The sequence below is a fragment of the Sus scrofa genome, chromosome 13 (genome assembly GCF_000003025.6).
Source record: "Sus scrofa isolate TJ Tabasco breed Duroc chromosome 13, Sscrofa11.1, whole genome shotgun sequence".
NCBI classification, from domain to species: Eukaryota; Metazoa; Chordata; class Mammalia; order Artiodactyla; family Suidae; genus Sus; species Sus scrofa.
The window spans coordinates 90734008-90867498 of record NC_010455.5 but is presented as its reverse complement, the minus strand read 5'-3'; the positions used below and the strand labels follow the sequence as shown (position 1 = coordinate 90867498).

Genomic DNA, 133491 nt, shown 5'->3' with positions numbered 1-133491 from the left:
TGAGCAGTTCAAACATTTGTTGTCCAAGGGTCAACTGTATGAAGCTGTTTTTTTTTTAAATTTTAAGTATAATTGACCTGCAACACTGTTAGTTCCAGGAACACAACATAATCACTCGATGTTTCTATATCTTACAAAGTGATCACCATAAAGTGTAGAGCTTTTAGGAGTTCCTGTTGTGGCTCAGCAGGTTGAGAACCTGACTAGTATCCATGAGGATGGCGTTTTGAATCCTGACCCCGCTCAGTGGGTTTAGGATCCAGTGTTGCTATGAGCTGCGTGTAGGCTGCAGTCCTGCCTCAGATCTGGGGTTGCTGTGGCTGTGGCATAGGCCAGCAGCTGTAGCTCCAATACAACCCCTAGCTCAGGAACAGCCACATACCACACCTGTGGCCTTAAAAAAAAAAAAAAAAAAAAAAAGAAAGAAAGAAAGAAAAAGCTTTTAAAAGCACTCTTAATCTCACCACGTGGAAAGTCATCTCTAATATGATACTCTCTTTTCAGTCCTTTTTATGTATTTATGTATCGATGTGTTTTAGGGGAAAAAAAACTTTTTAACCAGAGGAATTAGTCATTGCCAACAATAATTTTGAAAGATAAGGAGAAAACTGAATTTCTACTCTTTAAAGAGAGCTATAGAAAATTAAACTCTGTTAGGTACAAAATAAGCCAAATAAATTAAATGCACAGTATTTGTTAGTACACTAGAAACAAATTTCTTGTGAATAAAGCAAAAGCTTTTAGAGTCTATGTTGCTTTACTAGATGTGTCCAAATAAAATTGGAAATATTCGGGATGCCAATCACATATTCAGAAGCAAATATCATACTTTAATGATTTTTTTTTAATGTAGAAATGCACTGTATTTTTTCCAGCTGTGTTAGAAAATACACAGAGGGTAATTTTAAATTAGATTTTACTTTAAACCAAGTAATTTGTCATGCTCATCCTATTGTTTCATTTTCCTGCAACACAACAGATACTGTGTATATATATTTATGTTCTACTTTATTCCAGAAACAATGTAAGGAATCCTTTAGGACTATTGCCAATATAGAAAAATAAAATAATTTTAAAATAGGTGAATGTAACTGAAGTAATAAGAAAATAGTATGAAATGAGGAGTAAAATTGTTTCCAAAAGGCATCCATTTGACAAAGCCTAATCCCTTTGCTAAAGTTTACCCAAGACAACATATAATGGGGAGTCCCCATCGTGGCTGAGTGGTTAAAGAACTCGAATAGTATCCGTAAGTATGGGGGTTGAATTCCTGGCTTTGCTTAGTGGGTTAAGGATCCAGCACTGATGTGAGCTGTGATGTAGGTTGAAGACTCACCTCAGATCCCGACTTGCTATGGCTATGGCTGTGGCGTACAACAGCAGCTACAGCTCTGACTGGACCCCTAGCCTGGGAACCTCCATATGCCATGAGGGCAGCCCTAAAAAGACAAAAGACATATATATATATATATATATATATATATATAATGGAAAGAAAGCCAATGAGCTAGTGGAAACAACTCAAGTGACATGTTTCTTCAAGAGAGTCTCTGTGTCAATTTTTTCATGACACAGAGTGAAATCCAGGAATTAGGAATATCTTGGTTTGAGGCAAACTGGCAAATCAAAACCAGGTGATAAAAAGATGTGACAAAAATGTGTCCATAGTTAGGAAGAGAACCATAGAGGCTTCTCTGTCACATCTTGTGGTGACCCAGCACTAAACAGTGCACAGAGAAATCTGAGGGGGGAACAACTCTACCATGTGAGTTCACTTTTTCATACATGCTCTGCTGTCCTGGGCTTGGGAGATGAAAGTGACTGTAACATTCATCCAGACTCTTCAGAGATGATGCCCAATCGAGTCATTTTCCAAAATGACACAGAGGCGTGTTCCATGTTAAACTATTAAGCAAAATGACAATACACTGGGGGGAAAAAATCAGCCTCTTGCTCTCGTTTATGGAAAACACCTGACAAATGTTGAATGAATGAATGAACGAACGAATGGAGTGATATCTACCAGGGATATACATGACCAGGGAACAAAATTCTGGGTGTCTCTTCACAGCTCCATTTGTGCTTAATGGTGGGGGTTGAGAATAGACTAAAACTGACTCAGTTCAAACTGCAGTTCCCACCTCAGTCAGCTTGTGGAAAACCTGGCTTTCTCAAGAGTTGAGCTGCCACTGATTATAAATTTCTATCAGAAGCACAGCTGCCACTCTTTCATTCCAGCTCTAGAGTTCACTCCATGCATTAATTTGTTCGTCTGTTTAATAAACATTTATTCAGTGCCTACTTAGTGCCAAGTACTAGTGATGCAAAGCTAAAAATCACAGTTCTCTATCCTTAGGGCAGAAGAGACACAAAAAGAGACTATGACAAAACGAGGAGGTAAATGCAGAGGCAGAAATACAGGGAGCAAGCACCAAAAACAGCACTATCCCAGCCTGAGAACTACATGTCATGTGGGATGGAAGATGGAGGCACAAAGGTGAGCAAGACAATGACCTAGCTCATAATAATCTTAGAATTGTCCCCCTGAAGCAACTAGTAATCCTGGAATTGTGCTGCTGGCTGCAGAAATCACAGGTGATGCAAGTGATGCTCACAAAGTCACAAGTGCCCAATAAATGAATATACACTCAGCCCTTTTGAGTTTTCCACACTACCAAGTTAGCGAGAAAATGACCTGGGAAAACCCTACCCTTGACCAAGCACTTAAGAGAAGCCACAGTGACCTCCAGAGAGATGCAAAGAAAGGCATGGGGCATCACAGGCTTCAGTCCAGGCATTGAGGGTAGAGGGGCCTCAATCCACAGAGAAGGTTCAATGCGGATGGAGTCTGTGCATGAGGTCCTGGGACATCCCAGAGAGAAATAGCCATGCACAGAGAGTCTATTCAGGATACTGTCAGGTCCTCTACATTCACCTGATTCTATAGCACAACAGTAGACAGCACAAGGCTGGGACAGTGAGCCCTGGAGGAGTGACAAGAAAGGGTAACAAGTTTGCTGAGTAGAGAAGGCATTGATGCATACATTCACTCATTCGATAAAAATTTAGCACATGGCAGCCACTGTACATGGATGGCCCCCATGGATGTTTATATTTCAAGCAAAAGAGACAACAAATTAAGAAATTTCAGACTGTGATAAATGCAATAAAAAAAAAAGAGTAACATGAAAGAGACATGGGGTAAGATGGAAAATATGTAGAGGAACCACATAGTGAAGCCTGTGATCTCCCCACATGTTACATTATGGGGTCAGAGAAAGCCTCCCTGGTAGGTAAAGGTTGAGAAGAAACTAGTCATACAATGACCTGGGTAAAGAGTATTCCAGTCAGAGAGAACAAGTTCTGAGGTAGGAAAGAATCTGCCTGCATGTTCCAGTAGCAGAAGGGACATTGTGAATTGAGGGGCTATATGGTAGGAGGCAGTGCTGGCCAGGTAGGAGGAAGCCAGATAAGGTGGGGCTGTGTGTGCTATGGTGATGAAATGAAGTTATTTTTACAGTAGGACAAGAAAGGTTTTTGGTTTTGTTTTTCTGTTTTTTTGCTTTTTAGGGCCACACCTGCAGCATATGGAAGTTCTCAGGCTAGGAGTGGAATCAAGCTACAGCTGCCAGCCTACACCACAGCCACAGCCACGCCAGACCTGAGCTGAGTCTGTGACCTATACCACAGCTCATGGCAAAACGAGATCCTTAACCCACTGTGCAGGGCCAGGGTTTGAACCCATATCCTCATGGATACTACTAGTCAGGTTCATTTCCACTGAGCCACAACAGGAACTCCAGGACAAGAAAAATTTTAAACATAAAATTCTCCTCCTCTTGGAGTTCCCGTCGTGGCTCAGTGGTTAACGAATCTGACTAGGAACCATGGGTTGCAGGTTCGGTCCCTGGTCTTGCTCAGTGGGTTAAGGATCCAGCGTTGCCATGAGTTGTGGTGTAGGTTGCAGACGTGGCTCGGATCCTGTGTTGCTGTGGCTCTGGCATAGGCCAGTGGCTACAGCTCCAATTCGACCCCTAGTCTGGGAACCTCCATATGCCATGGGAACAGCTCAAGAAAAGGCAAAAAGACAAAAAAAAAAAAAAAAAAATCTCCTCCTCTTTAAGCTTTTCTTCCCTCGCATTTAGCATGCCTTGTGAATCTGCATTATGCATTAACTGGATCCCCTTAGCAGACATAGGAATGTCTACTCACAAAAAAAGAAAAAAAAAAAAAGGCAGTTTCCTCCTGGCACCAGCAAGGGGTAACTCCTTAGGAGATAACATTCCTCTCTCTGTCCTTTAAAGGAACACAATAATACACTTGAACTTGTTGAACTATGTAAACTGTCAATATGTTACTTTGATGTATAACCCTTTGTCTCAAAAACTTATGCTTTGACCTCTAACGGCCAAACGGTCCTCAGCACTTTCTGAAAGATTCTCCCAGGTTATAATCCTCAGATTAGCTGGAATAAAATTTTTCACCTCTTTCTTAGATTGCCTATTAATTAATTTCTTTCACTGGCAGTAGTAAGGAGTTTGGTTTTAGTCCACAGACACTTATTCTTTTCTTTAACAGGTGTCCTTTTCCAAAGCCTGCAGAGTTGACGTAACTATTTATCGCCACCCACCTTTTCTCTGTCCTGCCTAATAATGATAGCTGGGAGCAGGGATGGAAAGCTATGGAAACATTCAAATACCTTTAGAGAAAATACACACTGGTACCATCACTTTGGAGAGCAATTCACACTGTCTAGTAAACCTGAGGATGTGCACACCCAACACAAGAAAGTTCCATTCTTCACAGATTTATCCTAGACAAATCCACATTTTCACAAGGAGATGAAAACAAACTTGTTCATTATAGCACTATTTTTAAAAGCAAAATTACAAATTGTCCATTAACAGAGAAATAGGTAAATTGTGTCATATTATGGACTGAATGTTGTGTCTCTCCAAAACTCATATTGAAATCAAATACCAGAGTGGTATCTGGAGGTGGGGCCTTTTGGAGATAATTAGGAAATAAAAATGGAGCCCAGGGAGTTCCTGTCATGGCACAGTGGTTAATGAATCCGACTAGGAACCATGAGGTTGAGGGTTCGATCCCTGGCCTTGCTCAGTGGGTTAAGGATCCGGCATTGTGGTGAGCTGTGGTGTAGGTTGCAGACGCGGCTCAGATCCCACGCTGCTATGGCTCTGGTGTAGGCCAACAGCTACAGCTCTGATTCGACCCCTAGCCTGGGAACCTCCATATGTCACAGGAGCGGCCCAAGAAATGGCAAAAAGACAAATAAATAAATAAATAAATAAATAAAATTAAAAAAAAAATGGAGCCCACAAAATGGGATTAGTCAAAACTATAATGAGGTACCACCTCACGAGGATGAGAATGGCTATCATTACTGAGTCTACAATTAACAAATGCTGGAGAGGGTGTGAATAAAAGGGAACCCTCTTACACTGTTGTTGGGAATGTAAACTGGTACAACCACTATGGAAAACAGTATGAAGGGTCCTCAGAAAACTGAATATAGAACTACCATATGATCCAACAATCCCACTCCTGGGCATATATCCAGACAAAACTGTAATTCAAAAAGATACATACACCCATATTTCACAGAAGTACGATTCACAACAGCCAAGACATGGAAACAACCTAAACGTCCATTGACAGACGAATGGATTAAGAAGATGTGGTATGTAAACACAATGGAATACTACTCAGCCATAAAAAAGACTCACTTTTTAACTTTAAGTGAAAAAAATCAAGAGGGCAGAGGAATATGTTTTAGTATTACTCTGTTCATATAAAGTTTTAAAACATGCAAAACAATCATGAATACCATACATTTAACTAGACATCCCTATGCAGAAAAGTATAAATGTTTGGGAATGAGAAATGTCAACTTTTAGGCAGCTGCTTACCACTGGAGGTGTATGTGATGGGCAGAGGCATACAGGAGCTTCGACTATTGTTTAAGCAAGGTGGTAAGTTTATGGACCCTCATGAATTTTTTTTTTATATTTTTAATATCTGAAATTTTTTTGGTCTTTTTTAGGCCCACACCCGCTGCATATGGATGTTCTTAGGCTAGGGGTCCAATTGGAGCTGTAGCCTCCTGCCTACACCACAGCCATAACACCAGATCCGAGACGTGTCTGCAACTCACACCACAGCTCAAGGCAACGCCGGATCCTTAACTCACTGAGCAAGGCCAGGGATCAAACCTGCGTCATGGATGCTAGTCAGATTCATTTCCACTGAGCCATGATGGGAACTCCTATTTTTTTTTTTAACAGACTAGCCAGAAGCCAGCAAACATAAAAAAGACATTTGAAGCAGTTACTGGGGAGAAGCAACAATTCTGTGAGTCAGCAGAAGCTCTGACTGAATTCTTGAAAGTAGAGTAGAAAACCAGGCTGGGACCTAGAAGTCTCTTTTCTCCGTATCCAAAGAATGAGAGACGTTCCTTTAATACACACTGTATTCTTCTTTTTTTATCTCTACCCTTACATAATTCCTGAGACCCGATTCAGAGCTCAATGTGAACAACCTATTCGTTCTCTTGCATGAGTTCATTCAATTCATAGATTATCTGTGTAAAAAGTTAGTTAACAGAAACCTCAGTTAAATACGGTTGAGAAACCAAAAGGAGGAGCCCTCACACACCCTATAACATAGAGCCCAACAAAACTTCTTTCCTGTCAAGGACTCAGCCAATGAAAAGCCATGAACTTTCTATTTACTATACCCTCCCAACTTCCTTTCCCCATGGCAGGAACTTATACATGGCTCGCCATGGTTGCAGACCCCAATTTGCAATTCTTTGTTTATCCCGAATAAACCCATTTTTGCTAGAGAAGTATCTGGCCGTCTATTTATTTCAGGTCAATATCTGGAATGCACACAGGTAATAGTTCTTTATCTAAAAAGATGTGCTAGGAGCTCCCCTCATGGCTCAGCAGAAAGGAATCTGACTATCATCCATGAGGACGCATGTTTGATCCCTGGCCTCGCTCAATGGGTTAAGGATCTGGCCTTGCTGTGAGCTGTGGTGTAGTTTGCAGACGCTGCTCGGATCCCGTGTTGCTGTGCTGTAGGCCAGCAGCTACAGCTCCGATTCAACTCCAAGGAAGGGAACCTCCATATGCCACAGATACAGCTCTAAAAAGACCACCCCCCCAAAAAAAATGTGCTATATTTTCCTGTGTTCACATCACCTGGCTTCTCCTCCCAATGCCAAAATCAGGTAGGAACATTCCATACTTTCACACACCTAGGAGCTTTGACAATCCATTCACTGTAGCGAAAAACATAACCCAGTCCTGAATTCCGCAAAATCAAATGATGTTTTATGAACGCCTGTGTGACCAAAAGGTGATATGATGTTTTTTCATTAATTCTATAACAAAATAAGGGCTAGGAAACAGGATAAAATAATCCTTCTACATAGTCCCATCTTGCTTGCAGGTTGTCTCACATAATCCTGCAACTTTTCAACAACATTAAGACTAAAAAATGGGAAGTGATTTCTTAGATGTCACAGCTAACCAGGGAGTGGAATTGGAACATGAGCTCGGGTCTTCAGACCCCATCCAATGTTCTGCCCTCTGTTCCTCACCTGTGTGTTCTTTGCCTGAGGCGAGAGCTGAGGTGGAAATCAGTTAAACAATCCAGGCTACTTACTTTCAAGAGCTTTAGTTTCTTCAGCTGTAAACTGGAAAAGATAAAGTCAACTTTCCATTGCTGTAGTGGCCATTGGAAAACATGTACAGCTCACAGGCTGCAGAAAGCAATGCTCAGTAATGGGAATTCCTGTGATTATGACAAGGACTATGCAAAGCTTGTGCAGAAATCTCAGCCTCTCAGTCTTCATCCTTCTGACCAAACCAGAGAATAGAACCCACCTTTCTTCTGAGGACTAACAGAATTAGAAATAGATAATTGAGTTAGGTTAGATAATCAGATTAAATTAACAGGAACTGGAAACTGACATCAGAATAGGATGATTTAATTATTGCTATGAAATAAACTATATTGATAAATATTAACAACAGCGAAAGTAACTTTATATGACACAAACATTTGCTTCTCCTTCACAGAGTAGTAGAAAGTGCTCATACAACACATTTCCAGTTTCCATAAACACACTTTTTGCAGTGTTTGTTATTTACCAGTCTTAAAACAGATGAAGTTGTAAATTATGAATCAATTTCTGCTTCATTAAACTACAAAGACAAGGTCAAAAATAAATTACCTTCTAGAGAATTGTCCTTGGCCCTCCAGAAGGACATGAAACAATCTGCCAGGACCAGTGATGTTCACTTTTCCCTTCTGATGGCCTTACATTTTTTAAATGAATGTTCTTTCTTTTACATTTTTCAGTTGACATTAATAGATTCATCATAAGATTAAGCAGTTACAAAGAATCTAATTGCAAATGCACTGTAAATTGACACTTTGAAATAAAATGTTACTTTGTGAAAAGAATCCAGTGGAACATAAATACCATAGTAATATGACACCCATCATTATCCATTAAAAAATATATCAACTCTTTTTTTTAAAAAAACTGTCTTTAACAACATTCCTTTTTTCCTTTTTGAACTTACACTTTCACCCTACTGCCTTCAAAGAAGTTTTTTGGAGTGTGATATATTTCTATGCTTGAAGATCTATTACTGATCATCTGCTCATACTTCTTAACTACAAAAGCATATATATTTTTAAAATTTTAAACTTTACTTCCTATGACCTTAAGGTTCTAAGTGTTCAAAAAATTATTTTGATTACGATTACAATTACTAGTAGCACACAACTGATCAAAACAATATGACAAATTTTGATACATTGAAAGTAAAATTTTAGTGGAAACTTATGACTCACTCTTTTCTTTCTTTTCTTTCTTTTTTTTGTGGCTTTTAGGTCTGCGCCCACGGCATATGGAAGTTCCCAGGCTAGGGGGTAAATCGGAGCTGCAGCTGCCAACCACAGCTACAGCCACAGCAACACGGGATCTGAGACTGATCTGTGACCTATACCACAGCTCATGGCAACGCCAGGTCCTTAACCCAGGATTAAATCCACATCCTCATGGATACTAGTCAGGTTCATTACTGCTGAGCCACAACGGGAACTCTGACTCAGCATTTTAAAATTTGATTGAAAGCATAGAATTGCAAACCCCTTGACAGTGATCTTCAAACTGGTGGTTGTCAGTAAAAACACAAGCCCCAACCACAAGGACCTAAGATGGTAGAGGAAAAATCTTCCTCTCAACAGAGTGTGTGTGTGTGTGTGTGTGTGTGTGTACGCGCGCAATGGTATCTGTTTCATGACTAAAAACCACCTCCATTTTGCACCTCATTTGTTGGGGAAATTGGACAAAGTATATTTGGGGTGTCAACTCTACCCTGGATATTCAGCTAAAGTGGATCTCCTGGAGAAGCCTTCACCCCTGGGTATCCTCTTACTCTCTGTTTAAACATCACTATTCTCTCCACTTTGGTATTTACTTTAAATCTTCACATAACGAGTGAGAAAATCACACCATACATATGTACATACATATAAAATACACATTTATAATTTATGTTTATATATACATACATATATTTTATATTTATACACACAGACACACTCGGCTAGTTCCATCACCTGATTCTAAATTTAAGTTGGTCTAGGATGGAGACAGGCTTCAATAGTTTTTTTTTTTTTTTTTTTAAAGCTCCTCAGCTGATTTTAAAGTGCAGCTGATGTTGATAATGACTGGATTAGAGCTAAAAAAAAAAAAAAAAGTGGGGGGGGGGAAGAATTCCCTAAAAGCATCATAATCAGCACAGACTCCTGCCTACACTGGAACCACAGTGCACTGAGGGCATTGTCAGCAGGGCCTGCTTTTATTGCTTTTTCCTTTTGTGCTGAAAATAAAAACCATTATCTCCACTATGAAGAACTCTGGGACCTGGTATTGTCTGGGATTCAGGGGCAGTGAAAGGGTGCTTCCTGGTAAAGCATACTGTCTCATGCAGAGATCAAACTGACAGTATTTAGACTCAAAGGAAGCATTTGTTTTTTTTTAACAAAATTTTTAAGAGAAATTCAATGCATCCATTTCAAGTATAGTGTTGTTACCTTCTATACTGGCAGTACTTCCTCTTCCTCAATAAGCAACATGTCGTTATCTTCTGGCTGCTTTATAAGATTTTTCTCCTTATTACTGGTTTTCAGCAGGTTGAAAAACAATAGGGAAAAAAATCAGTGACACCAAAAGTTGTTTATTTGAAAAGATTAACAAAATTTACAAGCCATTTTAAGTTAGATTGGTCAAGGGAAAAAAGAGAAAGACTCAAACTACCTAAAACAGGAACAAAAGAAATTAACAAATGAAAAGGATTAAGAGGGAATACTATGAATAACTATCTGCTAACAAAATAGATAAATGAAATGGACAAATTCCCAGAAATACACAAAAAAACTACTGAAACCCATATAAGAAGAAATGAAAAGTATGACTTGGCCTATAAGTAAAGAGATCAAATTAGTAATTTAAAACTTTCCACAAAGAAGAAAAGGGAACCCTTCTACACTGTTGATAAGAGGGAAAATTGGTGTAGTCACTAAGGAAAACAGTATGGAAATTCCTTAAAAAACTAAAAATAGAGTTGCCATATGATTCTGCAATCCCACTCCTGGGCATAAATCCAGCCAAAACTATAATTCAAAAAGATACATTCACGCCTATGTTCATTGCAGCACTATTCACAACAGTCAAGTCATGGAGACAACCCAAATGTCCATCGACAGATGAATGGATAAAGAAGTTGTGGTAGATAGATAGATAGATAGACAGACAGACAGACAGATGAATATAGATACAGATATGGATACAGCCATTAAAAAAGAATGAAATAATGCCTAGAAATTACCACACTAAGAGAAATAAGTCAGAAAGAGAAAGACAAATACCAATATGATATCATGTTTAAGTGGAACCTAAAATATGACACAAATGAACTTATCTGTGAGTCTTAAACAGAAACAGACTCACAGATATAGAGAACAGACTTGTGATTGCCAAGCAGGAGGGGAGTAGGAAGGGAAGGACTGGGAGTTTGGGATTAGCAAGTACATACTACTACTTGTAGAATGGATAAACAGAAGTTCCCACGTGGCTCAATGCAGTGGCGTGGGTTGCTTCTGTGGCCCAAGTTCAATCCCTGGGCTGGAAACTTCTTATGCCACAAGAGCAACCAAAGGAAAAAAAAGAAAAGAAAGTATAGCACAGAGAATTATATTCAATATCCTGTGATAAACCATAATGGAAAATAATATACATATGTATAACTGAAGCACTTTGCTGTACTGCAGAAATTAACACATTGTAAAGCAACTATTAAAGCAACTATACATCAATAATTTATTTTTTATTTCCACAGAGAAAAGCCTTAGGTCCTGATGGTTTCACTAGTGAATTTTACCAAACATTCAGAAAAGAACTAATATAAACTCTTTGAAATTGTTCAGAAAACAGAAGAGGAGTAGACACTTCTCAATCCATCCTGAGGCTAGTATTACCCTGATACCAAATTAGACAAAGATAGTACAAGAAAAGAAACCAAAGATCTATATTGCTTATGAATACAGAAGTAAAAATTCTCAACAAAACTAGCAAACCATGGAGTTCCCGTCGTGGTGCAGTGGTTAACGAATCCGACTAGGAACTATGAGGTTGCGGGTTCGGTCCCTGCCCTTGCTCAGTGGGTTAACGATCCAGCGTTGCCGTGGGCTGTGGTGTAGGTTGCAGATGCGGCTCAGATCCCACATTGCTGTGGCTCTGGTGTAGGCCGGCAGCTACAGCTCCAATTCGACCCCTAGCCTGGGAACCTCCATATGCCGCGGGAGCAGCCCAAGAAATAGCAAAAAGACAAAAAAAAAAAGCAAAAAAAAAACAAAGACTAGCAAACCAAACCCAGCAACATATAAAAAAGGTTACATACCACAACCAAATGAAATCTTTCCTAGGAATATGAGGTTGGTTTAACTTCTGGAAATAAATTTATATGATAGACAATAGTGTAGAATAAAGGGGGAGTAATGATGATTTAAATAAATGCACAAAAAGCAGGGACCTCCCTCACTTTTATAAAGGATATCCATAAAAAGTCACAGCTTTAAGTAACAGTATACCTAATGGTAGAAAAAATGGAATGCTTTCCACCAAGATCAGGAACATGCAAGAATGTATGCTCCAGTCACTTCTACTTAGCACTGTCCTAGAGCTCACATCAGGACAAGAAAAAGACATAAAAGGTATACAGATCAGAAAGAAAAGTAAAACTATCTCCATTTGTAGATGGAATGATCTTATAAGTAGAAAACCCTAAGTAATCCACACATACACATAAATATTAGAACAAATGAATGAGTTCAAGAAAGTCATAGAATACAAGATTAACACAAAAAAAACTGTATTTCTATATACTAGCAATGAACATTCTAAGAATGAAATTAAGAGAACAATTCTATTTACGATAGCAACTAAAAATAAAATAACTAGGTGCAATTTTAAAAAAAGAAGTCAAGACTTGTACACTGAAAACTACAAAACTTGTTGAAAGAATTTAAAGACCTAGATAAATGGAATGATATCCATGTTCTTGGATAAAAAGACTTAATATTGCTGAGATGGCAATATGTTCCAAATTGATCTATACATTTAACATGATCTCTGTCAAAATCTGAGCAGGCTTTTTTGCAGAAGGTGACAAACTGGTCCTAAAGCTCATACAGAAATGCAAGTGACCCAGAATAGCCCAGACAATCTTGAAAAGGAAGAACAAAGTTGGAGAACTCACATGTCCCTATTTCAACATTTACTTTACACTAATAAAGACAGTGTCTTACTGGCATAAGGCTGGACATAAAGATCAATGGAACAGAACTGAGAAGTCAGATATAAATCCTTATACTTACAGTCAGTTGATTTTTGACAAACTGACATCACAACTCAATGAGGAAACAACAGTCTTTTCAACAAATGGTGCTGGGACAACTGAATTCCACATGCAGAAAAAATGAAGTTGGAACCCTCCTTAAACCTTATACAAAAGTCAATGCAAAGGAGTTCCCGTCATGCCTCAGTGGTAATGAACCCAACTAGTACCCATGAGGACACAGGTTTGATTGCTGGCTTAAGGATCTGGCATTGCTGAGAGCTGTGATATAGGTCACAGACATGGCTTGGATCTCACAGCATTGCTGTGGCTGTGGCACAGGCCTCAGCTGCAGTTCTGCTTTGTCCCCTAGCCTGGGAACTTCCATATGCCATAAATGCAGCCCTAAAAAGAAAAAAAAAAATAGATCAAAGACTCAACTGTAAGAGCTAAAACTATAAAACTCATAAGAAAATAGGCATAAATCTTGATGACCTTGAATTGGTAATGGTTTTTCAACATGATGCTGAAAGCAAAAGTAACAAAAAAGATAAACTGGACTTCACCAATATTAAATTTTTTTGTGCTTTGAAGAATACCATTAAGAAAGTTAGAAAAAAAAAAGGGAGCTTCCAAGTGGTTCAGTAGGTTAAGAACCCAAAATATTGTCTGTGAGGATGTGGGTTCGATCCCTGGCCTCGTTCAGTGGGTTAAGGATCGAGCATTGCTGCAAGATGTAGTGTAACTCACAGATGCAGTTCAGATCCAGTGTTGCTGTGGCTGTGGTGTAGGCCGGTAGCTGCAGCTCAGATTCAAACCCTGGCCTGGGAACTTTCATTTGCCACAGGTGCAGCCCTAAAAAGAAAAAAAAAGGAAGTAAACAACCCACAAAATAACTGGAAATACTTGCAAATCATATATTTGATAAAAGTCTAGTATGTGGAATACATAAATAACTTTTATTAACTTAATAAATTAACAAATAACCCAATTAAAAATAGGCAAATATCTGAGGAGACATTCTCTCAAGGAAGATATACAAATGGCCAATAAGCTCATGAAAATGTGCTCAACATTATTAGCTATCAAAAGATTTCAGATGAAAACCACAATGATATACCACTTTACAACTACTAGGATGAATATAATCAAAAAGTCCTATAAAATAGGTGTCATGAAGATGTAGACAAATTGGAATCTTGCCAGAGAGAATGTAAAATGGTGCACAGCCACTTTGGATTTTTCTCTTTCTTCACTTTAGTTTCTTTTGCTATGTCTTCAGGTTAATTAATCTTTTGATCAGTGTTTAATCTTTTAAGCTCCTCTAGTGAATTATTCATCTAAGAGATTGTATTGTTTCATTGCTAGAAGTTGCATTTGTTTTTTTTTATATCTCCAATTTTTCTCATCATTATATTCTTATTTTTCTTTAAATATTTGAGCATATGCATAAAAACTATTTTAAACTCTTTGCTAATCCCATCATTAGTAATTTCTTGGTGCTTTCTCTTTATTGGTCTTTTCTGATGACTATGGCTCACAATTTCCTTCTTCTTTCTATGTAAAGGAAATTTTTTAATGGATTGATACTGCAAACTCTACATTCAGGAGTGTTACATTTTGTTGATTCTTTCAAAGGGTGTAAGACTGTTCAGTGAGGTAGTTAGGTTACTTTTCCATCATGTTGAACCTTTCAAGGCTTGTTATTAAATAGCTTAGGGGTGTGAGTTTAAGGTAATCTTTACTGTGGGCTAGTTTAGCCAAGATATGACCTTTCTGAGGTCTCTACTGAATGCCCTAAGTGTATGTATAACTCTCCATTCTGGCAGCTCACAACACAAATGTTTCCCAGCCCTTTTGAGCTCTGGTAATTGTTCAGCTTGAAACTCCCCATTCTTTGCACAGTTCTATGAGGTTTCAGCCATACACTCAAGGAAATGCCTATGGGAAGTTTTGTGGCTGTTTCTTTGCACAGCTCCTTCCTCTGATTGTCTGCCCTACAAATTCTAGCCACCTCCTTGAACTCCAATCTCCCTCCTCAACTTAGTAAACTGACTGTGCTTCGATTGGAATCCCCCTTCTCTGAAATTTAGCCTGGAAAGTGCCTTTGTTATGGGCTGAACTGTTTCCCCCAAAACTCATACATAAGCCCTAACCCTCAATGTGATTGTATTTGGAGATAGAGCCTTAGGGAGGTGATTAAAGTTAAATAAAGTCATAAAGGAAGAGCCCTAATCCTGTAGGATTGATGTCCTTAGAAGAGGCATCAGAGAGCTCTCTCATTCTCTTCCTCCACATGGGCACAGAAGGAAGGAAGGTCACGTACAGACATAGTGAGAGGACAGCCACCTACAAGCTAGGAAAAGAGGCCTCACCAGAAACCAACTCTGTTTCTTTCTAGTCTCCAGAATTGTGAGAACATAAATTCCTGTTGTTCAAGCTGCCCAGTCTGTGAGGTTTTGTCAAGGCAGCCCAAGTTGACTAAGCCTCCTAGGAAAAAGCCTGAATGTAGTGTTTGTATGTGGTTCCTTGCAAATTTCCTTCTTCTTGGGGAAGGAAAGAGCACTTCCTGTTGCCTAGTTTTTGAAAATAGTTGCTTCACCTATTTCATCTATTTCTGGGTATATCTCTTCATGAAGGTTAGTTAGGGCCCAGTTATTCCATCAGGGCCAGAAGCATGAATCCCCTTGTTTCATTTCTTTTCTTTTTTTCTTTTTCTTTTTGTCTTTTTAGGGCTGCACTTGTGGCATATGGAAGTTCCTGGGCTAGGGGTCGAATTGGAGCTGCAGCTGCTGGCCTATACCACAGCTGCAGGAACAAGGAATCTGAGCAATGGTCTACAACCTACACCATAGCTCATGGCAACGCCAGATCCTTAACCCACTGAAAGAGGCCAGGGATCAAACCTGCATCCTCATGGTTACTAGTCAGGTTCATTACCACTGAGCCACTACGGGAACTCCCATTTCTTTTAACTAAATGATTTTCAGAAATTTCTGGGACAAGATAAAAGATGGAGAGTTACAGCCCCATCATGAAGGACCCTTGATCATTTAGTCCAAGAGAGTAATAAGTTTAATTTCCATCATATAATTTTCTTTACAGTAGAAAAATTAACCCCTACATGAGTATCTAGCTCAGGGCCCTTTCTGAAATCAATACTCACAGGACATACAAAGTATTATCTCTGGAGATTAAAGCTAAGATTATGTCCTTGACTGGGTCACAAAGGGCAAGGATGGATTCTCAAAAACAAAACAACAAACAAGAAACAATAATCACCCTAAACCACTAGACACCTTAATTACAGTGAAATTCATGTTCTCCGGGCTGGAAGGGAGGTTCCTTAGCCAATGAGCAGAAAATAGATACAAAGAGAAATTTAAATAATACCTAAGGGTTAAAAGTTAAATTGTAAACATGAGACTTTAGATTTAAGGAGGATAATTCTAAGGGAGTATAAGTTTTAGCATGAACCTGCATCCTAAAGAGATGCTATGAAATGCCAGGATAACGTTTTTGTCAGAGCCTCTGGCCTTCTCCTTCCTCCGCTTCCCCTCCACTCCAGCCCGCCACATCTTCACTACAGTCAAATCACATCAAAATGCAAATGTGATCCTACCACTCATCTACACAAAAACCTCCCTTGGCTATTACCCATAGAATTCAGCCCAATCCCTCAGCCCGCAATGCCCTCAACCATCTTCCCCAACCTACCTTTCCCACCTATTCCCACCACATCACCCATTCCCCTTTCCAGACATACCCTCTATGGTCCTTCCCCTATAGAAATTGCCACAAAGACCCTGTGGCACTGTGTTTTCTCAACTCTAAAATGCTGTTCCTCTGTGCTTCCTCAACCCCCTCCCCCATTTATCCCAAATCCCATAGTCAAGAGTTTAGAGCCAATGCCCCATCCCTCTGCTCCTGTTGCCCTCCCTTCTTAGGCTTCTTTTACAAGGACTTAATCATGTTTTACTCTGTTTAACATTTAGTTAAATTATAAGCTCCTTGATTTCAGGAACTGTATCGTACGTCTTCACAACCGTTATCTTGGCACAAAGAAACCCCTCAAAACATGCTTTTAAGAAGCTAAATGGAAACATTACTCTGGAGTTGGAATATTCCAAGAAAAGGATTGACTTTCAAGTTGTGGATTTGCTTGTCCCTCAGTGCAGACTCCAAAGCTGTTTTCCTCCCTCAGTCTGCCTAAGGAAAGGTGGAAGCCTGGACAATTTAAACACAGGTAAAAAATACTGTTTGAAGATCTATCTGGACTCTACTAGTCTGGAATGTTAATCACCTTTTGCCATTCAACTCATTAACACAAATGTGTCAAGAGGAAAAAAAATTCTCCTACACCCATGCCAGTTTCTTTTTCAAGTTACTTATTTCAAAGCTGCGTCTGATCATAACTTCACTTTCCCACACAAGTTCCAAGGAAACAGGAACTTCCCTAGGAAACTCACCGTGAAGCCTCTTCTTTCGTACCTGTCTCTGTGCTCTGCCAGGAGCCATTACCAACTTAAAGCCTTCAGAGATCTACTCTTTTTTTCCAAATTAAAAACCAAAGGGATTTAATAAGAGCCATTTCTCTTCCATGGCTTGTTACATTTGACACTCTTTCCCAGTAAAATGTCATCTTCAATTTAGCTCTTTATTTCATTAATGGAATGAAAGGCTTCCTCTGTTGAAGAAGGAATTGAATAGTTGAAATTTAAATATAGAAAAACTACACAGAGAGGCAAAGGAGACCCTTTCAAACTATACTCAGCCTTTTTTTTACCAAGCTGCAGCTGCAACCTACACCACAGCTGCAGCAATGTCAGATCCTTAACCCACTGTGTCACATCAGTAACTCCCACTTGGCCTTTTTATTTATTTATTTATTTTATTTTTCACTGTCTTTAAAGTCTTCATTATGGAATTTTTCATACATTCACAGAAGCAGAGAAAACAGTAAAATGAAACCTTAAGTACTAACAACCAGTTTCAACTAATGTCAGCATTTTGCCACTATTATTATTTCCTCAATGTCTACCCCCATACACAACACACACACACAATTTTTTTGTGTGTTGGGGGCTGGACTGTATTAAAGCAAATCCAGATCTTGCATTATTTTACTATCAATTCCTCACTATATATGACTTTAATGTAGCCACAATACCATTATCACGCCAAATAAATTTTTTTCAATTCTTCAATGCCATGTAATTCCCAATCTCTTTGATTTTTCCTGATAATATAAATTTTTTGTAATGATTAAAGGTCCACTTATTGCATTATATTAGTACATTTCTTAGATATTTTTTAATATATAGAAGTTCTTCCTCCTTTGTTTTCATATCAACTTTTTTTTTAACACAGCCATACTCATTTATGTATTGTCTACAACAGCTACATCAGTAGAGTCGAATTGTTATGACAGAGACCATATTGCCTGCAAAGCTAAAAATATTTACTGTTTGCCCCTTCAAGAAAACATTTGCCAATTCCTGATTTAGAGGCTTGAATACATTCAATGAATTCTCTGATTTTCAAACACACTCTTTCCAATCCCCCTATTGTGAAGCAGCAATACTAGCCCCTCACTGTAATCAGGATCCACTAGGAAAACCAATAGAGTTAATTCCTTTATTTACTGCACGGATTATGTGCACAAGGAGCTCAATGTGGCCAGGTGGCCCTCGCAGCTTCCAATTCAGAAGACTGCAGAGTCGTGCCCTGGAAGGGGCACCTCCCATTGCCATGGGAATCAGGGCCTCTCACACAGCAGAACTCAAGTCTGTGAGGACCAAAACCATCACACCCTGCCTGAGGCACCACAAGTAACAAAGTCAAACCATTCATTCCACTGCCTCCTGCATGTATCTATTCAAGCTATTGAGGAACCATGAAAGTGTATTGTAGAAGCCAAAGTGATATAATGTTTAAAGGAAGGAAAATTTATCCACACCACAGAGTCAAATGTTGCCAGAAGATTATATAAAATAAGGTGTGTGACAAGGAGTTGGTTTTCTGCCTAAATACCTCCAAAGACTCACCTTTCCCTACAGAGAAATAGTCATGAACATGAAGTAACTGTCCAGGTCTGTTCAGGTCATGTTACGTTTTTTTTTTTTTTGTCTTTTTGCCATTTCTTGGGCCACTCCCGCAGCATACAGAGGTTCCCAGGCTAGGGATCGAATCGGAGCTGTAGCCGCCGGCCTACGCCAGAGCCACTGCAACGTGGGATCCGAGCCGCGTCTGCAACCTACGCCACAGCTCAAGGCAACACCGGATCGTTAACCCACTGAGCAAGGCAAGGGATCGAATGCGCAACCTCACGGTTCCTAGTCGGATTCGTTAACCACTGCACCAAGACAGGAGCTCCACGTTACGTTTTTTAAACAGAGAATACTTCGTACCAGGAACTGGTCACACAAGTGCTGGAAGGCTGAAAGTGCAAAAAGGGAAAAAGGACAATAACCCAGAGAGTAAGAACTGCAGGAAGCAAACCACAGCTCCTCAGAATGAAGAACCTCAAGGAAAAGATGATGTTTCCAGGACCAGAGAGCTTGGGGAGAAGTTCTGAGCATCTGGAATTCAGACTTCTTGGAGGAAGCTGGAAAGCTGGTCCTCAGACCACCGAGGAAGATGAATGCAGCAGAGGCTTGGATTACTTGTCAAAGAATTTTAAGGCCCATCTGGTGAAGGACCAGCTGGGCTGGTTCCCTAATTGTCAAAGGTGTTACCTCCCAGCTGCTGGCACCCAAGGGTCATGGAAAGGCTGGAGCCAGCTGCCCATAATTTTTGAGAAATTATAACAGGAGACGTCAACCTTCTCCTTCTTTCTCCAGCTATTTCTACTGCCTCCTATTGGAAAAGCAGCTGGTGTTCTGAATTGCCTGAAGCTACTCTAAACCTGCCATGCAGTCTTGTAATTCCACCTTTCTATGTGGCTATTTCCTCTGTCTGAAATGTCTACTGGGTCCCCAGCCCTTCTACCCATTCCAAGTTAGTTAATTCCCACTCCTTACCTGTCCCTAGCTTGATGCTTTCCAGCCTGGACTCCAGGAGAGCTGTGGATATCCCTCTAGAGCACTTCTTACACTGCCAGCTGCTTCTCTAATAAGATGTGGGGCTGCTGGTGGGTACATAGTATCTCACTCATGTCCAGAGCCCCAGTGTCAATCAGAGTGCCTAGCACATAATGGTTACAGTTGGCTGCTGGCTAGGTTTCAAGGAGGAGGGTAGGAGATGATAAGCCTAGGACTGGATTGTGGAGGGCACTCAGCCTTTTTTAACAGCAAATCCTTTCAGGCCTGGCTAGAAAAGAAGAGCTTCCCTCTTTCGCCCCAGGAGGATGATCAGGCTCTTACCATCTGAGGCCCAGCAAGGCTAGGGTTCCAAGCTTGCACTCCAGGACCCAGAATAAGCCTCTCTGCATGAGCATGTGTCCATTCATTGGTCTCTCTTTTTCTTCTCCTTTCCCAGGACACTCTTCCAACTCTCCTAACCCAGAGTTCTCAACAGCAGCCCTACTGACATTTTGAACTAGATTATTCTTTGTTGTGAGCATCATCTTAGACATTGTAGGCTGTTCACAACATCTCTGGCTCTACCAGCTATATGCAGCAGCAACACAGCTCACCCTCCCAGTCACAACATCCAAAATGTCTCAACAGCAATGTCCCCTGGAGAGTAAAACCCCTAGTTGAGAACTACTGCCTTAACCAAACCCATCCATCCATCCATCCACCCATTCATTCATAGGCAACATTTATAAAGCTACCATCTTAGCCTTCCTCAAGACTTTCAGAGACTTATGTTATCAACGTGTTTCTCATTACTTTACTAGACAGTATTTCATTAGTTTTTTGGTATTGTAACCCCCTTTATATACAATACTTAAAAACTCACAGTTAAGCTTTTCATAGCATCTTTCCACATCCATCTTCTGGATAAAAATTTCCTGGAACACATCATCTTCATTTACTGCAATAATTCTTAAATAGAGTGGTTTACTGCAGATTATATAGAAAGTGGTTTACTGCAGATTATACAGAAAGTTAACGTACATTTAAAGAAAATGACTATAACATGGAACACTTTGTTTCCTAAGATGGTATGTGCAAATAGACACACACAACCCTCACCCCAAGAAAAATAAGCAATGGAGGAGGGGTTACACACAGACTCAGGAGAGAGTTTCCTAGGATATGAATTCTGCTTGAAGGTTTAGGGAGTTATTAAGAATAAACCAGGAGTTCCTGCTGTGGTTTAGTGGGTTAAGGATCTGGCATTGCTGAGGCTGTGGCGTAGGTCACAGATGCAGCTTGGATTCAATCCCCAGCCCAGGAACTTCCATATGCTGTGGGTGCAGCCAGATAAAAATAAATAAAACAAAAGTTTTTATGTCAAAAGCAACATGAACAGGAGTTCCTGTCGTGGCTCAGTGGTTAACAAATCCAACTAGGAACCATGAGGTTGTGGGTTCAATCCCTGGCCTTGCTCAGTGGGTTAAGGATCCGGTGTTGCCGTGAGCTGTGGTGTAGGTCGCAGACGTGGCTTAGATCTGGCATTGGTGCGGCTCTGGCATAGGCCGGAAGCTGTAGCTCCAATTAGACCCCTAGCCTGGGAACCTCCATATGCCGTGGATGCAGCCCTAGAAAAAGACCAAAAAAAAAAAAAAAAAGCAGCATGAATAATTTGGCGTGAATTCTTTGCATGAACTGTAATATAAGTCTTTGGCAAAATTGTTTTGCAATGAATCACATATCAAGCCACAGTCCCAGGCAGACCTGTGCTTCAGCAGAAACATCGAGAAACCCTAGATTAGTGGAGTACAGCATCTTCATTGAATTAAACCTGCCAAGAACTTCAAGAAAACATATGCTCCAAACTCCAGCTTGGAGGCAGATGTGGTTATTTTTAAACCCATCTTTTGGAAGAGGTAACTGCCTTGCCTAGAACTGGTAATCTGTTCGGCAGTTCTCATCATGGAAACAGTAAGGAGAACAAGTGGTCAGGAAAACTGTAATTTCTAAATTCCCTTTGGAGGGTCTTTCCAGGTCTGAGTCAGTCTGTAACCTGAATTTAGTTATGTTAGGACAAGAATGTCATGTATACTTGCTTTCTCTTCTTGTGGTGTTTCCTGCCCTCCCTCGCTTACATCAGTTTAGTTGTGTGAAATTCCACATCATAGCTAAAGCAAGAGCGAATTAACAGTTGTGAGGTGAAACAGATTGAATTCTTAGGTTTGCTTTGTTACTGTCTCTTCTCTTCCCACCAGCAGTATTTTCTGACAAAACTCTCCTTGCTTTTCTCCTTCCCCAAGCCCCACTATCGGCATAGGGTTTTGTTTTTTGTTTTGTTTTAGCACTGCCACAAGTTACAGATTCAGGGCAAAATACTGAACTCTCTTGGTCTTTTCTTTAGAGTACTGAAGTAAATCTCAAAACCATTCACACACCAAATTTCCATACATCTGTATAGTGTAGAATTTTACTGACAGAATCACTATAACTAATCACTGATAACTATCCTATTATTTAAATATATGTTTTAATACTTTAAAAATCGTGTCTCACCTCTAGATCCAATGGGTTATTAAAAGATGAAATGCAGCAGCAATTTCTAATATTAAAAAAAAAATATTTAGGGAAAAATGTCATCAGCCCACTTCCTTGTAAACAGACCCGCTCTTAGCAACAAGAGTAGCAATAAACAAAGGAGCAATAATTGTTTTTTTCTCTAGTTAGTGTTGCTAGTACACAAAGTAAATCAGCATAGCCTGTGGCCCCAGGGAGTACAGGTAGCAACCTACCAGCCAGGTTCTCTAATGCTTTACTAAGCCAAGTGATCCAATGCTGTCTTCACCCATTCCAGATAATTCCCAGATAGCTAAGTACTTGGTCTGAGAAGCTTATAATCACAAAGCCATAAACTTGAACTAAACAGTTATGACCCTAAATAGGAAGGAGGTTGGGTAGAGGGAGTAAAGTCCAAAATTAGAGGAAAGGAAGATGTACCATAACAAAATGATTAGAGTGGCTATCAAGTGAGAAATAGGATCTAAAGATAGCAGTGTAACCCAACTTACACCAAAGTGCTTCCTGAGACTTTATCAATGTTCTCATTCCTCCCTCATCCTCCCTGGCCTCACACAACCTTCTCCCCAATCACAGTGGAGGCTCATTAAGAAATGAGGCCAATTTTACATTGGACTTTTTCAGTTATGTGAAAGTAAATGCTTTACTTTTGGGAGGCTTAAGTTCAAACACGGGTTACCCTAGTGATTTAAAAATTAATTATATTATGGTTACTATAATAAAACTAGAAGTATGTGTTTCCCCTACTCAGAACGGTTAAGAATTTTTAAAAAGTGTTCTATGTGAAAATCGACATTAGGTGTCACTGTACAACATAAGATTAACGCAGGCATGTCATCTGCTTTGTGCTGAGAAAAATCTAACAATCCAAATCAATCATTTTATATTCAAAGATTTAAGTTGTTTTTAGAATATCCATGCAAAAAGTTTTAAAATTACCCAACAAAAGATATGTTGTACTGATAAAACCAATTAATTAGGACAATTAAGTCCTCAATTTGTTTTCTTAGAAACACAATCTCCTCTCATTGGTTTCTTCTTTTGGGTTCTCATTTTACTGACTTTCCTGTTCTTATTAAGTCATTCCATAAATGTGAAGTAAATGTTCAAGATTTTCTTGTGTTCCATGAGCTACATTTCCTTCCAGGTTGTCTTGAGTCTTTTACACTCTGACCTGTGTGTGACACAGGGCTCTTCGTAGTGTACCACAAAATGGCAGCATCTGCATTATCTGAAAGCTTGACTAAAGTGCAATTACTGAGGCCCCTCTTAGACCAACTGAATCAAAACCTCTAGGGAATCCAGGAATTTGTCCCAATGATTCTTAGGCATATTTACATTTTAAAATCACTGCTCTTACACATTTTGCCTAGTTATCACATTGTTTCTTTTTATTTAACTCATGTTTACCTTACATAGGCAACAGAAGACATTCTACAAGTCTTGATAGAGGATGGGTGATGTAACCCTCTTCCCACCATATCTTCAACCAATTTCCATTTTTCTTCAAGACAGAGTCCAGATCTGGGTGTTACTTCTTGCTAGTCTAAAGCCTAGGGAAAAGGCACTAAGGACTGTAAAGAAAATGGCTTAGCTAGACTTAAAAAAACAAAACAAAACTGAACTATGCTTTCCCTTCTGATTGTTAAACTGTCTATATTGGTTAAGAGAGAGGCTCTTTATTTCTCTTCAGATTTTGGGATGTTAGTATGACTTTTTCAGGGATTCTGGAGGTTGTGCGTAAAGAAGGTCAATAATATAAACTGGCTCCTCTTTGCTCTGCCCCAGCACAGAACACATCACAGAGCTATTAATAGTTCAGCAACACTGAGGCACAACAACTGGACCACAAGGCTCAAGAAGCAGTTTAAGGTCCACGAGTAGTGTAGTAAGACTTGAGTGCTAGCTGGGAGGAAGCAGGGGTGGAGTGAGATGGGTGAATATTAGCACTGGTTGAATTAAGAAGCCATTAAAAATCATTACTTGACAATTTTTACAACATAAAATTTTCTAAATACAAACTATCATATAAAGTGCTCTGGCACAGATTCAATTCCAGAAAGGAAGGGTTCCTTTCACATCAGTGTAATAAAAGTTTATTTTCATAATGCTGCAGAAGTAAACCCCCAAACTTTACAACTCCTCGTTTCTCTCAAGATTTTTGTCTTATTATTAAATATCAAATCATGTTTTTAAATTTTGTAGGGTTTTTTTTTTTTTTTTTCCATTTTGGTCATACCCAAGGCATATGGAAGTTCCCGGGCCAGTGATCGAATGTGAGTCGCAGATATGACCTAAGCCATAGCTGTAGCTAGGCTTGATCATTAACCCACTGCACCACAGCGGGCACTTCTGTAGGCTATTTTTTAAAATCTAAATGAGTTAAGATTATGACAATGATAAAATGCCAACCAAAGTCCCAAACTAATAACACTCAAAATAGCTATCACCAACTGGGATCCTGCTATGTTTTCATGGTGGTAAAGGCTGATAAACAGCTGTTATTATCTTAGCGTCATATATAAATAATGCGCTAAATATTCTGAAAGCATATTTGTCTTGCATATTTTGATGCTGAGGTATAAAGCCAAGTTTCACCAACTTTTTTTTTTATTAATGTAACAAATAATTTCTTCCACAATAGCAACTATGGTAAAAACTCCAATAACATTAGCCAAGCTGCTGCCATGTTCTATGATTTTCTAATTATTATAGTGCATAGACATTTAAAAACTATACAACAAAACCAATTTGTAAGCAAATATGTAATACATTTTGAAATGTTAGGAATATAATAAAACCACATTCCAAATAGTTTAACTTTCCCTTTTCATATATTTTTCTTTTTTACATTCAAGCTTTCCACTAATTTTTTCACTAGACCATTAAATCTTAGATTTAAATATGGCCAAAAACAAATAATATTGAAACAGGTGTCAACAAAATAGTTGAGTTTTATCAGTGACCAAGTCACTTAAAGCTATTCTCCAAAAGACAAGTTATTCACCCAAAGCAAACACAGTAAAGGTTAGAATTAAATCAGATTCTTCATGGGACTATCCAAGGCTCAAGTTTAGAAGGTCTAAACATCAAAAGGTTCATGGTATCATTAGTGGAATGTCTGTTGCTGAAGAAAGACCCTACATAGGCTCAAGCGGGGTGTTCAACTTGCAAAAGATAGGAAATATGGACTGGTACAAATCAAGTTAATGTTTTTAAGTCTTAGAGATAACAAAATGTTATTACACTTAAATAATAACCTCTAAGTAACCTCTAGCTTAAACTGTATTGACTCTTGCCACCATATGATCTTAGGTTAATGGCTCTATAGCCTTAACTAAAAGGATAAGGCATTTAATCAATTTTCTGCAGTGACTTATTAGACTAACTTCATCTCAGCAAGAGACTACAGTATGTTCCACCTTGAGGCTGTCACAATCATGATCATTACTAGACATGTATTTCAACAAATATTCTCGGACAACTATAGGTTGTGCTAAGTGTTTGGTGGACCCAATGTTGAATTATCTCATAACTTTTTTATAAGTCTTCCTTAAATCCCTTTACTCCCACCAGGTCTATCATTTCTATTCCTATATGGAAGCTGAAGTATGTTATGATTGTTGTTATGTGACGACTTTTCTACATCATGGTCCTATTTCTGCTAAATTACTCTTACAGTCTTTATCAATTTAAGTTTAAAAAAAAAACTATCTTCTTAGAACTCTGGAAAGATATTAAATTCACTGAATAAAAAACTTTTCAATTTTGTTCATCAAATATAGTAAAATTCTGGTATATGATGTTAGACAAGTTAAATTATTAGACAAGTGTCACTATTCACTTAATATTAACGTTGTAAAGACATTCAACTATCTTCGGTGAGGGGAGTATCAATTATCCTAAAAATGGTAAATGACCTATTATTCGTGTGACTCTAAACTGCATCCCCTAGGAAATTTGAGAGTCAAAAACAAAAAATTAGATTGACAACTGTTAAATGTAATGTTAATAGGTATGTTGGGCAATAAATTCAAACTTTTTAACTTACATCTGCTTAGTTTTTTATTAAGTATAAAGGCCCAGTTAATCAACTCATTAAATTGGTCAAGGCAGGACACTTGAACTACATAACAGGATTTAAAAAGCAGTTGGTCTTTTAGTAGTTCTCAGGTAATCACACACACGCACACACACATACACACAAACTGGTAGAGTACTCTGGATATAGGATCTCTCCCCATAATCTTATATAATGCACTGTTCACAATCTGCAATATTTTGAAAACTATATAAACTGGACATGACCAAATTAGAGATGTCTGATAAACTCTTATAAAGTATTTGGGAACTTCAGCTACAATCTGAAAAGATCAACTTTTAAACTATAAAAAAGGAAAATTCATATAAAATCACAACAGATTTAACAGACATCTTTGGGAAAAAAAACCAAATTTTAACTCATTTTCTACTTTTTCAAATATGACAAAGAAAAAAAAGGTACAAATAGTAATGTCTGCATTTTTTTTTTTTAAATTAACTGAATGGATTTGGGGAAGAAAAAAAGCTATACAGTATTATTGCACTCCACGAATGTGCAGAATTCCAAAATGTGCCAGCACTGAAAAACTGTCTTGCACTGAGGTTTTCCAAGAGGTACAACGAGCCTGCCAAGAAAGCATCTGGTCTGTACTAACAGCTTGCTGTCTTCAGTACAGGCCTTCATAACGTCAGTCCCGCTGCTCTTGCAAAAATCCCTTAATGTCTGAAAGATAGACAGAAAAATAGAATATAAAGAATATTTTATTTCAAAATTCACTCTTGTAAAATCAACTCATTGATCAGAAAAGAACTGAGAACATCTCTGCTAAACAAAATTAACTTACACCCCTCTGTGTTCACGTACATTTGCTTATAAATCTTCTATCTTGAGCAGGTAAAAAGAATTTGTGTAGTTTTAGGGACTAGTTATTTTTGGGTTTTTTTGTTTGTTTTGGCCATACCTGCAGCATCTGAAGTTCCCAAGCCAGGGATCAAACCCGAGCCGTAGCAGCAACCTGAGCCACAGCAGGTTAACCCACCTTAACCTGCTGAGCCACCAGGGAACCCCAGGAACTAGTTATTTGAAGGTAAGAAGAGAATACGTATGTACAAAGCATTATATATGAACTTTCACCGTTAGGAGTTCCCGTTGTGGCTCAGCAGATTAAGAACCCAACTAGTATCCATGAGCATGCAGGTTTAATCCCTGGCCTTGCTCACTGGGTTAAGGATCCAGCATTGCTGCAAGTTGCAGCACAGGCCACAGATGCAGCTGGATCTGGCGTTGCTGTGGCTGTGGCATAAGCTGGTAGCTGCAGCTCTGATTCGACCCTTAGCCCGAGAATTTCCATATGCCAAGGGTGAGGCCCTAAAAAAGAAAAAAAAAAAAAAATGATGTTATAGACCCAATTATTACACCCTAAACATAAAATTACTTTAAAGCACAACCTTACTTTACTTTGGCAGGTCCAAACTCTCTTGGGCACTTAGATATTTTAATGAAGAAAATATCCATCGGTTAAATCTTAAGTTGTAAACTCAATTGACAATATATGTAATATCTATTATATAAACATATATATACACACATACATACTAATATAGGTAATATCTTTCTGATTCATGAGAATTAACTGATACCCATCCATAATTATTGTATTTTTTAACTACTTACGAAAGAGTTTTCGGTGCTGATAGGTGGGGCTATGATCGATGATGTGGAATTGAATCCATATGCACATTGAGCTTCATTTCATTGTCAAGAATCTGAACAAGCTGTTGCATGGATGGAAGGTGACCGGATTCCAGCTTAGACCACACAGGTACATCTACAAAAATAAAGCGTACCACCCCCTCCAAATTAAAGATGATTCTATAATAAACATTCTACAAATATGTATTGTCTAGGCACACAGCTAGAAATACAAAAGAATTAAGTTCCTTGCTTTAGGCAGTTTACATTCGAGGAGGGGCAATACCAAAGGACTTATACAAACAGCTACAAAAATCACATTTTTATAATAAGAATTAAAACTAGAAGATGCTATGAGAGGGACACAGAGAACCTGGGAAGGAATCTTTGTACTTACTACTATTAAAAGTGAGAAATACTAAAATTGAGATATTATTATTAAACATGAAAGCTGAAATATAGAAGAATGGTACAAGGGAAGCTAGAGAGGTTGGCAGGGACTAGATCAGGGATCAACCAACTATAAAGGGTCAGAGAGTAAAAGCCTTTTCAGCTCAGGAAGTTAAATGTTAAGTAGTCTGTTCCAGCTACTTAACATTCATTGTAGCCTGAAAAGAGTAAGAGACAATACAGAAATGAATGGGCATGGCTGTGTTCCAATAAAACTTTATTTACAAAGAAGGCAACAGGGGATATGATCCATAATGCCATGGTTTGCTCATGGCTAGGCTACATCACGCAAGGCCTTTTGACCATGTTAAATGTTCTCCTCTTTACCTTGGGAACGAAATAAAGCCATTTAATAAATCTGAAGCAGTGAAGGAACAAGACGAAATGTGTCTTTAAAAAAATTCTTTTAGGAGTTCCCATCATGGCTCAGCGGAAAACGAATCTGACTAGTATCCACAAGGACGCAGGTTTGATCCCTGGCCTTACTCGATGAGTTAAGGATCCAGCATTGCTCTGAGCTGTGGTGCAGGCCGGCAGCTGCAGCTACAGCTCCAATTCGACCCTTAGACTGGGAACCTCCATATGCCGCAGGTAAGGCCCTAAAAAAAATTTTTTTAAATAAATAAATAAATAAAAAGCCTTTTAAGCAGTTTGGAGAAGATTCAGCAAATTTTCTAGTACAGTTTTCCACTGTGGTACAACGGGATAGGCAGCATCTCTGTAGCCCTGAGACACAGGTTTGATTCCTGGCCCCAGCACAAGTGGTTTAAAGATCTGCATTGCCACAGCTACAGTGTAGGTCACAACTGCAGCTTGGATCTGAGCCCTGGCCTGGGAACTCCATAGGCCTTGAGGTGGCCAAAAAAGAAAAATAAAAGCCAGCAGCAGCAGCTAGATAGTAAATATTTTAGGCTTTACAGACCAAGAGGCAAAATCAAGGATATGATATAGGTACTTATATAACCAGAGAGATAAATATCCACAAATTTTTCATTGATGAAACTCAAAACTCTAGAATGAATACTGAAATCTGAATTTCATATAATTTCCATGTCAAGAACAGTCTTTGAGTTTTTCACCATTACAAAAGGTAAAGCCATTATTAGCTAATAGGTCATATATGCCAACCTCTGATTTAGAGGGTATGTTAGCGGATAACAAGATAATTGTGGCTTGGATTAGGGTGGTTAGCAATGAAGATAAACAGAAACAGGTTTTTGAAAACTGTAAAAGGTAGAACTGACAAAATTTGCTACTTCATTAGATACGGAGAGCAAGGAAGAAAGTCATGTTATCCTAGGTTTCTTACATGGGCAACTGGGTAGGGTGATAATGGTGCCATTGAGTAAGTGAGAAATGCCAGAAAGGTGCAAACTGGAGTATAAAAGAATTGCAGGGAACTGGGGTAATCAACAGTTTGGGAGTAAGTTGGTAATGTTTAAGATCCCCAGATACGTGGGAGTTCCCGTTCTGGCACAGTGGTTAACGAATCCGACTAGGAACCATGAGGTTGCGGGTTTGATCCCTGGCCTTGCTCCGTGGGTTAAGGATCCGGCGTTGCTGTGAGCTGTGGTGTAGGTTGCAGATGCGGCTCGGATCCCGCGTTGCTATGGCTCTGGTGTAGGCCGGTGGCTACAGCTCCAATTCAACCCCTAGCCTGGGAACCTCCATATGCCGCAGGAGCGGCCCAAGAAATAGCAAAAAAAAGACAAAAAAAAAAATTAAAAAAAAAAAAGATCCCCAGATATGAATACCTAGAAGAGAGATCTAGAGCTCTCCAGAACTATACATTTAAGGATGCTCACAGAGATACTACTCTAAAGCCATGGGAGTAGCAGAGGACCATATAAAGAGATAATTTAGCATACTATGAAAAACAGCAAAGCCTGATGCTTGTAATAAATCATTTAAAATTTATCACAGAATGAAAATTATTCAGAACCCACCATTCAAAGTTATCTCAAATGCACCTGTTGACATACACTGGTTCTCAATCATGTTGCTCAAGAAGAAGACCATCATACATGCATAGACCTAAAAGAAAATACAATTAAAAATAAAACAGGTAAAGCCAATTTGAAATCAAAACAGCATGACATGTTCAGACACAGTGATCTTCTTAATATACAGTCAAACTTTTACCTAATAATTGCCCTTGGAATGGATAAGCAATTAGATCCTGCTATATAGCACTGGGAACTATATCTAGTCACTCATGATCGAGCATGATAATGTGCAAAAAAAGAATGCATATATACATGTATGTGTAACTGGGTCACCTTGCTATACAGTAGAAAATTGCAGAACACTGTAAACCAGCTATAATGGAAAAAAAATAATTATAAAAAAATAAACTACATTAAGTTTCTAAACAAACTATTACTGCTATTCCATATGTACAGAACAAGAAAACTGCAACTTTATAGGTCTATACATTCTAAAGAATTTGTTATTCCTAATGTAAAGATAAAATTTCTAGAAATCATATAATAGCCTTAATAAGTTAAAAGAATATCAGCATAAGAAGGGTTTGTTTCAGCATTTTTATAATATAATGTATGAATTCACAAGAGAGTAGTGATGCAATGATCAGCAAGTACATGTATTCAATATAACCTGTCCATGTTCCAAACAAATCATTTTAGGAACTCCCTGGTGGTTCAGCAGGTTAACGACCCCATGTTATCACTGCTGTAGCTTGGGTTCAATTCCTGGTCCTGGAACTTCCACATGCCACAGGTGCAACCACACACACACACACACACAAAAACAACCCAGATCATTTTAATTCAAACTTAAAAAAAAGTAGGTTAGAAAGCACTAGCATGTTAAATTACTTTATTCACCTTTGAAGGCAAATCTGTACCCTCCCAAGAGATTAGAAGCTCCTGTTGGACAGAAAGGTTTTAACCTAACAAAATCACCTGACTAAAAGCTGGATAGTGAGGATGTCAATTCATATCAAGCTGTTTCAGAAAAACCCATCAAAATGCCTATAGTAGATAAGAAGGAGCTTGCCACCAGCTCCACTCGAGCTAGGTGGGCTTTGACTTCATAGTTTTCCTAGCATTTACGTACAAAGTCTAATTTCATGAGAACAATACACAAGGAAGTATCATGAAAGCTACAATTTTCAAGTAACTTCTTCCACAGTAGATCAACAATGTTACATGTCTACTGAAGTAAAATGTGCCATAGATAATTTAGAATCAACAGAATTAACAAACATGGCACAAAATATTATCAATAAGTAGTTAATTCCCAATTCTTATTCCTATCCAAATCAATGTTTCATTAATAACAGGGTAGACACACACTTCAATTAGAGGTAGCACCTGAGGATGTTTATGTTAAGAAGTCTTTCCTATTATTGAAAATAAGTGGTTCTCTAAGAAAAAGAAGTACAGCTATACCAGGAATTGGCTAAAAGTAGTCTCAGCCTAGAGCTAAAGGGCAAGATCAGATAGAGGATTCCAAAAAAGAATACTTCTTAGAAGGAAACCTAAGCAAGCTCACTCAAAAGAGAAATAAAAATTAGTTCCATTTCTCACAGCTGCAACGTAGAACCTCCAGAAAAAGATGATTTTAAGTAAAATAGCCAAATGATCTAAAAAGAATGTATGCTGCAGCAAGACCCTAAAAAGAAAAAAAAAGAAATAGCACCAGATTCTTATGTATATTTATGACTGTTTCAGGCAATATGCTTCAGATTCCTCATGAACAGAAAAACCAAAGAACAAATAATAAAAACACAGTTGTTGTTTAATTTATTTTTTGGCCATGCCTGTAGCACATGGAAAATCCTGGGCCAGGGATCAACCCAAGCCACAGCAGTGACTTGAGCTGCTGCAGTGACAAAGCCAGATGCTAATCCACTTTTTTTTAAGGGAACTCCAAGAAAAACAGAGTTTTGACAAGAATAAATAGGTGAAAATCCTATTTTTAATATGAATAAACCCATTAATACCTACATTAGTTGTTACAAAGGGCCTACATCACGTACATATTATGTTTTGCTGGATGATTTGGCCCAAGTTATATAATCAAAATCAGGTATGAAATTCTATTGTGCCTAGGTTCTACTAAAGTAACACCTCCCTATTCTTCAAACAATAAAAAGGCAAGACCCAATCATTTTTAATATATAGATATAAAGACTAAGGCCAAAGGAGGTTAAACACTTTGCCCAGAGATTAAAAAAAAAAAAAAAAAGGTGGTTTAGGAGTTCCCATTGTGGCACAGCAGAAACAAATCTGACTAATATCCATGAGGATCCATGAGGATGCGGGTTGGATCCCTGGCCTCACGCGGTGGGTCAGGGATCTGGCATTGCCATGAGTTGTGGTATAGGTCGCAGATCAGCTCAGATCTGGCACTACTGCGGCTGTGGCACAGGCCAGCAGCTATAGTTCCAATTCAACTCCTAGCCTGGGAACTCCCATATGCCATGGGTATGGCTCTAAAAAACAAAACAAAAATAGTGGTTTAAATTGAAATAATAGAGCTAAAAGCATCTAAAAAAAAAAAAAAGAAAAATCCATTAAAATACTTCATTGACAGCCTAAAAACCTAGAGCTATCAAAGCTATTAAGTTACATACCTTATTTTCTTGGCCCCATTGCCAGATACTAGGAGCTTGCATGCCGAAAAAAGCAAAAGGATCTTTGCCAACGATTATTAAGCCTATTAATACTAGCTTGAAGACTGACAGGAAAGATGCTATATGTCTATCAAAAGAAAAGAAAGACACAACATTGTAAATCAACTATAATAAAAAAATAAAAATTCAAGTAAAAAAGACAGAATTTCATCAGAAGCTTCAATTTCTCAAGTTTATGTGTACGAATGTTTTCTAAACACCAAATCTAAAAGTTGCTAATTATACTGTGAAAGAGATAGTAAAGTTTACCATGTAGCTTTAAAACAAAAATGTTCAAGATCTTTTAAAGCAATCAAAAGTTTATAAAATTATATAGCCTTGGCCTTTAAAAATACCGTTATTTTAACAGTACAGAATTTTATAACATTGACCTTCTATAAAAATGTAAGAGTTCTTGGAACTCCCGTTGTGGTGCAGCAAAAACACATCCAACTAGTATCCATGAGGATGTGGGTTTGATCTCCGGCCTCGCTCAGTGGGTTGGGGATCCAGCTTTGCTGTGAGCTGTGGTGTAGGTCGCAGACATGGCTCAGATTCCGAGTTGCTGTGGTTGTGGCTGTGGTGTAGGCCAGCAGCTATAGTTCTAATTCAACCCCTAGCCTGGAAACTTCCATATGCCATGGGTACCACCAAAAAAAAAAAAAAAAGAGTTCTTGATCTATGTTCCTATTAATAAAAATTACATAAGAAAACACATCTTTAGAAGAGCTACCATTTATGAAATGATCTTCTTTTCCTTCTTACAGAAAAATTCTATATTTGGATCAAATAAACTTATTATAAAACTGTTCCCTAAAAATTAAGAAATTATAATAACTAAGGAAAGTTAATTGAACCAATTCACAAAAGTAAAAAAATAAAAATTCACCTAAAGTCCTTTATAAGGTACTGATATTTACTTACCTATATATCGGTTGAGGGAGGTAATTCTCTCCTTCAATGCGGATGTCTGGGTACCGCTGGCTAATAACCCGCATGTACTCCTCAAACACCCGCCTATAACCTCAGGAAACACTGCAGAAAAATAAAAGTACTTCCATTAGGTGGCTTAGAATTATGCCTAGATTTTTTAGTTATACAAGGCCTAAAAATCATTAACAAGATAAAAATGTTTCTCAAGAAGTGTCACAAATTAATAATGATTGATGCTGGATACATGAAGGTTTCTTCACAAATTTCACGTATTTAAGTTCCTTCCCTTTAGGTAAATCCTTTTATTAGGACATTAAACTTCATAGTTTTGGGTTATTGTTGGACAGAAGCAAATACCTATTCATGTAAGTCACTATATTATAAGCTCTCAAATCAATGTAACATTTTGGGGGAGGGGTTCAATAACTGTGTAAGTACTGAAATGAAAACAACTCATTTATCTGGAATAGGGACTTTCAAAACTGGGGCCTCAGAAGCTTAAAAAAATACCAAGGCAGGAGACATGACATCCTGTTTCTTATTTCCACTCTGCCCTTATTGGGCAAATATGCCTACTCAATAATAAAAGAAACCTCAAAAATTCTTGGGAGTTCCCATCGTGACTCAGTATTACCAAACCCAACTAGCATCCATGAGGGCTCAGGTTCGATCCCTGGCCTTGCTCAGTGGGTTAAGGATTCAGTGTTGCCATGAGCTGTGGTATAGTTCACAGACATGGCTTGGATCCCAGGTTGCTATGGCTGTGGCGTAGGCTGGCAGATATAGCTCCAACTGGACCCCTAGCCTGGGAACTTCCATACGCCACTGGTACAGCCCTAAAAAGACCAAAAAAAAAAAAAAAAAAATCTTAGATCCTTTCTGACTCTAAAATTTGATTGTACTTTGCAAAGGAAAACAAAGATTGAGAAGATAATTTTCAGCAATATGACAGTAATCCACGTCACTACTGCAGAAATTAAGTCAATAGAATCAAATCATCTTCATTAAAATCTCTGAACTAAACTGTGGTTTATATGATAAAATGTTGCCCCACTAAGAAAAGGGAGATATGCTACCAGAGGACAAACACAAGAGGGGAAAAGGGCACTGAAAACTTTAAGATACTGATGAAAGAAACTGAAGACACAAATAAATGAAAACATACCTCATGTTCATAGTATGTGGAAGAATTTATATTGTTAAAATGTCCATACCATCCAAAGCAAATTGTAGATTCAATGCAATCCCTATCAAAATTCCAAAACATTTTTCATAGAAATGGAACAATCCTAAAATTTGTACAGAACCAGAAAGGACCCTCAAATAGCCAAAGCAATCTTGAGAAAGAAGAACAAAGTTGGAGGCACCATGCTTATTTCAAACTATTTCAAAGCTACAGCATCAAATCAGATCAATGGGACAGAATCCAGAAATAAACCCACATATATATATATGGTCAAGTAATTTATAACAAAGGAGCCAAGAATTACAATGGGGAATGGAGAGTCTCTTTAATAAATAGTGTTGGGGAGTTCCCGTCGTGGCACAGTGGTTAATGAATCCGACTAGGAACCATGAGGTTGCGGGTTCGGTCCCTGCCCTTGCTCAGTGGGTTAACGATCCGGCGTTGCCGTGAGCTGTGGTGTAGATTGCAGACGCGGCTCGGATCCCGCGTTGCTGTGGCTCTGGCGTAGGCCGGTGGCTACAGCTCCGATTCAACCCCTAGCCTGGGAACCTCCATATGCCGCGGGAGCGGCCCAAGAAATAGCAACAACAACAACAACAACAACAAAAAGACAAAAAAAAGACAAAAGACAAAAAAAATAAATAAATAAAAAAAAAATAAATAGTGTTAGGAAAACTGGACATGTGAAGAACGAAAATGGACCACTATCTTACACCATACAGAAAAATCCACTCAAAATCTTTAAAGGGGAGTTCCTGTCATGGCACAGCAGAAACGAATCTGATTAGGAACGATAAGGCTGAGGGCTCGAACCCTGGCCTCGCTCAGTGGGTTAAGGATCCTCGTTGCGGTGAGATGTGGTACAGGTTGCAGACATGGCTTGGATCGGGCATTGCTGTGGCTCTGGTGTAGGCCACAGTCGTAGCTCTGATTAGACCTAGCCTGGGAACCTTCATATGCTGTTCATGGGCGTGGCCCTAAAAAGGACAAAAAGACAAAAAAAAAAAACTTTTAAAGAGTCGAACAGAAGACCTGAAACCATAAAACTCCTAGAAGAAAACAGAGGGAGTTAAGCTCCTTGACACCGGTCCTGACAATGATTTTTTGGAATAGATACCAAAAGCAAAGGCATCAAAAGCAAAAATAAACATCAAACTAAAAAGCTTCTGCACAGTAAAGGAAACCAGTAATAAAATGAAAAGGCTGCCTAAAGAATAGGATAAAGAAAATATTTGCAAATGGATAGAATATGATGGAAGATAATATAAGAAAACGAATGTGTGTATAAATAAAACTGGGTCACTTTTCTGTACAGCAGAAATTTATACAACACTGTAAATCAGCATACTTTAAAAAAAATCTAAAAAAATATATTTGCAAATGTAACCTCTGATTAGGGCATTAATATTAAAACTATGTAAGAAACTCATACAACTCAACAGCCAAAAAATTAATAATCTAATTTTAAAACGGGCAAAGGAAACTGAACATTTTCCCAAAGATGACATACAAATGGCCAGCAGGTAAATGAAAAGGTGCTCAACATCACTAATCTACAGGGAAATGCAAATCAAAACCACAATGAGTTATCACCACATACCAGTTAGGATGTCTATCATTAAAAAGAAAATATAAAACAATGAAGGTACCACTTGGCAGGAGGGAGCAGGATCAGTAATTAAGTTATAGTAAAGTGAAACCTGCTTTGTCAATCACACTGTCATTAAGGAAAAAAAATACCAAGGACCACCACCAACCCAAGGGAATAGCATCAAGTTTATAACTGATAGAACCAGTCCAAATATTAGTAGATCTCAAAACTCACTTTTCAAAAAAAAAAAAGAGCAAAAGAGAAATTCACCACCACTTTTTTTTTTTCTTTATAGGGTCACACCTGTGGCATATGCATGTTCCCAGGCTAGGGGTCGATTCAAAGCAGCTGTTGGCCTATGCCACAGCCACAGCCTGAGCTGCATCTTAAACCTACACCACAGTTTGCAGCAATGCAGGATCCTTAACCCACTGAGCCAGGCCAGGGATCGAACCTGCGTCCTCATGGATACTAATCAGGTTCTTAACCCACTGAACCACAACAGAAACTCCTCATCACTCATTCTTTATAAGTAATACCACCTCTACACATAGAATGAAAATTTCACAGAAGATACAGTCTTTTTTGTTTTGTTTTTTGTTTTTTTGCCTTTTCTAGGGCCACTCCCTCGGCATATGGAGGTTCCCAGGCTAGGGGTCTAATTGGAGCTGTAGCCGCCGGCCTACACCAGAGCCACAGCAACTCGGGATCTGATCTGCATCTGCAACCCACACCACAGCTCATGGCAACGCCGGATCCTTAACCCACTGAGCGAGGTCAGGGATCGAACCCGCAACCTAATGGTTCCTAGTTGAATTTGTTATCCACTGAGCCATAATGGGAACTCCAAGATACAGTCTTTTTAAGAAAAGTATGAAGTTTTGGCAAAGGGAAACAAATTTCTATTAACTACTTAAAAGAACTTAAGAATCTCCAGGCTTATCTTTACTAAACACTCACTTTGTCAAATATTTTATTATTACTGTTGTTAGATTCATCAAGTATTAGATTTTGTCACAACTTTCCATACAAGAAATTCTTAGGAATTTCCTTGTGGTATAGTGGGTTAAGGATCTGTGGCTTGAGTTTTATCCCTGGCCAGGGAACTTTCCATATAAGAAATTCTTAGGAATTTCCTTGTGGTACAGTGGGTTAAGGATCTGTGGCATGAGTTTTATCCCTGGCCAGGGAACTTCCACATGCTGCAGGTGTGGCAAAAAAAAAAAAAAAAAAAAAGACAAAATCTCAGATATTTAATGACATGAAATAAATATTTGTGATTTCTCCTTTTAGCACCTCTTGAACTCACCTTCCCCTTTTACTTACAATAACCTACCCCCCAACTGTCCTCTCACCCACACCTAGGATTGGATCCTGTTTATACAGTAAGACCCAAGTCCTTGCCAATACCTGATGATCCAGAATTGCAAACCTGTCACAAGAAGGCTTGAGTTTGCTCTCTAAAACTGAAAAACTGCTATTTTAAAAAGTAATTATCTCCAGAGAGGTGAACTTTTAATCAAAGCTGCTGTGGGTAGAGAAGAGTGGTAATCTTTGAAAAGGACTGAGGAAAGGAGATAAATTACTCTTCAAAGAAAAGGTGAAGACACATTTTACTGAGAAAAGTACAGATGTGAGCCAAAGGAAGAGTAAATGATGTCTTCTCAGATCTTCCAGTTTTCTATTTCAGCCCATCTTGAGGCACTGTTGCATTCCTGCCTTTGGACCTTCGGATTCTATACTATTTACTGTTACTATTAGTAATTTTACTTCTATTACTTTTAGTAATTTTAAACGGATTTCCAAATGTGATGTTCAAACCAGTTCAAACTATTTTCTCTACTACTTGCATTCTAAGAATTTCAACTAATATTTCCCCCATGCTATACCCAGAAAAATCAGGAAGATATTTTGTAAATACCGTACTTTCTGTCAACAGTACTGACCAATCCAATAGTTCAATGATCACTGAAAGCTGCATTTTTAGACGTAATCTTCATTTCTCCTTGCTGTTTAGTAGATGAAGTAGTAATAGACATTCGTCTAGTCTATCACATGTTCTAAAGGTTTTGAGCAATGAAATCTGAACAAGGTGCTTTATAAACACCAGCACAGCAAGTTAAAGACCCTGCCCCCACCCCTATAACTTCATATGGTGCAGGTGCAGCCAAAAAAAAAAAAAAATTAAGTTGCAAAACAGCACTAAACAGGTATGCGCTTATCACGTTCAGAAACTGTATTATATGAAATCAAGTGATTTCCATTCCAGCTGACTGATTACTCTTGGAGCACTGCAGTTGCCACCATGGTAAAAACACATACACAGGAGTTCCCTCGTAGCTTAGCAGTTAAGGATCTGGCATTTCACTGCTGTGGCGTGGGTTCAATCCCTGGCCTGAGAACTTTTGCATGCAGCAGGTGCAGCCAAAAAAAAAAAAAAAAAACCCAAACAAACAAAAACAAAAATTAGAAAAGACCTGAATAGTATCACTAATAGATAGCATTCATGGATACAACAATTTTTTCCCTCTAGAAACACCTTGGAGAGACCAGAGGACATTTACAACTGACCATATACATTAGCTCAAAAAGAAAGCTCACTAAGAATGTCACCAGCCACCTCAGCAAACAAAGGATGTTGCAGCCATCAAGCCATGAGCCACTGAAGATATCCCCTAACTGTGCACCCCTGAGATTTAGGATGGAGAAAAACAGAATACTGGGCCTACAGTCAAGGTACATATGAAAGCAATGATTTCAATAAGCCCAAACCCTGGCATCTTGCCATATATAGAAAAGCAGTAAATTCATTAACTTAAGATGTCTGATTTTAATTAACAATAACCATTTGATGTTCTGTTTTTTTAGGTTTTTTTTTTTTTGCAAAAAATCCTATTTGTCCTGGCTCCTCCCTGTCAGAGTTGAGGGGCTATCCCCTGGATTACTCCTCAGTATGTCCACCAAATAAAACCTAACAGCAAATGTCACATTCTCTATTTACAGTGTAATAAACCAGAAAATTTTAAAAACCCAACCCACATAAGATCTTCTTAGAAGGAGCATTAACTAGTTCAACTATGTCAAATTTTTATTTATTTTTTTGCCTTTTAGGGCTGCACCTGCAGCATATGGAAGTTACTAGGCTAGGGGTCAAATTGGAGCTGTAGCTGCTGGCCTATGCCACAGCCACAGCAACTCGGGATCCAAGCCACATCTGTGACCTACACCACAGCTCATGGCAATGCCGGATCCTTAACCCACTGAGCAAGGGCAGGGATCAAACCCTCATCCTCATGGATACTAGTCGGGTTTGTTACTGCTGAGCCACAACAGGAACGCCATAATTTTAAATGTGATAACCACTGACATAATCATAATAGTTTCTGTCTATGATTTTATGAAAATAACTGGACAAATACACAAGATATTTGAGAAGAGTCATAACAAAGTAATTTTACGAAAAATTAGGACCAACAAAAATGTTAAAAGTTTCAGTGGTTTAAATAAAGAATACTCATCTTATGGAATACTATGCCTACTAATACAGAATAGTAGTTACTGATATGAAAAGGTACTGATATGAAAAATGATGCAGGGGAAGCAAATTTCAAAAAAAACATACAACTATGTACTCATTAATATAAAATTATGTAACACAGTATGTGTCTGTGTAAAGAGTTTGAAGGAGGTGCTTCAAAATGTTATGAGTTAGAAGTATTTTTTACTTTCTTCCACGTACATCTTTATTATTTTTACAACATACTATTTTCAAAGCCAGAAAGCTATTTAAGCTGAAAGTCAGTAGTAAATAAAGTTTTCAAAGGTTTATTTACTGAAGTTCTATAACAGCATTAAAGACAATACAAATAAGAGTTCCCTTTGTGGTTAGCAGTTAATGAACCTGACTAGGATCCATGAGCATGCAGGTTTGATCCCTGGCCTCACTAAGTGAGTTAAGGATCTGGTGTTGCCATGAGCTGTGGTGTAGGTCACAGATGTGGCTTGGATCCTGAGTTGCTGTGGCGTAGGCTGGCAGTGTAGCTCCGATTCGACCCCTAGCCTGGGAACCTCCACATGCCTTGGGTGCGGCCCTAAAACAGCAAAAAAAAAAAAAAAAAAAAAAAGACCATACAAATAAAATTACAACAATGAGCACTTGAAAAATGGAAGTATTATGTACACTATCCTAGGTGGGGTTTTTTGTTTTTTCTTTTTATAGCCGCACCTGCAGCATTGGTAAGTTCCAAGGCTAGGGGTGGAACTGTAGCTGCAGCTGCTGGTCTATGCCACAGCTTGCACATGGCAACTTGGGACCCTTAACCCACTGAGCAAGGATCCCACCGCATCCTAACAAAGACAGCATTGGATCCTTAACCTGCTGAGCCACAATGGGAACTCTTGGGCTAGATGTTTTTAACTGATTATCTGACTCCAGTTCTCCTCACCATGTGACCCCCTTCCTCTCCCCACCCCCCATGCTGAGTCAGGCTTCATTTTCATATGTCCTTTCTTTGGCTAGTAAAGTTCATTCTCTGTATCTCCTCATGGAGTTCCCGATACCCTTCAAAATTTCATTTCCTCCTTTGCAAAGTCTTCCAACTCTCCCTGAATGGGTCATATTTCTTCACTCTGGGTTTTTAAGACCTCTTTCAGAACACTCAGAACAGAATGTTTTACTGTAAGATTGTTTACATGTCTGTCTCTCACACCAGAAGACTGGTTTTCAAAAGTTGCTGTTAAAAAAAATTCCTATCTTCCTAAAATTGGACAAAAAGGGAAAACAAGCAGTATGAAAAAAGGGGCATAAAACACAAGGACTTGATTATCAGCAGTGACAAGATTTCTTCCTCACCAACCCCAGGCTGCATCCTAGTTAAGGTAAAGGTAAAATCATGTGAAAACACGATTTCCCCTTCTGGAATTCAGGGAAGGTGACAATCAAATGAACCAGAGGAGGAGTTCCAGCTACGGCACAGTGGGTTAAAAATCCAACAGTAGTAGGTCAGGTCCCTTAGGAGTCAGGTTTCAATCCCAGGCCCGGTGCAGTGGGTTAAAGGATACAGCACTGCCGCAAGTGGCGTAGGTCACAGCTGTGGCTCAGATTCCCCTGGCCTGGGAATTTCCATACATCCTGGGTGAGGCCATTAAACATAAAATAAAAGAGCCAGAGGGCTCCAATTACACTTTTTTTTTTTTTTTTTTTTTGTATTTCTGTCCGTTTTGGGGCTGCACCCACGGCATGTGGAGATTCCCAAACTAGGGGTCTAATCAGAGCTGTAGCCTCTGGCCTAAGCCACAGCAATGCCAGATCCAAGCAGAATCTACAACCTACACCACAGCTCATGGCAACTCAGAATCCTTAACCCATTGAGCAAGGACAGGGATTGAACCCGCAACCTCATGGTTCCTAGTCGGATTCGTTTCCACTACGCCACAATGGGAATCCCAATTACATTTTTACGTGGCAAAGATGGTAATGTAACATATATGTATGCTTTCAATTTTTCCTGTAAGCTTCCTAATAGTACCTCAGAATATTAGAGGTAATTGGCCAACCCCTCATTTTACAGATGAACAAGATGATTACTGAAGAGATTAAATAATTTCCAGAAAGTCATTCAGAAGATAGAAAGCAAACGGAATTAAGAATGGAGGCCTCCAAACTGCTGGTTCAGTAAATGCTGTTTCCCAGTAACTATACTATTTAAAATTTATGAGGTTATTTACGAGGTTTCTAAGTAATATATTAAATTTGATTTCTACCACTTACCTTAATGACAAACTGTAAGGAAACAATGTTTCAAGTTTCTGTGAAATGAGATAAAACCTTTAAAACCATTCCTATTTTACTTACACCTAAAAGCTCTGAACTAAACTACTTCATTCATTATTAGAAGAAACAACTAAGAATCCCCACTGCAATCGGGTTAAGAATCTGACTTCAGTGGCTTGGTTTGGGTTCAATCCCCAGCCTGGTACAGTGGGTTAAAGAATCTGGCATTGCCGCAGTTGTGTAGGTCACACTGTGGCTCAGATTCAATCCCTGGCCCAGGAACTTCCACACACCACAGATTCAGCCAAAAACAAACAAACAAAAACCAAACTATTATGTGCAAAGCATTTAGATACTACAGTTATTCATTGTTTAAATGGTTTTTTTTTTTTAAAAAAAAAAAGGTGACAAAATTCTATTTAAACATCACAGAACTTTAAAAAATCTAACATAGTGGCAAGTACAGCAGCCATTTTATTTGTCCTACATAGCATTCTACTACTACTCTACTATCTGGATCAATTTATTACTCCTTTATTTCACTGATTCCAAGAAGTACATTCTTCCTACTTAGCTTTTTTTTTTTTTTTTTTTTGGCTGTGCCAGCGGCAATATTAAAGTCCCTGGGCCAGAGATTGAACTGGTGCCAGAACAATGACCAGAGCCAATGCAGGAGCCTTAACTCACTAAGCCACCAAGGAACTCCTAGCATCTTTTAAAAATCAAGGTTTATTTCATCATTAGTGTATCACAGTTTATATGGCTGTATTTTTTCCCCTTCTGAGTGGTATATAAAATAATGGTACCTTACAATCAATCACATCTTAGTGTTGGAGAAATATAACTGCAATTTAACGTTTTAGTTTGTTAACTGTGGGTAGTTTGAGGAGACGAAAATTTTTTTAAGATGTCCCCCAGCTACTGCGTTTTTCATTTTAAAAATTGAGGATTCTTCCCCTTCCTTCCAACCAAAAAAAAAACCAAAAAAAAAAAAAAAAAAACCAAAAATGATCTCCTTTGTTTATCATTACAGTGAATGGCACATCATGAACTCAGGGGTCACTTTTGACACTTCTCACTCTGTGCAGCCTTTCTGGCCCCTCAAATAGGTAATCATCAAGAATGTTACATTTATCACAACAACGTCTTAACTGGGATTTCCTGGTGGCTCAGTGGGTTAAGGATCCAGTGTTGCCAGTGCAGCGGCTCAGGTTGCTACTGTGGCACAGGTTCAATCCCTGGCCCAGGAACTTCCATGTGCTGGGAGCATGCACTCCCCCCAACACCCTACAAGAGACCTCTTAAACCTGTCCCTATACTTCTACCACTACCTTTCTATTCCAGGTTCCACTATCTCTTGCCTGGGCATCCAAAAGTCTCCCTAAATGGTCCCCCACATCTATTTTTTGTCCCTTGTAATGTCTTTTCCACAATACTGATTTTTCCTTAACATGGCTGGCCAGACCTGCCAGGGTCTGTGCCACACTCTTTGGTCTTTAAGTTCAACAGCCTTGGCCTCAAGAAATTATGTTCTCTCCTACTACTCAGCCACTGAATGTATTATTCCCGTTGCTCAAACATGCTCTCTAAATACATTTTATCCTTCAAATCTCAGTTCTCTCAGTTCAAAGTTCATTTCCTCGTGGAAAACTTCCCTGATCCCCTTAGGTCTCTCTCATACCATATTACTTTCCTATAGCACTTAACAGTAATTCCATGTAATTGTCCATGGATTGATGACTGATGATGTTAAAGGCAACATCTATGAGAGCACTGAACTGAACTCCCAGCACCAAGCAAAATATCTGCAAAGAGTTGATGTTCAAATATTTATTGAACATATAAATATTGTCTAAGTAACTAACGTGATCTCTATAACCCAGAATTTCTCAGATTTCTTCAATTCTTTAACACTGGATTGTTAACCCACTGAGCAAGGGCAGGGACCGAACCCGCAACCTCATGGTTCCCAGTCGGATTCGTTAACCACCAACACCACCACGCCACAACGGGAACTCCAAAACTCCATTTAGAACCTGGTTGTCCTCAAATTTATGGTTACTAAAGGGGAAACATGGCGGGGGCGGGAGGAGCAGGGGTTACTAAATTAGGGGGTTGGGACTGACATATGCACACTACCATACAAAATGGATAGGGAGTTCCCACTATGGTGCAGTAGGTTAAGAATCCAGAGCTGCAGTGGGTTGAGGATCCGGCGTTGCCCTGAGCTGTGGTGTAGGTCGCAGACGCGGCTCGGATCCCACGTTGCTGTGGCTCTGGCATAGGCCATCGGCTACAGCTCCGAATGGACCCCTAGCATGGAAACCTCCATATGCCGTGGGAGCGGCCCAAGAAATGGAAAAAAAAAAAAAAAGAATCCAGAGCTGTCTCTACAGCAGCCCGTAACAGTGGTATAAGGATCCAGCATTGTCACAGCTGTGGCTCGGATTTGATCCCTGCCCAGAAACTCCCATATGCCATGGCTGAGACAAAAATAAATAAATAAAAATAAAATAAAATGGATAGGCAACACGAACCTACTGTATAGCACAGGGTAACCTACTCAATACTGTGTAGTAACCTACATGGGAAAAGAAGCTGAAAAGGAACGGATATATGTATAACTGATTTACTTTACTGTACCCCTAAAACTAACACAACTTTGTACTCCACTAAAATTTATTCTTTAAAAAATAGGTTGTCCTAAAACTACAGCAGTGGATTCTTAAATAGCAAAAATTGGATTCTGCTGTTCTGCTTACATTTTTAAATTTTAACTCTATTGTCAATTGTTTTAACTCTACAATTGTCAATTGTTTAAGTAAGTGTCAACCATTAAGAGCTGTAGCCAGTAATCTCTTAAAATTCCAACAACTGATAAAATGCTGTAAGTCTGATTACAGGTTAAATCACGTATATATACGGGGAAAATAAAGCAGGCATACAAACATACCAAATAATATCTGTAGAATACATTTACACATAAAAACTGCAATAAAGGAAAAGGACAAAGGAATTTTAAGCTCTGTGTAGAGAAAAGTTTTTTTTATGTTCAATGCTTAAATGTCCAAATAAGCAGTAAGTATAATTTTTCCCCAAATATGCAATCGGTGTCATCAAACTTATCTAATTCAACTGCTCAATCAACTGACAGAAGAACCAAACACTCAGGTACATAAAGTAATACTGTGCATCACTGTAGGCTTCACAAGGAGCCACATCTGTCTTGTTCACCATTTTATCTTTAGCTCTTGCTACAAGCAGGTCTTGAATGAGAACTTACTGAAAAAAATACTGAAGGCAGAATGTGAAAATTTGTCTTAAGCTATTCTGTATGCTTGATCTCTAACCCTTCAATTCCATTTATATGTATTGTGCTGTTATTCTGTTCTATTAACAATTACAAAAGGGGCACAACAGATGATACAATGAGATAAAGTTAAATAAAGAGTACTCATGATAAATATAATAAGGGACAAAAATAACTGAAAGGAGTCGTTCCTGCTGTGGCACAATGGGTTAATGTAGTTTGTCTCTGTGGTGGCACCAGTTTGATGACCAGCCTGGTGCAAAGAGTTAAGGATCTGGTGTTGCCATAGCTGCAGTGTAGGTCTCAGCTGCAGCTAGGATTTAATCCCTGCCCTGGAAACTTCCGTATGTTGTGGGTGTGGCCATAAAAAAAACAGTAATTGAAAAGAAGGTAAAAACAGTTCTCTCCTTTGTTAAGGATGGTAATTAGTGAAAAGTTGCACTTTACAGCACTCAGATTTCAAATGGAATTTAAAGAATTTTCACATATTTATCCTCAATTGTCTTAGCTTCCTCCTCTTTGCCAAACAAACTTGCAAATGAACACCCAAGAGATTCTACCAAAACCAGAAATCAAATATTCACTTTACTACACAGATTAATATCTGGGGGGAAGAAGTAACAAACAATAAACTAAATTAACCTGTATTTGGTAGGGCATAGGGAAGATTAATAAAGTTATTTCCCATCTATAGATTTTTTTAAGTGATGCACTTTGTATGTAACATGCTCTCAGGATGATTGCAAAAGAAAACACTTTTATTAGTACAAGTTTGTACTTTTCTTTCTTTCTTGCCTTTTGTCCTTTTTAGGGCTGCACCTGTGGCATATGCAGGTTCCCAGGCTAGGGATCTAATCGGAGCTGTAGCCACCGGCCTACACCAGAGCCACAGCAATGCCAGATCCAAGCCGTGTCTGCAACCTACACCACAGCTCATGGAAACGCCGGATCCTTAACCCACTGAGCGAGGCCAGGGATTGAACCTGCAACTTCATGGTTCCTAGTCAGATTCGTTTCCGCTTCGCCACAATGGGAACTCCCATGCCTTTCTAATTAAAGGAAAAAATAAAAAGGGAAACAAAAACTAAGTATCAAAAGTTCAACTGATTTAAGACCATTTTAAAAGTTTAATTTGAAGGACTGAATGCCCTTCCCTACATCTGCTTATACATTTCCAAAACTGTTATATACCTTACTGTGAGGTACATTCATTAAATTTTTGTGACAAGTGTTCTAATTCAAGCACTTGTAAAAGTGTATTTTGGAAATGCACAAGTGAAACCAAAAAATACAGAATAGAAAAATTACATAACTTGGAAAATGTGGTCTTTTTAAAATTACTTAAATACAAAAATATCACACTTAATCCTTAACAGTATTTTTAGGTTGGTAAGATGACTGCCACTTTCTAATGGAAAAAAAAAATATGCAGAGGAAAAAAATCAAAACGGTCAAGCCATAATTCCCATTTAGTATCATACATGATGATATATGCCAGGCACAGAGTAAACAGTACAGGGAATGAATTTTTTTCATTCAGAAAGAAATTGCAGGGTTTTTAGTTTTCACTCCAAAAATAAACACCATCCTATTTTCTGATTCTCTTCAAACGTTACTTAAATTGATTTAATTTTAAAGATTTGCTTAGACTCCAAAGATTAAGCAAAAAACTAGTTGGGTAAGTAGAAAATCTAAACTTTAGTACCGTTACATTAAAATATGAAGTTTGAAAAAAGATGATTTTAAATGCTTTATGGCCTCTAATCTGACCATCCTATACTGAAATAAAGTCATCTTTTGAGATACAGGTTCTAATTTCCACAATTTTACAATTTTGGTTTTTATTTTTAATCTGAGCCTTTCAAACCTTCTCCAACACCACTTACCTTAGCATGTGCATTACTGCTCTGCTTCCAATACTTAACTAGGTAACAACAAAACCACTTACAGAACACCGTCGAAAACCGCCGGGTTGGGGGTGAAAAGGGTTGTTTCCTCTAATTTTCTGAATGTCCAAGAGATTTGAAAGGTAGAAAGAGATGCCAGAGCAGGGAACTCCCTGGAGGTGCGAGTAAGAGGAATGGGGGAGAAGACCCAGTTGTCTGGGAGCGAGCGGTAGTCAGAAGAGCGAGGTGCTCCTTTGCAAAGACATTTTGGAAACTGCAAACTGAGAACGAGCCTCCCGGACCCATCCATGCCTATTAGCTGTCAGAATCCCTATTCCCTCACCCGACAGTCACCCCGGCAGATCCTGGAGAAAAAGGCGTTTGTCGCTAGCAGGTCCCCCCCAACGACCTGAGTTAACCTTCACCAAACGGGGCAGCGACGCCACCTGGCAAAACCCGCGAAAGGCTAGGAGAAAAGTGAACCAAGTGACAAACGCTGGAAGCTCCTGCGCCGACACTGCGCCGACTCATGCCCACCACCGCAGAAAGCCGGGTAGCCATGGCGTGACGCCGCCGCCCGGTGCTCCAAGCGTCCCCGCGTCTGCGCCTTTCAGCATTTAACCTTCTTGTGTCCTCTTTCCCCACTCCTCCCACTGTATAAAGCAAAAGAGAAGTGAGCGGTTGTGCTTGGAGGCAAGGAGGGCGGCCTGGCCATTTCCGAGAAGAGCTCGGGAGAGGGCAAGCAGCGGAAGGCTGCTGGCGCCGTTCTTCCGGACCAGGGACGGTTAAGTCCTCTGGGCCGTGAAGCAGGGGCCTCGAGTAGTGAAAGGCGCCGGGCAGAGGAACACCGGCGCGGCTGGGGCCCGGCACATATACTCACCATATCTGGAATTTGAGCAGCGGCCCCGTGGCGTACTGCATCTTTAATCTCTTGCCAGGCACGCCTCCCATGTTGGCCGAGGCATCGCTCCGGACCACCGCCGACGCCGCCACCAGGAAAAGTAGCAGAAGCCTCATCATAAACGTGCCAGCCACTCCAGCCGCCCTCACACTAAGACTGCAGCCAGCCCAAGGCCGAGCCGGAGCCGCGAGCTGCTCCCCACCGCGCAGGCGCGATCCGCCAAGGTCGGGTAGGGAAGCAGGAATGCGCCTGCGTGTTCCGGCGCCCGCGCACGCTCTGGGAGGGAGAGCTGACCTGTTTCACGGTCCTGACCCACCATCTTGGATGTTTGCAGAGGCTCTGGGATAGAGTGAGATGATTAGGGAGGGACCTAAACAGCTGGTGGGACGTCAACGTAGCCTATTAATTATACCTCCTGACTACACCTGAGTTCCACATACACTTTCATGTAATTCGGACATTTATCTCCCTTGAGGCACTTAGGGACAGCTGTTTAACAGCTTTGATTCACGTGTGGGAGATACAAGAGAAAGCCTACGCCTTAAGATACATAATGTTTCACTCTTTGGTTGCGTGCTGCAGCCTTTTGTTTAAACTTGCAATATTGCTCTCGCCTAGAAGAATTTTTTTTGAAGACCTTTGGAAATCTTCAAATACAAGAAAATAATTACCTTAACTTGTCAACGACCTTTAACAATTACTGGCATTTGGGTATCTTACTTCTGTATAGCTCTAACCACTTCTCCACCAGAGAAGAAAATATCAGACATATTACCTCATCTATAGATTTTTAAAAGCATGTATCTCTAAAAGATATTCTTTTGGTGGTATTCTTGACCACAATACAATACCACCTTAAAAAAATTATTACTTAGTACCAAAATATTCACTGTTTAAATTTCCTGTCTTAATGTTTATTTTTTTATTGTTCATTTGTTCAAATCGGGACCAAAATTAAGTCTCAAAATTAATAAATGTCAGTCATTCTGGATCATTTAGCCCAGGTATTACAGTTATAAAATACATCAGTTATGAGTTCAAGAAACAGTAAGTTCTCAATAAATGCATATTCCTATAGTTCCTAATAGCCAATAACTTGAATGTAAGCACATGAACAAAAATTGTTTCCTAGGAGTTCCTATTGCAGCTCAGCAGGTTAAGAACCAACTAGTATCCATGAGGAGGCTGATTCAATCCCTGGCCTTGCTTAGTGGGTTAAGGATCTGGCATTGTGGGGAGCTGTGGTGTAGGTCTCAGATCCAGCTTGGATCTGGCTTGCTGTGGCTGCAGCGTAGACTTGCAGCTGCAGCTCTGATTCAACCCCTAGCCTGGGAACCTCCATATGCTGTGAGTGCGGCCCTAAAAAGAAAAAAAAAAAAAGTTTTCTAGTTCCTAGGAGTTCTCTTGTGGCACAGTGAGTTAAGGATTGGTTTTATCCCTGCAGGGGCTTGGGCTACTGGGTTTTATCCTTGGCCTGGGAACTTACATATGCTACAGGCACAGCCAAAAAAAAAGAAAAAAATTGTTTCCTAATTTAAGGATATAAAGTCAAAACACTTCATAATAGGGAGTTCGCATTGTGGCTCAGTGGTTAACGAATCCGACTAGGAACCATGAGGTTGTGGGTTCGATCCCTTGCCTTGCTCAGTGGGTTAAAGATCCAGCATTACCGTGAGCTGTGGTGTAGGTCACAGACGCCGCTCGGATCCTGAGTTGCTGTGGCTCTGGCTCCAATTGGACCCCTAGCCTGGGAACCTTCATATGCCACCGGAGCAGCCCAAGAAATGGAAAAAAAGACAAACAAACAAAAAAAAACCCCACTTCATAATAGTTGATTTCAGCTCAAACTTTAAGTGACTAAAAAGAAATCATATTTTAGGAGAAAAAGAACTGCAAAACCAAAGCCTACAAATGTTTTTAGTAATCACACTGATAGTGAGACTATTTTGTTTGTATTATTATTTGAAACTGAGTCCCCCTAAAAAACTGAGTTCTCCTAATGAGTATGATTAAACTTTCTAACTAAAGCTTTATTGTTTCTTGTCCTGCCTCTCTGTTCCCCTAAGGGTTGAGGAGTATCAAAGTGCAGATTGAAACTGAGCAAAACCATTTAGTGCCCCTCCCATGTACAAAAGCCCATCTGTGTCCTCTATTTCTTGTTTGTGGAAAAAAGACTTTAGTCTCCTAGGCTGAAGTTCCAAAGAGCAGACTCAAGCAATTACTAACTAAAGAAGTGAGGTAATGCAGAAACAAAGAAATCAGTCAAGTGAAAAAAGTAATAGCAACAGAGTTAGAGGACTCCTGAAGGAATATTTAATAATCCTATGCCTCACTCTCTGTTGTTCTGCAGAAACTAAGTCCCCTCCCATCCAGGCAGAAGATGGTGACAACATTCTGGCCATAAGGATATAGACCCCAGACTGGCTGGAACCAGAAGGTTGATGATTAAGTTTCCCCAAACATCATCCTGACCACCAATCAACCAGAAGAAAGTCCACAAGCTGGTCACATACCCTGCAACTGTCATCCCAATTCTGGCTTCAAAAGCCCTTCCCTGGAGTTTCCACTGTGGCACAGCAGGTTATCCTTCATTGTCTTTGCAGCAACTCGGGTTCTACTGAGGCAAGTGTTCCATCCCTGGCCCCAGGAACTTCCATATGCTGCGGGTATGGACAAAAAAATAAAAGTAAATGCCCTTTCCTGAAAGCCATAAGGGAGTTCAAGTCTTTTGAGTATTACCTACCTATTCTTCTTGCTTGGTGCCCTGCAATAAACACTGAACTTTTCTTACCACAACCTAGAGTAAGTAGACTGGCTTCGCTGCTCATGGGGCTCATGGGCCCAAGTTCCACTCAGTAACACATTCTAAGACTATTGCATGTAATGTGGTAAAACAAAGCAGGACCCTGAGGGGCCCTCTTGGTCACAAAAACCTTTTTGTGTCCCCCATTTCTAATTTGTAGGAAATACGTTTCATTCAGCTTCCTTGGCTTTCCTTGAGTTCCAAAGGGCAGATTCAAATAGGGGAGAAAGGGAATGCAGAAACAAGGGAGAAGCAGTCAGGAAACAATAGTGTAGACCTGCAGCAGGGTCAGGTCCACAACAAGTTCTCAGTGATAGTAGGATAAAGCAAATGAGTGATTATATTGCTATCAATGAGAATTGAACTTTTAGAGCAGGAGGAAGGAAACAGATTTAGGTTAATGTATTAAAATCATGAGAAAAGGAGTTCCCTGATGGCCTAGTGATTAAGTCTTGTCACTGCTGTGGCTCAAGTTATTGCTGTGGCTCAGTTTCGATCCCTGACCTGGGAAATTCTGCATTCCAAGGATGTGGCCAAAAAAAAAAAAAAAAAAAACTTCATGAGAAAGTGTTACCTAATACAAGTTCCTGTGCCCAAACCTCCAACGTGATAGTATTTGAAGATGGGGCATCTGGGAGATAATTAGGTTTAGATTAGGACATGAGGCTAAAACCCACATATGCACACAAATAAGGGGTCATGTGAACACAGAGCAAGATGGCAGCCATCTGCTAGCCAGGAAGAGGGCCTCATCAAGAACCAAATTGGTCAGCACCTTGATCTTATACTCTCCAGCCCCATAATTACATGAAATAAAGCTCTCACACAGTCTATGGCATTCGATTATAGCAGGTTGAGCTAAAACAGTGAAGAATTATTATGTCTCTAGCTCAGGTGTTCTTCTGATTGAATTGGTCTAGGATAGGGCTGGGCACCTGCACATTTAAGTTTCCTCAGACCACGTAGGAGAGTCTAGTGCTTTAGACTTGAAGTCTCTTAGGGCATAAACTGAGGTGTTATTTGCCTTCAGATCTACAGAGAACCCAGCAAATTGCCATGAACGTGGAAGTTACTTAAATTTTTATTGCAGTGAACAGTAGTGGAAAAATTGGCAAGTGCTAAAAGGTAATTTGTCAACATGTTAAATTTCAACTTATTGATTTATGCTGAAAATTAAGTGGTAACACGGTACTGGAAAGAGACGGAAAGTACACAGGTATTTGGGAATCCTTTAAGTGCATGTGGTAGCTAATTATTAAAAAATATCCACGTGGCTCTTTTGCTAAGGCCTGTGGTGCCAGTAGGATGGGCAAGTGTCACAATCTTCCTACTGCCAGGAAGCTCTGTAGCCACCGACGGGACCAGAAGTGGCATGATAAACAGTACAAGAAAGCCCATTTGGGCACAGCCCCGAAGGCCAACCCTTTTGGAGGCATTTCTCACACCAAGGGAATTGTGCTTGAAAAAGTAGGGGTTGAAGCCAAACAGCCAAATTCTGGCATCAGGAAATGTGTCAGGGTTCAGCTAATCAAGAATGGCAAAAAAAATCACAGCTTTTGTACCCGATGATGGTTGTTTGAACTTCATTGAGGAAAATTATGAAGTTCTGGTTGCTGGATTTGGTCACAAAGGCCATGCTGTTGGTGACATTCCTGGAGTCCACTTTAAGGTTGTCAAAGTAGCCAAGTCTCTCTTTTGGCCTTATACAAAGGCAAAAAGGAGAGACAAAGATCATAAGTTTTGATGGGAAAAGCAGGATAGTAATAAATTTTCATAAGTCAAAAAAAGGGAAAAATATCCATGTGTAGTTAATACACAATATTTTCGAGGCCTCAATTAAAAGTATTGGGTACAAAGTATATTAACATAATCAGCTAAAACTGGATTTAAAAACAATATAGAGAGGAGTTCCTGTCGTGGCGCAGTGGTTAATGAATCCGACTAGGAACCATGAGGTTGCAGCCTTGCTCGGTGGGTCGGGGATTCAGCGTTGCCGTGAGCTGTGGTGTAGGTCTCAGATGCTGCTTGGATCTCGTGTTGCTGTGGCTGTGTACAGCTCCGATTTGACCCCTAGCCTGGAAACCTCCATATTCCATGAGAAGCGGCCCTAGAAAAGGTGAAAAAAAAAAAAAAAAAAAAAAAAAAAAAAACAACAACAACAACCAAAAAAACCCCACAAAGAAACAATATCTAGAGAACATAAACTGTATGGAAAAACATTATTTGGACCCAGTGTATTCATTTTATGGTCAAAGGTGAGTAAGAAAAGAATTCAGTAAAAAATTTGATTGAGCAGCAAGTTATCTTATGGGGACTTCTTCATAATATTAATAAAGTGCATACGTTAAAATGACCCCTAGCATTGATTCTTCCTCTTCTGGTAATGGCACTTCAGTATCTCTTTGAAGGATTGGCCAAAATTCATTGTACACAATTTTGGTAGGATTGTCAATTAAGATGCCAAAAGCTTTCCCAGCCAGATCTGTGACTATGCTTAAAGCAAAAAACTGTTAAAGCCAGTTAACTCTGGTAAAACCATGCCAGTCTGTTAATTGCAATATTTTGCCACTACTCTTTTCCTCTTAAGTTAGAGGGAGTTCATTTCCATTGCTTGTAAACCAAGAATCCATGTCTTGGCTATTGTGAATAGTGCTGCGATGAGCATGCGGATGCATGTGTCTTTTTTAAGGAAGGTTTTGTCTGGATATATGCCCAAGAGTGGGATTGCTGGGTCATATGGTAGTTCTATGTATAGATTTCTAAGGTACCTCCATACTGTTCTGCATAGTGGTTGTACCAGCTTAAATTCCCACCAGCAGCTTAGAAGGGTTCTCTTTTCTCCAATGTCCTCCAGCATTTGTTACTTGTGGACTTATTAATGATGGCCGTTCTGACTGGTGTGAGGTGGTATCTCATGGTAATTTTGATTTGCGTTCCTCTAATAATCAGGGATGTTGAGTATTTTTTCATGTGCTTGTTGGCCATCTGTATATCTTTCTTGGAGAAGTGTCTATTCGGGTCTTTTGCCCATTTTTCCATTGGATGGTTGGCTTTTGTGCTGTTGAGTTGTATAAGTTGCTTGTATATCCTAGAGATTAAGCCCTTGTCCGTTGCATCATTTGAAACTATTTTCTCCCATTCTGTAAGTTGTCTTTTTGTTTTCTTTTTGGTTTCAAGCTTGTCAGTTTGATTAGGTCCCACTGCTCTATTTTTGCTCTTATTTCTGTTGCTTTGGGAGACTGACTTGAGAAAATATTTGTAAGGTAGATGTCAGAGAATGTTTTGCCTAGGTGCTCTTCCAGGAATTTGATGGTATCTTGTCTTATATGTAAGTCTTTAAGCCATTTTGAGTTTATTTTTGTGCATTTTGTGAGGGTGTGTTCCAGTTTCATTGCTTTGCATGCAGCTGTCCAGTTTTCCCAGCAATGCTTGCTGAAAAGACTGTCTTTTTCCCATTTTATGCTCTTGCATCCTTTGTCAAAGATTAATTGACTATAGATGTCAGGGTTTATTTCTGGGTTCTCTATTCTGTTCCATTGGTCTGTCTGTCTGTTTAATACCAGTACCACACTGTTTTGATGACTGTTTTGATAATATTGCTTGAGGTCTGGGAGAATTATGCCTCCTGCTTGGTTTTTTTTCCTCAGGATTGTTTTGGCAATTCTGGGTGTTTTGTGGTTCCATATAAACTTTTGGATTGTTTGTTCTAGTTCTGTGAAAAATGTCCTGGGTAATTTGAGAGGGATTGCATTGAATCTGTAGATTGCTTTGGGTAGTATGGCCATTTTTACAATATTCATTTTTCCAATCCAGGAACATGGAATATCTTTCCATTTCTTTACATCTTCTTTAATTTCCTTGATTAATGTTTTACAGTTCTCGGCATATAAATCCTTTACCTCCTTGGTCAGGTGTATTCCCAGGTATTTGATTTTTTGGGGTGCAATTTTACAAGGTAGTTTGACTGGGGGCTTTTGAAGGAAGAAGAAACCCCAGATTTTAGGCTCCATAAGAGCCTGTGCTCCTGCTGGGAAGAGGGGGAGAGGACACAAAAGCAAAGCAAGAATTCCTGTCATGACTCAGCAGAAATGAACCTGACTAGTTTCCAAGAGGACAAGGGTTCAATCCCCAGCCTTGCTCAGAAGGTCAAGGATCTAGCATTGCTGTGAACTGTGGTGTAGGCTGGCAGCTGCAGCTCCGATTTGATCCCTAGCCTAGGAACTTACATATGCCCTGGGAGAGGCCCTAAGGGGGAAAAAAAAGAAGCAAAGCAGCCTGGACACAATAAAAGGTGATACCACAATTCTAGGATTTGACCTATTTAGCTTGAAAAGAACAGAGACAAATAAACATGACTGTGCCCAGAAGTAATTTTGCCCGAGAATGTGACTGCAAGAAGCTCTGCTTTGCCAGGTCTTTTAAGTCTCTCAAAACACAGCTCATTTTTAAAAGGAACTTAATTCCCAAGAGATTTGTGGAGGTCTTCCCAAGTCATATAATGCCTGATTTATAGCTAGCCCTGGGTTACATAGCACCTATTCCCTCTTCCAAGGGTGCTCACAACTCTTCCCCAGCTTAAACAAGAACCTGTGATGGATGCTTCTACCCAGTTCCAGGGTCTCCTCATACCACTTCTCCCTTGCTTTCTCTGTCACTGTCCATCTCGTGTTTAGCTTTTTCTCTCTAATGCCTTTTTCTCTTTTCCTCCTGCTTACCTTTTTTCCTTAGGAAAAAAACCTCTCTCCTTTTTTCCCCTCTCTTCATTCTATTTGTAAACATTGAATGACCTGTGTTGAATTTAGAATAGTGAAATTGGGGGAGTTCCTGCTGTGGCACAGTGGGTTAAGGATCCAGTGTTGTCATTGCAGCAGCTTGGGCTGCTGCTGCTACTGCAGCACCGTTACTTCCACATGCTGCAGGGGTGGCCAAAGGGGAAAAAAAATAGTGAAAAAACATAGCAAGTTAAGGAATAAGTCTGATAGCAAGGGGATAAAGAAGGTTAATTCAAGCAGCCTGGCAGTGTAAAAAGCAAGAGCAGCAACCCAGGCCGTTAAATTTGCAACTCTTGAGTGAACATATTTTCCAGATATGTTTTAAAATTTCTAATGCCTTATTTTCCCAATATTCTGATCTTTGAAACCCTCTAGTGGCCATATCAGGAATTGTGTTTTGGGTGAAATGAATAAAATGCTTTTAATTTTCAAATTCATTTAAAATATAAAGATACCATACTATAAAATATGCAAAACCCTAGAAGTGTGTTTTTCTGACTTTCACTTTAACATAGCAAAATAAAGCACATGAATTTGCCTATTTTCTCAGGATCTCAGAGAAGAGACAGTAAAGTGGTACAAGTAATAAATCCATGGCAACACTGGAAAGAAGGCAGTGGTCTAGAACTATCTAAAGACTCTAGAAAACAGAAAGTAGATAGGCAAATGTAATTCTCCCACATAGCCAGATTAGAACAATAAATACTGGCTGGAATTTCTGCTCTGGCATAGTAGGTTAAGAATCTGATTTCAGTGGCCCGAGTCACTGCGGAGGTACGGTTTGATCCCTAGCCCATCGAAATGGGTTAAAGGATCCAGTGTTGCTGCAGCTGTGATGTAGGTTGCAGCTGCAGCTAGGATTCAATCCCTGTCCTGGGAACTTCCATGTGCTGCCAGTAAGGCCATTTAAAAAAAAAAGAAAGAAAGAAAAAAGAAATATTGGCAACCACAGTAATATTTTCCATCTCTACATCAATATATGTTGAATGTTTGTTTTATGATTTTTTTTTTTTTTTTTTTTTTTTTTTGCTGAGGCACTATATACACTGTTTGGGTCCTTTCAAAACTCATATGTTGAACCTAGTTCCCAATGTGATGGTGTTTGGAAGTGAGGCATCTGGGAAGTGATTAGGTCATGAGAGCAGAGGGCTCATAAATGGGACTAGTGTCAAAAAGCATCCCCAGGAGTTTCCACTGTGGCTCAGCCATAACGAACCCAACTAGTATCCATGAAGATGCAGGTTCGATCCCTGGCCTCACTCAGTGGTTGAGGATTCGGTGTTGCTGTGAGCTGTGGCATAGATTGCAGACAGGGCTCAGATTCCACATTGCTGTGACTGTGGTATAGGCCAGCAGCTGCGGCTCCAATTTGACCCCTAGCATGAGAACCTCCATGTGCCACGTTTGCAGCCCTAAAAAGCACAAAATAAGTACATAAGTAAATTAAAAATAAATAAATAATAAAGGTGGCCCAGAGAGCTCCGTCACCCCTTCCACCACTTGAGGACAGTGAGACAGAACAAGGAAGTGAACTTTCACCAGATATCAGATCTACTCGTACCTTGGTCTTAGACCTCTCAGCTTCCAGTTTGTCAGAAATACATTTTTCTTATTAATAAGTAACCCAGTCTATGGCATCTTGTTACAACAGCCCCAGTATTAAAGGCGCCTGGCCACATCTTTTGGTAGCAGGTTTTGAATCTTCAATTGTCTTTCACTCCATTTCACGAACCAATCTTAACTTGTTATTTCTAAATGATATACTGAATTTCCTTTATAACTTGTACTTTAACACTTGAAGAACTGATCCATGAAGCTTTTAAAAAAAGTGCGAAGGTTACTCCTCCTAACCATGGTGTGATTTTACCATCTTGGGTGCTGAGGGGAACCCAGAGAAGAGGGCTTATTTCAGAATTCCTCCTTCCTTCCAGAAATAAAACACTTAATTTTGACAAGATTGGAAGAGCAAGGCTGTCAAAGTTATTTGTCATTTTACTATTTATAAATTCTTACCAGTTTGCCCTGCTCTGCACATTAATGTATTTACACAGCTGGGTGAATCAAGAACTGCTTTGAAATCACACTTAAATAAAATTTTTAATATTCCTAGCTGTCCCTTCTAGTATCTAACTCAAAGAGATACATTGCAAAAATGACCACCAGTTAAAATGAGCATTCACAGAACTAATGTAATTTCTCAAAAACACCCAACTTAATCCCAGAATACAGATAAACATCTATACTTCATTGTTTTTGTTTGTTTTGGCTGCACCTGCAGTAAGTGCAAGTTCCTGAGTCAGGGACTGAACCCATGCCACAGTTGCGACCTGTGCCACAGCTGGGGCAACAGTGGATCCTTAGCCCACTGTGCCACACCGGAACTCCCACTTTACTGTTAGTTTTTAAAAAACTTCCCTCATTTTATTACAATGAAGTTCAGAAAATCACAAGTACATGAAAAATCAGTACAGAAAAATCACATGAACTTGGTGGACCACTGTATTTTTATTTTTCAGCATGTGTATATGTATGTTTAAAAGAACTTTATAACTTAAATGTACATAAGTGTGAGCTGGTTAAATTATCCTACTTCCACACCATGTAGTAATTATAAAGTTACATGTACAAATATAAAAAGGGCAATGTACTGATATGATTTCCAAAATATGTTAAGGGGAAAGAGGCATACAGAACAGTGTGTATTTGCTTTTTTTTAAAAAGCAAGTATATGTATACTTGAATATATATATGAATGTATCTTTGGAAAGATACATAAACTGGTAATTGCCGCATCTAGAACAGAGCTTTTCATTGTATGCTTTTTTATATATATTTGAATTTTAAAAAATTCTGTGCATGTACTTGCTACTTAGAAAAACATTTTTTAGGGAGTTCCCGTTGTGGTGCAGTGGTTAACGAATCTGACTAGGAACCATGAGGTTGCGGGTTCGATCCCTGGCCTTGCTTAGTGGGTTAAGGATCTGGCGTTGCCGTGAGCTGTGGTGTAGGTTGCAGATGCAGCTCGGATCCTGAGTTGCTGTGGCTCTGGCGTAGGCTGGTGGCTACAGCTCCAATTCTACCCCTAGCCTGGGAACCTCCATATGCCGCAAGAGCGGCCCTAGAAAAGACAAAAAGACTAAATAAATAAATAAATAATTAAATTAATTAATTAAATAAAATAAACAATCAACAAATATGGAAAAGTACATAACCCATTACTAATAAAAAGTAACAAAACCATAAAGTATCATTTCTCCTCTCTCAATCTGGCAAAAAATCAAAAGTCTTATAGATCTGATAAGAATACAGGAAACTTTCACGAGAGTATAAACATTTAGAAAAGGCAATTTGGCAGTACCCATAAGAACTGAAGTGTGGGAGTTGCCACTATGGCTCAGAGATATCAAACCCAGCTAGTATTCATGAGGATGTGGGTTCGATCCCTGGCCTCACTCAGTGGGTTAAGGATCTGGCACTGCCATGAGCTGTGGTGTAGGCTGCAGACAGAGCTCAAATCCTGAGTTACTGTGACTGTGGCATAGGCTCGCAGCTGCAGCTCTGATTAGACCCCTGGCCTCGGAATCTCCATATGCTGCAGGTGTGGCCCCAAAAGAAAGAAAGAAAAAAACAAAAAACAAAAAAAACTGAAGTGTGTACAGTCCAGCAATCATACTTATAGAATCTATTGTGCAATTACACTAAACGAAGTACATAAGGATATATTACCTAAGGATAGAGAAGCAATGATATAGTGACCTGGAAGCACAGGCTCTGACATCAGACTGCCTGGGTTCAAACCCTACATCCTGGGAGTTCCCATTGTGGTTCAGTAGGTTAAGAACCCAACTAGTATCCATAAGGAAGGGGGTTTGATTCCTGGCCTCACTCAGTGGGTTAAGGATCTGGCTCACAGCTTCAGCTCTGATTTCACCCCTAGCCTGGAAACTTTCATATGCTGCAGTTGTGGCCCTAAAAAGAAAAAAAAAAAAAAAAAAAAAAAGGAAATCCCACATCCTACCTTTGTGATACTGGCAAATTTCTTAATTCTATAGCCTGAGGGTCATATATATTACTAAATTATATATTATAGAAAGATCATAGGTACCCATTAACAATAAAAACAATCATAAGTGAATCAATTAGTATGCAAAGTAGGAATCAAACTCATTTTGTTTATGTATTAGGTAATAGGCCAGGATAAAAGATGGAATCTCAACTTACTGGGCATTTACAAGACAATACATCAGATTTCCCAAATCTACTTGTCAATATTTCTTTACAAAAAAAACCAGAGGCATTTTTTGCAGCCATTTAGCTTCCTCTTATGCTGCCTCAATTTGGAACACACTTTGATGTGTTTCCAAAGTGCAAATGAATTCCACTCAATAGCCATAACACTGAATCCTTACCTTAGATACTAGTGATGTATCAAAGTCATAAAATTGAACTGGAAGAAAACAATTTCCTATTCTGAAGCCTAGACTTAATTGGTTATGATTTTTTTTTTTTTTTTTTTTTTTTTGTCTTTTTAGGGCCACACCCATGGCATATGGAAGTTCCCAGGCTAGGGGACAAATTGGAGCTGCAGCTGCTGGTTTATGCCACAGCCACAGCAACACCAGATCTGAGCCACAACTATGACTTACATACATTGTAGCTTGCAGCAATGCCATATCCTTAACCCACTGAGTGGTTACTTTTAAATTGTACAAAACAAATATATTTATTATATAATTAAACATTACAAATAAGACTAAAGTTCCTTTTGATCACTGCTCACCCTAATATTGATGTCATCAGTTTAGTTTGCACTCTTACCAAACTTTTTTTCTGTAAGTTTACATACTTAAATGTAACTATAAAAAATATAGTATTGTTTTGAAAATATTCTGTATTATTTTCTTTGGCAACATATATAAGCATGTTCTGGCATAAATTATATCTCTATTTCTTTTCTAAGAGAATTCCTTTTTTTCAGGTATAAAAGTTAGGTTTTGTTTCTTTTTCCTTCTCCTTCCTGAGAAACTTGAAACCCATGAAAGCGCCTTGGTGTCTACTGAAGTGGCTCCCCTCAAGCTCTTAAATTTTTTTTTTCTTTTTCTTGCTTTTTAGGGCCACACCCATGATATATGGAAGTTCCCAGGCAAGGCGTCGAATTGGAGCTGCAGCTCTCAGCCTGTGCTACAGTCACAGCAACACCAGATCCGAGCTACGTCTGCGACCTACACCACAGCTCACAGCAAAGCCAGATCCTTAACCCACTGAGTAAGTCTAGGGCTAGAACCCACAACCTCATGGTTCCTAGTCGGATTCGTTTCCACTGCACCACAACGGGAAGTTTATAATGTTCTTCACAGACATTTATGGTAAATGCCAAATACATTTCTGAGATGATTAAGAAAAAGGGGTTTTTATGAATCCAGGATTTACAGATTTTTCCTTTATAAAACACAGGAGTGTATTTAAAATTTCATTTTCAACGCATCACCCTATACTCTTTTTTCTACTATTTTACTCTTACTCCCACAGTATGATATATTTAAGATAAAAGTCAAACAAACTATGTAGTCAAAGAACACCTCAGTGATTTTTATACTGATATGCGTTCAGAAATAAAACATTTCCTTGGAAAAATTAAATGGAGTAAATGATTATAGAAATGAACACAATTCTAAAAATTTAGTAAAAGTGTTCTAATTTTGGTAGGAACAGTCACCTTGGAGCAATAAAAAGCATCCAACTAAAACAAAAAGTTCAATGATACTACCTCTGAGATAAACATTTTAAAAATGATTAACAATTACATGTACATAAGTGTGTGTGTCCACACTCACTCTACACACAAAACATTTAAAATACCACTCAAATTTTAATGCATTGGCCCTTTAACAAATTTTATTAGTAGCTTTGGAGCATCAGTAAACTCAGTTATCTGTGCATATATCTCAAAGTATTTCTAGATTCTTTTCCTTTTTTTTTTTTTTCTTTTTGGTCTTTTTAGGGCTGCACCTGTGGCATATGGAGGTTCCCAGGCTAGGGATCCAATTCAAGTTGTAGCCACCGTCCTACACCAGAGCTCACAGCAACGCTGGATCCTTAACCCACTGAGCAAGGACAGAAATCAAACCCAAGGCCTCATGGATACTAGTTGGGTTTCTTAACCACTGAGACACAAAGGGAACTTAAATATTAATATTTAAAACTTAGGAGTTCCCGTCGTGGCACAGTGGTTAACGAATCCGACTAGGAACCATGAGGTTGCGGGTTCGGTCCCTGCCTTGCTCAGTGGGTTAACGATCCGGCGTTGCCGTGAGCTGTGGTGTAGGTTGCAGACGCGGCTCGGATCCCGCGTTGCTGTGGCTCTGGCGTAGGCCGGTGGCTACAGCTCCGATTCAACCCCTAGCCTGGGAACCTCCATATGCCGCGGGAGCGGCCCAAGAAATAGCAACAACAACAACAACAAAAAAGACAAAAGACAAAAAAAAAAAAAAAAAACTTAGCTTAAATATTAGCTCTGGAAAATGAAAACCTGTATCAATGCAAATGAAGCAAAAGTAACTTCAAATATAAATCTGATAAAAAAATTTAACTGAATTTCAATTCTAAAACCAAATATAAATTAGTTTTGATGGCTGAGTATCTCGGATTATCAGGATATCTTTTATTCATCATATGAGTGAACAATCAAAGCAATCAAGACTCAACTATAGCAAAATAAATATAGTTTGTATTTGGAAAATATTTACCTCATCATTAAATAATCATGTTTATTATTTGAAATATCAAAACAAAGTGTTTTACTATTTTCTATTATTAAAGTCTATATTTTCTTTAGAATTGGTCAGAAAATCTTTACTTCAAATACTACAAATAATCTAAACAATTTAATATATTTAGTACAACCTGATTTTAAGGCTTTTCTTTAATGTTTTACAATATACTGTTTTAGAATCAAGAAAGCCATATTATACATTCAGAGGAAAAATTTCCCAGACTTGCCTTGTAAATTAATAAAGGATCTGTTAATTAAGAAACTTATAACAAAGTCAACAATGATTATATTTAAAATGTCTTTATTCATTTATCTGTTAAAGACTATCCCCTACTAAAAAGCAATGACACTGGTCTTTCAATCTGTCGAGCTTAGCTTAAAAAAAAATGTTTCTTTTCTATATCATGTGTTGACATGATATAGGATGCAGGATGTAAAAGCCAATTTAACAGACCATTATTAATAATTTTACATATATGCAGAATCTTGGATTAATGGTTAAAATTATAAGTGAATATTAAATGTGAGCACATGGATATTGCATGTACACCAATGAGCTTAACAGAAAGTGTGATTTTGTATTGATTTCTGGTAACTAACTTGCTTTCTATGAATCTTTAAATACCCAGTTCCAAATCTTCCAGCTCCTGGAGAAGGGCTTTTTCTTTCTGAATTTTCTCCAACTAGAAAAGTATAAAACAATAAAGTTATTAAATAGGAAATGAGATAAAATAATTATCAGATCTATAGCCATAAAGCAAAAGAGAAAAAATTTAGAGAAAAAATATTTCTGAGACCTTACCAGATCTACTGGTAAACACAGATTTAAAAATATAGATTAGAGGAGTTCCAGCTGTGGCACAGTGGGTTAAGAATCCAACTGTAGCAGCTCAGGGTTCGATCCCTGGCCTGGTGCAGTGGCTTAAAGGATGTGGCGCTGCCACAGCTGCAGCTTGCATTCAATCCTCAGCCTGGGAACATCCATATGCCACAGTGTGGCCATAAAAAAGAATAATAATAAAATAAATAAAAATACAATTAGAAACAAGTTTTGTTTGGTATGAATCAAGGGGGCAAAACCCAGAGCTTTCTTCCTGCATCTCTTCAGATCTAATACATTTTCCATTCCATACTCGGGCTTCAAAGTGCTGAGGAAAGGAGGAAGGAAAGGGGCAAGCAGGAGAGTGCAACCTGAGATACAGGAAAAGAAGAGAGTCTTATATTTGTCTAATATATTAAACTGGCTTTATTTTGAGCAGCAGGTGCATTAATTCACCTCACAGGAAATAGGGACTCCCTCATTCACCATGATCCAGGCCATGTCTTCTGCTAGAGTTAACATTAAAAAAAAAAAAAAAAATGGGGGGAGTTCCCATCATGGCGCAGCAGAAACGAATCTGACTAGGAACCATGAGGTTGCGGGTTTGATCCCTGACCCCTAGCCTGGGAACCTCCATATGCCACAGTGCAGCCCTGAAAAAGACAAAAAAAAAAAAAAAAAAAAAAAAGGGGGTGGGGGGAGTTTCCATCTTTGCTCAGCGGAAATGAAACCGACTAGTATCCATGAGGACGTAGATTCGATCCCTGGCATCACTCAGTGGGTTAAGGATCTGGCATTGCTGTGAGCTGTGGTATAGGCCGGCAGCTGCAGCTCCAATTTAACCCCTAGCCTAGGAACTTCCAAATGTCACAGGTGCGGGCCTAAAAAAACAAACAAAAAAAGGAATAAAATTTTTTAAAAAATGGCATATGGTTTTCAAAAGAAGTTTTAAAATCTGCATGCATACGGTTTTCAAAAGAAGTTTTAAAATCTGCATGCTCTTTTACCCAAACAACTGTTTACAAGAAAAAGGGGAAGGGTGGTAGTGTCTATAAACCCGAATGAAAAATGCATAAAAGGAGTTCTCATTATGGCTCAGTAGGTTAAGAACCTGACTAGGTTATGGATTTGATCCCTGGCCTCACTCAGTGGGTTAAAGACCCAGCATAGGTTGCAGATAAGGCTTGGAACTGGCCCACTGCTGTTATCTTGGTGTAGGCGGGCAGCTACAGCTCTGATTCGACTCCTAGGCTAGGAACTTCCATATGCTGCAGGTGTGGCCCTAAAAAGAAAAAAAAGAAAAATGCAGAACAGACCTGATTTTTTTCTAGCTGTTTTCCAGTTGCTGCTTGTTCTTTCAGTTGTTCGATTGCTTTCAGTTTCTGCAAATATCAAAAGAGTCAAAAGAAAGGAAGAGTAAGTTAATTTTAGAATATAAATTCTCTTACTAACAGTTCAAGTGAAACCTGAGTAAGGACAATCAATTTGATCTTACATTTGTATCAAGAGTAGACTGCTAGGAGTTCCCATTATGGCTCAGTGGTTAATGAATCCAACTAGGAACCATGAGGTTGCGGGTTCGATCCCTGGCCTTGCTCGGTGGGTTAGGGATCCGGCATTGCTGTGAGCTGTGGTGTGGGTCACAGACGCAGCTCGGATCCTGCGTTGCTGTGGCTCTGGTGTAGGCCGGTGGCCACAGCTCCGATTCGACCCCTAGTCTGGGAACCTCCATATGCCGAGGAAGCGGCCCAAGAAATGGCAAAAAGACAAAAAGAGTACACTGCTAAAATACTAACGTAAACAATTTCTCAAAATTAAATGAAATTGGGTATGTTAAGAAAATGGAGGAGTTCCATCATGGCTCAGTGGTTAACAAATCCGACTAGGAACCATGAGGTTGCAGGTTTGATCCCTGCCCTTGCTCAGTGGGTTAAGGATCCGGCATGGCCGTGAGCTATGGTGTAGGTTGCAGACATGGCCTGGATCCCAAGTTGCTGTGGCTCTGGTGTAGGCCAGTGGCCACAGCTCCGATTCGACCGCTAGTCTGGGAACCTCCACATGCCGAGGAAGTGGCCCAAGAAATGGCAAAAAGACAAAAAAAAGACAAAAAAAAAAAAGAAAAGAAAATAGAATTTGACAAAATTTTTTCCAGATTTTAATTAATACTGTCACATATGTACATCTATGTGTGTGTGTGTATATATATATATATACATGTACATTATGTAAATTATCACCAATTTCACCATTTATTTCAGCAAATCATTGTACCTGAATGATGTCTTTGACTTTAAGAGAAATTTCATAATCGTAGCCTGGGAAGGGCTCTAGAAACCTGATTTTCGAGTTCCCATTGTGGCTCAGTGGAAACGAATCTAACTAGTATTCATGAGGATGCGGGTTCAATCCCTGGCCTCGTTCAGTGGGTTAAGGATCTGGTGTTGCCATGAGCTGTGCAGGCTGAGTGCTACGGCTCCGATTCGACCCCTAGCCCGGGAACTTCCAAGTGCTGTGAGGGAGGCCCTAGAATGCAAAAAAAAAAAAAGAAGAAAAAGATTTTACCTCTGAGATCACCATCACAAACTGGTTGGAAATTGACAAGATAATAAACTTTTCACCTTTCTTCTCTTTCTTATTTATTATTCTTATTATTTTCATTTTTGGCTGCTCTGCAGCACATGGAGCTCCTGGGCCAGGCATCAGATCTGAGCCAAAGTTGTGACCTAAGCCTCAGCTTCGGCAATGCTGGATCTTTAACCTACAGTGCCAGGCTGGGGACTGAACCTACATCCCAGAGCTCTTAAGATGTCACCTATCCCATTGTGCCACAGCAGGGGCTCATATTATTATTATTAGGCTACACTCTTGGAATGCATTCGTTCCTGGGCAAGGGACAGAACCCAAGCCACTGCAATAACAATGCTGGATCCTTAACCTGCTGAGCCACCAGGGAACTTTATTTTTTTCTTTGCTATTTCTTTGGGCCGCTGCCACGGCATATGGAGGTTCCCAGGCTAGGGGTCGAATTGGAGCTGTAGCCGCCGGCCTACACCAGAGCCACAGCAACTCAGGATCCAAGCTGCGTCTGCAACATACACCACAGCTCACGGCAATGCCGGATCTTTTAACCCACTGAGCAAGGGAAGGGACCGAACCCGCAACCTCATGGTTCCTAGTCAGATTCGTTAACCACTGCGCCACGACGGGAACTCCAACTTTTCTTTCTTTAAACTGAGGTAAATACCCATTCCTACTTGTCTTACAAGTATCTAATGAAATAGTGAGTATAAACATGTTCAGCAGGAGTTCCTGTTGTGACTCAACAGTTAACAAACACGACTAGGATCCATGAGGATGTAGGTTCTGGCATTGCCATGAACTGTGGCGTAGGTTTCAGATGCAGCTCAGATCTGGTGTGGCTGTGTCTGTGGCTGTGGCTGCACCTGGCAGCTGTAACTCTGATTTAACCCCTAGCCTGGGAAATTTCATGTGCACCCCTAAAAAGACCAAAAAAAAAAAAAAAAAAAGTGTTCCGCATATTTCTGTACAAAGGTACGTTATTTCTTATTACTCTAAAAATCAATAATAAAACGACTAATATCCTTTAGACATCTGTGAATAGAACTCAAATAAGTGCTATCCCTAAGTTATAGTATTTCATAGCAGTGACAAAGGGACAATTAGATCTGCTACGAAGCTGTCAGATGACTGTCTTTAGGCATCTAAACATTATTTTCTCCAATTAGATCCCTAGCCTGGGAACCTCCATATGCCTCTGGTGTGGCCCTAAAAAGACAAAAGACAAAACAAACAAACACTATTTTCTTGGAGTTCCTGTCATGGCTCAGCAGGTTAAGAACTCGACTAGTATCCACAAGGATGCAGGTTCAATCCCTGGCCTCACTCAGTGGCTTAAGAATCCAGCATTGCCCTGAGCGGTGGTGTAGGTTGCAGACATGGCTCGGCTCTGGTGTTGCCATGGCTATGGTGCAGGCCAACAGCTGCAGCTTCGATTCAACCCCTAGCCTGGGAACTTCCAAATGCCACAGGTGCAGCCCTGAAAAAAAGAAAAAAAAATTTTTTAAATAAACATTATTTATATAATTCTCATGTATTTCTTTTTCTTTTTCCTTTTTTTTTTTTTTTTTAAGGGCTGCACTTGTGGCATATGGAGGTTCCCATGCTAGGGGTCAAATCAGAGCTATAGCCTCTGGCCTATGCCACAGCCACATCAACATCATATCCGAGCCATGTCTGTGACCTACACCACAGCTCACAGCAACGCTGGATCTTTAACCCACTGAGCGGGGCCAGGGATGGAACCTGTGTCCTCATGGATGCTAGTCAGATTTGTTTCCGCTGAACCACAACAGGAACTCCAAATTCTCATGTATTTCTTTCAATAAACACATCTGCTTTTCATTTAAGCCTCCCACCTTCTTTAGGTTCTTGATTTTTTTGTCTATCTCAGGGTCTCCAGAAGTTGAATGAGAGACAGTATTTCGTGGTGTGTTCTGTGGGGCAGGAGAAGGTGCCATATCTGGACTCTTGTCACTTCTCGCTTCCTGTAGGAAATATTTTTCAAAAATTCAACTTTCTAAAATGAAATCATTAAGATATTTCAATCAAGAGTCTTGGTATAGAAAATTCAGAAACCAAAATATAATTTTATCTTTTATACATTTTATATAAAGAAAGGATCTGAATTAAAGTTCTCATTAAGTATGTTATATTGTCCCACAATAGAAAGTTACAATGAAGCTTTAAAAAAAATCACAGTATAATGAGATACCCAAAAGGTTTTTACTATGATTGTCATAGATCTAGAATTTAAAGTAACATAATAATAAAATAAAAATAATACATTAGTAATATAATAAAAGGACAAGTGGGAAGAAATGAAACAACTTAGCAGAGTAAACTAGGAGGTTTCTGCATCAGCCAATAAGCATCTCAAATTTTTGAATATTTTGGGATATGCTGCTACATGGAAGGCTTGGAAATGAGAGAGAGCTTTTCTGTTCGTGTTTTCTTTTCTCTTTGGCCACCTCATGGCATATGGAGTTTCCAGGCCTGGGATCAGATTTGAACCTAGCTGTAGTTTTGACCTAAGCCACAGCTGCAGCAATGCTGGATCCGTGACCCACTGTTTCAGGTCGGGAATCAAACCTGCGTCCCAATGCTCCCAAGATGCTGCTGATCCTGTTGTGCCAGAGTGGTAACTCTGAGAGGGCTTTTCTAACTAAGGTGTTTGACGTTTCACTCTTGTGATATCCTCCAAAACTATAATGAATATATATGCTCAAGTTCATGCAATGGATGATGGTATCGGTTAAGACCTACAGAGATTTATTTATAATGAGATCAATTCAGATCTGCAACAAAGTGCCATGGAAAACTCTGTTCCCTAAAAGGGACACTACATTGTTCCCAATGTAATCAGGTCTTGGATGACCTTTCTAGCTTCATCCCTCTTCACTAAGTAACCACTGGTTCTGAACCACTTTTATTTCTCCTAAATATATATTCTTGTGCCATATATTCTTTTTTTTTTTTTGCTTTTTAGGGCCGCACCCACAGCATATGGACGTTCCCAGCCTAGGGGTCGAATCGGAGCTGTAGCCACCAGCTTATGCCGGAGCCATGGCAACATGACATCTGAGCTGAGTCTCCAACCTATACCACAGCTCACGGCCACGCCGGATCCTTAACCCACCAAGGGAGGATCCAACCCGAAACCTCATGGTTCCTAGTCAGATTCGTTTCCACTGAGCCATGACGGGAACTCAGCACCATATATTCTTGTTTCCTGGCCTTCATGTGTACTGTTCCTAGTGCAGAGAACAACTTCAGGGCACCTGTCTGACCCTACTTATCCTTTAGGCCTCCTGGAAAATCCCCCCCCAAAGATGTAATTAGTTGCACAAAATATGTCCCTTACTGTGACACTGTAACTGTACTGTACTACCCATTAAACTTACCTGAGGTTTCTTTGTTCACCTGTGTCCCCAGAATAAACTGAGCTTTACTGCAAATGCTAAATAAATGAAAGAGCAAAAGAACAACTCTCCTTTGGTAATTAGACATGACATACATTTTGATAAGGGATGTGTGTGGGGGAAGAGGTTGTTTAAGTCTTTACTGGCCCAAAGGTAGGGCTTCTACTTCTTCCTTATAGAGTTCCCAGGGGAATACACAGACCCTGCAGGACTCTAAACCACTTAGAGCTCTGGGTGGAATACTCTGAACTCCTAAAGCATCCCAGAGGGGCATGGACCAGGGTATCACTCCTAGATGTCCAAATCTAAAAGTGTCTGAGAGTTTTTAGAGGGCAGAATCAGAGTCACTTTTTTCTTTTTTAGGGTCATGTTTGTTGTATTTTGTAGACTATAGTCAACAAACATTAATTCCTAATCTTCTACGTGAGAACATTACCAAGTACTTTAACAGAGTATTCAGAAAGAAATTATTTAGGAGTTCCCATCATGGCTCAGCAAAGCGAATCTGACTAGCATCCATAAAGATGTAGGTTGGATTCCTGGCCTCGCTCAGTGGGTTAAGGATCCAGCATTGCTGTGAGCTGTAGTGTAGGTCACAGACACAGCTCGGATATGACGTTACTATGGCTGTGGTGTAGAGCAGCGGCTACAGCTCTGATTCAAACCCTAGCCTGGGAACTTCCGTGTGCCTCGGGTAAGGCCCTAACAAGACCAAAAAAAAAAGAAAAGAAAAGAAAAAAAAATTCACTTTTGACATTAGACAAAAAAATTTTTTTTTTCTTTTTGGCATACCACAGCATGTAGAAGTTCCTGGGCCAGGGATCGAACCCATACCACAGCAGTAACAACACTGGATCCTTAACAGACTGAGACACAATGGAATTCTTAAAAATTTATAGTTTGTAATCAGCTGAGAATATTAACTTTTCTAAGAAGATTAATGTCATAAATGTGAAAAACTATTGAAGTGAAATATGACACAATTTTCCTCCATATTTTTTTTAAAAAGAATAAATTAAAATGTGTGTTATTATGCTTAAGTTCTGGTCATTCTCTGAAAGGGTTGCATATATAGTAAATTAAACTCTTTGTTTCAATTATTTTGTAAAGTTGATAAGCTTACAAAATCATGACCAGTTCATAAAAGTACTTGTTAGACTATATACATCTAATTCCTTAATTTAGTCAGGTATGAGAAAATCTGGTCAAGGTGAGATCCTTTTTTCTATCACACAGCCATAACTTTGACTAACTCCAGCCAGTTGTCTCAAAAATGCATATTGAAAGGATTATCTTGCTTAGGAGAAAACTCTTTGCCATTACTAAGAAAATATGCAAAGAATAACTCCATAATGATAGATTAGTAGTATCATCTTTAACAAATAGTATGAGTGATTATATAGTTGTATGAAGTGGGATGGGATGAGGTTGTTCTTATAATAATTATGTTTTACATTAATAGCACTGATTGTTTTTTCAAAAGAGCCAGAGGGGTATCTTTAAGAAAGTCAAATTAATGACTAATATTTCATTACAAAAGGATCTTAACTCAGTACCAGCAATGGTCATATTAAAAATATCAGAGGAAGAAATATCACTTATAACAGTAAGACTCCAGGAGTTCCCTGGTAGCCTAGTAGTTAAGGATCCAGGGTTGTCACTGCTGCAGTAAGGGCTTGATTCCTGGCCTGGGAATGTCTGATGCTGCGGGTGCAGCCAAAAAAAATAAAAGGATTCTAAGTTGAGTGGGTTTTACAAAGGATCTTATATAGCCATTATAAAAACCAGTGCATGATGGAAAAGAATATAAAAAAGAATGTGTGTGTATATCTATATCTATAATTATATAACTGAGTACTTTGCTGAATTGTAGAAATTGGCATAATAGCGTAAATCAACTAATACTTTTAAAAAAACCAGTATGGTGGTTCTTTAAGAAATTAAAAAGAGAAGTACCATAATTTAGCAATCTCACTTCATACCCAAAGGAAACAAAATCATTATCCCAAAGAGATATCTGTGTTCCCATGTTCACTGTAACATTATTCATAATAACCAAGGTATGGCAACAACCTGTGTCCATCAATGAATGAATGGATATAGAAAATATGACATATAAACATATATACATAGATACACAGAGTAGAATATTATCCAGCCATAAAGAAAGAAATCCTGCCATTTGCAACGATATACATGAACCTAGAAGGCACTAGGCTAAGTGAAATAAGCCAGAAAGAGAAAGAAATACTGCATAGCAACACCCATATGTGAGAAAAAAAAGTCAAACTCATAGAAACAGAGAGTACAATAGCGGTTGCAAGGACCAAGGATATAGGGGAGAAATGGGGAGAGGTTGGTAAAGGGGTACAAACTTTCCATTACAAAATGAATAAGTCTGAGGATCTCCTGTATAATACAGCGACTTTATATATTAAATGGAATATAGTAACTGAAATCTGCTACTGAGCACAATTTAAGTGCTTTCATCCCCCAGAAGTAAATATGTAAAATGATGAATGTATTAATTAACTTCACTGTAGGAATTCTTTCACAATGCATACCTACGTCATATCATCATATTGAACACTTTACCATTTTTATTTTTTAATTATTCCTGAAATTATTGGCTGGAACAAAACCAAAAAAGGAACCTTCGCTACCAGTGGTTATAAGGATACTACCAACCAACCTGTAATATTTGGGGCAGCAGGGGTCTCTACCCATTCCGATGAAAGGCTGAGTCCTGTTTTTATACAAGTCTAAGACATGGACTAGATCATTTTACTTGGAATGACCTAAGCCTGACCTATTTGAAGATATTTCTAGAGATGGAAGTGTATTAACTACAAAAGAGCACACCCATTTTAAAAGCCCAGATTTTATCAGAATATGGTTGCATAATGAAATTCTATACCTTAAAATAGTAACTGCCTACTGAAACATATAAGTAACCTAGAACTGTCAAAATTCAAGTATTAATAGGCAAGACTGAATTGTCTGAATCTGAAAAATGTGGTTACCATGACTTTACTAACTGGATATTTCCAGACCAGCTGATCTCACTATTACCATAAGCCATTACCACCACAATTTACTTGTTTATTATGTGGGTGTGGTTTTTCAATTACCAACTAATAAAAAATTATTTTAGAACAACTGCATTGTTTGAGTGTTTCTGGTGTTTAGATTCCCTGTTGAATAATTTCCTCTAGTAACATAGTAAGTGATAAATTGGCTTTATAGTCATGCAATTTCTTTTCTTTTTTTGGTTGCACCTGCAGCATACAGAAATTCCTGGACCAGGAATCAAACCAAAGCCACAGCAGTGACAACGACAGATCTTTAACCACTAGGCCACCCGGGAATTCAAGGCATGTAGTTTTTGGTCTCTCTTAACAAATACATTCTTTGGAGTTCCCTTGTGGCTCAGCAGTTAACAAACCCAACTAGGAACTATGAGGATGCAGGTTTGATCCCTGGCCTTGCTCAGTGGGTTAAGGAACTGGCGTTGCCGAGAGCTGGGGTGTAGGTCGCAGACATGGCTCAGATCCCACATTGCTGTGGCTGTGGTGTAGGCTGGCAGCTACAGAGCCAATTTGACTCCTAGCCTGGGAACTTCCATCTGCCATGAGTGCAGCCATAAAAAGCAAAAAAACAAAAACAAAAACACCTCAAAACAAATATATGCTTTGAAGAGAGCACACTATACTACCTCACACAGCCTCCACCAAAAGGGTCTGCTGCAAGTAATACACTATATAACCCCAATAAATTTTCAGGTTTTAAGTTCCAGTTTCTTAGGTCCCCCACCTTATAAATATATATAAGACTACTTAGAAATTTATAGGCAAACATAAAAGAGAGAGAATCTGGCAATTTAACTCTAATTATATTTTACAGCATAACAGTCAAGTTTTTGGGACTATGATTCTTTAACATGTAAGGCATAGAGTTAATTTAAACTGGTTTAGTTTGTTTTGTTTTGAAAAGATAAGTGCCTCATGTACCTGCTTTGCAGCTTTCTTAGCCTCATGCTTCCTTTGATTTTTAAGGGCAGTTTTTGATAACGGTTTCTCATTTCCTGGTTGTGGTTTCATATTCTGTGGTGGTTCCTCCTCATGCTATGGAAAATGTAAAATAAATGATTTTGAAATAGAGTCCATGTTTTTAAAAACATATACAACAAATTACACAATTTTGCTAATATGGGAAAAACTTACTTTATCAAATTTAAGTTCACTGGCAAAGAATATTTCCAAACTCTTGTGGTTAAGCAAACTTCAACTGTCAAGATGGATTTAATGAGGATCTTCCTATTAGTTGATACATGATACCTTTCAATTATATAAGTGCTGGCAAAATTTATTTTATTTTTGTTTAAAAAATGGAATTTTTATTAGTATTACCACTGATACATTAATTTTATGAAATTAGGTACTAACAATAGCTTCTGTGGCCCTTTTGGATCTGACTACTACCAACAGAAAACCAGCTACCTCATTTATTTTCTCTGCACAAAGAACCACTTGCTAGATCTCTACTATTACAAAATCAGAGGTTAGAAGATTTAAAAATAAAAGCAAATGGAAAAACCAGAACAGATAATAGGAAAATAAATTGAATAAGAAGGAGTAACTACATAATTATAAATCCAGAATTAACATAAGAAGTCTTTAAAAAACTAAATGACTTGTCAGACTACATAATGAAAATAAACAATCATTTTCATCATCAGATATTTATATAGCTATCAACTACATTCAACAACAGAAAAGGGGTGAATCATTTATAGGATTAAGAAGGATCTAATGTAAAACACGGTGAAGTAACTAAACTTGATAACAATGTATTGTATAAGTGTGTGACTGAAATTCTCAAAGAGTAGAATTCAAATGTTCTTAGCAAAAAAAAAAAAAAAGATAAATATGTGAGGTGATGGATGTGTTAATTAATTAGATGGGGGCAACTTTTCAATGTATATCAAATCACCATGATATACTTTAAATATCTTACAATTTTATATGTAAATTGTATTTCAATAAAGCTATCTCCAGAGTAGCTTTAGGCAACATATACTATAAGTAATGGCACTACAACTCCTTATAAGATTCATCTACTTATTGATTTCTCTCTATACTGCTATTATGTTAAAATTAATTGTCTCTTAGACTATCATACTTAGCACATCAAAAGGACCAGCTCTCCATGAAGTTTCTTGAGTACTAGGTCTCAGATCTGTATTGTACTTATAAATGGTATAATCAAAGGGGCAGGGCTCAAACATTTTAGATACAGAAGAATAAGTAAGAAATCATAGTGATTTTAAAAAAAGAAATTTTGGAGTTCCCGTCGTGGCGCAGTGGTTAACGAAGCTGACTAGGAACCATGAGGTTGCGGGTTCGGTCCCTGCCCTTGCTCAGTGGGTTAACGATCCGGCGTTGCCGTGAGCTGTGGTGTAGGTTGCAGACGCGGCTCAGATCCCGCGTTGCTGTGGCTCTGGCATAGGCCAGTGGCTACAGCTCCGATTGGACCCCTAGCCTGGGAACCTCCATATGCCGTGGGAGCGGCCCAAAGAAATAGCAAAAAGACAAAAAAAATAAAATAAAAAAGAAAAAAAGAAAAATTTTTTTTAAGCCCACACCTGCAGCATATGGCAGTTTCTGGGCTGGGGTTGAATCGGAGCTGCAGCCACTGGCTTACACCACAGCCACAGCCACAATGGTATCCAAGCCGCATTTGCGACATATGCCGCAGCTTGCGTTAATGATGATCCTTAACCCACTGGGCGAGGCTAAGGCTTGAACCCACATCCTCGCCAACACTATGTCGGGTTTTTAATTTGCTGAGCCACAATGGAAACTCCCATAAAGAGATTTTTATCTTAGCAGATACATTAACTATTGCACACATTAGAGTTGTGTGTGAACAGACAAATTTGCATGAGAACTCAAGAAATCTTAAATGTTAAAAAAAAAAATTTGGTTTTAAGAAATTCTTACCTATTTTTTTTCACCATTTTCCAAGAATTATCTTTCTACATTAATTCTGCTCCCTCCCTCAACCAAAAGAAACTAGTTTTGTTGATCAGAGAATAAAAATATATACTAATTTAGAATTTCTTCCTCTTGTGCTATCTTACACAGCTTACCACTGCTGTAGAGTTGCCATGGCTTTTAAAAAGGGCATGCTCTCTCTCACTCACCATTGTCTTACACTACCAGCCTAGCCTGCCAGGCATTTGAATTTAAGACCACAGTCTACAGCCAGTAAATCATACCGTTATCTTTTCCAGAGATGTTTACATTAACTACCTTGTCAATAGAACAATATGAGCTGTTCACCATCTTTATTAAAGCAGTAGGTCCTCCACAATTTCTACCCTAGAATTCATATACTGCAATCAGATATTAAGTAACACGAGAACATGCCTGAGAAAAAGATCTAGAGAACTCTACACACTGAAGAACCTTCTCCTACCAAAGCAGTAAAACTTTACTTACCAGTTTGGAATTAGTGACTGGTTTATTTCTTAAAGCCGGGGGTCTGTAAGCTGTTGCAACTTTAGGTTCTTCACTGGGTACATCACTTGGAACTGCTTGGTAAGTTATCGATTTTTCTGGAAAGATTCCATCTAGGAATGGCTGCCAAGAAACTTGCCATAATTCTGCATTTGATGGTACATCATACTTGTGCAGGACAGAGCCAGTATAATGCCAAATCTTGTACCCATTATTAACACGTAATCTGGGAGCACATGTGGCTGTTAAAATATGCTCACCATCTGGGCACCAAGCAAAATATGTAGAATCAGAGGCCACTGGTTTAGAAATAAGTTTGTAGTTTTTAACATCCCACACTTCCATTTGTCCTCTTAGATTTCCAAATCCAGCTAGTACTAATATATGTCCATGAGGGCTGTAGTAGGCTGCATTACGAGGACCAGTTCCAAAGTCAAACACAGGATCACATTTCAGGTTGAAAATTGTTGCTTTGGCTGGCATGAAGCCATAAACAGCACAAAACTCAGTAGAACTAGAATTCCAAACTACATCATAAATGGGGCCATTTTTTGCTGGAAAAAGTACATAAAATCCAAATTAGTGATAAAGAATTGCATGTAGGAACATTTACTAGCACAAGTTATAATCATAAAGCACTCATAAACATGTCAAACAATAAAATAAAAAAAATTCACAGTGGGTGTGGCACTAAAAAGAAAAAAAAAAAAAATCCAGGAGTTCCCACTGTTAAGGATCTCATGTTGCCACAGCTGCAGTGTGGGTGGAAGCTGAAGCTTGAATTCAGTCCTTGGCCCGGGAGCTTCCATATGCCACAGGTGTAGCCAAAAAAAAAAAAAAAAAAAAAAAAAAAAAATCCAAAAACTTCGAGGCACATTAAAATTAAATTTGCATAAATGCTACAGTGATTGATGTATAATTATAAATTTAGATAAATAAAGTTCAAAAAAATTAGAAATAAGTAAATTTATTTAAGAACCCCTAATTAATCTTATTTTTTAACAGATTTTGGCAATGTGGGCTCATAAAAGACATATAGTTACTATTAATAAAATAGTTTTTCTTAGAAGAGATAATACATGCATACAATAATAAAAATACAAACTGTATAAAAAGATGTGCCACAAAAATAAGGCCTTGTACACAAAGGCTACATTCTGTTATATTTCTTGCATATTCTTTTGAAACATTTTTGTAGAAATTAGGCATCTCTCTCTTAAATACATACACGCTCACAAAACAAAGTTTTAAATCTTTGTTGTTCTATTTAATACTCTATCTTGGAAATGTTTCCCTATAAAAACATTAAGCTCTGCCTCACTCAACTGCACTTTATTCCATTACAAACCTTGCTTTTTACTCTCCACTGTAAATGTACACAAATACATCTGTGGGAGAGAAACTACCTGGTAAAAGGGCATACACGTTTTCTTGATAATGTACAACCTAAATGCCCTTCAAAGAGGTTGTACCAATTCACACACTGTCAATAGTTTTTGATAGCAAAGATTTCCCCCTCACTCTCATTCATACTGTTTCCTATTTTTATCTTTGCCAACCTAAGTGAAAAATTGTATCTTGTTTTCCTTTATTATAAGCTAAGTACCTTTTAATATACACAATTTCATTTCTTTTTCTGTGGACTATTTTTTACTTTCCTATACCTATTTTTCTTTCCAATTACTGGTACTTTATTATGATACTCGATATAGTAACAAAATTCAACTTTTCTGATACTCATCCCTTGTCTATCTAAAAAAAGCTTTTCACCAAATTTTTTGCTTGCTTTGCTTAATTTATGGACTCTTTTCTTCCGCTAATGTAGAAATCTATAATTTCATATACTCAAATTTATCACTTTCCCTTGATGCTCCTCCTTGTTTAGAAAGTCTTTTTATATTTTAAGATTAGAAAAAAATTCTCCCAAGGGAGTTTCTGTCGTGGCTCAGCGGTTAACAACCCTACTAGCATCCATGAGGACATGGGTTTGATCCTTGGCCTTGCTCAGTGGGTCAAGGATCTGTCATTGCTGTGAGCTGTGGTGTAGGTCGCAGACGCGGCTTGGATCCTGCATTGCTGTGGCTGTGGTGTAGGTGGGCAGCTACAGCTCCAACTGAACTCCTAGCCTGGGAACCTCCATACGCCGAGAGTGTGGCCCTAAAAGACGGAAAAAAAAAAAAAAAAAAAAAAAAAAAAGACAAAAATGCTCCCATATTGTCTTCTAGTTCTGTAGTTTTAGGTATAATTTTTTGGCCCAAATGGAACTTGTTTTGGTAAAGAACTAGCAATGATAACTAGCAATAATAAAGCTAGCCAACTGTCCCCAAGGCATATATTAAATAACCAATATATTCCCCCATTGGTTCAAATGCTGACTTTATAACATGTCAATTTTTGGGGGGGTCTTTTTAGGGCTATACCTGCAGCATATGGAAGTTCCCAGGCTAGGGATCAGATTGGAGCTGCAGCTGCCGGCCTATGCCAACGCCACAACAACGCCAGATCCGAGTTGTATCTCTGACCTATAACACAGTTCACGGCAATGCCAGACCCTTACCTCACTTAGCGAGGCCAGGGATCAAATCTGCACCCTCATGGATACTAGTCTTTACATGTTTATCTTTCAATAGCAACTTCAGAACCAGATTATCTAGTTATAAAAAAGAAAATATACTCGCATTTTAATTTAATTTTTAGATAAATTCAGAGAGAATCATCTTTTTAAAATTCTTACTAAAGGTTATGGTTTGCCCCTCAGAAGTTTTTTGGTTTTTTTTTTTTGTCTTTTTGCCTTTTCTAGGGCTGCCTCCCACAGCATATATGGAGGTTCCCAGGCTAGGGGTCTAATCAGAGCTGTAGCCACCGGCCTATGCCAGAGCCGCAGCAACGCAGGATCCAAGCCGCATCTGAAACCCACACCACAGCTCATGGCAATGCCGGATCCTTAACCCACTGAGCAAGGCCAGGGATCGAACCCGCGACCTCATGGTTCCTAGTTGGATTCGTTAACTACTGCTCCACGATGGGAACTCCACCCCTCAGAAGTTTTAAAATGTTCTTCCTACATATTTCTTGCTTTTTGTTGCTGTATATGGAATCTTTCCTTCCATTACGCTTTTTAAGAGGCTGCTGTTTATACTGTGACTTCATCTGTAGGAGCAGAGATGATTCGGTTTTCGCCTTTCAAAACTGTATATTTATTCTCTTGATCAGTTACACTGACTAGGTCTTTCAGAATGTTAATAGTAGTGGAAAGGAGGGTCATCCTTGTTTTCCTAACTTCAATGGAAATATATTTAAAAAAAAAAAGATCAGGAGTTCCTGTTGTGGCGCAGCAGAAATGAATCCAACTAGTATCCATGAGGATGTGGGTTCAATCCCTGGCCTTGATCAGTAGGTTAAGGATCCAGTGATGCCGTGAGCTGTGATACATATAACACGCCTTGGATCCCACATTGCTGTGGCACAGGCCAGCACCTGTAGTTCCAATCTGACCCCTTGCCTAGGAACTTTCATATGCGTGGTGGAGCCCTAAAAAGACAAAAAAAAAAAAAAAAAAAAAAAAAAAAAAACACACACACACACACACACAAACAAAAATAAAAGACAGATCACCTTAACCTTACATATTCAATTGCAAATTTAAAAAATTATGGAGTTGCCAGATTTTTTAAACTTTATTACCTTACAATTAACTCATTAAAACCAAAGATGAAGTGGTAACATTCTTCAGTTCTGAAGATGGTGCCCAACCTGCTGGCATAACATATTAAGCCCCCAAAGAGCTACTACAGTGGAATTTTCTCACTCATCAGGTTCCCTACTAAAGTGCTGGCATAACTAAATTAATTAATTGGATTCTATCAAAATAAGGTATGTTTTGGGGATGACTTTAAGTTTCTTAATTAAGAGGAATTTTATCTTAAAGGTTTTTAAAATATGTCTGTTTCATCACTCAATCAAGGATTTAGATTATATCATTTTCATGGCACAGTATTTTTTTTACTATCAATCACTGATTCTATCCAAGGAAGACTGCTGGAATACTCACGTAATTGCACCACAGCACTTTCTCCATTTGTTGCAATGTAGTGCAGTGTTTGTTCCCCATAGTAGGACGCTCCTGTCTTGTCAACTTCTGTACTAGCTATGACCAACACAGCAGTAGCTGTAAGAGTAAAAACTTTAATTTGGTTTAAGACACAAATTAACACAATGGTGATAAGAATGATATTAAAAAATGTAGCAGAGCATATGTAAAATTTCATTAAATAAGCATTGATATTCTTTTTTTCTATATTCAAAGTAATACCAGTCTAAATTAATGCTTGAGAAAAAAATGTGAGGTAAAAATATACTTATCATACCTTTTTTATTCCATAGCATTGTAACCTTATCAGCCTTAAAGAAACTTTTATTGGCTAAAGCTGCATGAGGTCCATCAAAGTTGGGGTACTGATACAATCTAACAAATGAAGGTGCACCCTTACTCCCTGGAACATAGACAGCCACCTAAGATACACAGACATAAATCATTAGTTAATTTTTTTAAGCATATAAACTAAGATGCTTTGCTCAATTTATGGACTCTTAAACTAAAAACTAGGAAAATGTTTAACCTCATAATATTGCACAAGAATAAACAAAAACATTAGTGATTACCTTGTAGGGCTGGGGTCCAGGTGATAATACAAAATCATTAATTTTTTTCAAGTGCAATTTATTTGCAATTGTGTCTAAAAAAAAGTAAATGGTATTAATGAGAGAAGCTAATATCATGTCAAATTCTGAATGCATTACATTAACTCTACACAAAAAAGCTCACTGAAATCTCATACAGGTGAGGCAAAAACACAGTGGAAAAAAAATGGGGTGGGAGCAAGACAGACCTGTGCTTGAATTCCCTCTCAGTCACTACTAACTATGTGACCTTGGACAAGTAATGGGGTTACATACCTAACTCCTAGTGCACAGTGCCAGGCACATGGTAGGTATTAAATAAATATCAGTTCTCTTCTCTTAAACCTCTGAGATAAAGTAGTATTAGAGTTCATTAGGTGAGAGAGATGACCTTTGCCTGCTGCTATAAAGTGTAGCAGAATGTAGATATGTACTGTAGAATGTGGATATGAAAATTCCTTAACATAACCACAATGATAATAATAACAACAGTAATAATGGCTGATATGTATTCAGTTCTTACTCTGTGCCAGGTAGTCAGAAATCATGCTATGAACAATACTGCTCTCCTAGTTAATGGGACCAAAAGCTATTACCCTTTTGTTGCTCAAATTCAGAGATAAAGAGCTGTTAAAAGGTAGCACATCAAACTGCTAAACTGGCAGCCCTCTTCTTTTAGTATACTCATAAAATGGGGAGTAAGATAAACAAGCAAGATAACCCCAAATCAGTGGGGTAGAAATAATCTTAAAGGCAGGATAATGAAGTGTACAGCTACAATGATTGTGTGGCCAGTGCTCAAAATCAGTCTGCCATGCTATCTTTGGTAATTATGAAGCAGTTACCAATTCCCATTCTATTTTCTCAACTTACAATGAGATTACATTCTGATAAACCCACTTTTAAATTGAAAATATCATAAGCTGAAAATGCACTTGGAGCTTCTATTGTGGTGCAGTGGGTTAAGAATCCAACTGCAGTGGCTCAGGTTGCTGTTGAGGTGCATATGTCACAGCTGGGGCTAGGATTCAATCCCTGGCCTGGAACTTCCAAATGCTGCAGGTACAGCCATAAAATTAGGGGGAAAAAAAAGTAAAATGTACTTAATATACCTAACCTACTGAATATCACACCCTAACTTACCCTAACTTAAATGCACTCAGCAAAACACATTAGTTTACAGCTGAGAAAAATCATTTAACACAAAGCCTATTTGATAATAAATAGGCTTTATTTATTATCTCATGTTGAATATCTCATGTAATCTATTGAATACTGAATTGAAAGTGAAAAACATAATGGTTGTGTGGATCCAGAATGGTTAAAAGTGTATCAACCATTGACTTTTATGATCATGTGACTAACTGGGAGCTGTGGCTCACTGCTGCAGCCTAGCATCAAGAGAGAGTACTGTACAGCATATTGCTAGTCCATGAAAAGATCAAAATTCAAAGGACGATTTCTAGGGAGTTCCCATCATGGTGCAGCAGAAACGAATCTGACTAGGAACCATGAGGTTGCCGGTTTGATTCCTGGCTTCTCTCAGTGGGTTAATGACCTGGTGTTGCTGTGAGCTGTGGTGTAGGTTGCAGACTCAGATCCTGCGTTGTAGGTGATCCTGGTGTAGGTTGGTGGCTCAGATCCTGCATTGCTGTGGATGTGGCGTAGGCTGACAGCAACAGCTCCGATTAGACCCCTAGCCTGGGAACCTCCATATGCTGTGGGTGTGGTCCTAAAAGGACAAAAGACAAAAAAAAAAAAAGGATGATTTCTACTGATATATATCACTTTCACATCATTATAAGTTGAAAAATTTTTAGTCAAACCATTGTAATTTGGAGATCATCTGTACTGAAAAGTGTATAGTCAGCAATGGAGTACTCTAAGGACAAAAGGAAATGCAAATCTTTTTTCTTTAAATTTGTCAGTAATCGGAGTTCCCGTCATGGCGCAGTGGTTCACGAATCCAACTAGGAACCATGAGGTTGCGGGTTCGATCCCTGGCCTTGCTCAGTGGGTTAAGGATCTGGCATTGCTGTGAGCTATGGTGTAGGTCGAAGATGCGGTTCGGATCTAGTATTGCCATGGCTGTGGTATAGGCTTGCAGCTACAGCTCCGACTGGACCCCCAGACTGGGAACCTCCATATGCCTCGGGTGTGGCCCTAAAAAGACCAAAAAAAAAAAAAAAAAAAAAGTAGTAGTAGTACAGCTATGATAGCACCAGTTTGAAACCACTCATGAAATAATGGATTGAGGCATTGAACATTAATGCTAGTTAACCACACAAGATTAAAGACAATGAGACATTAGGCGCTTCTTAATAAAAGATTTGAATACCTCCTTATAATGTTTATTTTTGTCTTTTTAGCTGCACCCACGGCACATGGAAGCTCCCAGGCTAGGGGTCAAATTGGAGCTGTAGCCACCGGCCTACACCACAGCAATGTGGGATCCGAGCCACGTCTGTGACCTACACCACAGCTCATGGCAACACTGGATCCATAACTCACTGAGCCAGGCCAGTGATCGAACCTGCATCCTCATGTATACTAGTTGGGTTCTTAACCCGCTGAGCCACAATGGGAACTCCCTGCCTTATAATGTACTCTTGCCCTTATCTTGCCAAAAAAGAACTTGAAGTTGACCAACCCCAGATCCAAATAGTTAATTACAGAATGGAATACAGTAGCAAAATTCAAACTATGGGAATATATGTAAGACAGGTAACCTTGTTTCTTAAATAAAAAATTGCAAAGGAGAAAGAAAGAATTGAGAGAAAACCTATAGCTTAAAGAAACTTAAAAGATCTATCAATAGTCAATCAATTGTAATGTGATCCTGAGTTTTTTAAAAAGTTAAGAGCCCTCATCTTCAGAGAGATATACTGAAATATTTACAGGTAAAAGTTATATGATGTCAATGATTTGCTTTAGCAGAGTGAAAGAGATGGTAGGTAGAAAGATACAGATGCAGAAGAGCTGGTAATGGGCTGATGGTTATTGGGACTAGGTGTCTACTTTTGTGTTTGAAATTCTACACAATAAAAATCTGTATCACAGAATTTCAATAACAACTAAACTCAGAGGTATTCAAATGTCTAAAGTGAACAGTAATTATTAGAGAGTAAAAAAATATATATCTATATATCTATATATCCATATTGCTTTTTAGGTCTGCACTTGTGGCATATGGAGGTTCCCAGGCTAGGGGTCCAATTGGAGCTACAGCTGCCAGCCTATGCCACAGCCACAGCAATGTCAGATTGGAGCTGTATCTGCTAATTACACCACAGCTCACGGCAACACTGGATCCTTAACACAATAAGTAAGGCCAGGGATCGAACCCGAAACCTCATGGTTTCCTAGTCGGATTCATTTCTGCTGCGCCACAATGGGAACTCCGTAAAAATATACTATAAAAGAAAATCTTTGTGTTATAAAATTTTACTAGCATTTAGATTTAGTTATTCAAATGAATTACTATAGTAGCTATTGTTAATATATTAACAGTATTTAGGAGAATCCTATGATGCCATATAAGGCAATAAAAACTGTACATATTTATAGTAAATAATAAAATTATTTCATAAATCTTTCCATACTAAAATTGTTGTTTTCAAAGAAGTGAACTTCATTGTTAACATTTCGGGCACAAAGAGTTTCATCTTCTGACCAGGATGGACACCTACAATGAAAATAAAGAACACACAAAAAATTTTAAATAGAATGTAACATCATATGTTAACATGTTAAAGTTTGTGATATGCTTAGTATTTAAGGAAAAATACTTATAAATATGATGCCAAATCAGTTACTAATAGTTTTCGTCAGCATATGTAATAGAAAACTATTTCTATTCAAATACTAAACAAAAGAAAGATCAAATTTTTACTCTATTACATTCCTACATACAAAATCCTTCAGGATCTAGATTTTGAACTAAGTTATTTCCCAAATCAGTATCAGAGAAACTAATAATATATAACAAAGAGGTTGAAAATATTTTAAGATAATTAGTATTTTCAAGCATTTATTTACCAATTTTGCATTTTTTTCTGGATGAAAGACTTCAAACATGTCCCAGTTTTCATGTCATAAAGTTGTAGGTTGGGTATCCCAGCTGCGCCATCTTTAGAAGCTGCCAGAAAAAAAAGGTTTTTTGCAGTAATTGTCTCCTAACACTAGTAAAAAGATTTTGTTCTTAGAAAAAATTTGAACAAGATTACAAAGACCAAGTAAAAGAGTTGCTTTAAGTCAACTTTGCCCTCTAGCTTTAATTATGGATTTAAGCATTCACTGCTAAAGCCATGACAATGGGATAGCTGTCTGAGCAGCTCACTATTTCTGAAATGAGTTAATTACTACAGTTTTAAAGAATACTTAAGAGATTTATTGTTTGACATGGTTTGCTGTTAAATGGATTAAACTTTTTATTATAAAAGTTGTGTCTATAAAATAAGATTTATTAGATTTTATTAGAATCCATACATCTTTTTTTTTTTTTTTTTTGCTTTTTAGGGCTGCACCTGCGGCATATGGAAGTTCCCAGGCTAGGGGTCGAATGGGAACTATAGCCACCAGCCTGCGCCACAGACACACAGCAATCAGGGATTTGAGCTCCGTCTGCAGCCTACACAGAAGCTCACTGCAATACCAGATCCTTTAACCCACTGAGCGAGGCCAGGGATCAAACCTGCATCCTCATGGATACTAGTCGGGTTTGTTACCACTGAACCGCAACAGGAACTCCCAGAATTCACCCATCTTGAAAGAACAAACTCAGGAAGTTTATAACCCAACAATGAATTATTATCACGTATTTATTCAACAGTATCCACATTATTATAAAATGTTCCTTAATTGGAGAAGAGACTTGTGGTTGCCTGATGGGAGGGGGAGGGAGTGGGAGGGATCGGGAGCTTGGGCTTATCAGTCACAACGTAGAATAGATTTACAAGGAGATCCCGCTGAATAGCATTGAGAACTATGTCTAGATACTCATGTTGCAACAGAAGAAATGGTGGGGGAAAAACTGTAATTGTAATGTATACATGTAAGGATAACCTGACCCCCTTGCTGTACAGTGGGAAAATAAAATTTAATAAAAAAAAAAAAAAAAAAAAAACATAAAATGTTCCTTAAAATAAGCCCCTATATCAGTGCCCAGTATTTTATTACTTATCTACGAAGCACAGCCATATGAAATGTTCATAATAACATATATATCTTTAAATGTGTTAGAAATGGCACACCATTTCCCACTCTTTGTCATACCAAACACATTTCTCAGATGCCATGTCTACTGTACTTCTTTCTTTTAAAATGATTAGATAAAACTTTTTTTATTTTAAAGGTCATTATTACTTTTAATTTTTGAGATCTATATCCAGTGGTTATTTACTTTCTAAATTTTCCCTTGAGCTTTTTCTCCCTTTCTCCTTAGGGCCACACCTGCAGCATACGGAAGTTCCCAGGGTAGGGGTCAAATTGGAGCTGCAACTGCCAGCCCATGCCACAGCCACAGCAATACTGGATCCTCGAGCCACATCTGTGACCTATGCAGCAGCTTGCAGCAATGTCAGATCCTTAACCCACTGAGTGAGGCCAGGAATCAAACCTGCATCCTCATGGATACTAGTCAGGTTCTTAACGCACTGAGCCAGAATGAGAATTCCAATTAATTACTTTCTTATAAAGTTATAAACCTTCTCTTTTTTTCCCCTCACTGAATTGAATTGGTCTTGTCAGAATATTTTCATGGGAGTTCCTGTCGTGGCGCAGTGGTTAACGAATCTGACTGGGAACCAAGAGGTTGTGGGTTTGATCCCTGCCCTTTCTCAGTGGGTTAACGATCCGGCATTGCAGTGAGCTGTTGTGTAGGTCGCAGACGTGGCTCGGATCCCGCGTTGCTGTGGCTCTGGTGTAGGCTGGTGGCTACAGCTCCGATTCGACCCCTAGCCTGGGAACCTCCATATGCCACGGGAGCGACCCAAGAAACGGCAAAAAGACAAAAAAAAAAATAAATAAATAAATAAAAATAATAGTTTATGTTTAAAAAAAAAAGAATATTTTCATAATTAGAAAATACTCACTAGTGTAAGGCTGCCATGTTGCCAGGATAGTGTTTTTTGGTGAGAATTCAAGGCAAACTGCCTTTGGAAGGTCGAAGGAGTGCAGTAGTTCCTTGGTAGTGACATTGATGACATTTATTCTGGTTTTAAAAGAGATTACTTCAGCAATGAATGTTATTTCACAATAGCCAGCACTAACCAAAACATTCATACTTCTTTTCAAATACAGATCACTCTAAAAGTGTTCATTTTTCATAAAAATCAATTTTCAGCTAGTTCTAGAAATATCCAATAAACACTTTAACTTAAAAAAGTGTACATTTTACCAAAAGGTCCCTATATAATCCTGGTGATGGGAAATAACATAGAATTAGCAGAAGGACACAACATATGATACCACTTTCAGCTGAAAAGGAAACAACAGAGCTTTAAGTGAACACAGAGCAAACCTATAAACAAGCTAAAACTCAAGAGAAAATGAAAAGCATACATGTATTTTTTTTTCTTTTTAGGGCCACACCTACGGCATGTGGAGGTTCCTGGGCTAGTTGTGGAATTGGAGCTACAGCTGCCGGCCTATGCCACAGCCACAGCAACACTGGATCTGCAATTTGTGGCAACGCCAGATCCTTAACCCACTGAGTGAGACCAGGAATCAAACCTGCATCCTCATGGATACTAGTCAGATTTCTAGCCCGCTAAGCCATAATAAAAACTCTGAAAAGTATATTTTTTAATTTGAGTAAATGGAAATGTAAGGAGATTTTTGATGTCTATTAAAATCTCAGAAGCAATACCCAAAAGATACTGCTGTAAGAATTATCATGGTACAGTAATGACAAAAATAACAACAATTGTATAAAAAAAAGCAATTTCTATTTTGGGGGATGGTTTATATGTACCATGTTCTGGTTTAACCACTTTACATACATTTTCTCATTTAATTCCCACAACAGCCTGATAAGATGGGTATTATCATCTCCATTTTACAAATGGTAAAACTGAAGCTTAGAAAAATTAAATGATTTGTTAACTTGCCAAGATCAGAAATGCCAGAGCAAAGCTTTGAAACTTGTTTAGACCAAATTGCTAAAAACAAACAAAAACTGTTCAACTAAAGTTTGAGGACAATGAGTTATGATAAACAGAAACTGTTAAGAATAAACAATTACTGAATATTGTTTAAAAACACATGCACATGCTTACAACTGTAGATTCTTCACAACTTATAAATGACATATTTTAGAATTACATGAAGATTTATTTTTGTTGTTGATAACCTTTAATAGTTACACTTAGTTTAATGAAGGGAGTTTATTTAAAAAAAAATTTTTTTTGGCCACAGCATGCAGCAGCTTGATATGGGATCTCAGTTCCTAGACCAGGAATTAAACCCAGGCCACAACAGTGAAAGTGCTGAGTCCTAACCACTAGACCACCAGGGAAATCCATATTTTAATTTTAAAAAGCACTTAATTTAAGGAAAAATCAGTTACAGCTTCTAACTTAACCATGAACTCAGCAAAGACCTCAATATGTTTCTCTTGCCACAGGAATAATATGTATTGTTGTGGCCACAGCACCTTAAGGAAACCAGGTATAAAAAAATATCTTTTAAAAAGATGGACACAGAGTTCCTATCGTGGCACAGCGGAAACAAATCCAACTAGGAACCATGAGGTTGCAGGTTCGATCCCTGGTCACTCTCAGTGGGTTAAGGATCCGGCGTTGCAGTGAGCTGTCGTGTAGGTTGCAGATGCAGCTTGGATCTGGCATTTCTGTGGCTCTGGCGTAGGCTGGCAGGCACAGCTCCAATTAGACCCCTAGCCTAGGAATCTCCATATGCTGCAGGTGCGGCCCTAAAAAGACAAAAAAGACAAAAAAAAAAAAAAAATTAAAAATAAGTAAAAAGATGGACACAACATGTGGGACATATTAAAAGAAATGAGTTGAATCCAACAGAAAGCAAAGTGGAGATATGATATATAAAATAATTAACTGTCACAGTGAAAACAGACTTAATAAACTCTAAGCTAAGAGTTCCTGTTGTGGTGTAGTAGGTTAAGAACCTGACTGCAGTGGCTCAGGTCGCTTCAGAAAGCGTTTGATCCCTGGCTTGGTGCAGGGGGTTAGAGGAGCCAGCACTGCCACAGCTATGGGGTGGGTGGCAGCTGCAGCTCAGATTCAATCCCTGGCCTGGGAACTTCCATATGCCATAGATGTGGCCATTAAAAAAAAAAGAAAGAAAGAAAAGTATTTAATCCAATCTGACCTAATAGTTGAAAAACCTTCGAATATATTACCACTGGGTAAGAAATATTTTACATGTACTTTCCAAATTGATATGTGCATTTTTTTCCCTTTTAAAAGAACTAAGATATTATATCTAGCTAAAAATAACAGCAAAAACAACTTCAAACCAAGCAACAAATATTCAGGCATTTTCCTGGTTCTATGAACTGAAATACAGTGACTATGGAAAATCGAAAAGAACTGGTTTTCAGGAGTTCCCGTTGTGGCTCAGCGGTTAACGAACCCGACTAGCATCCATGAGGACGCAGGTTCGATCCCTGGGTTAAGGATCCAGCATTGCTGTGAGCTGTGGTGCAGGTTGCAGACACAGCTCGGATGCCGCATTGCTGTGGCTGTGGTATAAGCCAGTGGCTACAGCTTCGTTTAGACCCCTAGCCTGGGAACCTCCATGTGCCGCAGGTACAACCCTAAAGGACAAAAAAAAAAACCAAAAAAAAAAAAAAAAAAAAAAAAGAATTGGTTCTCTAAGTGGAAATTATAAGAACTGAATCAAAATACTTAAAATACTTATTTTTTTCAAAGACCAATTTGTAATCTGATTATTTTATATAATATAGACTATACATTTGAATATTTATACTTAGATGATATGGTGTTACAATAAAACTAATAGCATTAAGTATGTTAAGTACATTAAGTTGTTACTATTTGGACAGCAAAGATATAAAGTATCTAAGATAAATACCAAAGAGAATTATTCTCTTAAGCGTTAGTGCAGAACTTAAGAAACTAATAATTAGAGTACTATTTAAAAAAAAAACCTCTCATTTTCTTCTGCATTAAATTAATTGCCTTTTGAAGTTCCCAGGCCAGGGGTTGAATTGGAAACCATAGCTGCAGCAATGCTGGATTGAACCACTGCATTGGGCCAGAGATGGAGTTTGCACTTCTGTAGCAATCCAAGCTGATGCAGTTGGGTTCTTAACCAAATACAACATGGCAGAAATTCCTTACTTGCCTTTTTTCATATGTTACTTTTCACTTCTAAGTAACTATAGAACTGAAACATGTCATGGCACATAAACAGAAACTAACAACTTTGGCGATATTCTCTGGAAGTTATGTTGAAGAGAATTCCTAACTGCATCAAGACATTAAAAGATGGACTTTATTTGATGATATCTGAAACCATGTTATTCCAATAAAACAATCATATTTTTTATTCATTGCACACACATAAAACGTTACATAAATGAACACTAACCTTTCTCCATTGCCCCAGGCAAATAAGGTCCCATCCTTACTAAAGGTATAAGCTTTGCAGTTTTTCCCAGATTCTCTGAAAATGATAAGAAAAAAAGTTTAAATTAATAAGCATTAACACTTTTCCAAAAATCCGGTTAAAAATTCAAAATTTTACTACCAATTTAATGACTGAGACTCACAAAATTTAGAAAATAATTCTAAAATGCTTTAGTATACCAAAATACTTTGTCTCTCTTAAAATGCAGTGCCAACTACCACTGTAAAGAAGGCTGGAAAATGATTTTATACCAACAAATCAATCAATCTTGTTGAATAAGAAAGAGAGCCCTCTTGGGTGAATAACTAATTTGTGTAAAAACCCCAAAATGTAAGTGAATATGGAAGTTGCTATCAGTGCTGATCTTGAGAGGGCTGAAGAATTTCAACAGAGGCTTTGTGAAGAATTTCCCAAACTACCTGCATAACAAAACAATGGTGGATAAAATACCTCAAGTGGCCAATAAGTACCCCTGGTTTGAAGGACAAAGACCTTTCATCAATTTCTCATGTATAGAGACAGAAAAAGTATAATAAAAATAAGAGAATCTTCACATTAAAATAAATGTGGACACAGGATTCTGAATAAAAACTAACCTCCGGAGGAGTTCCCATCATGACTCAGTGGAAACGAACCTGACTAGTATCCATAAGGACACAGGTTTGATCCCTGGCCTCCCTCAGTGGGTTAAGAATCCACATTGCCATGAGCTGTGCTATAGGCCGGTAGCTACAGCTCCTATTCCACCCCCAGGCCTGGGAACCTCCATATGCCGCGGGTGCGGCCCTAAAAAGAGAAAAACAAAACTGACCTGTGGAAATTGGACTTCTTAGCAATCTTCTATCAAATAATCAAAACTTTAAGTACTATATCGCTCTCCCAGTGATAATGAAGACCCAAACAGAAATGTGTGTGGGTGTGTACAGGCAGATGTCCTTACATGTAGTCACATCAGATCAGAACTCTGTGGCTAATAAATTATTTGAACTGTTAAATAATAACACTGAGAACTGACCAATACACCGCTCCTAAACTGGATACTATCTTTGCATTAATTCATTTGAAGATGACATTTGCGTTTCTGCAATCACACAATAATGGTAGCTTATCCTCAGTGTGTAGTTACTGAAACATTGTTTTTCTCTCTTTTACAATAGCCACTATGACCAACTTGTCCTCCATCCTGTACTTGTGCAACTCATTTCTGACACTTGAGGGAGAATTTTACAATTATTTAAAAAAAAATCCTACTCAAGGAGTTCCCGTAGTGGCTCAGCAGAAACAAATCTGACTGGCATCCATGAGGATGCAGGTTCAATCCCTGATCTCGTTCAGTGGATTAAGGATCCGGCATTGCAGTGGGCTGTGAGTTAGGTGGCAGACACGGCTCAGATCTAGCATTGCTGTGGCTGTGGTACAGACCAGTGGCTACAGCTCTGATTCGACTCCTAGCCTGGGAACTTCCATATGCTGTGGGTGCAGCCCTAAAAAGACAAAATAAATGAAAATAAATAAATAAATAAATAAAATCCTACTCAGGTTTTGGCCTATTATTCCGGCTTACTGAGATCTACTTATAACTTCATTTTCCCTTTTCAAAATATGTCATTCCTTATAGATGTATGTATAAACTATAAAACATCATTCTAAGCTATCACTGAGATTAATTATAAGAACATTGAAAGACCTCTCAACAAGCTCCTGTGGCTCACCAATAGTCCTTCCCTCAAACTAAAATCAACTCATTAATCAACTAACTTCACAGCTCGACCAATGACATTTCTGTCACTATCATCATTCAACCAAAAGTTTTCTCATTTCAGATAATATGCTAAAATCATGTTTATAGTACTATTCTGATATGTATGGAAATTCTACTCAGAAGGGAAATGAGATAAACTCGAAATCATTTGTTCTTACCAAGTTCATTTTGACTCTAATGACTCATTCTAGAATTATGGTTAAGAATGAAGGCACAGAGTTCCCGTCGTGGCGCAGTGGTTAATGAATCCGACTAGGAACCATGAGGTTGCGGGTTCGGTCCCTGCCCTTGCTCAGTGGGTTGACGATCCGGCGTTGCCGTGAGCTGTGGTGTAGGTTGCAGATGCGGCTCAGATCCCGTGTTGCTGTGGCTCTGGTGTAGGCCAGCAGGTACAGCTCCAATTCGACCCCTAGCCTGGGAATCTCCATATGCCTCGGGAGCGGCCCAAGAAATGGCAAAAAAGACCAAAAAAAAAAAAAAAAAGGATGAAGGCAAGCTTCCTAAACTATAGTATCTGGAATTGAAATTTTTTTTTTTTTTTGGCTTTTTTAGGGCCACACCTGCGGCATGTAGAGATTCCCAGGCTAGGGGTCGAATTGGAGCTGTACCTGCTGGCCTACACTATAGCCATGGCAAAGCGGGATCTGAGCTGCATCTGAGACCTACATCACAGCTCATGGCAACGCTGGATCCTTAACCCACTGAGCAGGCCAGGGATGGAAACTGCATCCTCATGGATGCTAGTCAGACTCATTAACCACTGAGCCATGATGGAGACTCCCAGACTTCAATTCTTTTCTTAATTTTGGCAATAGGAAAATTTTGTTTATTTCCTTCTGCTACCATCTTTTAAATGAAAACTGTCAAATATGCACAAAAATATAACCCACCCATGCACCTACCACTAAGCTTAAAATAATTATTAACTCAGGGAATATTTTCTTTAACCTACTCTCTACTTTTATATTTAATGCAAGGATATTTTAAAGCAAAACCAGATGTCTATTATTTTATTCTAACTTTCGTATGTATCTCTAACTGATTAGCATTTTTAAAAAGCATAACCACCACCATGCCACTTAAACTCATGAAATTAACAACATTTCCCCCACTATCATTTAATACCCAGTATTTGGTATCTGTCTTTTAGGAGCTCCTCAGGTTATTCTAATGTGCAGCCAAATTTAAGAATCATTCATTTAAAAGCTTGATTAGAATCAGGTTTTTAAAAATCTTCACAGAAGGCAAATACCATGTAGTTCCTACTGCAACTCACCAGCTGACACGTAAAGTCTTCTTGTTCTACTCTTAGTGATGCTGAGGTTGTACTGACTCATTATACGCCTCCTCACTCTCACCTGATCCTTCCTGATCCCAGGTGCCAGCTATTCAATGAAGCGACCTGGCCACCTCATCTCCTAAGATCACTGGTTGTCTCAGAGAGGCCAGGAATGAGGGCCACATGTCAGCATGGCTTCCATTATGCCTATTGCAGTACAGGAAGAGAAGCACTGGCATCAGATTCAACCTGAACAGGGTAAAAGAGGCTCTGGCTGCAGGCCCATCCTCTTCACAACAGACTGTTCTGAGGCACAGTTCTTCTATATAATCTCTCTGGAGAGATTTTGCATGATCAAGCAACCTGGCTGTATTTTGTGAATCTGGGGCCAGGGCACCCCACCCTATTTTTGCTTCCTCTTCTTCCTTGTCTCATTCCCTTTTCCCCCTCAATCCTGCTGCCTTGAGATTGCACAACCCAATGAAGTGCAGCACAAAAGCTTAAACATAGACTCTCATCTTCCAAAAGTGGTACTTTTCATATATTATTGTGCATACAAATCGCTGAGTATCTGGGTAAAATACAGATTTTGATTCAATAACCTGATACGTTATTTTTCTGAACTGGCTCAAAGTGATGCCAATATGGCTGGTCTTGGGACCATATTTCCTGTAACAAGGTTCTAAAGAACTAGGTCTAATAAAAAAAAATGGTCAAAAGAGTCAGACGATGTCAGCCTGATTATAAAATTCCCTATCAACAGTTCATCTAACAGTTTCAGCATCTTTTTTACCTCTTTTTTTTTCTTTTTTTTTTGACTGTAGCATGCGGTGGCTTGATGCAGGGGTTGAACACAGGCTTAAGTATTCAAAGTGCTGAGTCCTAATCACTAGACCATTAGGGAACTCCCCAGTTCCAGTACCTTTTAATGATCACTTGCCTAGATCAGTTGTTCTCAAAATGTGGTCCCAGACTTGCAGCATCAGCATTAGCTGGGAACTTATAAAAATTCTAATTCTTGGGGCCCGGCCCAGATCTAATGAATCAGAAAATCTGAAGAGGCAACAGTAACCTGTGTTTTGTTTTGTTACTCCTGGCTGAGCTCATAGCATGCAGAAATTCTCGAGCGAGGGATCAAACCTGTGCCACAGCAGTGACCAGATCCTTAACTTGCTGAGCACCAGAGAATTCCAGCAACCTGTGTTTTAACAAGCTCATAAGATATTCTGATAAATGCAGAAGTTTGAGAACCACTGAGATATGACTTCTTTAGGATTGTGAAATAGTTATTATCTAATCTCATAATTCCTCCTGTATTTATTACTGTTCTATAAAGAAGTTTTCCTCATCAAAAATTAGGTTACTCTGAAAAACAGTTTGTATGGGAAAGGCAACATAAATGCTTGATTATTTCTTTATCAATTTTCAAAGTAATGAACAAGGACCCATCAATTTCCAATGCTGTCCAATAAAATTTGGCAGGGAGGAGGATTTTTTAGGGAGTATTTATATATTTGACATGTCTTAATTCTTGTGGTGATTCTTCTTTTTTGGCTGCACTTTCGGCATATGGAGTTCCCGGGCCAGGGACTGAAACTGAGTCTCAGCTGCAACCTACCCAACAGCTTCAGCAACACTGGATCCTTAACACACTGCACCACAGTAGGAACTCCTTCTTCTTTCTCCTTCTCCTCCGTTCTTTTTTTAAGAAAAGGTAAAGTGTATTTTATTGGGACGAGGTCTGAGATCCTGCTTGAATAGCCTGTGGGAACTAGGTTATTGTGTTATTATTGTTGATCTATCCAGAGGCTGAGGAGCTGGGGAAGCTGAAATAAAAGAAACTGGGGGGGAGTTCCCTTCATGGCTCAGTGGTTAACGAACCAGACAAGGATCCATGAGGACACAGGTTCAATCCCTGTCCTCAAGTTGCTGTGAACTGTGGTGTAGGTCGAAGACACGGTTGGGATCCCAAGTTGTTGGGGCTGTGGTGTAGGCTGGCAGCTGTAGCTCCAATTTGACCCCTAGCCTGGGAACCTCCATATGTCGTGGGTACAGCCCTAAAAAACAACAACAAAAAACAAAACAAAACAAAAAAAAAAGGAGTTCCCGTTGTGGCACAGCAGAAACGAATCTGACCAGGAACCATGAGGTTGCAGGTTCCATCCTTGACCTTGCTCAGTGAGTTAAGAATCTGGCGTTGCTGTAAGCTGTGGTGTAGGTTGCAGACTCGGCTTGGATCTGGTGTTGCTACAGCTGTAGCTTCAGTTAAACCCCTAGCCTGGGAACCTCCATATGCTGCAGGTGTGGCCCTAAAAGGACAAAAGACAAAAAGAAAAAAGAAAAAAAAAGAAAGAAAGAAAGAAACTGGTAAAGTGATGATGGAGGAGGACATCCCCCCAACTCCCTCGCCACCTTTCCTTTATCCCAGCTGTTGGCTAAAAAGACTTCAGGGTGACATTCTAAATTGAAACTCAGAGTTCACCAATGATTCCTCAGCCCAGATTTTCTAACACCCCATGGTTTACCCCTCTTCACATAAAGCACTCCTTCAATGCCCTTTATTGCCCATTTCAAAGGGGTGTCAACAAGCTACTGGAGAGCAATACACATTAGTCCATCTGTTTTCACTTTGAGGTGCTACATTCAGCATATGTCTTGCAGTTCTTCTTATTGATGACTTTAAGCATCACCATTCTGTTTTGAGTTGGTGTTCTCTTGCCTTATCTGCAGTTCTAATTTAACTTGTAACCAACCAAGTTTTTCATAACAGCTCTGGTGGTACATTGCTTCTCAGTTTTGGCCAAACCCGAGAAGGTAGCATGCTCTGATCCTGAAGGCTCAAACCAGGAATATGTTCTCTGGTTTCCTGACTTGGGTCTTTCTTTTGGGTGCCTCTAGCTTCCCAAAGTCTGGCCCAATGCAAATCCATTTATTTACACAAGAGTCCACAGAGCTGTTTTACTCTCTCAAGTCAGATGCCCAAGCAACTACTTGAATGTGGAACTCACTATTCTTCTTAATGTTCAAACAGTCCTATCTAAGGCTGGTATGAATCCCTTCAGGATGAAACCTGTGACCATTTGGCAAAATCCCGTTAATCTTTTACAACTTTCTCAATTTCTGACATAAGATGCATCTGCACAATTCATACATTTTTTGTTCTATACCTGGAGTTGGACACTTTTCCAAGGAACTGATTCCTTTTGGTTAAGAATGGTGTTTAAATCTGTGAGGCAGGAGTATTTACTGCTACTAGGTTATCAATGCCTCTAGACCTTTCCAGTGGATAGAACTAGGAAGCACAAATATTTATGTGAAAGTAAATTATTAATTCATATTGATACATGCAAGTCTATGCCCCCTTCACTATTATTTTTTATTTTTATTTTTTGGTGTGCCTGTTGCGTGTGGAAATTCCAAGGTCAGGGATCAAACCCACACGACTGCAGTGACCCAAGCCACAGCAGTGACAAGTCAGATCCTTAACCTGCTTTGCCACAAGGGAACACCTTTGCTCTTATGCTGAAAACCTTGTGGCATTAGTATAATTATTTATGTTTTACCCTGCAATGGACTTAAAAGGACAATATCAATTTTCTGTTAATAATAAAACTACTGAATGCATTCAAGGATTTTGCACATCATATGGTTGTCACCAACTTAATTAAAACTAGATTCACTTGTTCCCATTTTCCATTTAAGTATTTTAGGAGCTCCCTGGTAGCTCAGTAGGTTAAGGACCTGGCCTTGTCACTGCTGTGGCACAGGTTCTATTCTTGGCTCAAGAACTTCAGCACGCCATGGGGTGTGGCCAATAAATAAATAAACAATTAAAAAATTTAAACAATTACATGGGCAAAGGCAAAACGATATATATACCAACGACCATTTACAGACTAATATCCTGCATCCTGTAATTCTCTTTCCTCCTACAGATAATCACTTTTTTTTTTCTGGCTGCACCCACAGCATGCAGAAGTTCCTGAGCCATAGCAGTGACACTGGATCCTTAACCCACTGAGCCACCAGGGAACTCCCTGATAATCACTTTTATTAGTTTTTGGTTTACCATTTCATTGTTTCTTTTTGGAAAAAATATGTATCTAGCTACATACTTACATGTATATACATATATTTTTCATATTTCTTCATTTCTTTGCCTTTTTTGTGTGTGTCTTTTTGTCGTTTAAGGGGCCACATCCACAGCATATGGAAGCTCCCAGGCTAGGGGTCAAATCTGAGCTGTAGCTGCTGGCCTATGCCACAGACACAGCAACACCAGATCTGAGCCATGTCTGTGACCTACACCATAGCTCATGGCAACGCTGGAATGTTAACCCACTGAGTGAGGCCAGGGATTGAACCTGCATCCTAATGGATGCTAGTCAGATTCATTTCCACTGAGCCACGACAGGAATTCCCTCTCTGCCTTTCTAATTCTAAAATTTAATGAAGATTATAGGCAGTGGTTCAGCTATCATATTGCAAATTTTTCCTCATTCCCTAAGACAAAATTTTTCTAAGTTGGACGCATGAACTCTACAGTGTTGTCTACACCTTTTCTTTTAAACATGCTTAAGCTATTATTTTCAAATGCGAAAATCATCTTTCTTGATAGAGAATATGCATTATTTCTGTCTTCTGTTAATATTATGATATGTCCCCAGAAACTAGCTTATCTGTTCTTTTTCTTTCTTGTTCAGAATATAACAAAAATGATTTAGATGTATTATGTAGTTCTCTGCAACATTACTTGATAAAATAAACCATACCTTGGAAACACTGTGCTTTCCGTAAAATGTGGTGGTCCGTTCACCAGGTACAGTCCTTCTGATCCTCGGACTAAAGAAAGAAAATGAAAAGAACTACCATTACTTTAAAACATTTGCGTTAAAAGGGCACATTTTCCTCATCCTTATACGTAAAATCATATATCTGCTAAGGAATAAGTAGGGAATGCAATGGAAATTTTGTGTCTCCGCAAAATCCTCACATGGGAACCCTAGGCCCAATGTGACGGTTCTTGGAGGTGGAGCCTTTTAGGGGGTATTAGATTTCAAAAGTGGAGTCCTCATGAATGGGCTTAGTTCCCTTATAAGAAGAGCACAGCTTATGCGAGGATACAACAAATTGGCAGATAAATAAGAGGGTCCTCCCCACATCCTGACTATTCTGGCACCCTGGTCTCAGACTTTCAGTCTCTGAAACTGTAAGAAATTTCTGTTTCTGTTGTTGGTAAGCTACCTAGTATGTGGTGCTTCATCACAGCAGCCTAAACTAAGACAGGAAATAGCCCTCTTATTTCTTTTTTTCTAAAACATATTCACTTAGTCTCTAAGGAGACTACTTCAATAAATCAGTGCATGTGCATTGAGATACAACATTCATATTAATATTCCTTCATTCAAATGGAAAAAAGTAATTCTGGTAGCATGTCTTCACATTATTTTCCAATCTCATTTTCAAAACATATAGATCTGGAGTTCCCATCGTGGCTCAGTGGTTAACGAATCCGACTAGGAACCATGAGGTTGCAGGTTCGATCCCTGGCCTTGCTCAGTGGGTTAGGGATCCGGTGTTGCCGTGAGCTGCGGTATAGGTTGCAGACGCGGCTCGGATCCCATGTTGCTGTGGCTCTGGCGTAGGCCAACAGCTACAGCTCCGATTTGACCTCTAGCCTGGGAACCTCCATATGCCACGGGAGCGGCTCAAGAAAAGGCAAAAAGACAAAAAAAAAAAAAAAAAAAAAAAAAAAAAAAAAAGATGGAGTTCTGATCTAAAAATGGAAGGTTAAGGAAAGCGTCCTTGACTAAGTCATTTGTGTGCCGAGATCTGAAAGATGAATAGTAGTTAACAAGCAAGAACAGTAACAAATGCAAAAACTCCATGGCAAGAGAGATGACAGCATCAGAGGAATGGAAAGAAGGCCTGTGTGGCTGGAAGGAATGGATCTGGTGAAGAAACTAGGACTCAGACCAAGCAGGATCTTGGGGCCTAAGTTAAAGCAATGGTCTGTAAACTAAGAATGGTGGCAAACTTCAAAAAGTTTCAGGCGGATTTTAAACACCAGATTTACATTCTGAAAAGGTCAAGTTGTACAGTGCAGACAGAGTGAACCAGAAGTAAGGGTAGATGTGAACAGACTACTCAAGATGGTTCTGCAGGAGTTCCACAGGAGGGATTATAGAAACCTGGACTAGGGCAGTGGATATGGAAAGCAGAAAATGAGTGTTCAATATTCCAGAGAAAAAACTGACTGGAGTTGGTGATAGGTTATTATTTTATCAGCTAGAATTCTTGCTAGCAGCAACAGTCTAAGAGCTAAAGAAAAAAGTTTTACTAAGCCCATGGCTACAGACAGTTTCACATGCAGCTTCCTTTTCTGCCAGCTATTCACAAATCTCCCACTCTTCAGCAGCAAAGCTGGTAGAGAGGGGCCATTCTTGGGTTCAACTTTGACTTCTATTTCCTTTCCCTTCACAAGGGACAGTTTCATATCGATTTTCTACCTATAAATTAACTAGCTCAATTTTCAGATATTGAAAACAAAATTTAAAGTTAGAATGAAAGTAAAAGAACTACTGACAAGATAAAAAGCTATGCACTCCTGGAGCTTCCATTCTAGTGGAGATGAAAAATGAGTAAACAAATAATTGAATGATGAGTATCTTGTTAGACATCTACAAGAATACAACCAGATACCACATTTCCTCATATACTAGACTGAGTCCACTACACTGTTGTGGATAGTTTGCCCTTGCTTGAATAGAATGGAGTCCAGCAAACTGTTTTCATATATCAAAATCTAAACTCCTCATACCACCATCTATGAGACTCTCCGTGCTAGGCATCTGGGATCTTAAAAAATGAGTCCATTGCTGCACTCAAGATAATGATTTCAAAGGAGCTCAGTCTACTGCTACGCCTTGAACAAAACACTGAAGATACTTATTCTAAAAATCTCTAATACTTTCAGAAAACATTTTATGCCAGAAAATGTTTTCCTAGAAGGTTTGAAAAGTATGACGTTTAATTCTTTAGCATCAGAAATTTTATTTTCTTTGTGGCCGCACCCACAGCATATGGAAGTTCCTATGGCAGGGATTGAATGCAAGCTGCAGCTGCAACCTATGCTGCAGCAACGCTACATACTTTAATCCACTGCACTGGGATGGGGATCAAACCTGCACCTCCACAGCAACTTGAGCCACTGCAGTCAGATTCTTAATTCGCTGCACCACATCAGAAATTCTTGTTTCTTGGCCTTTTGGCTAAGGTCAAGTACTGCATCAAAATTCTCTTACTACACAGGCAAAGCTGTGCTCTTTCTTGTCATCTGCTGCAATGATACATTATAATTTATTTATTTATTTGTCTTTTTTCCATTTCTTGGGCCGCTCCTGTGGCATATGGAGGTTCCCAGGCTAGTGGTCTAATCGGAGCTGTAGCCACCGGCCTACGCCAGAGCCACAGCAATGCCAGATCCAAGCTGCATCTGTGACCTACACCACAGCTCATGGCAACGCCGGATCCTTAACCCACTGAGCAAGGCCAGGGATTGAACCCACAACCTCATGGTTCCTAGTCAGATTCATTAACCACTGAGCCACGACAGGAATTCCAGATATACTATAATTTAGAAAAAAATAGGCCATTACTGGAAGTTGACTTGTGATGCAGTAGGTTAAGAATTGACATTGCCACAATACTACAGGAAATATTACTGAGAATTAATAAAAAATGAATTTCCCAGGAGTTCCTGTCATGGCTCAGTGGTTAATGAACCTGACTAGCAACCATGAGGACACAGGTTTGATCCCTGGCCTCGCTCAGTGAGTTAAGAATCTGGCATTGCCATGAGCTGTGGTGTAGGTAGCAGTCACAGCGCAGATCCTGTGTTGCTGTGGCTGTGGCGTAGGCCAGTGGCTACAGCTCAAAAAAAAAAAAAAAAAAAAAAAAAAAAAAGAAGTTCCCAGACTAGGGAGTTTATAGCCATCAGATTATACATTATTGTTAGGTTACATAAAATTCTGTTAGCCTAATGAGGTCCCTCCCACAAGCTGAAGTGACAATTTAACTCACTAAGAGCTCTTTCAGAATTCTCATACTCATTCTCAGTGTAGTCTTAATGAAGCCACAGTACACTTTTAAAATGTGCCCAGAGTTTCTCCTTAACCTGACAAGGGTTCTTAACCCTTAAGAACCTGACATAGTATCTGTGAGGATGTGGTTCAATCCCTGGCCTTTCTCAGTGGGCTAGGCATCTGGCATTTCTGCAAGATGCGATCTCACAGATGCAGCTTGGATCTGGTGTTGCAGTGGCTGTGCTGTAGGCTTGCAGCTGCAGCTGTGATTCAACCCCTGGCCTGGGAACCTCCATATGCCGCAAGTGTGGCCCTAAAAAGACAAAAGAAAAAAGAAAAGAAAGAAAGAAAAATCTAGGCGTTCCTGCTGTAGCACAATGGGATCGGTGGCATTTTAGAAGCACTGGGATGCAGCTTCCTATTGAGGACTGAGGATCTGGCCCAGTGCAGTGGATTGAGGATCTGGTTTGCTGTAGCTGCGGTTTGAGTTGCAACTTCGACTCTGATCTGATCCCTGGCCCCTGGCCTGGGAACTCCATATGCCCAGGGCAGCCAAAAAAAAAAAAGAAAAAAAGAAAGAAAAGAAAAGAAAGATCTAGAATGCAATCACTTTGTTTTATTAAAACAACAAATGCCAGAGTTTCACACAGAATAACTGTTTAAAAGCAAGAATTACATTAAATATGGTATCTACATAATATCTTTTTAAAACTTACTAGCCTTTCTATGTATTCACATACCATTTATTGCTCTAGGCCTGAGTTAATTGGCCTGAGAAAACTACTGGGCTTCAACAAACAACAGTCCTATGCCAGGAATATAGTGATCATTACAGTATGATACTTTTTCCAATCCCTACACCCACTAAATTGTATATATTAATTTGGGTAAATGACTCAATTTTTATTATCTCAATGATCTCAATCAACTAGGCAAGCTGATTAGACAATATGGGTTTTGTGTAACGGGCTATTGCTATTTTATCTGCCTAACATCCAGTCCCTCCCTTTTAGGAGACTTTAATTTTCCCTGGGAAATATCTAGGGGTTAGAATATAATTTGGTCTCGGCAATCAGGTTAAAAATTGACTGATTCAAAGATGAGCAAGAGCCAAGCCAAGCCAAGGACAGCTAGCCTTGAGATTGGCACAGATGTGTACTTTCCTTTGGGGCTGCTGAGATGGTTGGATGTAAACCTGGAGCTCCCAGTTAGAACATCAGCTTGAGAATACATTTAATCAAAAAGAAAGCAAGAGCCTAGGAGAAAAGAAAAACAGATTTTTGGAGTTGTGTGAACAGCTGGATGTAACAGTAGGAGCTTTAAAGTTACATGAGACTTTTTTTTTAAATCCCTTTTTCACCTGCTTTAGCTTTTTGTCATTTCCAATTAAGTGATAACTAGTAAAATTTACTAGATAATCTTCAAATTATTCACAACTCCCAAATCCCATGAGGCTAAGATTTTTGTGTTTTTTTTTTGTTTGTTTTTTTTCCAGCTGTGTCCATGGTATTTGGAAGTTCCTAGGGCAGGGATGGAACCTGCACCACAGCTATAACCAGAGCCATAGAAGTGACAATGCTGGATCCTTAACCCACTGAGCCATGAGAGAACTCCAAGTGTGTTTTTAAAAAAGGGTTTGGAAGAAAATGCATCTATTGTTGACAGAAATACCTATACTAAGAATGTTTAAAAGATTGATCAGTGTGTTCTAGTGAAAGAAAAATGGACCATGTTGTTGAATGATTGAATATAATCCTGACAGCCACTTTACTTATATGTCCAACCACTTAAGTTCTCTAAGACACTATACGAAAACACTAGAAGCAGACTGACAGATAACCTTTCACCTCTTATAACATCCTTGATTTTAAGCACTGTAAGAAAAGTGTCACTCTTAGTTAATCTGACTACAAAGAAAGTAGTTGTCCTTCATTAATTTATTCCTCCATTAAACATTGTGTCTACTGTTTACCAGACACTGTACTTGGAACTGAGAAGAAAGGGAGGAATACGCCTCTGCTCCTGCCTTTAAGGTGTTCACAGTATAGCAGGAGAGGAAAGCACCTAAACAACCAGATAATTATCCTATGTCTTAAGTGAAAAAAAAATCCAAGTATATATGAGGCACAAAAATTGCCTGGTGAGAGAATGACTACTTAGGAAAAGGAAAGACTTTACAAAGTAATGGTGTCTAAAACAAAATTTCAAAAATAAAAGGAAATCAGCCAAATCAAGAGGAAGAGGGTAGTGTTAGACTGAGGAAACAGGTTATTCAAGGGTTTTATAAGCAGTTCAGTATTGATGGGGAACAAAATAGGATGGAATGGCCAGAAATAAAATGAATGCCAAGCATGTTATAAAGGTTCTATATGCTATGCTATGCTATGCTAAGCAGGATGGAATTTAACCTTGTAAGCAGTCACTGTAAGGATTTTAAAAGGGAAGAAAAAGGATCAGATTTGCAATGTGCTAATTTTTAAATTAAAGTTCAAATAAGCATTTAGTATTCCAAAATTGAGGAACATACATGCTACCTTTATGATGCTAGAGAAACAAATTCATTTAATTATGTAATTACACTTTTTAAACAGTATGCGTCTGGCATATTATCTAACAAATTAGTATTTGATAAATGTTCTCTTTTTCTTTTAAGATCGCACCTGCAGCATATGGACGTGCCCAGGCTAGGGGTCCAATGCATCCTCACGGACACTTACATTGGGTTTTAACCCGCTGAGCCACAACAGGAACTCTGTATTTGATGGATGTTTGATGAATGAACTGTGGTAGCCAGATTGTATATGAATGGCCATGGTGTTTAGCAACAAAGATTTCAAAATGTAATGGTAAAAAGTGCAAAAGCTTTTTAAGCTTCCTTTCAAGTCTTGGGGGAAATAACCTCTTTCCTCAAAAGCAGACCACCTTTCTCTCAATTGCTTCTTTTCCCTTCCATACGTTATTAAGTTATTGGTAACTTAATTAAAGCCTTCTTTTCCCTCCCAACTCCTCTCTAAGAAGATGACGCTCATATGAGACTCCCAGCCAATCATTACTCTAATCCAGAGTCATTGCAGACATTGTCCAAGACTAAGTTTATTTTCTTCTCCAACATTATAAACTCTACTTCAGCTTCAAAACCTCAGAAATCCTGTAATATCTGAACGTTGCTACTTTATAATGCTCACTTCCACCACTCCAGACCACAGAAATCCAATGAAAGCCTACACCACCACAGGTCCACTTGCTCTACTCAGTCCTACAAATTTCATAAAGTCAAGGAGTACAGGATTTGGTATTACTTAAATTCAAATATATTTAATGTGTTTAGTTATTCTACTGGACTAAGCCATTTGTTTACTTTTTCCGCCTTATTACAGAGCTAAATGTCTGCACACTGTCAACAAAGCCTGTCGCAACCTGGTAAGCGTACGTGTTACATCAGTACTGCAGACCCAAGGCAATAAATCCCGCTAGCACTCTCTGTTCTTAAGCCCCTTCCTCTATTCCTGTAGACCTTGTAGTGTCAGGGAATAATGATGGATGGGCAATAGGGAGGGGGAATGCTGGAGCCCAGAGGCGGGGGCCTCACTTCCGATTGCCACGCTACACCAAGAAATCCAAAAGGCCCTCCAGCTCTTCTACAACCAATAAGAAAAGGTAAATCTAACTCAGAGGCTCCTTGGGTAGTCCCAGAGGGAAAAGACACAAAAAAATACTGCTCTGAAGAAGCACTCCCTTGGTTGCTCGGAACTCACCTGTCAGGAGCGGCGCGGACGGCGCCATCTTGTCCCGGGAAGAGAAACTCTTACGCCTGGGTCAGAGTTCACGAGGGCCGAACCCGGCCCCAACACGTCTCCTCCGGCGTGCAGACTACGAACTGGTGTTTCCGGGGCCACCGGCCTCGGGGCTAACTCGCTTCCGGTTGGAGAGCTTGAACGGGCACTGGCGGCTCTGGGGCTACCCTCTACGGAGCGTGAGGGGGCGGGGCTAGAGCCGGTGCGTCGGTCTTCACCCCTCCCTCTCCGTCTTCCTCGGCAGGCGGAGCCCGCCCAGTGCTGACGTTGGCAGCCGAACCCGAAGTAGTTCGAGCCGACGGGCTGCGCTGTCCGGTTGTTGCGTTGCATTTCCTTCCTCTCTCGCTCCACGCTCCAGCAGCGGCCAGAGCAGCGGCGCGAGAATATCCCGGCGGCCTGCTCTCCTCCTTCGGCGCGCCCTCTCGCTCGGCCAGCGTCGTCAGTCAGTCGTCAGTCAGTCGGTGGCCCGCGCCCGGCTAGCGCTCAGGCCCAGCGGCCAGAGCTAGCGCCCAGCCTGAGAGCCAACTCGCTCCGGCGGCGCGGGCACCGGGAGTGGAGTGTGGGTCTCGGGGGCCCTAGGGCAGGCGAGCGAGCGAGGCCGAGGGGTGACCGGGGCAGGTCGTGGCGCCGCGAAGATGGTCGCCAAGCAGCGGATCCGTATGGCTAACGAGAAGCACAGCAAGAACATCACCCAGCGCGGCAACGTCGCCAAGACCTCGGTAAGGGAAGAGCGGGCGCCCCTCTCTGTTCCGCCAAGGCCCGGGGCTCCAGGGCCGCGTCGAGCTCTCCTCCCAGACCCGGCCGACTCAGGGGCTGGAGGCCACGAGTTGGACGCTAAGTTGGGAACTCTGGGAGGTGGGTGCCGGAGCTGGGCGGCTCGGGATCGCAGGGAGACCTGTCGGGTGCGGGGACCCAGCGACCTGGCTCGGGGTGCAGGCGGTGGGATACCAGGGTCAGAGTGGGTTTTTTTGCATTGGAAACCGTGGATTTGCCTTTTTGCAGAGAAATGCTCCCGAAGAGAAGGCGTCTGTAGGACCCTGGTTATTGGCTCTCTTCATTTTTGTTGTTTGTGGTTCCGGTAAGTGTTTTGTAGCCACCATCGGGTAGGGTGTTGGATGACGGGTTCGAGATGACGTGGTGACCATCAGTGGTGAATCCTGCCGCGGAGTCTCAACCCACCTGCTGGGAGCCCCGCATAATTCTGTTTCATCTGAATCGAATTACTTGTCCCACATATGCACAGAGGGTGGTGCTCTAGAAACTTCTCCCCGCTTGATTTGCGTTCACAGAAGAGTAGAAAAGGAGGTCAGGTCCTTAGTAACGATCTAGTTGAAAGAAATGTAGACCAAAACAAGAAACAAAAACACCTCCCAGAATAAGAATTTAGAATGTTTTGCAACCTTTGTTGCAAAAGAGAAACTTAGGAACTTCATGTACATGTGGATGTTCGAACTTAATTTAACGTATTCCGTAAATCTAAGGTCTGTATGTCAAAATTGGTTACGTCTTATAAAAAAGTAAATCTGATGCAAAGAATTGATTCACTATAGAAGAAATGTAGCTGATTGACAATTTAATGTGTGAAACAAATGTTTTTAGTTTAAAAAAACGTTTGACATATGGTAGGAAAAATTAGTTATGAGCGCAGCCTTCTGTAGAAGTAGACTCTTGCCTTTGCAAATGGATTATAGAATGTCTTTCCTCCATTTATTTTATTTTAGTATGCAAGCTGTTAATACGGAAGTAATGTTTCTGTTTTCCACATTCTGACATTTTAAAGTTACTGAGATTTGTTTTAAACATTTCACTTTTCCTGTCTGCTAAACGTACCAATTGGAAGCTTTCCTGATAAATGGCCAAGAGCCAAGCAATTTACATAACCTAAAGATTACTGAATTTCAGTATTGTGAGAATGAGGAAGTGTGTATGTATAACAGGCCAAGCACACCTAATATCTAGGGTAAAACCAAAATAAGTCTATGTTAGAAAAAACCTGTTTGCTTTGGTGCTTTAATTGCTCTTTAAAAATCACTGCTTATTTGCTAACTCTTTTAGACATTTAGGATAAAATTCAGGGAAGCTGAGACTTAAAATAATTGTTTTATTAAGGTAGGCCTCTCTTCCCACTGCTATGAAGTTACATAGCATTTGCAAGTAATTATAAGAGTTTTCTTGGATTCTTGAACTTAATATTTGTCAATTACCAGGCCTATTTTATTCAAAGCATATTTTAATACTTGCTCTTTCTCTTTACAGCAATTTTCCAGATTATTCAAAGTATCAGGATGGGCATGTGAAGTGACTGACCTTAAGATGTTTCCATTCTCCTGTGAATTTTAACTTGAACTCATTCCTGATGTTTGATACCCTGGTTAAAAACAATTCAGTAAAGCATCCTGCCTCAGAATGACTTTTCATATCATCCTTCATGTGTCATTCCAAGGTTTCTTCACAAGTCATTCCAAGTTTTCTAGTCCATACCACAGTGCCTTGCAAAAGCACCACATGAATAAAGCAATAAAATTTGATTAAGCTACAGTAGTGGACCCTACTTATTCAGTCAGTAAAGAGTAAATTTTTTTTAATGTGGTTATTAGAACAGTATATAGATAATTAGGTTAAATATGTGTAGACAGGGTCTAGATTTTGTTAGCCCTAATGTGTAAATGCAATTAGCATAATTTAAAATTTGGAATCCTATGGTTTTTATATAGCTAGGCACTTTATTACTATCTCTTGAAAGCACACTCCCTTATAGGGCCATGTAACTGTCCTGTAACAAGGTGCTTATAAATGGAACAACCACAGTTAGCCTAGTTTTCCCACAATTTTTAGCACCTAAAATTTTTAAAAAGCTTCTAAATGCCTCATATAAAGGGAGATGCTTAGATCCACAATGTCTAATTTAACAGTATTATTTCTATTACACTACCTTGGATTTTGCATGAGTGAATATACTAACCTAAGATGCCGTAAGAAGACAACTTGGTTGAGCATTTTGTTCACTTTCCTTAAAAATAACCATTGTGGAATAAAGTCAGGGAAGCTTTGTCTATATCTCCATCGATTTTACCAGGATTACTTTAATATATCAAAGGGGTCTATTATGCTGGACGTTTTTGGGAGAAAATACTACTAAAAATCAATGCCTCATCAGGACATACTGTTGAGTCGAGTGTGCCATAACACATCTTAGCATGTTAATAGCACTTTTAATACCAAAAAAGGCACATCAACTGAAACGTTACACTTAGTTTGGAAATGATTTTTCTTGATTTATGATTAAAATTGTTAGGGTACTGGATACATCAGCTTAAAGTGTCATGTGAAATTAAATGGATTTCCTGATAAGGATCAGTCTTTTGTCTTCCCTTTGTTGTATGATTTTATAGGTTATGATTGATCAAACTTTCTTTTTATTAATGGTAAGGGTTAGTGATAAGGCAGGCTCTGGGTTTTCTGATACTGTTGAAAATTGCTGGTATTGGCTATTTAAATGCTTAGCCATAACTTCATAAAAAAGCCTGAGAAGTGTCTATGTGTTAATGAATTGGAAAGAAGCCCGCTTGTTTGCTTTGTTAATTGCCTCAGGATATCTCTAAAATAAGCTGTTTTAAGAGAAACAGAAGGGAAATCTACTACCTAGTTTATACACAGTGTAAACCTCAGATCTTCTGACACCCCTTAAGTATATGGGAGAATGAGGGAGAGGAGTGGTTAAAAATGTTTGGGAACTTGACTACTCTGGAATAAGAAAGGAATCAGCTGACCTTGGGCCAGCAGGTTTTTATTGTCTGCATTGTTACCTGCCTTTCTCACCCAGGAAGTCAACCAAGTACTTATTTCCCCTTTGAAACAAGTGTCTTGATTACCTAATTCTGTTTTAACTTTAAAAATGAAAGTTATTGTTCTAAATTCATAGCAGGTGCCTTATTCTTTGTTTTGAGTCAAACCATTCCATATCAGACAGAATTTCCCGTGGTTTACTATAGACAATTGGCTTTAGGATGCTGAGGTGTTTTTTTGTTGTTGGTTTTTGTTTTGTTTTTTTTTTAACGTACAATGTCTATTCATTTGGCTGGTAAATTGGTATAGTGGACAATCATTTTACATATGTAAAGTTGCATTCCCTTTGTATTTCGTATGTAATTACCAATTGAGTGCATTTTATATTAAGGATTATGCATGTTTGGGTTAATGAAAGCTATATCTTACTTGATTTATTCTTTAAAAATAAAGTTCCCTGAATATTTGATGCCTTCTAAAAGGAAATGATTTTATAGAGTTCTTATCTGAGTATACTTTTTATAGTTAATAGAAAATGATTTTAAAGAACGCTTGATGTGTTATACTTGAGTTAAAAGAAGTATCCAGAGGCACAGATTAAGTTTTATAACTAGGAATAGGTGACAAGAAAAATATATAAAAGCACAATAAATTAAATACTTTCCCACCTGGGATTTACCCTCACCTCATTGAGTCTGGTTCAAGGAAAAAGCACAGGTTTTTTTGTTTTGTTTTTTTGATCTCCCTTTCTGGGTTGAATTTTATATATCATCTAATGTTGAGCACAATGTGAGAATAAGTACTTTATTGGGGTTATCCACATTATCCAGTTACTCTGTAATTTAGCTATAATGTTTCAAGAAGTTGTCAATGATTTCATTGTACCTGTTGGGTTGTATATAATGTTGCTCAGAATAATTGAGTGGGCTTCCAAAATAGGTAAAGATTTTCATTGTAACAGAATGCATTGTAATAGGTTTTGATTTACATTAAAGAAATGTATATACTTAACTGCAAGGCCATGGCTCTTCTCACTGAGGTTCCTGAGTAGGCTATCATGTGGTACCAGATTATGTTCTTGGGTAGTTCAGCAACAAAATTCAATTATGCTTTAGCATCTGTAAAATTTAGGTCATCGTCAGATTTTCCATTTAGAAAATGTTCTGTAGTTTGATGTACCTTTACCTACCTTTTTAGTTTTTGTTTTTTTTTAATTGTTGTTTAAAAAACATGAATCACAGCCTTAAGAGGTAGGAGTTAGGTTCAATAACAAATTCTATATCACTCCCTCAGAGAAACCTTTCCTATCTAAACACAATTCCACTTTCTGTTTGTACTGCTTTTTCTTAAAGTTGAGTTAGGACAAAAATGTCCAAATTTGGAAAGAGTGCTAATGAGCAATAAAAGGCTAGAAAATGAGCTGAAGGGGAAAATTCAACTGTCTGGACTTAGATAATTCAAAGTAAATTCATATATATCACAGAATCATAAACATGTGACAAGGGAAATTTAGTCCAACTGCCTGGATTTACAGATAAGCAAAAATTTCATTTATTCAGTAACTATTGAGAAACTTATGTTCCAGCTCTGAAGATAGAGCTGTGAATACAGAGTCCCAGTACTCAGGTATCTTTCTGTCCAGTAGTGAGGAAAAAGACAATAAAATGAAAATGGCCATAGTTCTGATAAATATTTCAAAAGATAAGTAAAACCAGGTAAAAGTTGTCTGCTCTTAGAAAGCTACTTGAGGTAGAGCAGAAACTAAAACCAAGTTTTCCTGACTATACCATCTGGATACCATAGGAACAATTGCAAAACATCCACACAGAACGCTTCTGTTTTTATGAGTTCTTTGCTTCTGTATTTTCATTTTTTATTGTTTATATTTTTTTATTTTTTAGGGCTCAGCATATGGAAGATCCCAGGTTAGGAGTCAAATCAGAGCTGCAGCTGCCAGCCTACACACACCACAGCCACACAGGATCCAGCTGTATCTGCCACCTATGCCACACAGCAGGCATAGGATTGTTAACCCACTAAGCTGGGCCAGGGATCGAATCTGCATGCTTATGGGTACTACTTGGATCCGGATTCTGCTGAGCAACAAGGGGAACTTCTGCTTCTGTTTTTAGAAAAGCTAATCTTGGGAGTTCCCGTCCTGGCTCAGTGGTTAATGAATCTGACTAGGAACCATGAGGTTGCGGGTTCGATTTCTGGCCTTGCTCAGTGGGTTAAGGATCCGGCGTTGCCATGAGCTGTGGTGTGGGTTTCAGATGCGGCTTGGATCCTGCATTGCTGTGGCTCTGGGGTAGGCTGGAAGCTACATCTCCATTACACCCCTTGCCTAGGAACCTACATACACCGAGGGAGCGGCCCTAGAAAAGGCAAAAAGACAAAAACAAAAAAAACTAGTTTTTTTTTTTTCATAATGCCAAGTTGAAGAAAGACAAAGATGTCCTTTTATGGATATAATTCCTTTTGAAGAATTTGACAAATTTACTATTGGTATTTCCTATACAGCACAAAATTAACAGATCAAATCAGTAATGCTATTCACTGTAATATTTGAATACGTTTTTTTAAAAGTATTTTGGGGAGTTCTCTGGTGGCTCATAAGGTTAAGGATCTGGCATTGTCACTGCTGTGGCTGTGGTTACTGCTGTGGTGCAGGTTTGATTCCTGGCTCAGAAACTTCTGCATGCTGTGGGTATTGCCAAAAAAATTAAAATTTTGCTAAATTTTATTTCGTTTACATTTTTTAAATCTGTGATGTTGACAAATACTTTTTATTTGATAGTCTGGTAGTCATGTGCCTTCCACAGATACAAAGATTTGGAGAATAACGCATGTGTGACTTCTTTTCCAGTGTGCAATATCTACTTTGTGTTGCAGACAAAACAAATCTGCAGTTTTTTTTTTTTTTTTTTTTTTTTTGCCACACCCATGGCATATGCAAGTTCCTGGGCCAGGTATCGAATCCAAGGTGCATCTGTGACCTACACCACAGCTGCAGCAATACTGGATCCTTAACCCATTGTGCTGGGCTAGGGATCAAAACAGCAGTGTCATGGAAATACGCAGGTCATTAACCCACTGCAGTACAGTGAGAACTCTCAAATCTGCAAATTTAAATAATTAAGCTATGATTTCAATATCATTAAATGGGTTAGTAACAGGTTTTTCTTCTTTTCACACTGCTATGGATAAAGTCAAACAGGAGAATAAGAATAATTGATTTTGGAGTTAGAAGTAACTTTAGAAATGATCTTAATTAGACCCTTTACATTTGAGGAAATTATGGCCTGGAGAAGTTATCGTTCCCATCATCAATGAAGCAGGAGTAGAGCAAGGATTAGAAAATTGATCTTGGGGGGGTTCCCATTGTGGTTCAGCAGGTTAAGAACCTGACAAGTATCCATGAGGAAGTGGGTTTGATCCTTGGTCCCACTCAGTGGGTTGAGAATCTGGCGTGGCCATGAGGTGTTGTGCATGTTGAGGATGTAGTTCAGATTTGGTGTTGCTTGTGGCTGTCATGTAGGCCGCCAGCTTCAGCCTGGATTCCATCTCTAGCCGGGGAACTTCCATATGCTGCAGGTGTGGCCCTACAAACAAAAAAGAAAAAGAAAAAAAGAAAATTGTCTTGGGTTGACCAAACTGGCTCCTTAGTATCTTGAGTGCTAAGTAATTATAATTCTTTAGGAATGTCTCCTTTTACTTTAGGAGATTATGTATTAATCTCGTGAACCCCCTTGAGTGTTTGATACAGGTAAAATCAGGATTAAATAAACTTCTGTGACTTTCTACTGCCATTGGGATGAAATAACTCTTCAGCTCCCAACTCCCAATATGGCCCAAACTATCTTTTCACTCTTTTCCCCTACATTTTTCTTAGAACTGTTTTAAATCAAAGACTCTCCTTTTTTTTCAGATACCTTGCGCTTTTTAAAAAAAAAAAAAAACCACTTATCTCCCTTATATGTATAATTCACAGTAGGATTACTATACCACAATTCTATCATATTCAGCATTTTAGACATAGTAACTAATTCTTTTATGTAGAAAAATAACAAACAGGAGTTCCCATCATGGCTCAGTGGTTAACGAATCCGACTAGGAACCATGAGGTTGCGGGTTTGATCCCTGGCCTCGCTCAGTGGGTTGAGGATCTGGCTGTGCCGTGAGCTGTGGTGTAGGTCACAGGTGGGGCTCGGATCCTGCATTGCTGTGGCTCTGGTGTAGGCCGGTGGCTACAGCTCCGATTAGACCCCTAGCCTAGGAACCTCCATGTGCTGCAGGCCCCAAAAAAGGCAAAAAGACAAAAAAGTAAAAAAGAAAAAAAGAAAAAGAAAAGAAAAGAAAGAAGAAAAATAACAAACAGAATTGACCCTAAAATACGGATATAAAATGGCCATTTGCTTACACACTCTGACTTGAAGGAGTTATAAAAGCAAAAACGCTAAAAAGTATTCTTTTTTTTGGCTATTTAATATGTCCTCTTTTGGAGAAGATTTGTTTAGATCCTTTGCCCATTTTTTTGTTTGTTTGTTTGTTTATTTTTCGTCTTTTTGCTATTTCTTGGGCCGCCCCCGCGGCATATGGATTTTCCCAGGCTAGGGGTCCAATCGAGCTGCAGCCACCGGCCTACGCCAGAGCCACAGCAACGCGGAAGCCAAGCCGCGTCTGCAACCTACACCACAGCTCACGGCAACGCCGGATCCTAACCCACTGAGCGAGGCCAGGGATCAAACCCGCAACCTCATGGTTCCTAGTCAGATTTGTTAACCACTGCGCCATGAGGGAACTCCAAAAGTATTCTTTAACTCTATTTATTTATTTATTTACTTGGCCTTGCTCACAGTGTGCAAAATTTCCCAGGCCAAGGACGAACCCAAGCCACAGCAGTGACAATGCTGGATCCTTAATCTGTTAGGCCACCAGGGAATTCCTAACTCTTGATTTTTAGCTCAAAACTATCATTTTGAGTACTGTTTTCTCCCTGGGGTTCTGTTAAAATCATATACACATGAAAGGCTTATGATATTATCCAAGTTCAGTGTACATGAACATTATTGCATTACTTTTATTTTGACTCATGGAACTGGATAGCATTAATTTTTTTTCCTCTAGAAGGAAGAAAGAACTTCAAGAGAAAACATCCCCATACTCAAGCATACGCCAGAGATACTGTGGGCTTGGTTCCAAACCACTGCAACAAAATAAATATCACAATAAAGTGAATCACAGAATTTTTTAATTTCCCAGTGCATATAAAAGTTATGTTTAAGAGTTCCCTGGTGGCTCAGTGGGTTAAGGACTGGTGTTGTCACTAATGTGGCTCAGGTCACTACTGTGATCCCTGGCCCAGGAACTTCCACATGCTGTGGTTGTGGCTAAAAAAGAAAAAAGTTATGTTTACCCTAAAGTGTAACCTCTTAAGTGTGCAATAGCAGTATGCCTAAAAAAATGAATATACCTTAATATAAAAATACTTTATTGCTAAAAAATGCTAACCATCATTTGAAAAAGGTAGGGTTGCCACAAACCCTTGATTTGTGTTTTTTTTTTTAAGCAATATTTGCCTATGCATATGTCACTTTGCTGCACTTCCCATATACTACACTTTTTACAAATTAAAGTCTTCAGCTACCCTGTGTCAAATATAGGCACCATTTTTCCAACAGCATTTGCTCACTTTACTAGGTAGTTTTTTCTTCCAGTTTTATTAAGATATAATTAACATACAGCACCTATGTATAAGTTTAAATGTAGAACGTAATGATTTTACTTACATACATACATCATGAAATGTCTACCACACTAAGTTTAGTAAACATCCACCATCTCATACAGATACAAAATTAAAGCAATAGAAAAAACTTTTTCTTGTGATAAGATCTCAGGATTTACTCTCTTAACAACTTTCATATATTACAAGTAGCAGTGTTAATTATATTTGTCATGTTGCACATTGCACCCTTAGTACTTACTGACCACCTTCATCCAATTCCTCGCCACCTAACCCCAGCACTGCCTCACATCTGATCTCTTTTTTAATGAATGAGTTTTGTTTTTGAAGTATAACTGAGCTACAATATTATGTTAATTCCTGGTACCCAACATTGTGATTTAATATTGCTATACATTTCAAAATGATCTGTCACCATACAAAAACATTACATAATTTTTGATAGGGTACATTTCATCTCTGACTCATTTGTTTTGCAACTGGAATTTTGTATGTTTTAATGTCCCTCACCTATTTTTCTCCTCCCCTTACCCGCCACCCCTCTGGCAACCACTGTGTTTGCTCTCTAGATAACCTTGTGCCTTAAGTGTTTTTCTCATTTTCCCTACATTACAATCCCAACAAGCCTTCAAAATCTAGCTTAAATTTCATCTCCTCTGTAAAGTTTTCCCTTGCTATGGAGTCAGAAACTCTCTTTTGTTTGATGGCTCTGGATCAGTTAGTACTTATTATGTTGTTGTGATTCTTAGTTTTTGTTTTTTTTTTTCTTAATGTGGAGGTTCCCAGGCTAGGGGTCAAATCGGAACTACAGCTGCTGGCCTATGCCACAGCCACAGAAACATGGGATCCCAGCTATGTATGTGACCTACACCACAGCTCACAGCAACACCAGATCCTTAACCCACTGTGCAAGACCAGGGATCAAACCAGTGTCCTCATGGATACTAGTCAGATTCATTTTCGCTGTGCCATGACAGGAACTCCCCGTGATTCTTAGTTTTATTTCTCAGTTTCTCAGCTAGTAGATGGAATCCTTAAGAACAAATGCTATCTTTTTCATTCTTTTCTCATTTACTCTCACCACCCCCAAGGCTAGTTGAAATTTTACACACATTAACTTTACACACTAGACATTTTAATTGAGTGACGAAGTGAAAGGGAGCCTTATCATATCAAAATCATCTCATCAGAATCATTTCAGTACCCTAGAAACAAACTCTCCCAAGATAGGCTTGATATTTGGAAACATATCAACAGCTGTATTTATCCTTCAATCACCTTTGAGAACCGTTCATAATAATGGTAATTGAGAAAAGCAAAAAGGGCCTCACAAAGAAAGCTGACACCTCACCACACCAGTCTGCCCAGTTATAAGGAAATAGTCAAACCACCACGCCTGTCGTTTGGAACAGGTGCCTGCTGGCTGTCAGCTGCCCTCTGTCCCTGGCTTCATCCTAGGGCACAGGAAGGGGCAAGAAGTGCCACACTAGTGTGCCCTTCTCCACACCAGACTGGGGACCCAGAGTGGCTCTTGCCCCCCAAACCAGATCCAATTCCTGGGAGGATTGGCTTCTTGTCACATAGGAATTCCCTACAGCAAGCCCCCACTACTTTGTTTAGCATTTAGGATGTGGTGTGTTTACAAAACCAGATACCATACTTTCAGGCAGGTCTCCTGAGAAACACTCAGCTTCTCTCACACAGGAGCGCTGGGGGACCAGGGTGAACCACCAACGTGCTGCAAGTTTGTTTTCTGTTTGAAGCATTGGGCATCAATTAATAAATAACTGTAGATTCCAGGTGCAAAAACCTGTCTGGATTGAGACAGACTATAATTTCTGACAAAGCCCAAATCACAAAGATAAATAAGTTCCCATTTTAGCTCGGCAGGTTAAGAATCTGACTAGTATCCTTGAGGATGTGGATTTAATCCCTGGCCTTGCTCAGTGGGTTAAGGATCTGGCATCACATGAGCTGTGGTGTAGGTTACAGATACTGCTTGGATTTGGTGTTGCTGTGGCTGTGGCGTAGGCCAGCTGCTGTAGCTCCGATTGGATCCCTAGCCTGGGAACTTCCATATGCTGCAGGTGCAGCCATAAAAATTAAAAAACAGGAGTTCCTGTCGTGGCTCAGTGGTTAAGGCTCCATATGCCATGATTCCGACTAGGAATCATGAGGTTGAGGGTTCAATCCCTGGCCTTGCTCAGGGGGTTAAGGATCCGGTGTTGCTGTGAGCTGTGGTGTAGGTCACAGACGTGACTCAGATCGCATGTTGCTGTGACTCTGGCGTAGGCGGGAGGCTACAGCTCCAATTATACCCCTAGCCTGGGAACCTCCATATGCCATGGGAGCGGCCCAAGAAATGGCAAAAAGACCAAAAAAAAAAAAAAAAAAAAAAAAAAAAGCAACAAAACAAAACAAAGAAACAAAAACACTGGGAGTACCCAGGCTGTTTCCACCTAACTCCAGCCTTGGTTACCTGGGCTCAGCCCACCTGTTAATTACAAACAGATTGCAAGAAGGAAGAATGAAAACTCAAAATCTTAAAGACATTTCATCTTTTTTTTTTTGGTCTTTTTTGCCGTTTCTTTGGCCGCTCTCGCGGCACATGGAGGTTCCCAGGCTAGGGGTCGAATTGCAGCTGTAGCCACCGGCCTACACCAGAGCCACAGCAACACAGGATCCGAGCCGCATCTGCAACCTACACCACAGCTCACGGCAATGCCGGATCCTTAACCCACTGAGCAAGGCCAGGGATCGAACCCACAACCTCATGGTTCCTAGTTGGATTCGTTAACCACTGAGCCACGTCAGGAACTCCAAAGACATTTCATCTTGCTTGAGAACAGTATCAAGGTTTTTTCAAGGTGAGCTCTCTTTCTTTTACTAAAGGTTTTAGGTGAGAGTTTAATACTCACCCTGTGTCAATGTCTAACCTCATTACTCAGAGTATGGCCAGGGGACCAACAGTAACCTGGAATTCTGTTAGGAATGCAGGATCTCTGAATCATGATCGCATTTGCACAGAATCCCTAGGTAATTTGTATGCAAATTCAACTTTGAGAAGTGTTGAAGGGGGCTCTGGGTTCTAATTCTGTGGCCTTAAATCCTCTTAGGCTTTTTCATTTAAGGTCAAAGAAACACCTTCTGGCTTCACACACACACACACACACACACACACACACACTCTCTCACACACACGTTACAAAACCTAATGATGGTAAAAGCACTTTGAAAAGTTAAAAAATGCCCTGTGTAAATAATATTCTCCTACCTCTGTGAACTGCAAAAAAAAAAAAAAAAAAAAAAAAAAGAGGGATCCCTGATAGGGTGAGGGAACTTTCTCCTTGAAAACACAAAGGAAGGTAGCTTCCGTATTTGACTTGGCAGGTAGTCACCAGCATTTTTGGGATCACTTGCTGCTTATAATCTTGAACTACAATTTTTCCTTTCCAAACTTTGCCTTCTGAATGGCTTCTCAAAACTTGTAGGGCTGTAAAGAATTTGGATGTTTATACATTGTTTCCTTGTGTAGATGTATAAAGAATTTCTCTAGTCTAGAATGAGAACTTCTGGGCATGAGGTCTGTGCATCTTTAAATATATTAAGTATGGTGAAAACATTATCCAAAAAAGGATCTAACAAATTAAATTTACACCAGCAATGTGTAAGAGTCCCTATACCCTCAAGTACTAACTAAAATTTCATTTTATCCAGACATTAATTTTTGCCCTTCTAATAAGAAAATAAAGTTGTCTCAGTTTTGTTGTAATATGAATTTCTTGGAGTTCCCATTGTGGCTCAGTGGTAACAAATCTGACTTGTATCCGTGAGAATGAGGGTTTGAACCCTGGTCTCACTCAGGCATTGCCCTGAGATTTGTTGTAAGCTACTTCAGTGTAGGCTTGGATCATGAGTTGTCATAGTTGTGGTGCAGGCCTGAGCTATAGCTCTGATTCGACCTCTAGCCTGGGAACTTCCATATGTGGCAGGTTCAGCCCTAAAAATAAATAAATAAATAAAAAACAAAAAACAAAAAACAAAAAAATGCATTTCTCTGACTCCTAGCAAGATTGAGCAACTTTTCAAATGCTCGTTCTGAAGCCTGGGTTTCTATCTATTTTTTGTTGCTTGTATCTATGTGATCTCCTGGGCAATCTATTTAAGTCTCAGTTTTCTCAAGCATAAAATGAAATTAAATGAGCGAATGCATGTAAAGCGCATAGAAAAGAGACTAGCATAACAAGATGCTCCAGATTTACCTGAGATATTTCCTTCCCCAGATATGGAATTAAGCATTTTCTCAAAGAGCCTGGTTCTTTTTACCAGGATATGTTATTTAAAGACCACAACCTGAACGCTACGGGTGCTGAAAGCAACTGTGTTCTCATTGTTTTTGTGACAAAGATAGAAAATACATATTTTTAAAAGAAAATACAACATGAATTTATATTGATATTTCTTTTTTTTTTTTTTTTTTTTTTGGTCTTTTCTAGGGCCACACCCATGACAAATGGAGGTTCCCAGGCTAGGGATCACAGCAACGCCAGACTCCAGTCATGTTTGCGATCTACACCATAGCTCATGGCAACACCGGATCCTTAACCCACTGAGCAAGGCCAGGGATCAAACCTGCAACCTCATGGTTCCTAGTCGGATTCGTTAACCGCTGAGCCACGACAGGAACTCCCTATATTGATATTTCTTTTTTTTGCCTTTTCTTGAGCCACTCCCACGGCATATGGAGGTTCCCAGGCTATGGGTCGAATTGGCCACTGGCCTACGCCAGAGCCACAGCAATGCAGAACCCAAGCCGCATCTGCGACCCACACCACAGCTCATGGCAATGCCAGATCCTTAACCCACTGAGCAAGGCCAGGGATCGAACCTGCAACCTCATGGTTCTAGTCGGATTCGTGAGCCACTGAGCCACAACGGGAACTCCTATATTGATATTTCTAATGCAAATTTAAGGTTACAGAGTTCCTGTCGTAGAACTCAGTGGCTCAGTGGGGAAACGAATCTGACTAGTTTCCATGAGGATGTGGTTTCAATCCCTGGCATCGCTCAGTGGGTTAAGGATACAGCATGTGGTGAGCTGTGGTGTAGCTCGCAGACGTGGCTCAGATCTGCCATTGCTTAAAAAAAAATTTAAGGTTACAAGTTTTTACTTATTTTCTGAATTTTGTATTTGTATCCTTCTTTACTTACTTTTTGCTTTTTGTTTGTTTTTGTTTTTTTAGTGCTGCTCTGAAACATATGGAAGTTCCCAGGCTAGGGGTTGAAATGGAACTGCAGCTGCCAGCTTATGCCACAGCCATAGCTATAGCAACTCAGGATCCAAGCTGCATCTGTGACCTATGCACAGCTCATGCAATGCTGGATATTAACCCACTGAGGGAGAGCCAGGGATCAAATGTGCATCTTCATGGATACTAGTCAGATTCATTTCCGCTGCACCACAATGGGAACTCCCTAGTTAATTTATCCTATTAAGTATAAAATAGTTTCAAAATACAGTAATGATTTTATTAACAATATTATTACTGAAAACAGTGTTTTAAACTTTTCTTTGTAATGCTTTTTGTCCTTAGGCAATATTTCAAGAAGAATACAGAGTCAAATTACAGACTTTCTTTTTCTTCTTCTTCTTTTTTTTTTTTTTTTTTTTTTTTTTTTTGTCTTTTTGTCTTTTTGCCTTTTCTAGGGCCGCTCCCATGGCATATGGAGGTTCCCAGGCTAGGAGTTTAATCACAGCTGTAGTTGCCGGCCTACACCAGGGCCACAGCAACGTGGGATCCGAGCCGCGTCTGCAACCTACACCACAGCTCACCACAACACAGGATCCTTAACCCACTGAGCAAGGCCAGGGATTGAACCCACAGTCTTCTGGTTCCTAGTCGGAATCGTTAACTACCGTGCCACGATGGGAATTCCAAATTACTGACTTTCAAATCACTTGAAATTCCTCTCTGTGATTATGCCACTAATTTGTTACAAGGTTCATTTGTTCCATTTAATTTTGATTTTCAGGATTTATAATTCACCCATTTTACTAAATGAAAAATTAAGTGGTTTTTAGGATATTCAGAGTTGTGCAACCATCACTACAATCACAACATTTCAAGACGACAGAAAGAAACCTGGTGTCCTTCAGCAATTACCACTCAATTATTAACCCTCACTCACAGCCTAAAACAATCATTAATTTACTTTCTGTCTGTATATATTTGCCTGTTGTGAACATTTCATACAAGTGGAATAATTTAATTTGCGGTATTTTGTGACAGGCTTTATCCATGTTGAAGCATATATAAGCGCTCCATTCTTTTTATGGCTGAGCAGTATTCCATTATGTGGATAGACCACATTTTGTGAATCCACTCATCAATTAATGGAGATTTGGGTGTTTCTACCTTTGACTACTGTGAACAATACTGCAATGAACCTTCGCAAAAAAGTTTTTGTGTGGACATACGTTTCCGTTTCTCTTGAATCTGTAACCTAGGAGTAGAGCTGCTTGGTTAAAATTGTAACTCTTTAACTTTTTTGAGGACTGCCAGATTGTTTTCCAAAGTGGCTGCAACCACTTCACATTCTGACCAGCAATGTATAAGGGGTCCAATTTCTCTATGTCCTTGTCCACATTTGTTATTACTGTCTTTTTGATTCTAGCCATCCTAGTGGATGTGAAATGGCATCTTCACTGTGGTTTTAATTTGCATTTCCCTGATGGCGAATGATCTTCATGTGCTTATTGGCTGGGTGTATATCTTCTTTGCTGAAGTATCTATAGAGGTCCTGTGCTGATTTTTATTTTATTTTGGTAAGAGCATTTAAAATTTTGATGTATAATTGACATATGTTATATTAGTTTCAAGTGTGCAACATAATGATTCCATACTTGTGTATATATTGAAAAATTATCACCACAATAATTCTAGTTACCATCCATCACCATACATTGTTACAGATTTTTTTTTCTTGTGATAGAAACTTTTAAGATTTACTCTCTTAGCAACTTTCAAATATGCAATACAGTACTATTAGCTATAGTCGCCATGCCGTGCATTACTGCCCCATGACTAATTTATTTTATAACTGGAAATTTGTACTCCCTTCACCCATTCCACCCCCCCACCCCTTCCTCTAGTAACCATCAATCAAAAAACACTTTATATAATCTTTTGCCCATTTAAAAAAATTATTTATTTCTTTTTAATTGTGAGAGATATTGATATAATTTTAAGTACAAGTCCTTTATCAGGTATATGATTTGCAAATATTTTCTCCCTGTCTGTGGACTGTCTTTTAACTTTCTTGATAGGGTCTTTTGAAGAACGACGTTTTACATTTAGATGAAGTCCAATTTATCTACTTCTTTTGTTGCTTGTAATTTTGGTATTCTAAGCATTCATCAAATCCAAGGTCATGAAGATTTGCCCTTATGTTCTCTTCTAAGAGTTTTATAGTTTTGGCTCTTACATTTAAATCTTTGTCAATTTTGAATTTATTTTTGTGTATGATATTAAGCAAGGGTCCAATTTTATTCCTTTGTTTGTGGCTATTGTTGTCCCAGCACCACTTATTATTATTATTATTATTTTTTCCCTTTTCTAGGGCTACACCCGAGGCATATGGACATTCTCAGGCTAGGGGTCCAAACAGAGCTATAGCTGCCAGCCTACGCCAGAGCCACAACAGGGGATCCGAGCCATGTCTGCAACCTACACCACTGCTCACAGCAATGCCAGATCCTTAACCCATGAGCAAGGTCAGGGATCGAACCTGCAACCTCATGGTTCCTAGTCAGATTCATTAACCACCGCGCCACAATGGGAACTCTGCAGCACCACTTATTGAAAAGACTATTGTTTCCCTACTGAATTGTCTTGGCATCCTTGTTGAAAACTCTATTGACCATATACATACGTTATATCTGAGCTTTTAGTCCTAGTCCATTGATCTATATGACTAGCTTTATGCCAGCGCCAAAATGCTTTGATTACTCTTGCTATGTAGTAAGTTTTGAAATCAGAAATTTCGAATCACTTAACTTTGTTCTTTTTCAATATTATTTTGGCTATTCTGTGTCCCTTTAGTTTTTATATGAATTTTAGGATCTAATTGTTAATTTCTACAAAGAAGTAAGCTGGCATTCTAGTAGGGATGGTATTGAATCTGTATATTGGGAAGCATTGCCATTTTAACAATATTGAGTCTTCCAATCCATGAACATGAGATATCTCTTCATTTATTTGGTTTTCTTTCAACAATGTTTTATAGATTTTAAGGTATCCATTTTGCACTTTTGTTAAATTTATTCCTAAAGTAATTTATTCTTTTTGATTATTTTGTAAATGAAGTTTTCTTTTCTTTTCTTTCTTTTTTTTTTTTTTTTTGCTTTTTAGGGCTGCATATGGAAGTTCCCAGGCCTAGGAGTTGAATCAGAGTGCAGCTGCTGGCCTACACCAGAGCTCACAGCAACACCAGATCCTTAACCCACTGAGTGAGGCCAGAGATAGAACCTGCATCTTCATGGATACAACCTGCATCTTCATGGATACTTGTCAGATTTGTTTAAGCTGAGCCATAATGAGAACTCCCTGAGGTTGTTTTTTTAATTTCATTTTTTTGTTTGCTCAGTGCTACTGTATAGAAATAAGATTTGTTTTCTATATTGACCTTGTGTTCTGCAAACTTACTGAGCTCATTTATTAGTTCTAATAGTTTTTTGATGAATTCCTTAGGATTTTCTATATTTGACAAGATTATGTTTTCTTTAAATCAAAAATGGTTTTGGGAGTCCCCATCGTGGCACAGTGGTTAACGCATCCAACTAGGAACCATGATGTTGCAGGTTCAATTTCCTGGCCTTGCTAAGTGGGTTAAGGATCTGGCATTGCCGTGAGCTGTGGTGTAGGTTGCAGATGCGGCTCGGATCCTGTGTTGCTGTGGCTCTGGTGTAGGCCGGCTTCTACAGCTCTGATTAGACCCCTAGCCTAGGAACTCCATATGCTGCAGGAGTGGCCCTAGGAAAAAAAAAAAAAAGGTTTTGGTTGTTTCCAATCTAAATGTGTTTTATTTCCTTTCCTTGTCTCATTACTCTGTCTAGAACCTTCATTACACCATTGATTACAAGTCACAATGGTGGACATCATTGTTTTGTTCCTGATCTTAGGAGAAAAGCATTCACCCTTTCACCATTAAGAATGTTGTTAGCTGTGGGTTTTTGGTAATGTTTTTGTTGAGGATTTCTGCATCTATATTCATAAGATATCTTGGTGGAATTTATTTTGCTTATTTTACTTTTTATTTATTTATTTATTTTTGGCTGCACCTGCAGCATGTGACAGTTCCCAGGCCAGGGACTGAACCCATGCTGCAGTAGCAACCCAAGCTATGGCAGTGACAATCCTGGATCCTTAAACCACTGTGCCACAAGGGAACTCCATGCTTTTTTTTTTTTTTTTTTTTTTTTTTTTTGTCTTTTTCCCTTTTCTAGCGCTGCTCCCGCAGCATGTGGAAGCTCCCAGGCTAGGGGTCCAATCAGAGCTGTAGCTGCCAGCCTACGCCAGAGCCACAGCAACAGGGGATCCGAGCCACGTCTGCAACCTACACCACAGCTCACAGCAACGCCAGATCCTTAACCTACTGAGCAAGGCCAGGGATCGAACCTGCAAGGTCATGGTTCCTAGTTGGATTCGTTAACCACTGCGCCACGACGGGAACTCCTCCATGCTTATTTTTAACTTCTTGCCTTCTATTGGGTTGATTGGGATTTGGGATTTCTGGCGTTTTTCAATAGGTAAAATCTATTTCAGCAGCATGTTTGTTTGTTTGTTTTGTTTTGTTTTTGCCACATCTGTGGTATGTGGAAGTTCCCAGGCCAGGATCCAGCCTGCACCATAGCAGTGACCCAAGCCACTATAGTGACAATGTTGCATCTTTAAACCCACTGCAACATTTTCTTTATTATAATCTTTACTTCTCTCTCTCTGTCTCTCACTCCCTGCCTAGCACTGCCCCCCACCGAAATTGGAGATCATCTTCTATTAAGTTTAGTTTCTTCATCTGCCAGGTTAGGGATAACTTGAGAAGGACTTACTTTGTAGAGGTTAATATGAAATTATTTTTATTTCCAGGAGTTCCCATAGTGGCTCAGTGGTTAATGAATCTGACTAGGAACCATGAGATTGCCGGTTCAATCCCTGGCCTTGCTCAGTGGGTTGGGGATCCAGCAATGCTGTGAGCTGTGGTGTAGGTTGCAGATGTGGCTTGGATCCCGAGTTGCAGTGGCTGTGGCATAGGCCGGGGGCTACAGCTCTGATTGGACCCCTAGCCTGGGAACCTCCATATGCTGTGGGTGCAGCCCTAGAAAAGACAAAAAAAAAAAAAAAAAAAAAAAATTTATTTCCAAATCAATAAAAATGTGTATTTTCATTTAAGTATACATAAAGGACATAACACTGTAGCTTACAATGTATAAAGCTTTTGGAAAAATTTATCTTAATCTTTCTTAGTGTAAAAATATTCTTTAAATACCATCAAAAGAGAGATGCTTTTGAATATCCCTATTATTAGGAAATAAACACAAAAATACTAAAGATAAAAGATCATGATGTATGTAACTTATCTGCAAATGATTCAGGAAAATAATTATAAAGACTTAGAAAAAGAGAGAATGATAAAACTGAATGATATAAAATATTCATATTTGGGATAACCAATATATGACTGTTTTGGTACTATTTTTATATTTGCAACATCTTATAGCTATGAAATTGTTTATTTACAAAGAAAAATTTAAGGATTCTATATTCAGCAAAATATTTAATAGAAAGTTCTTTTGTGTGTGTGTGAAATTTTCTATTCACATTAAGTAAAAAGAGGCAAATACATGAATATTTTTGATGATGATTGGGTGCCACCCAGTGTTTAATTTCTGCAACTGCAAATCTTACAAATTTAAACCTGGCCACTCAAAACTGTGTTTCGAAGCAGCTTTTTTGTTGACTTCTTTATTTGCAACATAAGACTATAAAAATAATGTATGTGACTCCTACATTGTTGATGGGAATGTAAATTAGTGTATTCACCATGGAAAACAGTATGTCGGTTCCTCAAAAAATTAAAAATATAGGTGTTCCTGTCATGGGGCAGCAGAAACAAATCCTACTAGGAACCATGAGGTTGTGGGTTTGATCCCTGGCCTCGATCAGTGGATTAAGGATCTGGCTGAGCTGTGGTGTCAGCTACAGATGCGCTTGGATCCTGCATTGCTGTGGCTGTGGTGTAGGCCAGCAGCTATAGCTCCAATTTGACTCCTAGCCTGGGAACTTCCCTATGCTGCGAGTTCAGCCCTAAAAGAAAATATATATATGTGTGTATATTTACCATATGATCCTGCAATCCCACTCCTGGACATATATCGAGAGAGAGAAAACCATAATTCAAAAAGATACATGCACCCTATGTTCATTGCAGCACTCTTCATAACAGCCAAGACATGGAAGCAACCTAAATGTCCATCAACAGAAGACAGAAGACGTGGTACATACATAGAATGGAATGTTACTCAGCCATTAAAGAAAAAAATGAAATAATGCCATTTGCAGCAATATGATGGACCTAGAGATTATTATACTAAGTGAAGTAAAGCAACAAAGAAAAATATCATGTGACATCACTTAAATATAGAATCTAAAACATGACGCAGGAGTTCCTACCATGGCTCGGCAGGTTGTAAACCCAACTAGTATCCATGAGGACGAGGGTTTGATCCCTGGCCTTGCTCATGAGTTAAGGATGTTGCTGTGGCTATGCCATTTGCTGCAGTTCTAATTTGATCCCTGGCCTGGGAACTTTCATATGTGCAGGTACAGCTCTAAAAGGAAAAAAAAAAAAAAAAACCCGAAAACCAAACAAACAAAAGAACCCACAAGCAAACAAACCAAACCTGTTTATAACCAGAGTCTAGAACAGAAACAAATAAGCTTCCTTGACATCTTCCCGACTTTGTAGGCACATTTCATTCTGGTCCATTCTTTCATTGAGGGTGTAGACCTTCAAGGGCCTCAATTTATTTACCACCAGCTCCCTAACCCTTGCAGAACTAGGATTTGTCTCTAGTCCCTTTGTCATTCTAGGACGGCTGGAGGATTATCTCCTGAATTTACCATCTTGGTTTTCCATTCCTTCCTTCCTTTTTTTTGGCAGCACCTGAGCATGCAGAAGTTCCTGGGTCAGCGGTTGAAGCCACACCACAGTAGTTACCTGTGTAAAAATAGTGTCTAGTGACAATGCTGGATCCATAACCCACTAGGCCACCAGGGAACTCCTCCATTCCTTCTTTACTCTGGCCCTTGGGGGCTTCTCCTTTATAATCTGGCCAGTTTAGCCACTTACTTAAGGAGATTATTGTTATGTTTTATTTAGCAATTCCTTGAATGGAAGGGTAGATTTTTCTAGTCTTCTTATTGAAATTGGGAGGCTTGACCTTGATGAATTTCAAAAAAGGCTAAAATCATAACTCTCATTTAGATATAACATGAACATGTGTTAAAGGTTTATTTAATTCATCATAAGGAAGGAACCTATAAGATGTTAACCAGTTCAAAAGGGAAGCTAAGAAACACATATTTATATGAAATAAAGGAATGTTGATATAGATTTACAAATGAATAGAGTAAAACTGGCTTTTTCCATGGGAGGAGGAAAATCAATTAAACATCCATCAGATGTAATATATTTCTATATCTATAGACAAGACTTTCCTTGCATTGCTATCATGTATCATAGTTCACAGAGTTATAAAGTAGCTATAAGCAATGAGAAGCTAGAATCAGGTAACCTAAATAGTGCCAGTTTTCCATTGGAGACTCGAAATAATCTTTTTGCTGCTTCCAAATGTGCTTCAACTAAGCCTCTCTTTGACCAAACTTTAGTCAGGCGCCTCTGTACTCTCTTGTGGAAAAAATGTTTGTGTTTCCTCCAAGTTCATATGTTCAATTTTTAACCCCTGGTGTTCCCTCTGGTGGCTCAGCAGGTTATGAACTCAACTAGTATCCATGAAGATGTGAGTTCAATCCCTGGCCTGGCTCAGTGGATTAAGGATCTGACATTGCCGTGAGTGTGGTGTAGGTTGCAGAAGTGGCTCAGATCTGGCATTGCTGCTGCTGTGGTGTAGGCTGGCAGCTGTAGCTCCAATTTGACCCCTAGCCTGGGAACTTCTGTGTGTCCGCAGGTACAGCCCTAAAAAAAAAAAAGTTAATCCCCAAGGGTGATGGTATTGGAAGGTGGGCCTTTGGGAGGTGATTAGGACATGAGGGTGGAGCTCTAAGAAATGGGATTAGTGCCCTTGTCAAAGAGGCCCCAGGGCCTCCCTCATCTTTTTACCATATGAGGATACAGCTAGAAGAGAGTCTTCTAGGAACCAGGAAGTGGGCCCTCACCAGACATCAAATCGTCAGCATCTATCTTAATCTTAGATTTCTTAGGTTCGAGAAGCTTGGGAAATAAATGCTTGCTGTTTAAGCCTCCTAATCTGTATTTTTGTTGTGGCAGCCTGAACTAAGACATCTCTTCTCAACTAGGCTCTGGCTTTTGGGATTTTCTGTGTTTGCTTTTTCAATGTCCAATTTCAGCAAGAATCCTGCTAAGTTACTTTAGCCAGACTCCCTCACCCTTGTTATCAAATCAGGTTCCTTTTCCTCCACTATCCCTCTGATGATGTCTGATCATCCTGGCTTAACTTCAGCAAGAATCCTGTCAGCTCGTTTAGCCAGAATCCTCCTTACCACTGATGTTTCCTCTTGGAACTTTTTCATTCACTAACTCCCACCCTGTTCCTTGGTTTTGAATTCCCACTATTCCTTGTTGTATTTGGAGTTGAACCCCATCTTTCCCACCACAAAATCCCATTGCAGTGGTGTGTATTCCTATAGAAATGGTTTTGAAGTCTACTTTCTCATCCTTTCACTAGTGTCATGAATAAAAAATATCTAGTCACTTATGATGGAGCATGATAATGTGAGAAAAAGAATCTATACATGTATGTGTAACTGAGTCACCATACTATATGTAGAAAATTGACAAAACACTGTAAACCAGCTATAATGAAAAAAATAAAAATCATTATATAAAAAAATTTTTAAAACACAACCTTGGGTTTTTTAGCACCTTTTCAGAGAAGATTAGCTTCATAATAATTTACCTTCATAATGGAAAAAAACCAGCATTTCTTCTTCTATCTTTTGCTCAGTTAATGGAGCCTAATTTGGGGGTGTGGGTAGGGGATAAAAAAGAAAAGGAATTACTTTACTATCATCTCCTTCATTTTCTCCTAAAATTTTTGTGAAAATATAAGGGGCCATAAATGAACATTTGATCCTAGTTACCCTGAAGACCTTAGACTGTCAGGTTCTTTACCGATGGAAGAGTGGGTGATGGGGAGCAGGGGGCCACTGTTGATTTGTGGAATATGCACGGGGTATACATACTTTAGGTTTTAGGGACAGAAAAATCCATTCTCCACCCACCCCTCTACTCCAAACCACTCCCTGTGAAGCATATTTTGAAAACCACTACAGGAATTTGAAAGGTGGAGTTGCATTCAGGGTTTTCCTTTAGATTTCAGGGCTGTACCTTATCACTTTTGTTTCTAGGGAGGATGATTAAGCAGATTTTGTTCATATGTTATCTTGGAGCTGAAAGCGCTTTGGGGACAGCACTGCATGTCCAGGCCTGGGAACTCTAAAGGAGTTAGAGGGGTGAAAATCCTCTTTAGGTGGGATAAAAGGCAGGAAAGATGACTTCCTCAGTAATGGGCAAGAAGCTGGCTCTACTTTTCACTGATTTTATGGCTTTGTCTTTGAAGAAATAACAGTGCCTGAAACAGGGGCACTTGACTGCATTCTTGGAATACAGAAGCATTCTATTTTCTTAAATGTGGGAAGGAATGAGAAATATACAAGGAAGAAAAGATTGATCCATCAGGATCGAGGTGGATCTCCTGCAGCTCTGAACATTTGTGTTGAGCAGAATTCTGAGTGGAAGTACTAGATTGAAGGATTTAGGCATATTTTAATCTGTGTTATGCAGCCCCTAAATGTTAATAAATTTTGTATAGTAGCAAGGAAATTATTAGTAATAAACAAGAAGGGCAGGATATAAAACAATAGGTGTACTGATATATCCATGCTAAAATGGGAAAGAATATTAACTTGGCAGATTTTTTTTTTAACCGTGATAGGGTCATGTGTGTGCTTCTTTAAATAGTTTATGTTTTTATCATAAAATTACCTAATTAACATGGGTAATTTTAAAAAGCAAGGGTAGGAGTTCCCTGGTGGCAAAGTGGGTTAAGGATCTGGTGTTGTCACTGCTGTGGTGCCAGTTGGATCCTTGGCCTGGGAATTCCCACATGCCACAGGTGAGCCAGAAAACAAAATAAAATAAAATAAATAAATTTTAAAGAAAAGCAAGAGTAAAGAGAAAATATACACATTTGCTTATTGTTATTACAATTTATTGCAAATGTTCACATTTTACCCTTATATATGACATTGAAGTAGAACAAATAAAACATATCAGATTACTTAAGTGATAGTGGGAAATATGTATGGCAAGATATCTTAATTTCATTTGTGTTTGCTCTCTGAATTTCAGGTCCTTAGGGCTTTGAGGCTTCCTGCCTTTTGTAAAATCCTAGAGAATCAATAAATTGGAGGGGGTGGAGTGATGGAGGGTGAGAGAGTGGAGAGGCATAGCAGGTCCCCTGAGGCTGGAAGTGACATTGGTGGGTGCTGGAGGGGACTTTTGGAAGAGATCGCCTAACCTCCTTAAGGTCTGGAGGCTGAGAGCCACCCAGCTGCACTGAGAGCCAGGACCTGGAGTGAGACAGTGGGGTGGTAATGGGCTAGAAATGTGATTCCAGTAGGTCTTGGGCTGGGGCCTGAGAATTTGCATTTCTAATAAATTTCCAAGTGAGGCATTTGCTGCTCTACTCAGATAATACTCTGATAATTTGCAGTATAATGTGTTTTTCTGATGCTTTATTATCAAGTGTCTTGATGCCCAACCATGCCCCCACCCCACTCCCACTCCCCCACCACCATTATCCAAATGTGGTGTGATGTCAGTTTCACCATTACAGTTCCTTTGACTTTGGCTTGGTTTATTTTCAGATTTAAGGATGGAGCCTTTGGAATTTGTTAGACTCATTTCTAAGGCCCATTTGACAGAATTTATCACAATGTTTTCACTTACTTTATAGAAGTTGATTAACATAATAGATGTAAAAGGGTCATTTTTACCTAATTTCACCTCTATCAGTTTATAAAGTTTTCACATATATTATACAATCAGGATATTTCTCTTAATATATATATTCAAAAATATGTCTTTGGATCTTTTAGCAGCAGTTCTGTGAGGTAAACTGAGTATTTTTTTCTGTTTAGACACAGAGCTAGGATTAACTCCACACTGCCTCCTAGTGAGCATGTGTAGGCATAACAGCTAAGATATTACGCAAGAATGTGATTAGGGAATAATGAGAGAAAAACTTAAAATAGCAAAGGAATGTTAATCATATGACTCTGTAATGAGACTGCTTACACATAGGCTTGTTCCCTCCCAAATGCCTTTCCAAAAAGCCTTCATCTGGAAATAGAATGAGGTCTCAGCCACAGAGGAAAAGCTTTCTTAGCTAAATTCTGATAACTAATGGACCATATTCTAAAACTGATTGGAACCCACCACTGTTTCTATAATTCAGGATGTTCCCTAAGGCCACAGTGCACCCTATTTCCTGACCCAGGTCTCTCTCATTTCTTAATTTTTGCCTCCTCGCCAGTTTGAAGGACAGTAGACTCAGAACCCCATACTCTAGTCCTCACGTAGATAAACGCATAAAATGTTTGGCCTTCTCTGCAGGTGGAGGAAAAAAGCAAATGTTGGGAAATGAGGGCCAGCAAGTGCAAAAAAGGTGATATTTCACTGAGAGGAAACAGCTCAGCGTGGCCTTGGGAGAAGGCAATTCTAAAATTCTAAAGTTTCATTCACTGAGCTCTGAAATAGGAAGAGAAATGTTATGAAAGGAATGAAAAACAAACAAAACTGGTGACTCTAGAGAGCAAGTGGGCTCGGGGCATGGAGATATTCCAACCTCCAGTGTCTCTTCTCCCTTTTTGTCTCCTCCTTTCTCCCCCCTCCCCTTGCCATTCTGTCTACTTGAAATCAGTTTTAACTGACAACTGAAGGCAGCCTTGAAGGGGGAAAAGTTAAAAATACACAGAAGAGAGGAGCATTATGACCCAGTTTGCTTTAGTGATGGGAAGTCTACTAGTAGGATTGTGCTTTTAATTTTATTTATCTATCCTTTAATGCTTTTTAAAGTTGTGGTTTAACTTACAGAAAGTGAACAAATTTTGTTGTACAGCTGAAAGAGATTTTACATATCCACACATACTCTTTTTTTTTGTTTGTTTGGTTGGTTTTTCAGGCTGTACCCACACATATGGAGGTTCCCAGGCTAGGGTTCAAATTGGAGCTACAGCCACCGGCCTACGCCACAGCCACAGCAACTTGGGATCTGAGCCACATCTGCGACATACACTGCAGCTCACAGCAACACTGGATTCTTAACCCACTGAGTGAGGCCAGAGATCAAACCTTCATACTCATGGATCCTAGTCAGGTTCGTTAACCACTGAGCCATGAAGGGAACTCCTCCACACATATTCTTGTATCCATCTTTTAGATCAAGATATAGAGCATTTCCAATATCTCAAAAGGCTACCTCATGCCTGTTCCCAGGAAATACCTCCAAAGGCAACCACTGATGACCACAATTGCCACTGAATGGAATCATACAGCATATACTTTATTTTTTTACGTATGTATGTATTTATTTATTGGCTGCCCTATTGCATATGGAGTTCTCAGACCAGGATCAGATCTGAGCCCCAGCTGTGACTTATGCCGCAGCTATGGCAGCAGAGGATCCTTTAATCCTTTAACCTGCCCCCTGGTGCTGCAGAAACACCACAGATTACATTGGGCCACAGTGCAAACTCCTATACTATTTTTTTGTCTAGTATATTAA

General features: G+C 39.1%; 3 protein-coding genes and 1 pseudogene across 4 annotated transcripts; 2 read left to right on the top strand and 2 right to left on the bottom strand.

Annotated features, from left to right (window-relative positions):
- Positions 28257-49090, bottom strand: SELENOT (selenoprotein T). The gene is made up of 5 exons (NM_001163408.1): positions 48920-49090; positions 34285-34395; positions 33322-33448; positions 30668-30755; positions 28257-28407 (listed from the first exon to the last, which is right to left on the bottom strand). Exons 1-5 carry the CDS (start codon positions 49054-49056, stop codon positions 28283-28285), a joined length of 588 nt encoding a protein of 195 aa, NP_001156880.1. The 5' UTR covers positions 49057-49090; the 3' UTR covers positions 28257-28282.
- Positions 49030-53733, top strand: LOC102163661 (annotated as a pseudogene).
- Positions 63225-106046, bottom strand: EIF2A (eukaryotic translation initiation factor 2A). Of its 2 annotated transcripts, XM_021069600.1 has the most exons (14): positions 105815-106046; positions 98748-98817; positions 90896-90970; positions 87400-87518; positions 85346-85445; positions 84910-84992; positions 81290-81363; positions 80995-81139; positions 80679-80795; positions 76610-77181; positions 74117-74230; positions 68544-68672; positions 65424-65489; positions 63572-63970 (listed from the first exon to the last, which is right to left on the bottom strand). In XM_021069600.1, the coding sequence occupies exons 1-14, from the start codon at positions 105840-105842 to the stop codon at positions 63905-63907; spliced, it is 1758 nt and encodes a 585-aa protein (XP_020925259.1). In that variant the 5' UTR covers positions 105843-106046; the 3' UTR covers positions 63572-63904. The 2 variants fall into 2 exon arrangements, with proteins under 2 accessions (XP_020925260.1, XP_020925259.1); XM_021069601.1 differs by lacking the exon at positions 87400-87518 and having other exon boundaries at positions 63225-63970; positions 105815-105856.
- Positions 106099-110654, top strand: SERP1 (stress associated endoplasmic reticulum protein 1). Its single transcript, NM_001243260.1, is given in 3 exon segments — positions 106099-106572; positions 106856-106931; positions 108110-110654. Coding segments are annotated over 3 exon segments (201 nt in total). The 5' UTR covers positions 106099-106488; the 3' UTR covers positions 108151-110654.

Bases quoted from the DNA above. Each gene is read 5' to 3' on its own strand.
- EIF2A (XM_021069600.1), bottom strand. From the start codon at position 105,842: ATGGCGCCGTCCGCGCCGCTCCTGACAG. The intron at 74,231-76,609 runs GTAAGTAAAGTT...CATTTTCCATAG, and splicing joins CAGTCACTAATTCCAAACTG to CATGAGGAGGAACCACCACA. The intron at 65,490-68,543 runs GTGGGAGGCTTA...TGATATTTGCAG, and splicing joins AAATCAAGAACCTAAAGAAG to AAACTGAAAGCAATCGAACA.